Below are 143,956 nucleotides of genomic sequence, written 5' to 3' on the forward strand. Positions count from 1 at the left end.
AAATCCGCTAGACCAATGCCCCCCTCCCCCTTTACACGAAAAAGCAAGGATCGGGCAACACGCGCCGGTTTCCCTGCCCATATGAATTTGTGCACAAGGGATAGCAGGGATTGAAAGAACGGGCGTGGGATATGTATCGGTAGGGCCTGTAGAAGATACAGAATCCGCGGTAAAATGTTCATTTTAAAAATCGCACACCTACCAAACCAGGTAAAGGTGCCCGACGTCCAAGAATCCAGGTCAGCCTTTATACGTTGAAGAAGTGAGGGAAAGTTCACCGCATAAAGGCGAGATAGATCACTGGGAAGTCGGGTTCCCAGGTATTTAAGCGAGTCCCTTGCCCACTTAAAAGAGAAGGACTCTGACAGGTCAGTAACCAGAGTCTGTGGTAACAAGATGTTAAGAGTCCCTATTCCTATATGTCGTAAAGTTGCCAACATAAAGTCCCAGCTGACCCTGTCGAAGGTCTTTTCCGCATCCGTTGACAAAAACAAGTGGGGAGTGACGAAGCTGCCGCCTGGTACATTAAGTTAATCGCCCATGTGGTGTTGTCTCTCGCTTCCTGTAAGGGCATAAAACCCACTTGGTCGGTATGTATCACATTGTGTAGGAGCGGAGACAACCGATATGCCAGAATCTTCGCGAATAGTTTCAGATCTACATCCAGTAGAGAAATAGGACGATAACTCTGGCATAGGGATGGGTCCTTCCCCTCTTTGGGTATGACCGTAATGTGTGCCCTCAACATGTCTCCAGGGATGGAGCCCCCCTCTGTGAGCGAATTGAAGGCACGGATGAAGTGGGGCGTGAGCACGTCTGAGTAGGTCTTGTAGTATGGTAGGGACAAGCCGTCTGGGCCCGGGGCCTTCCCTGTGGGTGAGTCCTTCAGTGCCCATGACAACTCCTCCGGGGAGATGGGGGCCTCCAAGGCCGCAATATCGTCTAATGGGATAGATTTCATCCCTGATGACCGAAGATACTGCTCGATCTTCTCCAGCTGACTGCTGCCATCCGGAGAGGAGGATGCCTTCGGGAGGTTATAGAGAGAGTGGTAGTAAGCACGGAAGGCCTCTGAAATGTCGTGTGGGAGCTGCAGTCATTCATTATGTGGGCCCAGAACGTGCGGGACGTAGGTACGTGAGCGGGTTTTCCGAAGAGCACGGGCCAGGGTCTTACTGGGTTTATTACTGAATTCGTAGAAGTGCCGTCTACATTTAACTAGGGTGGCCTTCGCCTTTGCGAGACAAAGTGAACATACCTGCTCCCTCAACTTTCCCAGTTCTGCCCCTAATACCCGATCCTGAGATACCTTATGAGACTGCTCCAGTCTATGTATTCGGGACAGTAGGTCCCGAAGGTGAGCCGTCCGTTCCTTCTTAAGTTTGGCTCCGATTCTTATAAGGGAACCGCGCACCGCGAATTTATGCGCCTCCCAAATACAAAAAGGGTCCATCCCCGATGTGTTGTTTGTGTCGAGGTACTCCACTAGGTCCCTGCGAACATCGGAGACCACTGTCGGGTCTTGTAGGAGCGATTCGTTCAGTCGCCACTGCCACGAACGAGGGTGGGCCGTTGGGCGAGCTAGGGTGAGAGTGATAAGGGCATGATCAGATATCGTTATGTCATCTATTGAGGACGATGTGAGGCTGGGGAGAGGTGTATGACTCTGGAAAAAGTAATCCAACCTAGAGTAGGAATTGTGTGTTGCCGAATAATACGTGTAGTCTTTGGTTGAGGGATGCAAAACCTACCACGCGTCTATAAGTTGGTGCTCATGTAGCAATCGTCGTATACGACAATGAGCTGCCCTGGGTAGAGAGGAGTGCCCTCGCGAGGTGTCTAATATGGGGTCTAGTGTGACATTTAAATCCCCCCCCAGTATTAGGGTGCCTTCCATAAAGTCATCCAGCGCCCTTAAAACTCTGTCCAAGTAGGCCACCTGACCAGAGTTAGGGAGGTAGTATGATGCCAATGTGTACAATGCATTATCCAACTTACCCTTCACGAAAAGGTACCGGCCCGCTTCATCTGTGCAGGTCTCTACATGTTCCCAGTGGAGGGAACGTGAGATCAGGATGTAGACTCCCTTAGTCTTGGAGTCAGGGGATACACTATGATACCCATCAGGGTAGTTAGAATCTGTGAGCTTCGGGATGCAGTCTGCCCGGAAGTGGGTTTCCTGCAGAAATGCCACGTGTGCTTTTCTTTTCCACAGGAGACGGAGAATAGAGGACCTCTTTTCCGGAACATTCAGACCCTGTGCATTTAGGGAGACAACGGTAATGTCAGACATGGTAGCGGATTTAGGGATGGTCAGAGGGGAAAGGGGAAGGAGAAAAGAAAGAGAAAAAGATGTATGAGCTTCTACACAGGAGCAGCAGTACTGAAGGTGCCAAAGAAAACAAGTTCTCTAAAGTCGGAGTACAATATCTCTCCACTACTCAACGTGAGCTATGTCGCCCGCAGAAAGCCTTCGAACACGATACAGCTGCACGGAACCCTAATAGGGAACGAGGAAAGACAGTAGTGCAATAACAACGTGTCCGCAATTCAATTGTCAACTAGGTATTTCAATTAAACTGAAGTGCATTGAAGCCCTGGACTCACCAAATCAACAATTAACAATTCCAGAACCCACCTTCCCCTACTTGATGAAACAGGTGAGACAGTTGAAACATCCCCCAACAGGTGAAAACCTTCCCTCCCCCCAGGTCCACAGCAGTTCAGCTGGCTGTAGAGCAATACCAGCAATGCGTTCTTGACCGTCCTCCAGGAACCCTATGGAAGAAAAAGGTGGGAAGGAGTACAAGTAAATGTCTACATAGGAGTGTCGCAGATCAGTCAATCCCTCCGCGGTGAACGTCGTCCTAGAGGAGGAGGGTCACCAGGCCCAGATCCACGGTCTCGCGTGGAGGTCGGCGCTCCGAGGGCCGGAGTTCGGGCGGCTCCGCTCCTGGTCGGGTCGGAAGATGGGACACATAATCCGGATACGGGCCTCCTCTGGGAGCGAATGGTGCCGGAGGGTCAGTCCAGTCTGGTAACCGCACTCGTGGGATCTCCAAGAACCGGAATGCCTCCTCTAAGTCATCCGGGGAGCAGACTGCAAATGACATTCCCTGCTTGCGAAGGATGATGTGGAAGTGGTGTCCCCACCTGTAGGTTGCGCCTGCTGCTTTTGTCGCTTCCAGTAGCGGACGGACAAGTCTGCGCATGGAGAGTGTCAGTCTTGAGACATCTGGTAGGACTATGATGTCAGTACCATTGAAAGGGACAGCCCCCTTCTCCCAGGCTCTCTGGGTAATCTCCTCTTTCTGCTTGTAGAAGTGCACTCTACATATAACATCCCTGGGTCGGTTGCCATCTCTATTCCGGGGGCCCGCCAGTCTGTGAACTCTGTCCATCTCTATGGGCATATCCCGCGGGCGCTCGAGGAGTTTGTTAAAAATGGGAGTCACAGCATCGTAAAGTCCATCGGGCGGTACAGACTCGGACAACCCCCTCAGTTTCAAGTTATTACGCCTCCCCCTATTCTCGACATCATCCAAATGTAGGGAGAGGTCCCGGAGTTGCGTAGCCAAGGACTGGGAGAGGACCGATATGTCCAGGGAAGAGACGGAGTGCTGGCACTCTAATGTTCCCACCCACGTGGCCAGGGCTCATACATCTTGTGTGACCTCACCAATGGCCCTGTCGTGTTTCTCCTCTAGCCGGGCGAGGCGGAGGTCCAAGTCAGTTTTTGTGGGCAGTACTCTGACCATCTCCCAAAGTTCTGCCAGGGTCTGTTCCACTGAGAGCGGGGGGCCCGAGGACAGGCCTGCGTGGTGGTCCCCTGTGTGCACTGGTGGGGTGGGGGAGGGGGTCCCCTGGAAAATGTCCGGCATTCCCTGACTCTGCTGGCTGTCTGGTGCTGTTGCCTGCCGCTGCAAGGGTGGTAGAAATGGCGCCTCATGCACCCTGCCCATCGGCGTCGAGCTAAAGACCCCGCGTCCGAGTGCTGGCTGGGGCTGGAAATGGGGAATGGCCTCTGCCGGGGCCAGTGGGGTTGGCCCTGAGAATTCCGTCCCACACTGACCTTGTTCTGCAGACTACATCTCTCCTCCAGGGGCTCGGGAGCAGTCGACAGTCTGTAGCCGGCCGGAGGGGGAGGAAGGCGGGGTGTGCCCACGCGGCAACGGAGTCTGGATGCGGCCTACAGGAGGAGACGATGAGGACCGCTGTGGAGTGCCGTCCAGAGTGGACCAGAGAAACCGGCCGATGGAAGGGGTGCCCGAGGTGTCCGGGAGGTTCTTGCGGTGTTTCCCCCTGGTCATGCTGAGTCGGGAAGACTGGTGAGTAAGCCCTGTCGGGTGATTTTCGGTGGGGTGAGTCCGGAGCTACAGACACACGCGTCCTCACACCGCCATGCCTAAGCCACGCCCCACCACCACTGCTATCTTTAACCTTCGCCAGGGAGGACCCCTCCGTGGCCGATTACACCATCCAGTTCCGGAATCTGGCAGGAGAACTGTCCTGGAACAATGAGGCCTCGGTAGCATCCTTCTGGCATGGCCTATCGCCTGAGATCAAGGACGAACTTGCTGCTCAAGATCTACCAGCTGCCTTGGACGACCTGATTCTACTTGCTGCTTGAGTGGACATAAGGCTCAGAGAGAGATCTCAAGAGGTTCGACAGGAGAGACAGCTTCCTAGACTGGTGCCCAACTTCCAGCAACCCCTCCTGCCTTCTTCTTCTGCTCCGCCCGAGGTTCCGATGCAGGTGGATCGGCTTAAAGTGTCCGTTCAAGAGAAACAGCACAGGCGTACCTCTAGACTGTTTATATTGCCGCCTTGCTGCCCATTTCGTACGTCTGTGTCCTCAGAAGCCAAAAAAAACCAAACGCCTAGGATTGGTTGGAGAGACAACGCTGGGCGATACTGCATTTAATAGAGAACTCCAAACGGTTCATTCCTGTGACCATCGTCGCTGGCGAGAAGTCCCATCCGGGCTCTGCCTACCTGGACTGTGGCTCTGTAGCCAATTTCATCTGCCAAGACCTTGTGGATCTTCTTCAGTTGCCTACTGTTCTGCTGGAAAAGCCGTTGATCGTTGCCTGACCCAGTTTTGTCTGTGACCAAGCCGTTAAGACTCCAAGTGGGAATTCTTCACTCTGAACTCATCTCCCTGTTTGTTCTGCCCAAGGCCGTCAAACCTGTGCTGCTGGGATTGCCATGGCTCCGTCTACACGCCCCAGTCCTGGATTGGAACTCTGGAGAGTTTCTCCAGTGGGGTCCCAAGGGTCTCGACCGCTGTCTGGTGCCGGTCCATCTGCCTCAGTCTCCTCCGCATCAGTCACTGGCAGGGTTGCCTCCTTTTTAGTCTCTGTTCTCTGATGTCTTCAACAAGAAGGAAGCAGAGACATTGCCTCCACATCGAGCGTATGATTGCCCTATCGACTTGGTCCCTGATTCGCCCAATCGTCGCGGTAGAGTATACCCTCTCTCCTTGCCTGAGACCCAGTCTATGTCAGCCTACATTAAGGAGAATCTGGAGTGGGGCTTCATACGAAAATCCCCATCCCCAGCCGGAGCCGGGTTTTTCTTTGTCAAGAAGAAAGATGGATCCCTCCGACCCTACATTGACTACCGAGGCCTCAACCAGATCACGGTGAAGAACAGGTACCCATTGCCTTTGATTTCAGAACTGTTTGATCGCATACGGGGGGCACATTTTTTTTCTAAGCTAGATCTGCGGGGGGCTTACAATCTAATCCGGATTCGTCAGGGTGACGAGTAGAAGACTGCACTTAATACTCGTGATGGACACTACGAATATCTGGTCATGCACTTCGGCCTGTGTAACGCCCACGCTGTGTTTCAAGAATTTGTCAATGATATTTTTCATGATCTCCTCTATGTCTGTGTTGTATCTCGATGACATTTAGATTTTTCCCCAGATCTTGTGACTCATCAGAGTCATGTCCGCCAGGTGTTGCTTTGATTAAGGGAGAATCATCTTTATGCCAAGCTGGAGAAGTGCGTGTTAGAAAAGAAGTCAATACCCTTCCTGGGCTACATCATCTCCGATCAGGGTCTCAAGATGGACCCTGAGAAGGTAAAGTGTAATGTCAGGATAGGGAGACAGACAGGTGAGCCCTAATCTACCCGCCACTCAGTCCCTGCCTACTTGCACAGCCCGTCCTAGGCGACGGCGTACAATTGGGCGACAGTCCCTACGCTCAATAAGTGCACGACAGACTAACAAGACAAGGGAACACAAAAGCAAAGGAATGTGGGGCAGAGCAACAGAGTAGTGGATGAGCCGAGTCAAACCAGGAGTGTACGAAGTAACAAATACAGAACAGGAGAATAGTCAGTCAAGCCAGGGTCAATATGAAGCAGAGGTCAATAGTAACAGCAGGAACAGCAGAGCCAGGAAACAGGAGAATCACAGGCAAAGGACAAGCAGCAAATGAAGGTATAAGTGGACCAAGGGCGGGAGCTAGAACTGTCTGGCCAGGCTGCGATAGGCTCTCCCACTCCTCAGCCTACCAGACTGAGTGGTAGCAGATCGAGTCACTCTAGCAGACCTAGGAACAGATGCAGGCTGATTAACCACGGGCGTCGACACAGAAGCTGTGTCAGGCAAATCCTTCACAGTAAAGGTTGTCCTGTAATGGCCACGCCCCCAAGGCTTAAGGGCCATACAACGCTTCCTGGGTGTAACGTCTATGGCCACGGCCCGTTGTTTTGACTTACCCCTCGACGGCCGTAGCCATGGACATCCGAGTTGCTTGCAGCGTCATCCTCCTGTGAGGCACCGGCACTCACTTCCGGATATCGAGACTGTCTCCGCCTTAAAGGGCCAGTGCGCGCATAATTGCAGGAAGTCTGCAATCTAGCCCAGAATGCTCTGGGCTATAAAAGGGGCTCTGCCCTCTTGCCAGAGCGTTGTTTGTTACCCAAAGTTTGTCGTGCTAATGGTCCCCTAGTGTCTTCCAGCTTCCTAGTATTCCCTGTTCCTGTATCCTGTTCCCGTGCTATTCTGGTCTAGTTTCGTGCTGAGCTGTTGCCAAGTTGTGCTGCGTTCCACGCCTGCTCTGCTGCGCCACGCCTGACATCTACCTGCCGCCTGGTCCCAGCCATGCCTGCCTTGCTGCTGTCTACATTGTCTCAGGTATCCTCTCTGAACTATAGACTCTGTACTTTACCTGTTTGGCCAGCTGCCATCCCGCTACGCAGTACGGCCCAGTAGGCCCACACCCCGCATCGTGACAGTACGCTCTGGCCATGGACTCCGCTGGTCAATTCAAGAATTTGTCACCCTCCCAAGCCATGCAGGCGGACTTGCAGGATCTCCAAGCAAGACAGGATCAACTTCTTGTGGCAGTTGACTCCATGCCACAGCAGCTAGGGACGCTAGCTGCTTCTCTTCCTGCCTCTATGCTAGCTCCACAGATCGAGCCTCCTGCTACTCATCCTGGCAGTTTCGGCTCGGATCTCGCTGCCATTACCTTCTCTGTTCTATGGAGACGCCAGCACGTATCGAGGGTTTCTGAACGAATGCTGCATCCATTTTACCCTGCGCGCCCGAGCATTTCCATTGTACGGAACCAAGATCGCCTTCATTGTGTCTCTACTTGCTGGCAAGGCCCTGGCATGGGCAAACCCTATCTGGAAACGTCAGGGACCCGAGACTCAAGACTTCCAGGGATTCGTGCGGTTATTCTGGACTGTTTTCGGGGAGCTAAGGTGAGTCTCGTCGGCAGCCACTGCTATCTTCAACCTTCGCCAAGAGGACACCTCCGTGGACGAATACACTAACCTTGATTCTGCTTGCCACTCGGGTGGACATTAGGCTGAGGGAGAGATCTCATGAAGTTTGACAAGAGAGACGGCTTCCTAGACTGGCGCCAAACTTCCAGCAACCCCTCTTGTCCTCTTCTAATGCTTTGCCAGAGGTTTCCGATGCAAGTGGATCGGCTAAAATTGTCCGTCCAGGAGAAACAACGCAGGCGCACCTCTGGACTCTGTTTATATTGCGGCCTCGCTTGCCATGTCGTGCGTGTGTCCTCACAAGCCAAAAATCCCCAGTGCCTAGGCTTGGTTGGAGAGACAACCCTGGGTGTCACTGCATTTAATCAAGAACTCTCTCCCAAACTGTTCATTCCCGTAACCATCACTACTGGCGACAGTTCCCATCCGGTCTCTGCCTACCTGGACTCTGGCTCTGCAGCCAACTTCATCTGCCAGGACCTTGTGGATCTTCTTCAGTTGCCTATTCTTCTTCTGGAAAGGCCGTTGATCGTTGCCTCGGTAGATGGACTGCCATTGACTGACCCAGTTGTGTCTGTGACCAAGCCATTAAGGCTCCAAGTAGGAGCTCTCCATGCGGAGTTCATCTCTCTGTTTGTCCTGTCCAAGGCGTCAACCCTGTGCTGCTGGGATTGCCTTGGCTCCGTCTACACGCCCTAGTCCTGGATTGGAATTCTGTAGAGGTTCTCCAGTGGGGTCTGAAGTGTCTTGACCACTGTCTGGGTCATATCCAGCCACTACAGCCTTCTCTGCTTCAGTCATTGGCAGGGTTGCCTTCTTGTTTCTCTATGTTCTCCGATGTCTTCAATAAAAAAGAGGCTGAGAGCTTGCCACCGCACCGAGCATATGATTGTCCAATCTACTTGGTTCCTGAGTCATCTCCTCCTCGCAGTACAGTGTACCCTCTCTCCTTGCCAGAGACCCAGTCTATGTCGGCCTACATCAACGAGAATCTGGAGAGGGGCTTCATTCGTGATTCCTCATCACCGGCCGGAGCTGGGTTCTTCTTTGTCAAGAAGAAAGATGGATCCCTCTGACCCTGCATTGACTACCGGGGGCCTCAATCGGATCACTGTGAAGAACAGGTACCCATTGCCTTTGATTTCTGAACTGTTTGATCGCATACGGGTGGCACATTTTTTTCGAAACTGGACCTGCGGGGGGCCTACAATCTGATCCGGATTCGTCGAGGTGACGAGTAGAAGATTGCTTTTAATACTCGCGATGGGCACCACGAATACCTAGTTATGCCCTTCTGCCTGTGTAACGCCCCGCGGTGTATCAAGAATTTGTCAATTACATTTTTCGTGATCTCCTTTATGTTTGTGTTGTGGTGTATCTCGATGACATTCTGATTTTTTTCCCCAGATCCAGTAACTCATCAAAGTCATGTCCACCAGGTGCTGCTTAGTCTAAGGGAGAATCATCTTTACGCCAAGCTGGAGAAGTGTGTGTTTGAGAAAAAGTCTCTATCCTTCCTGGGCTATATCATCTTCGATCAGGGCCTCAAGATGGACCCTAAGAAGATAAAGGCTGTCCTGGAGTGGCCACGCCCCCAAGGCTTAAGGGTCATACAACGCTTCCTGGGATTCGCCAACTTCTACCGGCTGTTCATTCCTAACTTCTCATCTTTAACTGCTCCCATCTCTACTCTCACTAAAAAAGGTATGAATGACAAAGTGTGGACTCCGGAGGCAGATGCCGCATTTGAATCCTTAGAAAAATCCTTCACGTCAGCCTCTATTCTTCACCACCCTTATATATCCCTACAGTTTTCATGAGAGGTGGGCGCTTCCTCTGTTGGTGCACTTTTGTTGGTGCAGTTTTCCAGAGAGGTTTGAAAGGCAAGACTGTGGTATGAGGCTATTATTCCAAGCTGTTTTCTTCTGCAGAGCGCAACTACTTGATTGGGGATTGGGAGTTACTGGCCATCAAGCTGGCTCTGCAGGAGTGGAGACATCTACTGGAGGGCGCAGTCCATCCTTATCCTGGTCTTCACAGATCACAAGAACTTGACCTACCTAGAGAGGGCCCAGCGGTTGAATTCTCGTCAAGCCAGGTGGTCGTTGTTCTTTGCTCGGTTCCAACTCCACTACTGACCTGCCGACAAGAATGTGAGGGCCGACGCCTTGTCTAGGTCATTTGAAACCGAGGACACTGTGGAGTCTCCACAGAATATTATTGACCCTTCCTGCATCTTCTCTGTGAACCCCTTGCAATTTAGAGACATTCCGCCGGGAAGGACTTTTGTGCGTCTGGCAGACAGAGGGAGAATCCTTCGCTGGGGTCACAGTTCCAAGCTGGCAGGTCACACGAGTGCTCGTAAGACACAAGATCTAATTGCCCGTCAATTCTGGTGGTCCAAGCTGCCCAAAGAAATTATGGACTTTGTCTCCTCATGCACGGTATGCGCAGCAAACAAAGTTGCCCACTCCAGACCAGACGGTCCGCTCCAACCACTGCTTGTGCCGGATGACCCCCTGGCAGCATGTTGCTATGGACTTTGTCACAGATCTGCCTCTCTCTGCGGGATGCAGTGTGATCTGGGTGGTGGTGGATCGATTTTCTAAAGTCGCTCATTTTGTTCCCCTGACTGGCCTGCCTTCTGCTGCTTGATTGGCCAACCTCTTCGTTCAACACATCTTCTGTCTGCACGGCTTGCCTCTGCATATTGTCTCGGATCGAGGGGTCTAGTTCACCTCGAAGTCCTGGAGAGCACACTGCGGCCTCCTCGGTGTAAAGTTGGACTTTTCCTCAGCTTATCCTCAGTCCAATCGACAAGTTGAAAGGGTTAACCAGATTATGGAGAACTATCTGCGGCACTTTGTGTCCAGACGGCATGATGACTGGGTGCAGCTGCTTCGGAGTTCTCCTATAATAACCATACTAGTGAGTCCACCACCTCCAGTCCGTTCTTCATAGTCTACGGCCAACATCCTCGAATACCTCTTCCTGTCTCTACTATGTCCCAGGTTCCTGCAGTTGACTCTACCTTCAGGGACATTCTGCAGATATGACAGCAGACACGATCTTCTATTCTGCATGCAGTGAACCGCATGAAGAGAAAGGCAGACACTAGAAGATGAGAACCTCCCCAGTTTCTTCCAGGTACGAAGGTCTGTCTGTCTTGCAGGAATATCCGACTGAGGGTGCCATCTTGCAAGTTTGCTCCCAGGTTCCTCAGACCCTTCGAAGTTCTGCTACAAATCAATCCTGTGTCTTACAAGCTTCGGCTACCTCCTACCCTCAAGATCCCTAACTCCTTCCATGTCTCCTTGCTGAAGCCTGTGGTCCTGAACCGCTACTCCAGGACTCCTAGTTCCACAGTGGCTCCTGGCGGATCGTCAGGGACTTTCGAAGTGAAGGAGATCCAGGCCACCAAGAAAGTGGGAGGAAGGACGTTTTATTTGGTGGATTGGAGGGGATTTGGTCCAGAAGAGAGGTCTTGGGAGCCAGAGGAGAACATCGATGCCCCTGTCCTCGTGAAGAGATTTCTCTCCCGCTCTGGCCTCAAGAAGAGGGGGCGTAAGAGGGGGGATACTGTAACGTCCATGGCTGCGGACCATCGTTCAGACTTACCATCTGACGGCTTCTGGCCATGGATGTCTGTGTTCCCGGCGTCATCTCCCTCCAGGGAGACGCCGGCACTCACTTCCGGGTTCTGTGACTAGTTCCCGCTTGGAGCGCACGCCAGCGCGTGCACAGCCTTAAAGGGCCAGTACGTGTCCAGCTGTCTATTATCAGTAATTTACCCAGAATGCTGCTGGACTATAAAAAGGGCCCTGCCCACTTGTTCCTTGCCTGATAATTTTTGTATACCTAAAGTTTTTCTTGCAAATGGTCTCCCAGTGTTTTTCAGTTCCCAATGTTACCCGTTCCTGCTGCCTGTACCCTGTATCCTGTGCTATCGTATCTACGGTGACATCTACCATGAGAGTCAAGTCGTGTCTTCCGCTGCATTTACTGTGCTATCTACGGTGAAAGTCAAGTTGTGTCTCCGCTACTGTCTAGATTGCCTCAGGTACCCGTTCTGGACTATAGACATTGTTTTGTACCTAGTTGGCCAGCTGCCATCCCGCTACACAGTACAGCCCAGTGGGTCCACACCCCACTGTTAAGTCCATGGCCGGGGGTCGCCGTTCTAACTCTCCCCCTGATGATCCCAGCCATGGACACCTCTCTGCTCGGCGTCCTCCTCCTTCTGGCAGACGCCGGCACTCTCTCCCGAGTCCTCATGCTGTTTCCCGCAGGGCGCGCGTGCCTGCGCGTGCATGGCCTTAAAGGGCCAGTATGCGTCCAGCTGTCAAAAATCAATTATCAGCCCAAATGGCTGCTGGACTTTAAAAAGGGGCTCTGCCCACTTGTTCCTTGCCTGAGCGTTATTCTATACCCTAGTCTGTCTTGCTAAAGGTCTCCCAGTGTTCCTGCTGCCTGTACCCTGCATCCCGTACTATCGTTACCTGCTGTGAAAGCCACGTCGTGTCTTCCGCTGCATCCGCGGCGTCACCTGCTGTGAAAGCCAAGTCGTGTCTTCCCACTGCATCCGCGGCGTCACCTGCTGTGAAAGCTAAGTCGTGTTCCTGCCACCGTCTACATTGCCTCAGGTACCCGTTTTGAACTATAGACATTGCTTTGTACCTTGTTGGCCAGCTGCTACCCCGCTACGCGGTACGGCCCAGTGGGTCCACACCCCACGCCATGACAGTACGCTCAGGCCATGGACCCCACTGGCCAAGTCAAGAGCCTGTCATCCTCCCAAGCCATGCAGGCGGACCTGCAGGATCTGCAAGCGCGACACAATCAACTCATTGTGGCAGTAGACTCCATGGCGCAGCATCTTGGTGCGCTAGCTTCTTCCGTCATCGCTCCTAGTCAAACTCCTCCGATCGACCCTCCTGCTACACCTCCTGGCAGCCCCAGTTCGGACTCTCGGTTCTTGTTGCCATTGCCACCACGGTTTCATGGAGACGCAAGTTCGTGCAGGGGGTTCCTGAACCAATGCCAAATCCACTTCACTCTGCACGCCCAAGCATTTCCTTCGGACGGAGCCAGGATCGCCTTTATTGTATCCCTACTCGCCCTGACGTGGGCGAATCCAATCTGGGAACAACAGGGACCCGTGACCAAAGACTTCCTGGATTTTGTGCGGTTGTTTCGTTCCGTATTTGAGGAGCCTGGACGAGCCCCATCGGCAGCCACTGCTATTTTTAACCTGCGTCAGGAGGACGCCTCCTTGGGCGAATACACCATCCAGTTCCGGACTCTGGCAGGTGAATTGTCTTGGAACAATGAGGCCTTGGTTGCATCCTTCTGGCATGGCCTATCGCCTGAGATCAAAGACAAACTGGCTGCTCGAGATCTCCTAGCTGCCCTGGATGATCTGATTCTACTTGCTACCCGTGTGGACATAAGGCTCAGAGAGAGATCCCAAGAGATTCTTCATGAGAGACGGCTTCCTAGACTGGCGCCCAACTTCCAGCAACCCCTCTTGCCCTGTTCTTCTGCGGCGCCCGAGGTTCCGATGCAGGTGGATCGGCTTAAACTGTCTGATCAGGAAAAACAGCGCAGGCGCACCTCTGGACTCTGTCTGTATTGCGGCCTTCCTGGTCATGTCGTGCGTCTGTGTCCCCAGAGGCCTAAGAAACCCCAATGTCTGGGATTGGTTGGAGAGACAACGCTGGGCGCTACTGCACTTGATAGAGAATTCTCGTCCAAGCTGTTCATTACTGTGACCATTGTCGCTGGCGGGAGACCTCACCCAGTCTCTGCCTACCTGGACTCTGGCTCCGCAGCCAATTTCATCTGTCAGGACCTTGTGGATCTTCTTAATTTGCCTACTGTTTTGCTGGAGAGACCATTGATCGTTGCCTCGGTAGATGGACTGCCTTTGAAGGACCCAGTATTGTCTGTGACCAAGCCGTTGAGACTCCAGGTGGGAGCTCTTCATTCTGAGCTGATCTCTCTGTATGTTCTGTCCAAGGCCGTCAACCCCGTGCTGCTGGGTTTGCCTTGGCTCCGTCTTCACGCCTCAGTCCTGAATTGGAACTCTGGGGAGGTTCTTCAGTGGGGCCCCAAGTGTCTAGACCACTGTCTGGGCCATGTCCATCCATCCCAGCTTTCTTCGCCTCAGTCATTGACAGGGCTACCTCCTTGTTACTCTCAGTTCGCTGAGGTCTTCGACAAAAAGGAGGCAGAGATATTGCCACCACATCGAGAATACGACTGTCCTATCGACTTGGTTCCTGACTCTTCTCCTCCTTGCGGTAGAGTATACCCTCTTTCCTTGCCAGAGACCCAGTCTATGTCGGCCTACATTAAAGAGAATCTAGAGAGGGGCTTCATACGAAAGTCTTCATCCCCGGCAGGAGCCGGGTTTTTCTTTGTCAAAAAGAAGGATGGATCCCTTCGACCCTGCATTGATTACCGGGGTCTCAATCAGATCACGGTGAAGAACAGGTATCCCTTGCCGTTGATTTCTGTGCTCTTCGATCGTATACGGGGGGGCGAAAAAAATTTCCAAGCTTGACCTGCGGGGGGCCTACAATCTAATCCGGATCCGTCAGGGAGACGAGTGGAAGACTGCCTTTAACACACGTGATGGACACTACGAATATTTGTTCATGCCCTTAGGCCTGTGTAACGCTCCCGCAGTATTTCAAGAATTTGTGAATGACATATTTCGTGACCTCCTCTATGTCTGTGTTGTATCTCGATGATATCTTGATTTTTTTACCCAGATCTTGTGACTCATCAGGGCCATGTCCGCCAGGTGTTGCTTAGATTAAGAGAGAATCATCTCTACGCCAAGTTGGAGAAGTGCGTGTTCCAAGAGAAGTCTCTACCCTTCCTGGGCTACATTATCTCTGATCAGGGTCTCAAGATGGACCCTGAAAAGGTCAAGGCTGTCCTGGAGTGGCCACGTCCCCAAGACTTAAGGGCCATACAACGCTTCCTGGGATTCGCCAATTTCTACAGACTGTTCATCCCCAACTTCTCTTCTCTGACAGCCCCCATCTCCACCCTCACTAAGAAGGGTATGAATGCCAAAGTATGGACTCCTGAGGCAGAGATCGCATTTGAAACCTTAAAGAAAGCCTTCACGTCTGCCTCCATTCTGCACCATCCTGATGTGTCCCTGCAGTTTTCGTTAGAGGTGGACGCCTCCTCTATTGGTGCCGGTGCTCTATTACATAGTTACATAGTTTGTACGGTTGAAAAAAGACACATGTCCATCAAGTTCAACCAAGGGATGGGAAAGGGGAAGTAAAAAATTTCTACACATAGGAGCTAATATTTTTTTGTTCTAGGAAATTATCTAAGCCTTTTTTGAAGCCATCTACTGTCCCTGCTGTGACCAGCTCCTGCGGTAGGCTATTCCATAAATTCACCGTTCTCACAGTAAAGAAGGCTTGTCGCCTCTGCAGGTTCAACCTTTCTTTTTCCAGACGGAGGGAGGGCCCCCTTGTTTTTTGAGGGGGTTTTACATGGAACAGGATTACACCATATTTTTTGTATGTGCCATTCATATATTTATAGAAATAAATCATGTCCCCCCTTAGTCGTCTTTTCTCAAGGCTAAATAGGTTTAATTCTTTTAATCTTTCCTCATAACTTAGATTCTCCATGCCCCTTATTAGCTTCGTTGCTCTTCTTTGTATTTTTTCCAACTCCAGGGCATCCTTTCTATGAACTGGAGCCCAGAACTGGACTGCATATTCTAGATGAGGCCTCACTAATGCTTTGTAAAGTGGTAATATTACATCCCTGTCCCGCGAGTCCATGCCTCTTTTGATACACGACAATATTTTGCTGGCCTTTGAAGCAGCTGATTGACACTGCATGCTGTTATTTAATTTATGATTTACAAGTACACCCAGATCCTTTTCAACAAGTGACTCCCCCAGTGTAGCTCCCCCCAGGACATATGATGCATGCAGGTTGTTCCTACCCAGGTGCATAACTTTACATTTATCTACATTAAACTTCATTTGCCAAGTGGACGCCCAAACACTTAGTTTGTTTAAATCTGCCTGCAATTCACAAACATCTTTCATAGTCTGAACTATATTGCATAGCTTGGTGTCATCTGCAAAAATAGAAATAGTGCTATTAATCCCATCCTCTATATCATTAATAAATAAGTTAAAATAATAGTGGTCCCAGCACTGAACCCTGGGGTACACCACTTATAACCGGGGACCATTCAGAGTAGGAATCATTGACCACAACTCGCTGGATACGGTCCTTGAGTCAACTCTCAATCCAATTACAAACTATACTTTCTAAACCTATAGTCCTTAATTTACCCATTAGACGTCTATGGGGGACAGTGTCAAATGCCTTTGTAAAGTCCAAAAACAATATATCCACAGTGGCCCTTCTGTCTAGGCTTCTGCTTACCTCTTCATAAAAACAAATCAGGTTGGTTTGACAGCTTCTGTCCTTTGTAAAACCGTGCTGGCTGTCACTTATAATACTATTTATTGTCAAATAATTCTGTATATAGTCCCTCAATAGCCCCTCAAACATTTTCCCCACGATTGATGTAAAGCTTACTGGTCTATAATTACCCGGCGAAGACCTAGAGCCCTTTTTGAAAATAGGCACCACATTTGTCCTGCGCCAGTCCCTTGGCACTATACAAGTCATGAGAGACTCTCTAAATATTATGAAGAGGGGGACAGAAATAACTGAACTAAGCTCCTTAAGAACTCTAGGGTGTAGCCCATCTGGTCCCGGGGCCTTGTGTACTTTTATTTTATTTAGCTTGCACCATATCTACATTCATCCAATTCAGTATATCAACTGATATATCAACAGCACTGGCAGCGGCTACATCAGCTGCTCTTTCTTCTGTCGTATATACAGAGCGGAAGAGCCCATTTAGTAACTCTGCCTTCTCTTGATCCCCTGTGACCAACTCCCCATTACCACTATCTAAGGGTCCTACATGTTCAGACCTTGGCTTTTTTGCATTTATATGCTTGAAGAATTTTTTAGGATTTGTTTTACTATCCTTGGCCACCTGCCTTTCATTTTGTATTTTTGCTGATTTTATTATCTTTTTACAGATTTTATTAAGCTCTTTATATTTTACAAAGGCTACAGCTGTACCCTCAGGTTTGTATTTTTTAAATGCTCTTTCTTGTCACGTATTGCCCTTTTTACAGAAGGTGTAAGCCATGTGGGGTTTAATTTTAGTCGTTTATACTTGTTACCTGTAGGAATACATTTTGCACTATAATTACCCAAAGTAGATTTTAAAATCTCCCATTTATCATTTGTCCCATTATTTAACATTAGTTCTTCCGAGTCTATATCCTGAATTGCAGCCCTCATCCTGGGGAAATTGGCCTTCTTAAAATTAAGTGTTTTTGCCCTCCCAGCCTGTGTTTGTTTTTTACAGTATATGTAATGACAGGGTAGGGAGACAGACAGGTGAGCCCTAATCTACCCGCCACTCAGTTCCTGCCTACTTGCAACGACCCGTCTTATGCGACGGGGTACAACTGGGTGACAGTCCCTAAGCTCAGTAAGTGCAAGACAGACACCTCTTTAGAGAAAACATCAGCGAAGTCCTGAACATACTCAGGTAGAGTGTTCACCTCCTCAGGGAGAGAAATAGAATTAACAGAAAACCATGACGTCATGCATTCATTACCCCATTTGGTAAGATCCCCAGTATTGCAGTTAAACGTGGGATTATGCAACTGCAACCAGGGAAGGCCTAAAACCAAATCAGACGATAATCCCTGCATCACCAGTACAGAGCACTGCTCCAAATGCATGGAGCCAACAAGGAGTTCAAAAACAGTGGTATGCTGTGTAAAATAACCATTAGCAAGAGGAGTGGAGTCGATACCCACTACCGGGACAGGTTTAGGCAAATCAATCAATGGCATAGCTAGAGACATAGCAAATTCCACAGACATAATTTTAGCAGAAGACCCTGAATCCACGAAGGCACTGCCGGTAGCAGACCTACCACCAAAAGAGACCTGAAAGGGAAGCAAGATTTTATTAGGTTTCATCTTTACGGGAAATACCTGTGCGCCCAAGTGACCTCCCCGATGATTACTTAGGCGCGGAAGTTTTCCGGCTGCTTATTCTTACGCCTAGCACAGTTCACTTGATGCTTGTCATCCCCACAGTAGAAGCAGAGACCATTCTTTCTGCGGAACTCTCTACGTTGTTGGGGGGACACGGAAGCCCCGAGTTGCATAGGTACATCCGAGTATTCCGTGGAAGAACGAAGCATCGGAACCTCGGGAGGCATCATGGGGGAGTCAGAGGAGAAGGCACAAAAACGTTCAAGTCGTCGTTCCCTGAGACGTCGGTCAAGTCGTACCGCTAAAGCCATAACCTGATCTAGGGAGTCAGCAGAGGGATAGCTAAGTAGCAGGTCTTTCAGGGCGTTCGACAGACCCAATCTAAACTGGCACCTTAAGGCAGGGTCATTCCACCGAGAAGCTACACACCACTTCCTAAAGTCAGAACAATACTCCTCTACAGGTCTCTTACCCTGACGTAAAGTCACCAGCTGACTCATGGCAAAGGCAGTCTTGTCAGTCTCGTCATAAATGAGCCCGAGAGCAGAAAAGAAAAGATCAACGGAGGAAAGTTCAGGGGCGTCAGGAGCCAAGGAGAAGGCCCATTCTTGGGGCCCGTCCTGGAGCCGGGACATAATTATACCCACCCGCTGGCTCTCAGAACCTGAGGAGTGGGGCTTTAAGCGAAAATAGAGCCTACAACTCTCCCGAAAGGAGAAAAAGTCTTCCGGTCCCCTGAGAACCGGTCAGGCAACTTGAGGTGGAGTTCAAGAGGTGAGGAGGGGGGCACTACCAGGGAAGCATCACACAGGTTGTCCCTCTGAGCCAGGGCCTGTAGGGAGATGCCCTGCATCTGCTGAGCCAGGGTCTCAAGGGGGTCCATAGATGTGTCAGGGACCAGGGTAGACTAGGTATATGGGCCTGTGATTATGTAATGACAGGGTAGGGAGACAGACAGGTGAGCCCTAATCTACCCACCACTCAGTCACTGCCTACATGCAACGACCCATCCTAAGCGACGGGGTATAACTGGGCGACGGTCCCTACGCTCAGTAAGTGCAAGACAGACAAACAGACAAGGGTACACAGAAGCTAGGGAAACGGGTAGCTGCCCACGTAGACACCGTGAGCAACAAGAGTAGTGAACGAGCCGAGTCAAACCAGGAGAGAACGAAGTACAAAACGCTGAGCAGGAGAGTGGTCAGAAAGCCAAGGTCAATAACAAGCAGAGGATGAGTAGTACAAGCAGCAGCAGCAAGCCAGGAAACAAGCATAGAAGAATCACAGGCAAAGGAGGAACAGGAAAGGCAGGTATAAATAGACAGTGGGCGGGAGCTAGCTCCGTCTGGCCAGGCTGTGACAGGCTCTCCCACTCCTAAGCCTGCCATCCTGACTGGTGGAAGATGGAGTCAGTCTCACAGACATAGGAGCAGGTGCAGACTGATTGCCTACGGGCGTCGACACAGAAGCTGTGTCAGGCAAATCCTTTACATATAGATCAAATATAACTATATTGCGATCACTGTTACCATTGACATTCCCAACAAGCTCTGCATTATTAGAAATGACCAGATCCAACAGAGCTTCACCTCTAGTCGGGTCTTCCACAAACTGGCCCATAAAATTTTCCTGCAACAGGTTGAGGAAATGTCTCCCCTTTGCAGTTGAAGCCGATCCATGACACCAATTAATATCCCGGTAATTAAAATGTCCCATTATCACAACAGTACCCGCCTGTGCAGCCCGCTCCATCTGTTTATATATTTGACCTTCTATCTATTCAGTTGTAGATTACACCAAAAGTAATTTTTTCAGTGTTTACCTCCCTTTCTAATTCCACCCACAAGGTTTCAACCTCCTCACAATCTTCACCCTCTAATGTCTCATTCACACTCACCTTCATATTACTTCTCACATACAGACATACACCACCACCTTTACTATTCACCCTGTCTTTCCGAAACAGTGTAAAACCCTGTAGATTTACAGCCCAATCATGTGAAGAGTCCAGCCATGTTTCAGCAACACCAACTATATCTATATTTTCTTCCAGTATCAAGGCCTCCAGCTCCCCCATTTTGCTTGCTAGACTTCTGCCATTTGTGAACATACACTTTAACTTGCCTTTAAATGTTTCACTTTCAGTATCAGAAATGTGATTATTTGACATTTGGGCTTTTTTATTTTCACTGCTGTTTTGTAACGAAAGGATCTCCTTATCTTGTTGCCTAGTCCTCTCCCCACCGTCTGTTTCTCCCCCCACCAATATAGTCTGACCCCTCTCTAACCTAACTACCCCTTTATTTTGTACATTGGCCTCCCTCCTCAGCCCTAGTTGAAACACTCCGCCACCCCAGCTAGAATTCTCTCACCCAGCACAGCGGACCCCCTTCCATTTAGGTGCAAATCATCTGCAGAATACAGTTTGTACCCCAATGAAAAGTCAGCCCAGTGCTCTAGGAACCCAAAGCCTTCTCCTCTACACCAAGACTTAAGCCATGCATTTAACTCCCTGAGCTCCCGCTGTCTTTCCTGTGATGCGCATGGCACACGCAGTATTCCTGAGAATACAACCTTGGAGGTCTTTCCCTTCAGCTTGTAGCCTAGTTCTTTAAAATTATTCTTAAGGCTCCTCCACCTACCATTTATTCTGTCGTTGGTACCGACATGGACCACAACAGCTGGATCATCACCAGCCCCTCCCAGCAATTTGTCCACCCGTTCCACCACATGCCGAACCCTGGCACCAGGGAGACAGCAAACCATTCGGTTGAGGCGGTCTTGGCGACAAATTATTCTATCCGTCTTCCTGATTATAGAATCCCCTACAACTATCAATTGTCTTGGCTTACCTGCATTACCATCCCGCCGACTACTAGCTGGGCTGTTCTCCCGGCTGTTAGGGAGATCAGTATCCACTAGGGCTGCCATTTCTGAGACGGACACCCTCGCATCATCACCCAACTTGGCAATTTTGCTTGGAATGTCAGAAACCGGATCGTCCTTCCTTTTCTTTGACCCCTTTCTACTGCCCCTAACTACATTAACCCAGCTACTTACCTGATCCTGCTCACCCATGTCTTCACCCTCCAATTCTAACCCACTAACTGCATGCTCCGTGAGCAGCAAGCTCAGCTCAAGATTGTCTATCCTCCTCAGTGTTGCATTCTGCTCCTCCAGATCTCTAATGCGAGCTTCCAGGTGAACAACATGCTCACATCTGCCACAGAGATATTCACCCTGGAACTCCGGCTCCAGTCGTGTATACATATGGCAAACTGTGCAATGAAGAAAACCTCCAATCTTGCTATCCATTATCCAAGTTACAACAAAACAGTGAACAATTGTCAAAGTAAAAGAAAAGAAGAGTAGGTACTGGGGCTTCAACTCCTCTTTTCAACTCCGGTTTTAGAACTCCACTTAGATAACAAGCCACTTAAACCACCAAGCTCAGAAAGAGCAAGCTCAAAATGAGTTCTGCTGACTAATTTATACCACCTGTGTCCAGTTAACCCCTTCCCCCTAGTCAGCTGCTCAGCTGGAACAAAACTGCAAGGAAAAAAAAACCAAAAAAAAACAGGGTTTAAAATTGTGTGAGTTTTTGCTATCTTCTATTTGCAAGCAATCAAAACAGATTCACAAACACAGAAATACAGCAACACAATACAGAAATACAGCAACACAATCCGGTTTTAGAACTACTCGATTGGGAACCGGGAGTTACTGGCCATCAAGCTGGCTCTGCAGGAGTGGAGACACCTACTGGAAGGCGCAGCTCATCCTATCCTGGTCTTCACGGACCACAAGAACTTGACCTACCTACAGACGGCTCAATGACTGAACCCTCGTCAAGCCAGGTGGCCCTTGTTTTTTGCACGGTTCCGGTTCGAACTCCACTCCCGACCTGTTCCTGCCACTGTCTACATTGCCTCAGGTACCCGTTCTGAACTATAGACATTGTTTTGTACCTTGTTGGCCAGCTGCTACCCCGCTACGCGGTACGGCACAGTGGGTCCACACCCCGCGCCGTGACACCCACACCGTGACAACATCTCACAGTGAATATAAAATAGCAAAAATGAACAAATAAGATATGCAAATAATTACATATCTCTTTCTAGATTAAAATATTCACGTGGACTTTTTGCTATTTGTTATGAATTCCATGAATAAACGGTAGGCATCTATATAGAACACTTTAATGTTGGAGATACATATATTTTACATTGTCTGCAGACACGGGGTTCTATCTGGTCCCACAGCTTTGAGATATCTCTTTAATATATCATTCTATGTATCACACATTTGAGCTGTGATATATTTTCAGGGCTTAATAATCATACACTGATGGCAGACCTGGGGGCTGATGGAGGGGGCTCCCTCTGTCCACCCCATCTGAAACCACTTCGATGCTGCGGTTGCTATTGACCACGGCATGTCTGGGGTTAAAGGTGCAGCATTGGAGGCAAATCTAATCCCGCCCATTAGAGCAGGAGCCTGGCTGTCTTTGGACATCCTGACACCTGCTCTAGGGCTTTTGACACAGTGCTGTGAAAAGACAACACTGTAGCATAAGTACCCTTAATGACCGCTGTAAAAAGGCGTATGGGTGGTCATTAAGGGTACAAAGGCTATGAAGACATTTGCACTCACTTCTGTTTTTATTATTCATAGACTTCCTAAATGCAAAATTAGGCAACTTTCTAAATAGTCCTTTTTAAAAAAAAAATCCTTCTATTTTGCTGCTGTAGAGTTTCTGTAACTCCTTTAGATAGCAGGTTGTCTTGTAGATTCTGACATAAATCCGCCGTAACACTACTCCTGTTGTTGCTGCTCTTGTCGATCCCTTTGCTATCTCTCAGGGTAAAGGGGGTTTTACACTGGGCGATTGTCGGCAGACAAGCGTTCATAGAACGCTCAATGACGATAATTGCCTTGTGTAAACAGGGCAGCGATCAGCAGATGAACGAGCAAACGCTCGATCATCTGCTGATCGTATAGTTTAAAAAAAGTTATAGATTATCGTTGCCGGAAGCACATCGCCCTGTGTAAACAGGGACACGCGTTGTCGACATGATAACGTATGGGACGAGCGATGGGTGTAACGACTGATAGTCCCCATCCATAGCTCCGTGTGACTGGAGCAAATGTGCGCCGATCAATGTCTCATTGATCGGCGCTCGCTGCACCGGTCGATCATTGGCCTGTGTAATCGGTCCTTAAGAGATAGCATAGAGGGGGAGGAGGTTGTACAAACACAGCAGATCAGAGTGTGAAGAAGGGGGTCAAGTTTCCAAATATTCAAGAAGGGCAGATCTCACAGGCTGTCTGTGTAGATAGGGAGGAAAGCAGAGGGGAAGGGAGGGGGTAGTCGCACAGGCTTTGTGTAGAGAGAAAGCAGTAAAGGGAATAAAGCTGTGATGATACATTAGAGCTAGTGAAGACCGCAGCAGAAATCACGTATGTAATACTAGGAGGGACACGCCTACAGGAAAAACTGCATGAGTACTACGTGGTACCACCTTACATAACCTACAAAACAGATACCTTTCATTCATTACTCATTTACACAGGGTTAACGTTTTTACATGGGACAGACAGAGACGTGAAGCACCAGAGCAACCACTTGCAGCATCTACTGCAGCTAAGTGGAGAAAAGCAATTTTTTTTAAAGCAAAATGTGTAAAAGCTTGAGAATGTGTCATAATCTAAAGTGTGTTTTGTCTTAACCCATTAGTGACCTGTCATATTTTTGGCCTTGAGGACCAAGCATTCTATTAAGTTTTTTCATCGTTTTTTTCTAAGAGCCATACATTTTTTTTATTTATTCCTTCGTCATAGATGTAAGAGGACTTGTTTTTTTTTGTGGAAGGAATTTTATTTTTAAATAGCACCATTTTGGAGTACCTATAATTTTATAACTTTTATTACTTTTTTTTTGTGTGGGATAAAAAAGAAACCAGAAATTCCACAAGTTTTTTACGGTTTAAATTGACACCATTCACTGTGCAGCGTAAATAACAGGTTTATTATTTTATTTAACACCTTTATTTTATGGGTTGGCACGATTATGGTGATACCAAATATGTAAAGTTTTTTTAAAAATGTTTTACTACTTTAAATAAAAACACTTAGGGTGTGTTCACACGCTTAACCTAAAATGTCTGAAAATACGGAGCGGTTTTCAAATGTTTTCGCTGCGTTTTTTACGGACGTTTTTCTAGAGAGTCAATGAAAAAATGGCTCCTCGGAACAGAACGCCGTATTTCCCATTGAAATCAATGGGCAGATGTTTGTAGGCATTCTGCTTCAGTTTTTTCAGGCGTTTTTGAAGTTGTAAACGCCCCGAAATATGCCTGAAAACACTCTGTGTGAACATACCTTTTATTATGTAACACAATAAGTCAGGTCAGTTAACACATTGTGTAAAAAAGGTGAATTTTCCACAATGGATTTAGTTGCGGAAAATCCGCAGCATAAGGACTTGTCCACATGTAACAGAATTGCTGCAGAAAATTTATGCAGAAATTCCGTAAAACCAGCAGATATTCCGATGAGGAAAGAAACGCACCATTTCCTGCAGAAAAATTGTTAAATATCACGCACTTTGCTGCTACTGTATTCTGCTGGGTATTTTCCATCCACAATTCCGTATGTAAAACATGCAACAATTCCGTTACGTGTGGACAAGCCCTAATACAGTAGCAGCACAGTAGATGAGATAAAACAAATCTCGTCCACACGCTGAGTAAAAAAAATGCTCAGAAAGTGACATGCGGTGCCGTTTTTTTAATCCGCAGAATGTGTATACTATTTGCGTAAAAGCTGCTTATTAATTGCGGGATTTCCCCATTGAATTCAATAGGGAGGTAAATCCCGCAATAAAGTAGCAGATATCCGTCGCAAAAAACGCAACTCAGAACAAAAACAAAAAAAATCTTATACTTACCCAGAAGTCTGCGTTTCTTCCTCCAGGCCGGCCTCCTGGGATGACGTTTCATCTCATGTGACGGCTGCAGACAATCAAGGGCTGCAGCGTTCACATGGACTACAGCCTTATCCCAGGAGGCCGGAAAACCGCACAAAAATAAAAAAAATAGATACTTACCATGGTGACTCGTCCCTCCGACGTCCTGACGCTCGGCAGCCCTGGAATAATTTTCATCCCATGTGACCACTGCAGCCTGTAATTGGCATCCCATTTTTTTTATTTTCGTGCAGGTTTTCCGCAGTGGAAATTCTGGGCGAAAAACTGCACCACAATTTGGTGCGGTTTTTCGGCCAGTATTCCCTGCGGCACACAGGGCGGATACGCTGTGTGCTTTTACGCAGAATATCGGCCCTGTGTGAACATACCTTTAAACTAAAATAAATTGTTATTGTTTCACTGCATTCCCCACAAGGTTTTTTTTGTTCCGTATGGCATACACCGGCTTATATAACATATTAACTTTATTGCTAGTCATGATAATATATATATATATATATATATATATTTATTCTTTTTTTGTCACTTTTACAAAATAAAAAACACTTTATGGGAAAAAAAAATGTTTACTGCTCACTTTTTTCTTTTTAATAAACTTTACATCACTGTATTTATTTATTTTCTTTAAATATCTCACTAGGGGACTTCACAAAGCGATCGTTTGATCGCTAATATGAAGCATTGGTATACTCAGCATACAAATGCATTACTGCCTGTCAGTGTAAAACAGAACGGCCCGGGAGACATATAGACATGGCAGCATGAAGGTCCCCTGCTGCCATGGCAACCCATCAAAGGACCACGATCGATATCCGCCAATTGGTAACAGAGGGAGCCCTCTTCCTTTGTCAAACCACTTAAATGCCACAGTCGATATTGAATGCAGAATTTAAAAGGGTTAAACGTGTAAAGGTGTTGCTTCTGGAGCCTGGCTGTCATTCACAGCCGGGCCACCATTACATACAGCACCCTTCCCGAGACGTACATGTATGTGATAATGAAGTACGTCTGAAAAGCTCCCAACACACACGCAAAACGTGTCCACAGGGCTCCATTAGCCCGACAGAGGCCAAAATAGTGTCCTTTTCGCTTCAGTCGGGCTGGTATAGACTACACTATACAATGGAGTCTTGTAGAAACAAACGAAAACCATACATTAACCTCTTCCCAACATCCGCCGTATATTTACAGAGCATGTCAAGTGGGGGAGTATGGAGCGGACTTAGGGACTGATCCCGCTCATTTAACCTGTTAAATGCCGTGGTCAATAGCGACCGTGGCATTAAAATGGCTAGAAACAGGGTGCAGCCCCCTGTAACGTTGCAACGACCCCCCTGCGACTCGATCGCGGGTTGCCGTTGGTTGGCATGGCACCCTGATGAAGTCCGCCAGGTCTGCCATCTTTGTACTCCTATAAAGCCGTGAACTATTACAATATATTATTTAGCCCGCACGGTGAACGCCATAAAAAAAAAAAAATGTAAATAAAGAATGTAAACGCCAGAATTGCTGTTTTGGTCACTCCATATCCCACAAAAAAATTGAATAATAAGTCATCAAAAAGTCTCCTGTACCCCAAAATAGTACCAATAGAAATTACAGTTCGCCCCGAAAAAAAAAGCCCTCATACCGCTCTCAGAATATGGCGACAAAACTCAAATTTTATTTTTAACAATCAGCTTTTTCCTTGTAAAAGTAGTAAAACATAAAAAAATTATATAAATTTGGTATTTCCGTAATCGTATTGACCCGCAGAATAAAGTTAACAAGCAGTTTTACTGAACGGTGAATGCTGTAAAAACAAAACCCCCCAAAAGATTGACGAATCAACGTTTTTGTCCTATTCCACCTACAATTTCTTTTTCCAGTTTCCCACTACATTATATTATACAGTAAATGGTGCCGTGAAAATCTACAACTCGTCCTGCAAAAAACAAGTCCTCATGCAGCAATATTGATGGAAAAATAAAAAACAAGCTATGGCTGCAACGGGAAAGGGTTAAACATATAATTTTATGGGCGCATGCGCGAAGCTGAGCCGACAGGACGCACTGGATGTGAGCTCCGCTTCGGCAGAACACATAAAGCCGTCTCAGCGCTATCTTCCTACAGCTCCCTACAGCCAAACTATCCTCCAAAGTACATGATGATCCAGACAAATAAATCCAAGTTTATTGGACCGGCTACCCCGGCCCCTTCTCAGACTATACCGGAGATCTTCCGCACCAGACAGCAATCCATCATGGCGGACCAGACCAGAGTGGCTCTGGATGAGGAGCCTTCTCTATCGAGCTCATCTCTCCCATCCCTGCCAGCGGAGAATACTCTCCCAGAAAATGATCAGCTATTCCGAAACATCGCCCAGCTATTTCGAACCGAACTTTCACAGGCGGTAGCAGGGTTTTCCCGCCAGATACATGACGTGGGACAGCGGGTCTCTGACATGGAGGCTAGAGCGGACAACATGGCGGATGCTCTAGATACTGTTCGTCGAGACATAGACTCTCAAGCTGCCCATATTATGGCCCTAGAACTCAAATTAGGGGATCTAGAGAATAGAACCAGAAGGGGAAATTTGCAGATCAGAGGCTTGCCGGAGACTATTGTGGATATGGAACCGGTTCTTACAAAGCTGTTCCAGTCCCTCCATCAGACTGATACCTTGTTATTCCACATGGATAGAGTACATAGGGCACTGGCCCGACTGAGAAACCAGGATTTACTACGGGACATTATATTAAAATTTCATTACTCGGAAGCCACAGACAAGCTTCTTTTTGCCGCCAGAAACCTGTCGCCATTATTAGATATGCCGTTATCGGTACACCTATATGCTAATAGGCTGATCTGGCACGACTACTCTACAACGCCGGAGAGATATGAGAGGGGTCACCCAGGCTCTACAAGCACAAATTCGTTACCGCTGGGTATTTCAATTTTCCCTCGTTTTTCAAGTTAATGGCAGAACCTACACTATCAAGTCGCCCACTGAGGGACATGACTCTCTTCAACGTGCGGGTATTCCCGTGGCTTCCACCTCGACTCTTCCACCTCAAAGACCGGGTAGAATCTAGACTCTTAGATCTAGGACCACTGCGCCACTGCATAACCCTTCCTAATGGAATCTTCGCCTGTGGACTTGGTTCAGACATGCTGCTTGGATGAGTAGAACGCCCTATATGGGTTCCTATCCACTTTTGAATGCCACATAATGCTCTGCATGGCCATGTTATTTTTTCTAAATAGTTCTCATGCAGAACTGTGAGGCTTGATGTTTTTTCCAGGCTTTCTGCTGCCAGTATTTGTGCTTCCACTTGCGGGATATATTGAAAAACACTAAGAACAAAATGAGTCATGCACTATTGTAATAAAGTTTGCCAATGGCATGGAAAAATAAATTTTATTAGGACAATACAAAATACATAGAGTTAAAAAAGACTACAAATCCGAAGACTGTACACCTCCCAAGTGGTGAAGATGAACCTAAAGGAACCACTCCTTATATTGGCAGCTACAGGAAGAAAAAGCTTATCTGACAGATAATGAAAATACCAGCTGGGACTAGGGCAGAACATGCAGTAAAGTAGCACTAGGCATAAGAGCCAAGGTGTGTAAATTTAAGTAAATTGCGTCGTACATACAGCCAGAGTCACAGAGCTATTGAAGGTAAACAATGTGAGTGGATTTCAATCAGAGCAAAAGGTGCTCACAGAGAATCCCCACAGAGCAGACAGATCTTCACAGAGTTTTATCGCCACAGGAAAGGAGCAAGTAAAAGATGTAAAGCACAGCATAAAGTGTTACTGACCCATGTGGTTCCTGCAATTCAGTATCTTCCCGAGTACGGAGAGACCCCGACGCGCGTTTCGCGTAGATGGCTTTTTCAAAAGGGGTATACCGTCGGGTAGAGCCCCAGGCCGGGTTTACTGCCTTGTACTACAAAAAAAATAATTCTCAATCCTTAACTCCTCACATGCTTAATTACTGTAAGGATCTGAAGAGAGGCTGGCCCATGACTACTGAATTCCTCTCCGCTATGATTAGTTATACCTAAACCTAAGGCCTTATTCACACAAACGTATAATACGTCTGTGCTACGCGCTTGGAAATCACGTGCGTCGCACAGACCTATGTTAATGAATCGTTCAGACTGAATGACGTTCATACTTTGTGAATTTCACGCAGCGTATGTGCCCTGCGTGAAACTCATGATATATGTCCTATATTTGCCCGTGTTTCGCGCTGCACGCACCCATTGAAGTCAATGGGTGCGTGCAAATCGCGCTTGGCACACGGAAGCACTTCCGGGCGCCGAGCGTGATTCGCGCAACAGCAGTAAAAGAAATGAATGAAAACAGAAAAGCAACACCTGCTTTTCTGTTTGTAAACAGAAAACCAGACTGTCATCATGATGCCGGCTGCGCGAAAATCACGCAACCGCGCACATTATGCTGATGACACACGGACCTTTTGCAAAACGAACACGTCCGGGTGCATCGGGCCTAAGAAGGTGCCCGTGCTACCCGGAAATTACAGGCCAATTTCCCTTCTGAATTTAGACACCAAAATATTTACGTCAATTCTTGATAGAAGGTTAAATAGATTTCTACCTCACCTAGTCCATAGAGATCAGGTGGGTTTTTTCCCGGGCAGGGAAGCTCCTGAAGATGGTTCTCCTGGCCCTTGACTTTGAATAGGTTTTTGATAGCCTTGCCTGGGAGTACCTTTTTAAAGGTCCTGGAAAAAAAGGGGATAACAGGATCCTACTTACAAGCCATAAAGGCTATCTATACAAACCCTGAGGTTTACCTTAAACTCCCAACTACTAACTTTCATCCTATACACCTTGAGAGGTACTAGGCAGGGCTGTCCAATCTCCCCCGCACTTTTTGCGCTAGCGATGGAACCCCTAGCCATTTTGATCCTACGAAATCCTGATATATCTGGCATGCATGTTGGAAGTCGTGAATATAAATTTAAACTTTCTGCAGGACTTTTGGTCCTTACCCTCACTAAACATTTAACCTCCCTCCCCAATTTGTTGAAAACATTGGATTCCTTCTCCGCGGTCTCAGGTCTTCACACAAATCAGTCAGGTCTGAAGCCCTCTATTGCAACGTTCCACCTTCCATTCAGAAACTCCTAGAGATTAATTTTGGTTTCTGTGCTCAGAAACGTTTTCTTCCTTATTTAGGTGTATCCCTAACACCGTCCCTTGACACTATATATAAATATAATTATCCTCTGTTGTATAGAGCTATCCGGGCTGATCTCATTAAGTGGGCCAAATTTCCCTCTCTTGGGTAGGTAGAATCCATTCAACTAAAATTGTAATTCTGCCCAGACTCCTTTATTTGTTTCGAACCCTCCCTATCCCTATTAGAGATTTACAAATCTTACAGAAAGATATTTTTAAGTTCATATGGAACAATAAACCTCCCCGGATATTGACGCGCGTAATGTACTTCCATAAAAGATCTGGTGGTCTTTCTGTTCCAAATTTGACCAAATACTATATAGGAGCTAGAGTAGCTCAATTATTACTTTGCGGACCCACTGGGCTGTACCGCCTTGGCCGTATGGCAGCTGGCCAACAGTCCACAGTCCACAGTTCGTAGAAGGTACCTGTGGCAGCTCGGAGAGTAGCAAGGCAGGCTCGGCTGGGACTAGGCAGTGGGTAGACGTCAGGCGTGGAGCAGCAGGACAGGCGTAGATACAGCACAGTACGACTACAGCTCAGCACGGCACTTGACCAGGATAGCACGGCATACAGGAACAGGGAACACTGGAACTGGAAAACAGTAGGAAACCATTTGCTTAGACAAACTAGGATATGACAAACAACGCTCAGGCAAGGATCAGAAGGGAAGAGGCCTTCTTATAGTCCAGGAAACCATGTGAGTTGATGATTGTTTTCATGTGCGCACGCTGGCCCTTTAAGAGCGGGCATGAGCGTGCGCGCGAACCCTACGGGACAGAGCGGAAGTGAGCACTGGCGTCTCTTAGGAAGGAGATGGGGACCAGCGCTCACAGATCCATGGCTACACTTACCCACCTCCCGCCTGATACTACGCCGTTGTGGGTCTCTCTTGAATTGGCCTAGCTCACTCCTTACACCTGGGGAGCTTTGATGTAGATGACCACACACCTGCCATCTTCCCTGAAAAATCTATCCCTACTGTCACATTACTCCTCTGGCGTAAGGTTGGGTTTAGGCATAGTCTTCAATTCAGTCACTCGCCAGTGACTACCTTTAATCCCCCCCCCCCTTCTGAACATTACAGAGCGGCCCAACCTTTCTCATTCCTTCAACAGTTGATCCCTACTCAGGATGAGCTGACATATTGTCATGCCCATGCCTCCTGACTGCCGCAGCCATGGATCTGTGAGCGCTGGCCCGTCTCCTCCACAGGAGACGCCAGCAATCACTTCCGCTTCTCTTGGTCAGGTCCCGTAGAGTATGCGCGCACGCTCGTCCCCACTCTTAAATGGCAAGTGCGCGCACCTGAGTTAAAGTACCTAATTAGCCCATGAGCACCCTGGACTATAAGAAGGGCCCAGCCCCTTCCTGCCTTACCTGAGCTTTGTTATCCTATGTTCGTCTATGCAAATGGTTTCCTAAGTGTCTTCCAGTTCCCAGTGTTCACCGTTCCTGCTACCTGTATCCCGTGTTATCCTGGTCTAATGTGTCGTGTGGTATTGGAGTTGTACTGCGTTTAGTCCACGCCTGCTCCGCTACACCAAGCCGGGTGACTACCTGCTGCCCAAGTCCCGTCCGAACCTGCCTTGCTACGGTCTGAAGCTATCACAGGTACACCTATAGAACTATTGACTTCCTCCCGTGTCCTGTTGGTCAGCTGCCATACGGTCACGGCGGTATGGCCCAGTGGGTCCAGGTACCCTACGTGACACATTGCTGTTGAGAGACTTGTAATCTATTCATTCTCTCGAGTGGGCTTATAGTCTATGTTATATGGTATTTTTTATGCACTCCCTTCTGATACTACACTTCCATATATGATTAAGTGGGAGGAGAACATGGGTGCCAACCTTTCCGCTGCACAATGTAAACAGTGCTGTGATATAATAAGTAAGGGTATGTTCACACGACAGCGTCCGTAACGGCTGAAATTACGGGGATGTTTTCAGGAGAAAACATCCCCGGAATTTCAGCCGTAACGGCATGTGCAGGCGCTTGAACGCCGCGTCCATTACGGACGTAATTGGCGCTGCTTTTCATTGGAGTCAATGAATAACGGCTCCAATTACGCCCAAAGAAGTGACAGGTCACTTCTTTGACGCGGGTGTCAATTTACGCGCCGTCATTTGACAGCGGCGCGTAAATATACGTGTGAACAGACAAACGTCAGCCCATTGCTTTCAATGGGCAGATGTTTGTCAACGCTATCGAGGCGCATTTTTCGGACGTAATTCGTGGCCAAAACGCCCGAATTACGTCCGTAATTAGTGTGTGTGAACATACCCAAAATGTAGCTGGCAGATTTCCTTAGTAGAGACCTCAATTAAACTTCTACATAGAGCGTATTTAGTTCCTACGCGCCTCCACGCATTTTATCCTACGGTCCCTGCCAGCTGCTTTAGAGGATGGGCGTCTGAGGGATGTATGTATCATACATGGTGGTCCTGCCCCCAAGTTGCAGCTCTTTAGAAAGGTGTCTGTTCTATAACCCCTTCCCGATATTTGTCGTATGGATACGTCATGGAAAGCTAGTGCTTCCCGCTTTTTGCCGTTTCCATACGACAAATGCATGGCACCGGCTCAGAGTCGGCACCATCATTGCCGGATGTCAGCGGTGTATTACAGCTGACATCCGGCTGTAATAGCAGGGATCCCCACCATTAACCCCTAAAATGCAGCGGTCAAAAGCGATCGCTGCATTTAAAGCGTTTGCAGCTTATTGGCACCACAGCAATGAAATTGCCAGGGTTCGAGTGGCTGCAAAGGCAACCGGGGGCCTAATACTGGCCTCCCGGTCTGCCTAACACGGAAGCCGTTCAGGCCCCGCCCCAAAAGCGCTCGCTACATCTTAGAGGTTGCTAGCAGATCGGCAGCCCTGTCATGCAATCAGGGCTGCCGACTGCTGCTATGGCAACAGGAGGCCTAACAATGACCACCTGATCTGCAATTCTGCAATTACGGAAGCCGAATAGGCCCCGCCGGGAGGCGAAGCCTAATCGGCTTGATGTCAGTGAATGACTGACAGACCTAATACATTGTACAACACAGATAGTGAAATGTATTAGAAAAAAAAAAAAACAGACAGTCGGGCCTTCAAGTCCCCTAGTGGAACTTAAAAAAACAAGTGTAAAAAAAAAATTTTGAAAAGTTTTCAAATATATAATAAAAGTTTCAAGTAATAAAATAAAACACAATCACCCTTTTCCCTTATCAAGTCCTTTATTATTGAAAAAATAAACCATACATATTTTGTATCGCCGCGTCCGTAAAGGCCTGAACTATAAAAATATTATGTTATTTTTCCCACGCGGTGAATGCCGTAATAAAAAAACTGTTAAAAACTATACCATGGTTTCGGTTTGTTGGTCACTTTGCCCTACAAATATTGGAATAAAAAGTGATCAAAAAGTCGCATGTATCCAAAAATGGTACCTATAAAAACTATAGCTCGGCTCGCAAAAAACAAGCCCTCATACAGCTCAGTCAACTAAAAAATTAAAACGTTATGGTGCTCACAACTTGGCGACAGAAAAAATACATTCTTTTTACAAAAGTAATTTTATTGTGCAAAAAGTTGTAAAACATAAAAGTGATATAAATTTGGTATCGCCTAAATCGTACTGACTCGCAGAATAAAGTTAGCATGTAGTTTATAATGCATGAACGCTGTATTTAAAAAAAAACTAAAAAAAAACTATGCCAGAATTGCTGTTTTTTGGTCACCCAAAAAATAGGATGAAAAATGACTATAAGTCGCATGTACCCCAAAATGGTACCAATAATAACTATAGCTCGTCCCGCAAAAAAACAGCCGTCATGCCAAAACATCTATGAAAAAATAAAATAAGTTAAGGCTCCAATAAGTCAGGAATTAAAAAATATGCAGTAGTGCAGGCCCGAGGGGAACATTTCTTCTGTTTCAAGAGGCGATTTATCAAGACCCTAAAATTAGGGAACTAGGAAGGGGAGGGCCCAAACATATCTCCCCCCCCCCCCCCCGTTATAAACTGAAATACCAGCAATACTCAAACAAAACTACCACCAAGCAAAATCCACGCTCTGAAATCCAAATGGCCCTCTCTCACTTCTGAGAACTACACTGTGCCCAAACAGCGGTTTACTTCCATATATATGGCATCGCCATACCCGGGAGAAACCTTTTAACAATTTTTGGGGTGTGTGTCTCCAGTGGCACAAGCTGGGCACGACATATTTGCCACTGAAATGTCATACCTGGGGAAACATTTTTATTTTTACTTTGCACCATCCGCAGCTCAATCATTTATGGAAAAGATCTGTGGGGTTAAAATGCTCACTACACCCCTTAATAAATGCCTTGAGGGGTGTAGTTTCCAAAACGGTCACTTCTCAGGGGTTTCTTTTAATATTTCACATCAGAGCCTCTGCAATTGTGAACCAATACTTTGTAAATCGCCACATTAGGCCACAACTTTGCATGGTACTCTTTCTCTCCTGAGCCTGGTCGAATGTCCAGGCAAAAGATTAGGGCCACACGTAGGGTGATTCTAAAACCGGGAAACACAGCATAATTAGAAAGCTGTCTTGGTATGGTGGCACAAGCTGGGTACCACATATTGGCATATCTATGGAAAAATAAAATTTTCACTCTGCAACACTAAATTCTGCAAAACAACTGCGGGGTTAACATGCTCACTACTAGGTTTCCAAAATAGGGTCACTTCTGTGGGGTTTCCACTGTTTTGTTCCCACAGGGGCCTTGCAAATGCGACATAGCAACCAGAAACCAATCCAGTAAAATCTGCACTCCAAATGATGCTCCTTCCCTTCTGAGCCATACCGTGTGCGCAAACAGCAGTTTATGACCACATATGGGGTATTGCCGTACTCGGGAGAAATTGCTTTACAAATGTTCGGGTTCTTTTTTTTCCTTTATTTGTTGAGAAAATGAGCAATTTTCAGCTAAAAAGCTACGTCTTATTGAAGAAAAGGGATTGTTTTTATTTTCACTGCCCAATTCTAATAAATTCTATGAAACACCTGTGGAGTCAAAATGCTCACTATACCTCTAGAGAATTTCCTCAATGGGTGAATTCCTCAAGGGGTGTAGTTTCCTAAATGGGGTCACTTGTGGGGGTTTCCACTGTTTTGTCCCCTCAGGGGCTTGGCAAATGCGACATGGCCTCCACAAACCATTCCTGCTAAATTTGAGCACCAAAAGAAAAAACGGCACTCTTTCCCTTCTAAGCCCTGTGGTGTTTCCAGACTGCAGTTTATGACCACATGTGGGGTATTGTTTTATCTGGGAGAAATTGCGTTACAAATATTGCGTGCTTTTTCCCCTTTAGTCCTTGTGGAAAGTAGAAAAAATTAGCTAAACCAACATTTTCTTTGAAAAAAAAAATTGAGTTTTTACATTTTCACGGACTAATTCCAAGAATTTTTGCAATAAACTTGTGGGGTCAAAACGCTCACTATACCTCTAGATAAATATCCTTGAGGGGTGTAGTTTCCCAAATGGGGTCACTTTTGGTAGATTTCCACTGTGTTGGCACCGCAGGAGCCCTTCAAACCGGACATGGTGCCCAAAATATTTTCTAATAAAAAGAAAGCCCCAAAATCCACTAAGGTACTCCTTTGCTTCTGAGGCCAGTGCTTCAGTCCATTATCACGCTAGGGTCACATGTAGGATATTTCCTAAAACTACAGAATCAGGGCAATAAATATTGAGTTGCATTTCTCTGGTAAAACATTGTGTTACAAAAAAAAAAAAGGATTAAAAATGAATTTCTGCAAAAAAAAAGTGAAATTTATAAATTTCGCCTCTACTTTGCTTTAATTCCTGTGAAAAGTCTAAAGGGTTAAGAAATTTTGTAAATGCCGTTTTGTATACTTTGAGGGGTGATGTTTATAAAATGTTGGTGACTTATTGGGGGTATCTAATACATAGTGCCCTCAAAGCCACTTCACAACTGAACTACCCCTGTAAAAATAGCCTTTTGAAATTTTCTTGAAAATGTGAGAAATTGTTGTTAACCCCTTCGCGCCGCAGCCCTTTTTCAGATTTTCATTTTCGTTTTTTTCTCCCCACCTTCCAAAAGTCATAACGTCTTTATTTTTCCGTCTATATAGTACTATGAGGGCTTGATTTTTGCGGGACGAGTTGTAGTTTTTCGTAGCACCATTTATTTTGCCATATAATGTGCCAGGAAATGGGAAAAAAATAATTTGCGGGGTAGAAAATGAAAAAAACAGCGATTCCTCCATGTTTTTTTGCACGCCGTTTTTACGGAATTCACTGTGCAATTAAAACAAACATGTTAACTTTATGCTCTGGGTCAATACGACTACGGCGATACCAAATATATAGTTTTTTCTATATTTTACTACTTTTACAAGTAAAAACCTAAGTTTAAAAAATAAAATTTATTTTGTGTCGCCAAATTCTGAGCCCCACAACTTTTTTATTTTTCCATCGATTAAGTGGTATGAGGGCTTATTTTTTGCGGGATAAGCTGTAGTTTTTAATAATACCATTTTGGTGTAAATGCGACGGTTTGATCACTTTTTATGTAATTTTTTGTGGGAGATGAGGTGACCAAAAAATAGAGATTCTGCCGTTTCCATTTTTTTTTTACGGCGTTCACCGTGCGAGTTAAATAATGATATAATGATTTTTTTTATTTACTCTGTATTAACCTTCCCTCTGTCCCTCCTTATCCCCACTCCCCTGTACCTTTGCCCTTTTCCTTGTCACTTATTTTGTCCTCCTGTGTGGGGATATCCAATGTTATGTTTCAACATTTTCTATTTCCCTTTATACCAATAAATAACTTTTGAAACTAAACATATAATTTTAACATGGTGGCCTACAGGGGACCGATGTCATTGTATGGCATTATCACAGGGCTCCACTATACGTATACATTTGGAGCTTTGAAGTGATAAATGAGGATGACACCACAGCTACAGTGCCCACTCGCTGCACTGGATTTCCTCCAAGCTACTCACATGTTGCTCTAGAGAGGGATGATGCTGTGTGATGCGGGTGTGTGTTTCTCCCTCTCCGCAACAATGGGAAGTGGAGGGTCATCCAGCAATCAATCCATGTCGGTCATAAAGCCAATGCACTATGATACCGTCTCTCCTCCTGCAGGAATCAGAGGATGACACATCCAGGACCGGTCCTGTGATCTCTGCCAGCCTTTCCCATACAGCAGCTCTCCAGTCATGGGGGCCAGAAAAGAGCGATGGGGGACGGAACGTAGATTATGAATCACTGGAGTGGCAGAACAGGGCACACTTCGGATAAATGCAGGATACACACCTCTCATTGGCCTCCCCACCTCCCTGCTCCACACGCTCTTGTTGCCTTTCCTGTCACACGTGCCCCCTGCTTCACTATTATTTTGGTGCAGGGCTGTGGGCGAGAGAAACTTCAGACACTAGTGCTCACATCTGATGGAAAGGAGCTGCCAGTACAACAGAGGAGCCGCGCTTGGTTCACACAAAGTCTGTATAGCAGTGGACAGGTGACAGGTGGGGAACTGCCTGGCCGACGTCCACTGTGGAAACCCAGCCTGTCAGTCAATCGCTGAGCACCTCTAACCTGAGGACAGACAGGAGCTGCCATGTTGGGGAGAGCCTAGCAGTACAGGCTGTAGGTAAAAGTTTTGTGTTAAGTGCCGAGCACCACGATTTCCTGCACAGCCTACATTCTTGTTCAAGCACTTCCTCCTCTTTGTCAGATTCTTTCGGTCTTGCCCAGGGTGACCAGTACCTCTGGACGTGAAGATTAAAACGTAATGTAACCAGTGCCTTCCTTATATCTATATGCTGATTTGCATGAACTCGAGTGCATAAATTACTCAGTTTTTAAGGTATTTGTGCGATCCCCAATAGTAACAATGCGCTCCATGATTAGCAATGCTGTCCAGTAAACAACTTGTTCAATGTTTGCAGTCCTTGAACAGCCTAGCAAGATGTGTGCACCTCGGGTATTTGGAAGCCCACATCCTGGATCTAAAAAAGCAACTTGCAACACGGAGATCCATTGATAACATGGAAAAGAGTTTCCTACTTACCGAGCAGGTACTTGCTGGGGCAGATGCGGGGGTGGATGGAAGCATGGCGGTGACAAAAGAAGAGGCAGCTAATTGGGTGACAGTTGGAAGACAGGGTAGAGGAAACAGTGTCAGGGAGGCTAGTCCTGATCAGGCACATCCCTATTTTGCAAAGTTGGTGCATGAGGGGGGGGGGGGGGTCAGTTTAGGGGATTCAATGATGCAGCACGAAATTTCCCCTGAAAGCCAGGGGAACATCTGCTCCAGTAAAGAGGGTAAAAGAAGTACAGGGCGGGCTAAACAGGTGCATGTCGTGGAGGTTTCAATTATTGGGGATCTGTCACAAAGACCAGGATCGCCCAACACTGTTGTCTTCCTGGCATTAGAGTACAACATATCGCAGATTGGGTTCACTACAACTATAGATATAGTGGGCAAGATAGTGTAGATAGAGAACTGGGACTTAATTAAGAAACTTTGGTTAGAACGGTGGGAGGGGTTAGAATACATGAGGATATTTTTAAATTAAAAGATATCCAGGGATCTCTAAATTGTATGTGGACTAATGCTAAATTGGAAAAGCATGACTTAGTGGGAACTACAGACATGGCTGAATGATAGCTATGACTGGGCGGTTAACTTACAGGGTTAGTTTGTTCAGAAAGGATTGTTCAAACCGGAAAGGGCATTTGTGTAAGGTTCTGGCTATAGCCCAAACTACGGGATGATATTTGTGGGGGAATTTATCATGTGAAGTCTCCATTGGTGGAAAAACATGTAAGGAAAAATAAAAACACTGATAGGGGTTTGCTAAAAGCTATCAAATAGAACAGTATACACTGAAAATCTACTGCTAAAGCAAATAGATGAGGTAGCAAATCACAATGAGGTTGTTATTATGGGTAACTTCAAATACTGAGATATAAATTGGGAAACTGAAAAATGTGGATCTAATAAAAGGTATCGGTCTATAACTAAAGATACTTATCTTTCCCAACTGGTGCAAGACCCAAAAGGAGGGATGGCCCTTGTGAACTTATTAACCAATAGACCGGACAGAATAACCAAGGTGCAGGTTTGGGAGGCATTGGCACCTAGGAAATAGTGACCATAACATGATAAATTTCCACTTGTCTCTTAATAGGATGTTTATTGTCAAGGAGCCACAAAAACACTGAACTTTAGGAAGGCGAAATTTGACATGGAAAATGTCCTCAAATATAAGAGTACAGATGCTAAATGGAACATTTATAAAAGCATCTTAAAGGGGTTTTCCCACCAGAGACATTTATGATAGATCCACAGGATAGGTCTTAAATGTCAGATAGGTGCATGTCCCAGAGGTGGGACCCGCACCTATCTCTAGAACGGAGCCTCTAAACTCTGTTCTACTGCTCTGTGTTGTGGCTGAATCGTGTGATTTTCTTTCAAAACGAATGATCAAGTGAAATGCATGAGGATAAATTATCCCTTAAATATCACCTGTCTGACAAAGGAAGAAGTGAAGTGCCACCTTAAAAAGATTAAAATAGACAAATCACAGGGTCCAGATGGCATACACCCCCAGGTTCTAAGGGAATTAAGTACAGTGGTAGACAGACCTTTATCGCTGCTATTTAAGGACTCTATGACAAGGTCTGTTCCACAGGACTGGCTCATAGCAAATGTGGCGATCCTGGGAGCTGCAAGTCTGACCTCAACATGGGTTTATGAGGGATTGGTCCTTATCAGCTTCTATGAGAAGGTAAATTCTAAACTGAACCTGGGTGAGTTGATGGCTGTCCTATCAGTTGATTTTTTTCAAAAGCATTTGATGCTATAACACATATCTGGTTGGTATATGAAATGAGAATGCTGGGAATGGGGGAAAACGTGCGCAAATGAGGATTTCATCACTGTCAATCAGCATACAAAAAGATTGGCTCAGTGATAGAGAAAAGAGGGTTGTTATTAACGGCACATATTCAGATTGGGTTATCGGTACTCATTAGGTACCACAGGGGTCAGTATTGGGCTCTATTCTATTCAGATACTAAACTGCATAAAGTAATTTACACAAAAGGAGTAGGGTATTATGTTACAAATGGAGTTGGAGAAGTTTGAGACTTGGGCAGACAGGTGGCAAATGAGGTTTAACACAGATGTAAGGTAATGCACTTGGGAAGGGAAAATGCATGTAACATACTAAAAATGGGAAAACTTTTTTTCCCCTAAGATGAGGAAAATTTGCTTCAGCCTTATGGTGGTTTTTGTCTTTGGACCAAAATACACATAAAAAAGTATTTCTAAAAACAGAATAAACACCCTCCTTGATGGACAACTTCTTGGTTTGATATTCATTGTACATTAATTTACTGTCCTGGTCTTCTTCACCGGCTACAGTTTCTTGCTTGCTGGATGCCAGATATACCCTTTTTTATTGCAGCCTTTAAAAGGATTTCCTTGACCATCATTTGGAGACCCTGCTTATTATTTGTTGTGCAATACCCACATATGCCTTAGCCTGCAATAAATAAAGCAAAAATAAATGCTATAACATAAAAAAAATGTTGCACATATTTGGTAATCTTATATTGATTCTAAAGAAATACTCACCTCACTGCTCTCTGGATCAGACACAACTATTGGCTTGCCGGCGTCACAGGTTTCTCGAATATTAATATGTAGAGGGATATCACCTAGATACACAAAGAAAAGTTTACTATACTGTATATAGCATTTGTTCACAAACATACACATACATGCAAAATCAAAAATATACAGTGGTCCCGGTAATAACTGCTTAAAAATATTTTCAACTTACTATGACCTATCATTATTCAACGTAACTTAAAAAGACGTTCAACTTAAAATGCCATCGGCAATGTCGATCTGCAGTGCATGCAATTGACTGGAAGATACAGCTAAATCATCAAGCGCAATTTACTGGTAAAACATCAGTGAAATCAGCTAATCACATTGGAGGCAAGAACAGCCAATCACAGGATCTGTATTACTGAAGTGCACACACTGATTAGCGGTCTAGTAGCGCCTCTCTCAGGTACAGTACAGTGCTATGCACTGTTTAGCCATAAAATTTAAATCACCTGCCTAAAATAGTTACGTCCTCCTCAGACTGCCAAAACAGCTCTGACCTTTGCTGTGGTATCTGAAACCAAGATTTAAGCAGCAGATACTCCTTTTAAAAAAAAATAAAAAATAAAAATATTATATATATATATATATATATATATATATATATATATATATATATATATATACACATACATATATTTACATTGTTTTTATTGATTTTCGGTTATAACAATGTAACAAAAACATGTAATACAAAATTGGAGGAGAACGTTGAGATGCAACACTATACAATTTCTGTTTGTCGTAGTACACAAAATAAACCTTATGCGAAGACAAGTCTGCTCCTGAATATTCATAGTGACCATTTGCAGGAGTAAATACCATTGGGCCAATAATGGTCCTACCAAGGAATAGCGGCGAAGGATCAACATAGTCAACCAAAGTTTTGAAATGCCTTCCATGGTTCCCACAGGGAAATTAAGTTGTGTCTAGTACGTAGTACCCAGTGAGAGATTTCTTCAAATCTATAGAACTTACTGATCAACCCTGCAGATCCACTGTTCTATAGGTGGTAAACTATCAGACAGCCAATAACGTGGTATGAGTAGCCTGGCTGTAATCAGCAATTGTCTGAACAAAAGGAAAGTTTGTTTCTCCATACCCTTGGGAAAAATGGAAAGCAGAGTCAACTCGGGAGGAGGGGAAATGGCAGCTTTACATATATGGTTACATTTCTCAAAAATCTCTAACCACCAAGGTTGTCGTTTTTTACATGACCACCAGATATGGTAGAAAGAGCCTTCCTCCTCCATGCATCTCCAGCAACAGTTGAGCGCGTCTTTTGCAAAACGTGCAATCTTGTCAGGGGTTTTGACCAACGCGTCAAGATTTTATAACTATTTTCTTGTATTCTCACGCACCTAGATGCTTTACGTGGGGCGCAGAGAATCGTTAATTTCTTGTTCAGTAAGTTTCTTACCCAAATCATTTTCCCATGTTTGAATAAACGGCGGAATGGAGACCGTGGAAGGAGAGGACAATTTTTTATACAACGAGGATATCAGGTTTTTTTTGGGTATAAGGGGCTTGAGAGCATGGTTTCAAACCAAGAGTGTGTGCGGTTAAAAGAGGGTAATTTACAAACTTTCAACATATAGTTTCTTAGATCTGTAAGAATAGGTAGGTGTAGGGGCGGGATATAGAATTGTTGTTCCAATTCAGACAAAGATAGTGGAGTTACCGGAGAGGTTATCAGATGTGTAAATGGGAGTAAGAAAGTTTTTGTCTGTATTGGGTTACTATCTCTCAGTTCCACAGGAGCACTCTCCACAAGGTTACGTATGTGTATCAGTGGGGATGGATGAGACTAGGAGTTTTCAGAATTAACAAAACAGCACCACGTTGACCAAGGGGCTTAGGTAAATGGAATAACAAAAATAGTTTGTTGTCAACATGGTGAGGTGTGAAAATTAAAGCCCGTAATGTCATAGGCGCCAACTGCTCCTCCAGTGCTATCCAGGACTTGTCGGTCCTTGTTCTAAACCAAATCGATAACGAAAGAGAGGTGAATTGCTCTAGAGCAACTTTAAGGATCTCGAAGTCCTATACCCTCCTCATCCTTAGGTCTGGACAGCATTGATTGAGCAATTCTAGCTTTTTTACCTTGCCATATGAAGTGGGAAATTGATTTTCTCAGGGAATGGTAAAAAGGTTGTGAGTACTGAAATAGTCAGAATTTGCAACAAATAAGTTAATCTAGGCATTATCAACGAATAATCATGTTCTTTCTTCCAAAGCAAAAAGGGACCGGAATGTCCAGTTTTCCAATGGAGGACTGTAAAGCGTGGAGTAAGGGGATATAATTTAAGCAGTATAAATGTGAGAAGTTATCAATCTTGACCCCCAGGAATGCGAGATGTTGGGATTTCCAAATCAAAAGGAGAGTCTATAGTGAAATGTTATAGCTTACAACTTGAGACTTACTGTGGTTAACATTAAAATTAGATATTATACCAAATTCCGTGAATAAAGTAGAAATTCTAGGAAGAGCTACTGCTTGGTTTGATGTGAGGATCAGCAGGTCATCAGCCTATGCTGCTAGCTTGTGTTCTGTACCCTTTACGTGAAGCCCGCTAATAAGAGTATTGACGTATAGCCTGTAGGAGTTTCCATCACAAACACAAATAGAATTGGCGATAATGGGCATCCCTGTCTCGCTCCGTTTGAAATCTTAAAAAGGGGAAGACAACAAGCCATTGACAGACAAGAGGCGGAAGGGGAGTCGTACATTGCGAATATGGCCGAAATTAAATGGAATTGGGAAGTTAAGTCTGTTCCCAGGAGCATTATTGGTGATTTGCGTTTTTCCGCGAGAAACAGTAACTGCAAAACTGTGGCTGTGTTATAATTTCCCTCTCCATGTTTTGGAAAACTGACTTGATCGGAGTGAATCAGATTAGGGAGTATGTTCGTCAGTTTGTTAGATGTCATTTTAGCTATAAGTTTTAAATCAATATTTAGAAGGGAGATAGGTCTGTAATTTAGAGCAAAGCGATGGGTCTTTGCCTTCTTTTGGGATTAGGGATATGTATGCATGTGTCATGGATTGTGTAAGTGGGTAACCCTGTAATGCGAAGTTACATATGGAAAAAAGATAAGGGAGCAGGAGTTGGGTGCTGAAAGGTAGAATAATATATGATAGGGAAACCATCTGGTCCCGGACCCTTCCCAGTCGGTGTGCTTTTAATTGCAGATTCTTGTAACGTAAAGGGTTTAGCGAATGTTTCGGATTGTTTTGAGGTGAGAGTTGGTAGTCATAGGGAATCTAGAAAGGAGTCCATTATATGATGTCTGTCTAAAAGAAAATTTAGAGTCAGAGACACCTTCCAAGTTATATAGGTCATTGTTAAAAAGTCTAAACTGTTCCACGATATCTTTGAAGATTAGGCGCCCATTTGGTGTTTTAATCAAAAGGGACAAAATTAAGGGTGTTCCTTTTTTTCAGATGTTGCATCATAAATTTTGATGCCTCATTGCCATGGGCAAAAAACTTAAGCTGTGAGTGTAAGTAATATTTTGCGGAGAGAGGCTTTAGTATGTTTTTCAGTTCAGTTCGAAGAGATTGTAACGGTGTCTGTTGTTGCAATGCTAATGACTTTTTATGTAAATTTTCCAGTTTCTGGATCTGAATGGTGAGTAATGGAATTTGCTTCGCTCTATCTGTCTTTCGCTTAGAGCCTAGGCATATAAAATGTCCCCTAATATATGCCTTATGGGCAACCCACAAGACATGCATGGAAATATCTGGTGTGACGTTTAAATGAAAGTATTCTTTAAGTAGGGAAGTTACATTTGCCTTATCTTCCGAACTTATGAGCGTTTCGTTTAGGCTCCATTTAGGGGATCTATTCATGCAGTTAGTTACCTGTAGAGATAAAAAAAAATAGGGGAGTGATCCGAATGCAACTCTGTACCTATACTAGCCTTAGACCAATACTGTAAGTGCTCCTGAGAGATAAATAGTCAAGAGCATTGATATGACTTATGGGCTGCTGAGTAGAAGGTATAATCAATAATTGAGGGGGACAGACTTCCCCAGGAATCCATTAAGTGTAAATGTAAAGCTTTTTTCAGTTTACTCAGTGCTCTGTAAGAAGTAGTTGATTTCCTGAAAGAGGAATCTATATAAGGGTCTAGTCACATTAAGATCACCCCCCTAGAACAAACACTCCTTCCCTAAAAATGTCCAGTAAAGCAAGCACATTCAACAACCATGGTATTTGGTTGACATTGGGAGCATAAACATTGGCAAAGGTAAAGAGTTTGGAACCCACATACCCTTTGAGAAACAAATATCTACCGTCAGAATCTTGTAAGTGAGTAATGTAAGAGAATGGTACATTTCTTTGGAAACCAATTCTCATTTCTCTCCCGGCAGATCTGTCGGAGCCGTTATGAAACCAAGTAGGGTATTGGGAGAACGAAACGTTGGGACACTTGTCAAACTTAAAATGTGTTTCTTGTAGAAACAAAATAGATCAAAGTTGTTTTTTCAACAAAGAAAAGATTTGTCTTTTGGGAATTAAGCCCCTTGACGTTATAAGATGTTATAGTTAAATCAGCCATCAGGCAGGAGTAGGTGGTAAGGAATATGTGCGGCTAAATGGATCTGAGAAAAAGAATAGTATTTGTTTAACGCGTTCCAAATATTCCACTGGTTTCTTCAACATTGGAGCAAATGAACAGGTGAGCATCTCATGTAAAACACATAATACAAGAATGAAAATAACCATATGAGTAACGTCTTGAGTAAGAACATCCCTAGTAAAGGACTATTCACGAATTTGGTGGGAGGCGTGGGGGGGGGGGGGTATGGTATGTCACCACGCTTTCCCCACCGTACCTCCTTGGTTCAGTCAGTCAAGCAATAGAAGTTGATCCATAGCATTATTGTATAACAACATTTTCAATAACAATGCTATGGTTCATTGAGAGCGGGAAATAGCTATAGAGAACAGAGATAACAGCGATAACAGTGAGGGTGAAAGATCGCAAAAGTAGAGTGTGATCGTTCAGATAGTTACCTATCTAGGTTTGATAGTGGGTATGAGTCCACAATGATGTTCCGTCTCACAGAGGAAAGTAAATCCGGGCAATTCTTATGTCATTTTCAGGTCTCTTCTTCAATAATCCGTCTCGGTGTGAGATGGTTAGCTCTTTTCTTCATCCTTTGCTGCTTTGGAGTGGGAGCAATCTTCCAAGGTGTAGCTGGTGATATTACTGGAAGAGAGAGGTCAAGTCACAGACCATGTCTCAATTTTCTATAGGAAGAGGAGCCATGTCTAAATGTTGGTATACTTCATTTAGGTCTTGAAACTTGGAGAACGATAGTCTATGACCATGATGAAAAAAAGAGATTGCGAAAGGGAACGTCCAGCGATCTTGTTGTTCCGTAGCCAGTCAGTCAGCGGTTTAGTTAGCCTCCATTTTTGTTGAGTAATGGAGGCAAGGTCTCGAAAAATGGCGATCGGTGCTCCCTGATACGTGAGAGGGGTGTTGTCTCTCGCTCTAGTTAGGACGAGGTCCTTATCGCGAAAGTTAAGGAGGCGACATATCACATCAAGGGGGGGGGGGGGGTCAGTGGGTTTCGGCTTTGGTCGGAGATCTCTATGTGCGCGTTCAATAACGAACATCGGAGGTAATTCTTATCCCACTACAGAGTGACATATCTGTTGTACCGACGTCATAACGGCGTCTGAAGCTAGTCTCCGGGATACCACGAATGCGGATATAGTTTCTTCTTCCCCTGGTTTCTTGATCCTCAAGAGCAGTATAAAGGGAATTTAAATGATCTTGGCAGGATGAGAAACTTTAAGAAGCTGCCATATTATATTCCAGGAGTGAGGCCTGAGTGTGTTCTATCAATTTCACTCTCTGACCTACGTGTTTGAATTCTTATTTAATATCAGTCAATTATTTAACTAACAATTCCAGTGCTTTATGGCGCACTTGTTTAAAGAATGACCTGGAGAGGGGGAGATAACCAGTCTCCATGGTCTCCATGGTCTCCACTGGTTCACTCTCCACCCTAGACTTCTGGGCGCAGGGCCTTTTTGCACGATGTAACTGCAGGCGTCATCTTGGGATCTCGTACCACCACTGCCACCGGCTGCTTTTTTACATATTTGTCAAGATCTCCCTGCGATCCTGCAACCCTCTGCGGTCCAGTTTGTTCCCTGGTCTTTCCTCCATCATATTTCTTCATTTTGCGATAATTCAGGCTTGCTTAAGCATAGTTAGGAGGCCGGCGAGTGTGCAGAGTTTAGCAACGTTTGTCCATGCAGTTCAGCTGTTGGCTCCGCCCCCCAAGCAGCAGATACTTAAAGGGAATGTGTTGCCAGCAAAACATGTATTTTTTTTTTTAGTTAAACATTTAGTGTGTAGGTGATTAAACATTGTTCAAATTTTTTTTATTTTTTTTTCACGAGTCAGGAAATATTATAAATTAGATTCTAATTTATAATATTTCCCAGTGCTGGTCACTAGATGGAGCTATTCCCAAAATTGCAGCATTGCATGTGGTAAAGCAACCACATTGCATTTTGAAGCAAAATTGGGAAAAAAGCACTCGCTCTAGTGAGCTCTGAGAATCCTCCCCTCCTTTATCCTGGCTAGTGCCGGGATAAACGAGGGGATTGAACGGTCTAACCTCCTACACTGTGTGTCGCCATTTTTTGAGCTAACACACAGTGTAGTAGGTTTACATACAGTAGTAAACACACACAAACACGAATATACATAGAAATCTCTTACCTGCTCCTGCCGCCGCGGCTCCCTCCGGCCCGTCCGCTCCGTCTGCTGCCGCTGGTCCAAGTGCACAAGTCCGGAAGCCGCGACCGGAAGTAGTAATCTTACTGTCCGGCCGCGACTTCCGGTCCACAGGAAAATGGCGCGCATTTCAAATTGGACTGTGTGGGAGCGGCGCATGCGCCGTTCCCACGCAGACGGCGTACACAGAAGTGGATGGGCCAAAAAAGTAACACACAAACACACAAATAAATAAAAACGTTTTTAATAAAACACTAACATAAAACTGACATGAAAAAAAAAAATTTGGTGACACTGTTCCTTTAAAGTTGTGATGGAGCAGACATTTTTCCATCACACTCCACAGATGCTTGATCGGAATGAGATTTGGGGGATTTTAAGGCCAAGTCAACGCCTTGAAATTTTTGGCATGTTCTTAAAACCATTCCAAACAATTTTTGCAGTGTAGCATAGCACATTATCTTACTAAAAGAGACCACTGACATTAGGGAATACCATTGCCACAAAGGGGGGTACTTGGTCTGCAGCAATGTTTCAGGAGGTGGTGTGTGTCAAAGAAACATGAATGACTTGACCAAGGTTTCCCAGCATAAAATTGCCTGGATCATCACACTGCCTCCGCTGGCTTACCTTCCTCCTATAGTGCATCCGGATGCCATCTCTTTCCCAGGTAAGTTACGCACACGCACCTGACTGTCAACATGATGTAAAAAAAAAAATAAGAATCATCAGACCAAGCCACCTTATTCCCTTGCTCCATGGTCCCGTTCTGATGCTTACATGCCCATTATAGGAGCTTTCGGTGGTGGACATGGGTCAGCATGAAACTCCGACCAGTCTACAGCTACACAGCCCTAAACACAGCAAGCTTCGATGTGTTCGGACACCTTCTATCATAGCCAGCATTAAGCTTTTCAGCAATTTGTACACAGAAGTAGAGTAGCTCTCCTGTTGAATGAGATTAGATGGACTAGCTCTCCAGACACATCAATTTGTCTTGGGTGACCACGACCCTGTCGCCGGTTCACCACTTGTCCTTCCTTGGTAGGTATTAGCTACTGCATATCGGGGAAAACCCCACAATACTTGCCGTTTTGGAGATGCACTTACCCAGTCATCTAAAAATCATAATTTGGAACTTGTCAAAGTCGCTCTGGTCCTTACGCTTGCCCATTTTTCCTGCTTCTAACACATAAACTTCAAGAACTGACTGTCCCCCCCCCCCCCTGCCAAATATATCCCACCCGTTGACAGGTGTCATTGTAATGAGAATTAATGTTATGGACTTCATCTGTCAGTAGTTTTAATGTTACGGCTGAAGAGTGTGGGTACTGCTATTTACCTGTGCCAGGAAAACCTGCTCCTTCGGCCAGCAGGTGAAGGCTCAATTTTATTTTTACAGTGTCAAAGTTGAAATTGATTCCCCAGCTTCTAGCAGTTCCTTCTGGCTTTTATCTGTTATAACCTGCTTTATCTGCAATGTCTTAGATGGGAATACACCTTTAAAGAGGCTCTGTCACCAGATTATCAAATCCCTATCTCCTATTGCATGTGATCGGCGCTGCAATGTAGATAACAGTAAAGTTTTGTTTTTTTTTAAAACAATCATTTTTGGCTAAGTTATGAGCAATTTTATATTTATTCAAATGAGCCTTTCTAATGGACAACTGGGCGTGTTTTCTCTTATTTCCAACTGGGCGTGTATTGTGTTTTTAGCAACTGGACGTGTTTACTTCTTTCACTGCACAATTACACTGTGCTGTGGATCATGCTGGGCTGGAACAATGAGAAGTGTAGGACACTGATTAGTCACTGATTGGTCAGCGCCATACACACCTCTGTACAACGCCCAGTTGGTAAAAAGTAAAAACACGCCCAGTTGTAGCATAAATCTAAACTAGCTCATAACTTGCTAAAAAATGATCGTCTTTCAAAATAAAAACCACTGCTGTTATCTACATTACAGCGCCAATCAGATTATGTAGGAGATAGGGCATTTATAATCTGGTGACAGAGCCTCTTTAAAGACAACTCTAGTACTTGTACTGCTGACGGCCTATATAGAAGAATAGAAACACTATACGCAAACAGATAAGGCTCTATGCATCTCTCCTTGGTTTCTGGGAGTAGGGCTGTACTCCATCTCTTCCTGGAGACTGTATCTGTGTATTAACATGTTTCTGACCATTGACTCTCATAAAACACAAACATCCTGGTGAACTGTCTATACAGACAAAGAAGGAAATGTGTGTATCCAATATGGTAGCTCACGGAGGACAGTTTTAAAAAATATAAAGTACATACCAACAAAGTTTAAAAAAAAATAAAAATTATATATTTATATATTTTATAAACAATTATACTATAATATTACTTTTCTACTACATACTTGCATTTTATGAAAGGGGTATTCCAGGCTCAAAGCATTAACCACCTATCCATTGGATGATACGTGATAAATGTTAGATTAGGTGTTCAACCGCTGGGACCCCCACCGTTCGCTAGTACGGGGGGACTCCGGTCCCCCAAAGCCACACAACCGCTGCTATGAGTAGTTTAACCCCTTAACGACCGCCAATATGCCTTTTCACGGCAGCCGTTAAGGGTACTTATGCCAGAGCACCGCCTTTTCACGGCGCTGTGTCTTAAGCCTGGCACGGGATTGCGGTGCCGGCTAAAGCGGGTGTCGGGCGGTCTGAGGACAGCCGGGCACCTGCTTTAACGGGCGGGATCGATTTCAACATCGATCTCATCCATTTATCCCCTTAGATGCAGCTCTCTCACCCCACCGGCACTCTGCAATGGCAATTGCAGGGTGGCAATAGCTTCTATGGCAGCCGGGGGCCTAACAATGGCCCCCAGGTCTGCCTGTAGTGGATGCCTGCTAGGCCATGTCAGTTTTACACTAAAGTATTGCAGTGCTTTATAAAAGCGATCAACAGATAGCATAGTGAAGTCCCCTAGTGGGACTAAAAATAACGTTATCAAAAAGTTTAATAAAAGTTAATAAATAAAAATCCCAAATTAAAAAAATAAGAAAAACAAACTTTTTCCCTTATAAAATACTTTCAAATTAAATAAAATATATAAAAAAATATAAAAAAAACATTACACATATTTGGTATTACCGCATCTGTAACGACCCCACCTATAAAGCTATTATGTTATTTAACACGCACGGTGAGCGTCGTAAAAAAAAATAAAAAATGACAGAATTGCTGTTTTCTGTTCATCCTGCCTTCAAAAAATATTTGATAATAAAAGTGATCCAAATGTCAAATGTCCAAAATGGTACCAATAAAAACTAGAAGTCGTCCCGCAAAAAACAAGCCCTCATACAGCTGCATCGGCGGAACAATAAAGAAATTATAGCTCTTAAAACATGGAGACACAAAAACACAAACGGTGTTAAAACATACAAAAACGATATAAATTTGGTATCACCACAGTCGTAATGACCCACTGAATAAAGTTTTTACGTTATTTATACCACACAGTAAACGGCGTAAACCTAAGACGCAAAAAATAGTGGCGAAATGTATGGTTTTTTTTCCATTACCCCCCAAAAAAAGTTAATCAATAAATTATATGTACCCGAAAATGGTGCTATTAAAAAATACTTGTCCCGCAAAAAAAACAGACCTTATTAAGCTATGTTGACGCAAAAATAATAATAGCTAAGAATAAGAAAATAATAGAAGTTATAGCTCTTGGAATGAGACGATGGAAAAACGTAAAAAATAGCTTGGCATTAAGGTCTAAAATAGGCAGGCCATTAAGGGGTTAAATAAAGTGCTGGGTGAGCGACCTGCTGCTCCTTTACAAGTCCACTTTTAAAAGCACTTCCAGTACAGCCTTGATCAGTGGGGGTCCCAGCACTCAGACCCCCACCGATCTAACATATATCGCCTATCCAGGGCATAGATAAGTTGCTTCTTGCTGGACTACCACTTTAATGAGATTAAAATGAAAATACAGGATACATTCTCTTTAAAAGAGTGCTAAACATAACGTGTGTAATCGGATTATGTACAGTACTGGGCAAACGTTTTAGAAAGTTGTGGAAAAATGCTGCAAAATAAGAATGCTTTCAAAAAGAGAAGTGTTATTTTTTTAATTAATTAACAAAATGCAAAGTGTATGGACAGAAGAGATCTAAATCAAATCAATATTTAGTGTGACCACCCTTTGCCTTCAAAACAGCATAAATTCTTTTAGGTAGACTTACACAGTTTTTGATGGAACTCGACAGGGAGGTTGTTCCAAACATCTTGGAGAACTAACCACAGATCTTCTGTGGAAGTAGGCTTCCTCAAATCACTCTGTCTCCTCATATAATCCCAGACAGACTCGATGATGTTGAGATCAGGGCTCTGTGGGGGTCATATCATCACTTCCAGGGCTCCTTGTTTTTCTTTACGCTGAACATAGTTCTTAATGACATTGGCTGTATGTTTGGGTTCGTTGCCCTGCTGCAGAATAAACTTGGAGCCAATCAGACTCCTCCCTGATGGTATTGCATGATGGATAAGTAGTTGCCTGTATTTCTCAGCATTGGGGACACCATTAATCACGACCAACAAAAACTATTTTTTGAAAGCATTCTTAATTTGCAGCATTTTTCCACAACTACCTAAAACTTTTGCACAGTACTGTGTGTGTGTGTGTGTGTGTGTGTGTGTGTGTGTGTGTGTGTGTGTGTGTGTGTGTGTGTGTATGTGTGTGTGTGTATGTGTATTATATATATATATATATATATATATATGTATATAAAACCTTGTACCTAAAATGACAAGTCCCATTGCAACAGCAAGTTGCCTTGCCCCATCAGCTCCAAAGATATGGGTCTCATGGTCACATTTTGGACAACGAAAAACACTCATGTTCTGCACTATGCCCAGCACCTGTAAGAGAAAGATATTTATTTATCAAACACAACAACGCCTGATCTTAGTGTGTATTGTAGCTTCTAATTATCTTCAAATCTATAAATTCAAACTTTCCTTCAGTGAGGTCTCATCTCCCTTCTGGGGGCTGGTCTGCATACTGCTTTGTATTCCATTTCGATAGCTGGTAGTAACAAGAAAGACATGAAGACTGACAGCCCTGTTCCCTTTTTAAGAGAAAAAAAAATAAATCTTAAGAGCCAGAAGGGAGAGTAGACTCTGAGGCAAGTTAACATTTCAAGTTAGGTTTTCAGCTTTTGGGCAGAGTTCAAATTTATGCATGAATTCTAAATGTCAAAATAATCTATGAACTGCAATGAATTAATATTTATCTTTTAATATTTAGAAATATATTAATTTGTTTCATATTTGATTTGTTGCTAGAATGTTAGACAATTACAGGTATTACCTCTGCTATTCTTAGCAGCAGTAAATTGGTGGTTATGGTTGTGAGAAATATGAATAATTATAAGAATAAACAATCGTTTTCGAAAGCAGATGGAACCAATCTCCACTGCTAATCCATCATATTTCCTCTTCTATGATAAGGAGATTATAAGAAAGGCAGAACAGAACTGAAACTTACAGGAACATTGACTTTGTGAAACATTTCAGCCCCTCTGCGAGCATCCAGCAATGCGATGTCCTGAGGAGTTGAGACGATCACAGCCCCTGGGAAGATGAATCATTCAGTTATTCTGCTCCCACTCACTGACTGGAATGAGGCTCTCCTCCCACTGCCTCCTGCAGAGATTATGTAATGACCAACACTATAGACCAGGGGTAGGGAAGACTCAGTAAACATTTTAACTGAATGTGTACTGTAGTGATACATGGAAACTCATACTTGTCAGTGCAATACCTAGATCATAAAATATCAGCAGTTCAAAACATACATATCTCCAGTAGATAAGAGGGGATCTGGCAGCTGCCTGTTTTCACACTTTTTCTTGAACACATACTTTTGGCCAAGTATGCTTGTTGTGGGGGCATCGAGGCTGAGATCTGACTGCCAAAAGACTGGCCAATAGCAATCGAAAGTCTATTTCTTGTGATACAATAAAAATCACTGACTGCTACCTCTCTTCGTTCACCAGGGCTATAGAGAAGAGAATCAATGTTAAAGAGGCTCTGTCACCAGATTTTGCAACCCCTATCTCCTATTGCAGCAGATCGGCGCTGCAATATAGATAAGAGTAACGTTTTTATTTTAAAAACGAGCATTTTTGGCCAAGTTATGACCATTTTTATATTTATGTAAATGAGGCTTTCTAAAGTCCAACTGGGCGTGTTTAAAGTTAAAGTACAACTGGGCGTGTATTATGTGCGTACATCGGGGCGTTTTTACTTCTTTTACTAGCTGGGCGTTGTGTATAGAAGTATCATCCACTTCTCTTCAAAACGCCCAGCTTCTGGCAGTGCAGACACACAGCGTGTTCTCGAGAGATCGCGCTGTGACGTCACTCACTTCCTGCCCCAGGTCCTGCATCGTGTCGGACCAGCGAGGACACATCGGCACCAGAGGCTACAGATGATTCTGCAGCAGCATCGGCGTTTGCAGGTAAGTCGATGTAGCTACTTACCTGCAAACGCTGATGCTGCTGCAGAATCAACTGTAGCCTCTGGTGCCGATGTGTCCTCGCTCGTCCGACACGATGCAGGACCTGGGGCAGGAAGTGAGTGACGTTACTCTTATCTACATTGCAGATCTGCTGCAATAGGAGATAGGGGTTGCAAAATCTGGTGACAGAGCCTCTTTAAGGTTGCAGTCAGTCAACGTGGACAAATTATAAGAGGGACCAAGGATTTCAGTGGCAGATGTGATTTGCAGTTACCCTGCTACAAATACACAGCTGTGAAACTAATGTAAATGAACCTATTAGAGGACCCGTCAGCTCTACTGATATGTCAGTTAGTAAATACTTGAATTCTCCATGAAAGATCAATGTTTAAACATCTTTTCTTAGAACCATTGTACCAGTCATTCCTCCTGGAGATCTACAAATAAATGGACAGTTGGGTGTTACCATTCCCCTGGTCATTAGGGTGTGTTTCTATACAGTTGGTCTGTAGTGATTTGATAGTGCCATAATGTGTAAGGACACGCCTAATTCAAAGGGAAACGTTGACACCCTGTTGTCAATTTATTAACCCCTTAACGACCGCTGTATAGTGCTTTTACAGAAGCTGTTCAAGATAGTTCTTCTGAAATGCCGCCTTTTCACGTCGGCACTTCAGAAGAACTTTTCCCACACCATGCGGGGTTCTCCTGAAGACTGGGCTGTTTGCTAACAGCCTCGGGCTTCAGGGCAACATTCAGAGACCACTAGCAGTGGTCTCCGATCATATCTAACCCCTCAGATGCGGCGCTCAATAGCGACAGACGCATCTGAGTGGTTTTAGAGGGAGGGAGCTCCCTCTCTCACCCCACTGGCACCCCACGTGCCTCTAACGAAAGGCCCCAGGTCTGCCTTTAGCGATTGCCTGTTAGACCATGCCAAAGGCATGGTCTAACAGATGCCTACCAGTTTTACACTGACAGGCAATAATACACTGAAATTAAACATCTAAACCAACCATAAGGAGCCCTTCATTTACGTACATGAAAACCTACAATAGTATCCCAAAAACAGAATGAGAGCATGCCCAAGTAGTAATATAAATATGGCTTTAATAGTAGAATGTCAAAAACGCAATAAATAGCAAATACAGTTAAGAACGAGAGAACAAAATGTGATACACAGAACAGGTGCCTATACAATATCCAGTATAAAATAAACGAGTGCCTGAACCAAAATAGACAAGGACAATAGATAATACCAGTTATAACATATCCATATGAATAATATGTCATGAATGGAACAGAGCACTGTCTTTGTTTACAGGAGTTTTTTTTAGGTTGTATAATAATAAACTGCAATACAGAAGTACTGCAGTGCATTTTATAAGCGATCAAAAGATCGCACAGTGAAGTTAAAAAAAAAAGTTTGAAATAAATAAATGTCCCATGTAAAAAAAAATTGTAAAAAACCCACGTTATTACGAAAAAAAAGTAAAAAAAAAGTTACTCATATTTGGTATCGCCGCTTCCGTAACGACCCCAACTATAGAAGGATTAGATTATTTAACCTTCATGGTGAACGTCGTAAAAAAAATAAAAATCAATGCCAGAATTGCTGTTTTCGGTTCATCCTGCCTTAAAAAAAAAAAAAAAAAATCAAAAAGTCGCATGTACTCCAAAATGGTATCATCAAAAAAGCCGCAAAAAAAAAAGGCCCTCATTCAGCTACATCCGTGGAAAAATAAAAAAAAGATATGGCTCTTAAAATATGGTGACCCAAAAACAAAGAATTTTGGAAAAAAAAAAAAAAAGTGTTTTTACTGTCTAAAAGTAGTAAAACGTAAAAAAAAACCACTATATAAACCACTATATAAACAAGGTATCGCATATAAAGCTATTATGTTATGAACCTATGACAGCACCCCTGTAGAGACATCCCATTCGCTGGACAGGAAACCTGATAAAAATTTTTTAAAAAAAAGGACACACCCCTCCACACACCAGTCTTTAGAAAGAACTCCGGCTGGGAACGTATGCATGCATGTATATTGTATATTATATATATATATATATATATACATACATATACACATATATACACACACACACACTTTTTTTTTTTGCGCCACCTTAGTGAAAAGCTACCCCACACCGTAAATATATATTTATAGTCATATATATCCTTATATCCTATATATGAGATTCTAAGGAAGTTTACTAAAGGGGGGAAACTAGGGGGGGTGCGGTCATAGGTTCATGAAAAGCCGATCACCGGTGAGTAATCAATCTTTTACCCTTTCACCTATGACTGCACCCCTGGAGATGTAAAATAGAACCCCAGTTTTTAGGGTGGGACTACAGCTTGTAGAACTTTCCTACCAAAAGCCAGGTCAGTGGCAATGGAACTGTAACCTATAATATATAATAAAGGAGTGGGGTGAACTCCATGTAGCCACCCTGCAAATCTGGTCTAGAGATGCGTTGGCTCTTTCTGCCCAAGAAGTAGATTAGATACAGCTCTAGTGGAATGAGCTCCAAAGAATTCTGGGGGATTAATGTTCTGGCCCACGTAGGCTAAGTGTATGGCCTGTTTAATCCACCGTGCTATTGTTGGTCTGCTAGCTGCTGAACCTCTATTTGGACCCTGGAACTGAATAAAAAGAGATTCTCTGAATACCTCCAGTCCTTTGTGACCTCTAGGTAGTGGATTAAACACCTCCTCACGGCTAAACAATTAAACTCCTGCTCCTTTAGATTATTTTTTGGGGAGTCACAAAAGGCGGAGAGAATAATTTTCTGGTCTTGATGAAATGGGGAAATTACCTTTGGCAAAAAACCTGGTAAGGTCTTCATAATTACCTTCTCCTCCAACACCAAAGCGTAAGGAGGGAAGGCCGAGAGAGCTTGAATTTCGCTTACTCTCCAGGCAGTAGTAACAGCTAGTAAAAAGGTCATCTTTAGCGAGAAATTTTCTGGACCGGGCGTCTAAATGTTCAAAGGATGAATCCATCATAGCAGTAAGGACTAAGCTTAAGTCCCAGGGTGGGACTGAAGATCGTATTTGAGGTCTTATACGGGAGCCTGCAATCAGGAACCTTCTAATCCATGGGTGTTCTGCTAACCTGGAATCATAGAAGGAGTTTAGGGCATAATCTGTACCTTTAATGTACTAGGCTTGAGTCTAGCCCTGCCTGGAGAAAGTCTAATATCAGGGGTATATCTGGATGTTAATGGATCTATCTCAATTCCTGTAAAGGTAAGAAAGGCTATCCAGACCCTTAAATATATTTTAGAGGTAACCGGTTTGCTACTTGCTTCCTACTTGATTCTGAAATACCTCTTTTTCGGAGGATCATCCGCTCAGTCTCCATGCTGTAAGATGCAGTCTGGTGATGTCGGGATGAACTACTGGGCCCTGGACAGGAGATCTGGTCTGTTTGGAAGAATACACGGTTGGGCTAAGGACAGCTTCCTCAACCATGTGAACCATGGTCTTTTTGACCAAAATGGAGCAATTAAGATTACCAAAGCCCTGTCATCCCTGATCTTTTTCAAAACTCTCGGAAGCAGACAAAGGGGGGGGGGGCTTCATAACCCTGTTCCTGGCTCCAACACTGGGAGAGAGCACCTACTGCTACCGGATATGCCCTGGGGTCTAGGGAGAAGAATCTGGGCACTTTCTTGTTCTCCCTGGTAGCGAACAGATCTATTGAAGGATTCCCTCACCTGGCCACAATCATCCGGAAGACTTCCTGGTTTAGGGACCATTCGGATTGTAGCAACTGTCTTCTGCTCAAAAAATCTGCTACCCGATTGTCCCTTCCCCTTAGATGGACAGCTGAAAGAGACAATAAATGCAGCTCGGCTAGGGAAAAAATCTCTGTGGCTAAATTCATCAGAAGTCCTGATCTTATACCTCCCTGATGATTTATGTATGCCATTGTAGTCGTGTTGTCTGAAATAATTTTTACCCTCTTTCCTGAAAGTACAGGAATGGTCCTTTTAAGAGCCTGAAAGACTGCCTCCAGCTCTATGTAGTTGGAAGATTTTAAGGAGGTTTGAGGATCCCACTGACCCTGAAGGCAGAAGGATTCGCCATGGGCTCCCCACCCCCAAGGACTGGCATCTTTTGTAATGTTCAGGGTTGGAGACATTTCCCATTGGACACCCTTCCTGAGATTTTCTACCCTCATCCACCATGAGAGTCTGGCTACAGAGGAAAGGTGTAGGGAGTTATCTAGGGAGAATTTGCTCTTGTCCCAATATGTCCTTCTGTAGAGGTCTGGACCTGAACTGTACCCACATTATAGCCAGGATACAGGAGGTTAGAAGACCCAGGACGGATATAGCCCTTCTAAAAGAAGTTAAGTGATCCAAAAAGAGGCCAGAGACCCTCTCTATCAAAGGCTGGATATTTCCCTGAGGTAGAAAAGACATCTGTTCCCAATGAGTCTTTAAGGATTCCCAAAAAAAATGCACCTGTTGGACGTTGTTAAATTCGACTTGTTTACATTTATATTCCAACCCATTCAATTAAAGTCGATTGTACTGACTGTAGATGGAGTGTCAAAGTCTGAACTCTGTCTGCCACTATTAAATAGTCATCTACGTAGGGAATGATAATTGGAATGTCCTTTGTTCGTATATATGAGGTTATTTCTGCTATAAGTTTGGTAAAGACTCTCGGAGCCTGAGAGATGCCAAACGGGAGGGCCCTGTATTGGAGGTAGACTAGTGAGTCGTTCAAGACTACCGCTGTCCTCAGATACTTTTGGTGAGTGATGCAGACAGGGACATGGTAATAAGCATCCTCCAGATCTATTGATGTCATCATACAATTCCTGAAGAGGAGATTTACAGTAGAGGGGATACTCTCCATCCGAAATCTTTTGTAAATTAGGAAGGAGTTCAGCGGTTTTAGGTTGATTTTTTTTTAAACTCAGTTTATTGAAGTAGTCATATAAACATAAAAGCATGAAAAACCTCAGGGCCCCCGCTCAGCGGACATGCCCAATAGAAATACAGAAGTGCGTGTTACAATAGAAGCAAAATATCAATACATTACATTACAATAAATCGTAACTATGAACGAAAATAACATACAGTTCATGACATTCTTTTCACTACTGGAATAAGCATCATATCAATTGCAATATCACGGAAAATAGTAGCGGTTTTAGGTTTATTATAACCCTGAACCTGCCTTCCGGTTTCTTTACTAGAAAAAGGGGGAATAGTAGCCCTTCCCTATCTCTGGTTTCGGTACTGGCACTAGAACCCCCTTGCTGATGGGAGAAATAACCTCTGACTGTAGAGTCAGCTGGTTCTCTGAATCTTTCTGCCTCCTTGTGGGGAGGAATCTGTCTGGAGGAGGGATCATGAATTCTAGATTGTATCCTGTCTTTATAATATCTAGAACCCACTGGTTTGACTTGGAAGAATAGGGATAAGCGACCTCCTACCCCACTCCTTTTGGCCTCATTGCTGGTGATCCTTATTCTTGGGATCGTTCTGAGGCCTAAATAAGAAGCCCCTGTCCTTCTTAGGTAATTTAGAGGATCTAAATTCCTGTCCCTTGGGATTTCTGTTTTTTATTAAACTTCCTGGAACGAAAAGAGTCTAGTTTGTTCTGGGTAGGAAACCCTTTCCTCCTGTCAGATGCTTTTTCCAAATGATCATCCAGTGGAAGACCAAAAAAAAAAAACAGTCTCCTGAGCAAGGGATAGAAAAGAGAGTTTCCCTTTTGAGCCTACATCTCCCTTCCATGTCTTCAGCCATATAGCTCTTCTGCCTGAGTTGGATAGGGCTGCTGATCTAGCAGACAGACGGACTGAGTCCACCGAGGCATCAGCCAAAACATCTGCGGCTTTAGACAAAACCGGGAGGCAAGCCAGTATCTCATCCCCAGGAGTTTTGTCTCTGAGATGAAGCTCCTGTCAAGCTATCCAGATTTTAAGTGACCTGACAACACATGTGGCAGCAATACCAGGTTTAAAGGCGCCTGCAGAGGCTTCCCAGGTCCTCAAATAATAGTCTGCCTTCCTATCCATAGGATCGGGGAGGGAACCTAGATCTTTAAAAGGTAAGGCATTTTTTCTGGATATCTTAGCTACTGAGGCATCCAGTCTGGGGAAACTATCCCAGTTCTTACCTGATTCATCCTCAAAGGGATATTTTCCTGTCCAAATTTTAGGAATGCCTAACTTTCGGTAAGGGTTTTTCCATTCCCTTCTAATGAGGCTGGCCACATTTTTGTCAATAGGAAAAGTTCTCTGTTTCCTAGGACCCAGGCCCTCAAATATAATGTCCTGGATGGACCGGGGTTCCTTGGGGTCATCAATATTCATAGTGGCCTGGACTGCTTTAAGAAGTTGGTCCACATCCTTAGCTGGAAATAGTTTTTTCCCCCTCCATCTTCGTCAGAGGAATATTACTCAGAGGAGCATAGCTCCCCCTCTCCCTCAAATATATCCTCTTCACTAGAAGAAAAAAGAAACCCCTGGGTCCGGTCTGGTCTTGCCAGACGAGTTGCTAGGAAGGTCATGTTTCTTTCTACGGGATCTAGGGGAATTCTTAACCTCTGTTCGCTCCATATCTTTTATGCTTGTGGCAAGGCTGGTGGATTCCTCTGCCAGGATTTTATCTAAACATAACTGGCATAAACGTTTCTGATAAGAGGCTGCTAGGTTCCTTCACACATAGCATGTTCTGTTGCGAGTCTTGTTCAACTTTTTCTGGGACCCACTCTGACCTAGGAAACATGTAATATACAAGGAAGGTCAAAATTAATAAATTAAAAAAGGGTTTGTTTGTCCTACCGTGCTTTCTAGAAGATCGCATGCTGTTTAAAGAACTGGACTGGAGGATCTTGCTGGGTTTGATCGCTCAGCGCGTCCTGCTGCTTCTCCTGGCGCTTCCATGCTGGTTGCTTGGTTGGACAAGGAGCAATCTTGGTTCAGGCCTAAAATAGGCCTAGGTTTGGCTGGGGAGGCTCCCAGGATACGACGCGCTGTAGCCCCTCCTCCCCAACTGGGCCGCCGAAACACCGCTTCCTGGGACGTCCGCGCATCACCCCCGCCGAAAGTGACGTTTTCTGCGACCGGAAGTGGTCACTGCAGTGAGCCGGAAGCGACCGAACGCTGGGCCACAAGTCCTGGATCCCTCTCTGTAAACTGGACTTAACCCCAGAAGCTTCTCCACCCAGAGGAAACCCCACCCGCAGTGGGAGCTTACCAACTCCATAGAGGGAAGCGGTGACTGGGAGAGGAGGGGGGATACCAGCCCTAGACTTAAGGTTGCTCCCTCAGAGACTTAGACCTTCAGAATACCTCCAGGAACACAGGAGAGTACCTACTGGAGGGTCTGCAATCCTGGAGAGAGTGTCTTGATCCACAGGACAATCCCATCCGAAGGACAGGAATCCTTTTTTATATCATTAGGCTTCCTGTCCAGCGAATAAGATGTCTCTCCAGGGGTGCTGTCCTAGGTGAAAGGGTAAAAGTTAATCAATAAATTATATGTACCCCAAAATGGTGCTATTAAAAATACAACTTGTCCCGCAAAAAACTAATCCCTTATACAGCTATGTAGATGGAAAAATAAAAAAGTTATAGCTCTTTGAATGTGACGATGGAAAAAAAATAAAAAAATTGCTTGGTCATTAACCCCTTAATGACCACCTATACGTGTTTTCACGGCGGCCATTAAGGGTACTTATGCTTTGGCATAGGATAGTTTCCCCGGGGGGCGCTTAAACTCAGTGTACTCCGCTACGGAGGTAGCTGGTGCCTCGGAGCACAGACCGAGGACCATTTTGTCCAGTCCCCGGTCACGTGATCGTCGTTATTCACGAAAAAAAAAAAAAAAGGTAAGGCAAAATAATAATTTTTTTAAATAATTTGTAGCCTAACAGTCACAGTTCTACCTAAATAATGGCTCGGAAAAGGTTTACTGTGGAGCAAGCGTACACCTTGCTATGCTCCAGCAGTTCAGGTAGTGACACCGACTCTGCTTCAGAGGTAGAACTTTTTTCAGTCAGTGAAGACTCAAGTTCTACTTCTACCTCTGGACCCCATAGCCCTATGGTGGTGGAATCAGTCGTCGCTGTTGAATACCCATGTGCAGGTCCTAGTAATGCAGGGCCTAGTGGTGCAGGGCCTAGTGGTGCAGGGCCTCCCGTGTTCTGGGATCCTGCAATTTCATTTTCAGCCCAGGTCCCGCAATGGTCAGCAACCCCAGAAATAAAAGTGGATGTTGCGAATTATACAGCTTTGGACTTCTTCCACATATTTGTCAGAGACCAAGTCCTGGAGTTAGTTGTCCAACAGAGAAATATCTATGCAGGACAGTTTATTGCACAGAAACACACGTCAGTCTACTCATCATGGACTCCCACTAGTGTCCCTGAGCTTAATTTTTTTTATTCCTAACTCTAAATATGGGGTTGGTCAAAAAACCAACTATCCGCTCCTACTGGGCATCAAGAGCTGTCCACGCTACCCCTGTATTTGCAGCAGTTATGTCCCGACACCGATATGAATCCATAATGTGCTTCATACATTTTACAAATAACTCCCAAGTCCCCCAAAGAAATGACCCAGGCTACGATCGACCTTAATAAATTGAGACCTTTAATTTCCCTCATACAAGAATCTTACCTCAAATCCTACACCCCAGATCAAAATTTATCGGTGGATGTAGCCCTGATGAGCTACAAAGGCCATCTTTCATTCCGGCAGTTCACCCCTTCCAAATCTGGTGTTAAAGAGGCTCTGTCACCAGATTATAAAATCCCTATCTCCTATTGAATGTGATCGGCGCTGCAATGCTGCAACGATCATTTTTGCCCACGTTATGAGCAATTTTAGATTTATGCAAATTAGCTTTTCAATGGACAACTGGGTGTGTTTTCTCATTTTACCAACTGGGCGTGTATTGTGTTTTTACCAACTGGGCGTGTATTGTGTTTTTACCAACTGGGCGTTGTGAATAGAAGTGTATGACGCTGACAAATCAGCGTCATGCACTTCTCATCGTTCCCACCCAGCTTCTTTCACTGCAGACACACAGCGTGACGTCACCCACAGGTCCTTCAACCTTGGCGTCGGACGAGAGAAGATACATCGGCTGCAGGCGTCCGAGAGGGTAATATGCTCGTCTCTAGGGAGTTTACTATGCTTACCTGCACACGGTGATGCTGCTGCAGATTCAACTGTACCCTCTCGGACGCCTGGAGCCGATGTGTCCGACGCCAAGGTTGAAGGACCTGTGGGTGACGTCACGCTGTGTGTCTGCAGTGAAAGAAGCTGGGTGGGAACGATGAGAAGTGCATGATGCTGATTTGTCAGCGTCATACGCTTCTATTCACAACGCCCAGTTGGTAAAACGAGTAAACACGCCCAGTTGGTAAAAACACAATACACGCCCAGTTGGTAAAACGAGAAAACACGCCCAGTTGTCCATTGAAAAGCTCATTTGCATAAATCTAAAATTGCTCATAACTTGGGCAAAAATGATCGTTTTAAAAAAAACAAAAAAAAAACTTTGCTGTTATCTACATTGCAGCGCCGATCACATTCAATAGGAGATAGGGATTTTATAATCTGGTGACAGAGCCTCTTTAAACTACCGTATTTTTTGGACTATAAGACGCACCTGACCATAAGACGCACCCGACCATAAGACGCACCCGACCATAAGACGCACCCAGGTTTTAGACAACAGAGAATAGGAAAAACATTATTTGTTGAAAAATAATTTATTCTGTTTCACCACATTCTGAGAGCCAAATAAAAAAAAAAATGTTATATTTTTTTCATCGATTGAGCGGTGTGGGGGCTTACTTTTTGCGGGACGAGCTGTAGTTTTATTGGCACATACGATTTTTTTGATCACTTTTTTATTTATTTCATATTTTAAGCACTAAGGTGACCAAAAAACTATCTTGATGTTTTACATTTTTAAACTCACCGTGCGAGTTAAATAATTGTATATTGTAATAGATCGGACTTTTACGGACACAGCGATACCAAATTATTTTATTTTTTACATTGTGCTTGGGGAAAAATGGGAAAAGGTTTTTTTTTTAACTTTTAATATTTTTTTTTTACACATTTTATTAGTTCCCCTAGGGGACTTGAACCAGCGGCCACTTGGCTATATGTGGAGTTACGGAAACAGCGTAGCTCCGCGAGTTACGCTGTTTCAGTAACTCCACATGTGATCAAGTGGCCGGGAGAGCACAGAAAGCTAGAACGGGGTTTATGGGGCCCCGTTCTAGAGATGGGTGCGGGTCCCAGAAGTGAGACCTGCATCTACCTGACATTTATGACATATCCTGTGGATATGTCCTTCATAGAAAAACCCCTATAAATACCACGGTCGCTATTGACCACAGCATTTACAGTGAAGGAAATAAGTATTTGATCCCTTGCTGATTTTGTAAGTTTGCCCACTGTCAAAGTCATGAACAGTCTAGAATTTTTAGGCTAGGTTAATTTTACCAGTGAGAGATAGATTATATTTAAAAAAAAAAGAAAATCACATAGTCAAAATTATATATATTTATTTGCATTGTGCACAGAGAAATAAGTATTTGATCCCCTACCAACCATTAAGAGTTCAGCCTCCTCCAGACCAGTTACACGCTCCAAATCAACTTGGTGCCTGCATTAAAGACAGCTGTCTTACATGGTCACCTGTATAAAAGACTCCTGTCCACAGACTCAATTAATCAGTCTGACTCTAACCTCTACAACATGGGCAAGACCAAAGAGCTTTCTAAGGATGTCAGGGACAAGATCATAGACATGTACAAGGCTGGAATGGGCTACAAAACCATAAGTAAGACGCTGGGTGAGAAGGAGAAAACTGTTGGTGCAATAGTAAGAAAATGGAAGACATACAAAATGACTGTCAATCGACATCGATCTGGGGCTCCATGCAAAATCTCACCTCGTGGGGTATCCTTGATCCTGAGGAAGGTGAGAGCTCAGCCAAAAACTACACGGGGGGAACTTGTTAATGATCTCAAGGCAGCTGGGACCACAGTCACCAAGAAAACCATTGGTATCACATTACTCCGTAATGGATTAAAATCCTGCAGTGCCCGCAAGGTCCCCCTGCTCAAGAAGGCACATGTACAGGCCCGTCTGAAGTTTGCAAATGAACATCTGGATGATTCTGAGAGTGATTGGGAGAAGGTGCTGTGGTCAGATGAGCCTAAAATTGAGCTCTTTGGCATTAACTCTACTCGCCGTGTTAGCATGGAGGTGGAAACATTATGTTTTGGGGGTGTTTCTCTGCTAAGGGCACAGGACTACTTCACCGCATCAATGGGAGAATGGATGGGGCCATGTACCGTCAAATCCTGAGTGACAACCTCCTTCCCTCTAACATGTATGCAAACCTCATCATCAACTACAAAAAAGTCTGACTGCTGTGCTTGCCAACAAGGGTTTTGCCACCAAGTATTAAGTCTTGTTTGCCAAAGGGATCAAATACTTATTTCTCTGTGCACAATGCAAATAAATATATATAATTTTGACTATGTGATTTTCTTTTTTTTTTTTAGTTAATCTATCTCTCTCACTGGTAAAATTAACCTAGCCTAAAAATTCTAGACTGTTCATGTCTTTGACAGTGGGCAAACTTACAAAATCAGCAAGGGATCAAATATATATTTCCTTCACTGTAACTAGATAAAGGGGTTTGCCATAAAACACATTTATCCCCTATCCACAGGATAGGGGCTACATGTGAGATCGCTGGGGGTCCCACTGCTGGGACCCCAGGCGATAAGGAGAACAGGGGACCGAAAGTCACCCAAAGCGATACATGAGAAGCCTGGACTTCCGGGTTCTGTGTCCGTCTTATCTGTTCCGCAGCTCCATAGAGATCAATGGAGTGCCGCTAGCGCATGCGCAGAAGAATCCCATTGATCTCTATGAAACTGCTGGACACAGAACGCGGAAGTCACAGCTTCTCATGCAGCGATCTTGGTAACTTTCAGTCCCCGCTCTCCTTATCGATCACACATGTATCCCCTATCCTGTGTATAGGGGATGCATGTGTTTTATGGCACAAGCCCTTTAAGCTGCCAGGAACAGCGAAATTGCTGTTCCTGGCAGTTAGAGCAGTGTGTCAGAAGCGGACACCTGCAGTGTATGGTGCAGGCTCAGCGCGTGAGCCCGCTCCATACATCACCCCCTCCAGCTCCATGATGTGCCGGCACGTCATGGGTCGGGAAGGGGTTAAGTAATGAAGCGGTCATGGCGCCCGGCGATGCTGGGTCCCTTGACTGCGGACTATAAGACACAGGGACTTTTTAGCAAGATTTATTCTTGCTAAAAACTGTGTCTTATAGTCCGAAAAATACGGTATATAAAGTGTGCGAGAGCACAACAGGGTACACCTGCGGTTTCTTGATCCATGAAGGCAAAGACCGCCAAATTAGTCCCCCAGGCTGCCCAGAGACAATTGGCACATCCGGCAAAATTGTGTGGGACCTAATGGTACCATTCCTGCACCAAGGGTACCACGTCTACACTGATAATTTTTATAGCAGTGTCCTTTTTTTAAATCCCTCCATGCTGCAAATACAGGGGCTTGCGGGACAGTCCATAAAAACAGGATGGGATTCCCAAAGCAATTGGTGTCCAGACGTGTGTAAAGGGGGGGGGCGTCATTCACACTGGCAAGCGAGCAGTTACTTACAGTAAAGTGGAATGCCTAAAAGGATGTCTATATGTTGTCCACTCTGCATCACTTCGGCAGTTAGAGGGGGGCCAGCCTGTAGAAAAGTGTGAGCCTGTATGTGTGACAAACTACAATAAATTCATGGGGGGTGTAGATCTGTCCGACCAGGTGCTTCAACCTTATTTGGTGAAGAGTAAGACCAGGGCATGGTACAAAATTTTTTAGCAATCTAATTCAGATTGCTACCTATAGTGGGTTTGTACTGTATAAAAAAAAACAAGGAACGCTCACCTTCCTCCAGTTCCAGGAGGAGGTTATTGAGCGTCTCCTATTTGACGCCAGTGCCCCCTGCACAACCCTACGAGTTCTGAGGATGTGCGAAGACTTGCAGAGCGCCACTTTCTTCACCCCATCCCGTCCACCGAGACACAAAGGTATCCCCCAAAAAAGGTGCCGGGTTTGCAGTCAGCATGGACGGAGGAGGGATAGTCGCTTCTACTGCCGGATGTGCCCATCTCAACCAGGACTCTGCAACTACTTCTGTTTTGAAACGTACCACACAGTTTACAATTATTAATTTTATTTAGGGAATGCCAATGGGGAAGGGTGGTCTTTTTAGAAAGTACATTTATATTTTCATTTTAGTTTGTGGGCTTTCCAAGTGGGGAGTAATTCTTTTGGGAGAGGTAGTAGGGTTTATTTTTTCAGAAAATATTTTACCCCTTTCATATTTTTGATCATTTTGTTTCTTTTGACTGTTTTTATGACTATGTCATGCCGAACAAAGCTGTTATTTTTATTAATATTTCTGTATGGTGATATGGGCATGATATTTTTTATTTTATTTGGAGGATCAATAATAATCGAGCTGTTCCTAATCAATACACTATGGGCTTTACTAAATTTGGGTTCTCTCAGGACCTTTTGCACCCGACAATGCTTCTGGAAATACTGACATTTTGGGGATTAGTGATCCTTTACTGTTCCTATAGATGGTTTTGGACACTGCCCCTTTAGTTTCAAAAGGTATTTATTGGTATATCGGTTCAAAAATGTGATACACAATTACATTTAACCAATCCTCGCGCAGGAGGATACATTAGAAAGTGCTTGTATCAAACAGTGAGACACTTACAGGGAAATAAGGGATTTGGAGGGACATAGGACGGGAAAATATAAACCAACCAACTGAGCCATAAAATTACACATATCAGTCATATGACTGTAGAGCGAGCCCAGTGTCGAAGTGTTGGACCACAAATTATAGGGTAATAGTATACCGAAAGTCGGGTGAATAAGGGGAGGAAAGCCATGGGTCCCATACCGCACGATAGAGGTGGAGTGAATCAGTTCTCACAGCCTCAAGTTTTTCAAATATAGCTATACGATTGACTCTATTAATAACCATAGAGATAGCTAGATCAGCTGTACGCCACTTGGACGCTATATAGATTCGAGCCGCTAGGAATATAAACTGGGCAAGCTTAAATTTAGAGTTCAGCATTCTGGGAGGAGTGGCTCCCAGTAGACATGTAGGAAGCCGTTTTGGGATGGTAAACTGGCAGACATTAGAGATCAAAGTACAGACACCCGACCAAAAAGTTGAGACTCGTGGGCAATATATGGTACATAGTACCATCCAAGGAACATCCTCTAAAACACCCGGCCGAAACTGTTGGATATATGGCGTGGAGCTTTGCCGGAACGTAGTATGCTCTATGTAGCAATTTCGTGGACGTCTCAACCAAGGATACCTGCCAGCTACCCTTACTAATAGTGTCACAGCATTGTCTCCACTGTGCAGGTGAGAGCGCGGTACCCATGTCCTCCTCACACTTCAACATATACGGCAATTTAGTATCGGGGTGTGGAGTATTAAAAATACTATATACCATAGATAACAAAACCTGTCGAGAGGGTGAGAAGAGTAATATTTTTTCCAAAAGGGTGTATGACATATTCGTTTGGGCAGGAAGTAGTTTGCGCATAAAAGAAAACATCTGGATAGCCCTATAATGCTCGGGGGCAGGGGTGGTATGGGCCTCATTCAATTGCGCATATGAAATCAGATGGTCAGCCCTAATGAAGTTATGGACTTTTGTTAGGTTTTTGGAATACCACCAGCGATAGTTTGAGCTCTGAAGACCCGAGGGAAACCCCGGATTTCCAAATATAGAAAGCAGCGGGGAGCATCGGGATTGCAGCCCATGTCGGAATCTAACTGATCGCCATAGGATTAGGGAATGATATGATAGAAGGGAGATATTCTTTAACGTAGTCGGTAGGGGTGATACCATCCACAGGAATGCGCCCCATGAATAAGGTGTAATTTGAGCCGCCTCTAATGAGACCCACACCGGTGCCCTATCTGGCGGGAGATGTGTTAGTAACAGTTGAGCCACCCTAGCCGCCTTGTAGTAGTTTAGCATATTGGGAACCGAGAGCCCCCCCCCCCACTCTTTTATGATACATCATGACACGTGTCGATATCCTGGGGCGTTTATTGTTCCAAATAAAGTTAAAAATGTCTTTCTGGAGGAGTTGCAGATCACCCTTCTGAAGGGGGATAGGAAGGGTTCTAAATAAATAGAGTAATCTGGGAAGGGTCACCATTTTGATTGTATTAATTCTACCCACCCAAGAGATCGATAGTTTAGTCCACTTTGCTATATCAGCCCTAATGGTCTTAAATACCGGTGGGTAATTGTATTTGTACAATGTATCAAGGGAGGGGGTCAAAGCTATGCCCAAGTAGGGGAGGTAATGCGTTTGGGTGTGGAAGCCAAAATTTATTTCTATCAGTTTTTGCAGGGGAGGTGGAACGTTACAATACAGGGCCTCCGATTTAGATTGATTCACACGTAATCCTGAGACTGCGGAGAAGGAGCCGAGAGCCGCCATCAGGTTCGGGAGGGAAGTCAACGGCTTAGTAAGAGTGAGGATGAGGTCATCAGCAAAGGGACTTAACTTTTGTTCCCTATTACCAACATTCGGTCCCGTAATATTTGGATTACATTTAATGAGCTCCGCTAACGGTATTTTTTGCTCCATGTAGGTGCGGAATCCCCAGCCACAGCGTTGCCGAAGCTGTGGCCGGGGTTTCCGCTCCAGGAGAAGTCCCAGACTTCATCGTCTATATATGGACAGTGACGTCGGGGTCTTCTCTTGGCCCGGTCCCCTACTCTTGAAACGGAATCCCCGATGCGGTGGCTGGTGTTTCCGTTCCAGAAGAAGTCCCTAACTTCACTCTCCATATGTGGACATTGAAGTCAGGGACTTCTCCTGGAATGGTCCCCTACAGTATAGCTATCTACAGGAAGGTAAGGGGTGCCATCTATGGCAGGGGGGGTGTTATGTAAAAAGGTGCTGTGTTCCCTACAAGGGGGGCTGTTTGGCATTCCCTACAAGGGGGGCTGTGTGGCACTACCTATAAGGGGGGCCATGGCAGTATCTACAGAGGGAAGTGTGTGGCAAAAAAAGTTACAGATGGAATTAATCAGTTTTTAAAAGGGACAGGGAAAAAAAACGGATGCAAAACGTCCGTTTTTATCGGCCGACACTCGGACCCCGTCGTGTGATATCGAGCCTTAGAGCCACAATGGGGGTATTTTTGAAAACAGGAGAAACAGGGTGATAGATTTCGGGGTGTGTTTCTTCATTCTCATGTTCGCTTTACAAAGAAATCGGTCTTTACAATGACACATTTGTGGATATTTTTTTTCACCTGCTTTGCAAGACTTCTTACAAAAAAAACTGTGGGGTCAACATACTCACTATGTCCCTAGATAAATACCTTAAGAGGTGTAGTTTTCAAAATGGGGTCATTTATGGGGGTTTCCATCATTCTGACCCTGAAAACCTAGTTTGGTGCAGGAAAACAAAATGTACTTCAAAAGTCATAAAATTATTATTAAATTTGTAAGTCTTCTAAATTGCTCAAAATTGATTTTATTTTTTCAAAAGTGCTGCCAAAATAGAATAAAGAGATGGAAATATATATTTAATTAGTGACATATTGCAGTTCCAAATAGGGAAAAATTTTTAATTTTTTCAAAAGTTCATACATTTTTCAATTTTTTTAATTAATTTACGCAAATCGTATCAGTCTACTTTTATGACTAAAATAAAGTACATGTGACAAAAAACGATGTCAGAATTACATGGATATGTAAAACTATTGCAGAGTTATACTCTGATAAAGTCAGACATACTAGATTTGACAAATCTGGCTTGGTCATTGAGGTCCAAACAAGCTTGGTCATTAACCCCTTCCCGACATATATGACATACAGTTACGTCATAGCCGGGTATGGGAAGTATGGAGCGGGCTCACGGAGTGAACTCGCTCCATACGATGCTATCGGCTGTATGTTACAGTCGACACTTCAGAGTAATGAGCGGCATCGCGCTCGAGCGCGATCCCGCTCGTTTAAACTCGTTAAATGCTGCGGTCAAGAGCTTAATAGATGCCTGTCAGAATCACGATATACTGCAATACATTAGTATTGCAGTATATCGTGCAACCGATCTAACGATCGCTGGTTGAAGTCCCCTAGGGGTACTAATAAAAAAAGTAAAAAGGAGTTCAATAAAGTTGTTTTTTTGTGTAAAAAAAATAAAAAATATATTAAAAGTTCAAAGAAAAACCCTTTTCCCCTAGAGCATAGTAAAAAGTTAAATAAATCAACATAATTGGTATCGCCGCGTCCGTAAAAGTCTGAACTATTACAATATATCATTATTTAACCCGCACAGTGAACGCTGTAAAAAAAATTGTAAACGCCAGAATGTCTATCGCATGTACACCAAAATGGTATTATTACAAAAAATAATCCCCCATACCACTTAATCAACGGAAAAATAAATAAGTTATGGCTCTCGGAATTTGGCGACACAAAATACATTTTCTTTTTTACACTTAGGTTTTTACTTCTAAAAGTAGTAAAATATAGAAAAAAACTATATATATTTGGTATCGCCAGTGAATTCCGTAAAAACGGTACGCAAAAAAGCATGGAGGAATCGCTGTTTTTTTTATTATCTACCCCACAAATAATTTTTTTCCTGCTTCCTAGTACATTATTCGGCAAAATAAATGGTGCTACGAAAAACTACAACCAAGCCCTCATAGTACTATATCGACGGAAAAATAAAGACGTTATGGCTTTTGGAAGGTGGGGAGGAAAAAAACGAAAATTAAAATCTGAAAGTTGCTTACGACGGGAAGGGGTTAAAGTTTAAAATACTTTCGGTATTAAGGGGTTAATATACATTTCCTGGTGGAATAACAGAGGAGCAGTTCTGAGAGTTGACAGATCCCCTTTATTAAACATGGAAGACCAGCCACTGAACGGATACACCAGACACAGGGATCCAGAGACTTTTCTTAGGCAGACAGTACATTAGTAAGTATTTTAGAATGGGCTGTTTACCCATACCTGAGATCGGGATGTTCTGAGAGATCGAAAGCTGCACATCTCCAGTTCCAGGTGGCATGTCTATAACCAGGTAATCCAACTCTCCCCAATCTACCTGCTCAAAGTAAAAGTGAAATATTACTGCAAGGTAAACTTTGGAAAACATTAGAACATATTTATATGTTAATTACAGTAACAAACATTACTGGTGACATTGGTCATCAACCCACCTGTCTTAGTAATCGCTCAATTGCAGACATGACCATCAACCCTCTCCATACAATTGGAGTGGTCTCTTCCACAAGGAAACCCATGGACATGCTGGCATAAAAAGACAGAAGAATCAGCCAACTGAACATCTTTCAGGCTTAGACATCAAGCTAATGAGTCAGTCTTGTGTGTGTATATAGTCATTAATCTCTGACTCAGTAGATTTGCCTCTGATAACATCACATAGAGGGCATCTGTTTATTATATGTATATTAAATCCAATGAATCATGGTGTTTATTTGCAAACTCATCAGGTATTTATATGTTTATGTAAAGAACACAATGTTAACCCCTTATGCTTCGTTCACATCTGCGTCGGGGTTCTGTCGGACCTTTCCGTCAGGGGAACCCATGAATGGAAACCATAGGTTTCATTTGCATCACCATTGATTTCAATGATGACGGAGCCAATGCCAATGGTTTCCGTTTATCTCAGTTGAGCAAGAGTTCCGTTGTTTTCACAGAATCAATAGCACAGTTAACTATGGTATTTATTCCGTCAAAACAACGGGTCCCTTACACAACAGAGACACACGTAAACCGTTTGCACCGGATCCGTTACCACTGAAATCAATGGTGATGCAAATGAAAACCTATGGTTTCCGTTTGTTTCTGTTTGGATTCCATTCATGGGTTCCCCTGACGGAAGGGTCCGAAAGAACCCATGAACGGAGTCCCGACGCAGATGTGAGCGAAGCCTAAATGACCAAACATTCTTTTTCGTTTTTTTCATCTTCCCATTCCAAGAGTCATAACTTTTTTCTGTCGACATATGAGGACTTGTTTTTTGTGAGACGAGTTGTATTTTTCCAATGGCACCATTTTTGGGTACATATAATATATTGATTATATGGTATATTGTATGTAGTATATTGATTAACTTTTATTACCTTTTTTTTTTTTTTTTTTTTTAAAACACAGCTATTCCCGCATTGTCTTTCGCATTTTAAAATTTACGCCGTAAATAACATGTTACCTTTATTCTATGGGTCGGTATTATTACGGGAATACCGAATGTGTCTAGCCCGCTCAATAAATTCAGCACGTCGGCTGTTTACAGCAGACACGTCAATCTAACAAGCGGGATTCCGCTCATGTAACCCCTCAGATGACGTGGTCAAAAGTGATCACAGCATCTAAGCGGTTAGAAACTGGTGGGCGGCCCCCTGTGCGGTTGCATCGCCCCCCGATAACGTGGTACCAGTGGTGGTCACGGCAGCCTGAATAGCCTAATGAAGGCTCCCAGATCTGCCATCTTTGTACTCCTATTAAGCCCTACCTCCGGCAAAGCTTAGTAGGAACACATCAGAATCACGATATACTGCGGTACATTAGTATTGCAGTATATCGTGCAAGCGATCCAACGATCTCTGGATTAAGTCCCTTTGCAGGACTAATAAAAAAAGTTTAAACTATTACAATATAAAACATTATTTAAGCCGCATGGTGAACGTTATTACAAAAAAAAACAAACGCCAGAATACATTTTTTGGTCACCTCATCTCCCACAAAAAAAATTAAGTGATTAAAAAAGTCTCATGTACCCCAAAATGCTAGCAATAGAAACTACAGCTCGCCACGCAAAAACTAATAATTCTCATATCGCTCATCCAACTAAAACAAAAAAAAAAGTTATGGCTCTCAGAACATGACGACACAAAATACATTTTATTTTTAACAATTAGTTTTTCCCCTTGTAAGTAGTAAGACATAAAAAAAAAACAACCATATAACTTTAATATCGCCTTAATCATATTGACCTGCAGAATAAATTTAACATCATTTTTACTGCACATTGAACATCGTAAAAAAAAAAATAAAAAAAAAAATGGAGGAATTACTGTTCTCTTCCCCATTCCACCTCACAAAGAAATATTTTCCAGTACATTATAAAGGTACAGTAAATGGTGTCATGGAAAACTACAACTGGTCCCGCAGAAAACAAGCTAAATCGAAGAAAAATGTTTAAAAAAAATTATGGCGGTTTGAAGGTGGGGAGGAACAAGCGAAAATGCAAATCTGAAAAATGGATGCGGCGGGAAAGGGTTAAGCAAAAAGTATTTGTTTTTGAATCCCCGCATTCCAAAAGCCGTAACTTTTCTATTTTTCCATCATTGTAGCCATATTCTTTTTGTGGGACGAGGAGTTCACCAAGCGGCTTAATTAATGTGTTAACGTTATTGTTTGGGTTGTTACGATTACGGCTATACTATATATGTGTATTTTTAATTAGGCCCACTAGTGGACTTTACAAAGCTATCTTCTGAACTCTTCTATAATGCTTATAGAAGGCTGTATACCAAAGCATTACTGCCTGTCATTGTAAGGGCTTCTCCACACATAGCGGAATTGCTGCGTATTTTCCGTCAGGTACTGCATACAGAAAATATGCAGAATACAGTAGCAGCAAAGTGGGTGAGATTTAACAAATCTCATTCACACGCTGCATAAAATTTACGACCAGAAATTGACCTGCGGTGCGTATTTTTCGTACCGCAGAATGTCAATTCCTGCTGCGGAAAGTGGACTGAATTCCTGCGTTTTTCAGAGTTGTCACCATCTTCTCCCAGATTGAGAAAAACGCAGCAAAATCCGCACCATTTTCTACAGTAAAAAACTGGGCGTTTTTTTACTTTTGACCAAGTGGGCGTTGTAAAGAAAAGTGTCTGACAGTCACCAATCAGTGACCAATCAGTATCATACACTTCTCTTCATTCACTCACGAAATCACGCTGTGCTGTGAGTACAGCTGGAGATGAATAGAGAGAAGTGTATGACGCTGATTGGTCAGCGTCATACACTTTTCTTTACAACGCCCACTTGGTCAAAAGTTTAAAAAAAACGCCCAGTTGGGCATTAAGAACAAATCTTAAAATCTTCAACACTTTGTCAAAAATAAACGTTTTTAAAAAAAAAACAAAACAGTACTTATCTACATCAAAGCGCCTAATACATTAGGTAGGAGATAGTGCAGTTATAAACTGGTGACAGAGCCTCTTTAATGGCGCTATTTCAAGTTTTCTTGACTTTAGCGCTGAACTGCAGAAAAGACGTGCCACTTTCATGTCGGTGAAGAGGCGGCTCAGAGATCTACAAACCCAGTACTCTATGGCCTATCCTGCAAGGCTTCGTGTCGTGGACGGAGATCGCTCATTATTTTTTGTGACCCCCGAAGGACGCCGACGACTGGGTAAGCCGTCAGCGACTAGCACCTCGGAACTGAGAGGTTTACTGCAGACTTTATGCCAGCCTTACCTGGGCCTTCATATTAAGACGAGATGTTTGCTCCAGGAACCTGTTCGCTTTCTATGTCCTGGAGCTCGTCTTGCTCCTTCACAAAATGGACGCTATGATGTTTTACAAATACACCCTTTCGGATTTGCTTGTCGGTCTTGGTTTTAATAATAATTTGACCGTCATACATTTATTATTCTTTCCCTCTCGAGTATCATTAGATAATAGGTGATATTTTCATATTTAGATACATGGGTTCTTCCCCCATACATGTTTGACCACCATGGCAAGCGTAATACTTTGACATTGTTAGTGTCTTCTAGGGTCGTCACGATACCAGAATTTGGACTTCGATACCGATACTTCGTGTAGTATTGCGATACTCGATACCAAAATGATACTTTGCCAACAAAAAAAAAGTTCTCCCATTTTCTGATGTGAGACACGAGGTGTGATGATTTTTGAACCTCCGTTTGCCTGACATTAATAGTAATTAACCCCATCATGTTCCTCACAGTCATAATGGACAACATTGGGTTAATGTGTGAGGTACATGATGGGGTTAATTTCTATTAATGTAAGACACATGGAGGTTCAAAATTCATTATACCACGTGCCTCACATTAATAAGTGAGAGAAATCCGTTTTTACAGCATTCAGATCATAAATCACGCTAGAAATTTGTTATTACGGTCGCGATGATACCGAATGTGTATATTTTATGTATTGAGACTTATTTGAATGTATTTATTGCAAAAAATGTGTGTATTTTTTTATTTAACATTACTTTAACCCCTTCCCGTCGTAAACAACCTTCAGAATTTAATTTTCGTTTTTTCCTCCCCACCTTCCAAAAGTCATAACTTTTTAATTTTTCCTTCGATATAGTACTATGAGGGCTTGATTTTTGCAGGACGAGTTGTAGTTTTTCGTAGCGCCATTTATTGTGCAATATAATGTACTAGGAAAAAGGGTAAAAAATTATTTGTGGGGTAGAAAATGAAAAAAAAAACCAGTGATTCCTCAATTGTTTTTTGCGCTTCGTCTTTACAGAATTCACAGTGCAATTAAAACAACATGTTAACTTTATTCTGCAGGTCAATACGATTACGGCGATACCAAATATCTAGTTTTTTTTCTATATATTACTGCTTTTACAAGGAAAACATTAAGTGTAAAAAATAAAATTAATTTTTTGTTGCCAAATTTAAGTGGTATGAGGGCTTATTTTTTGAAGGGTAAGTTGGAGTTTTTAATGATGCCGTTTTGGGGTACATGCGAGGTTTTGATCACTTTTATTACATTTTTTCTGGGAGATAAGGTGACCAAAAAAAATAGAGATTCTGGCGTTTACATTTTTTTTAATTTTATTTTTATTACAGCATACACCATGCGGGTTAAATAATGATATATTGTAATAGTTCAGACTTTTACGCATGCAGCGACATCAATTATGTTTATTTATTTTTTTACAATGCTCTAGGGGGAAAATGGGAAAAGGCTTTCTTTTTTTAACTTTTTATATATATTATTTATTTTTACATAAAAAACAACAACTTTATTTTACTAATTTTTACTTTTTTTATTAGTCCCCCAAGGCGACATCAACCAGCGATCGTTGGATCGCTTGCACTATATACTGAAATACTAATGTATTGCAGTATAACGTCTTTCTGACAGACTTCTATTAAGCCCTGCCAGAGGAAGGGCTTAATAGGAGCACAAAGATGGCAGACCTGGGGGCCCCCAGGCTGCCATAGCAACCATCGCCCCCCTCTTTCTAATAATTTAAATGCCGCCGTTGCTATTGACCGTGGCATTTAATGGGTTAAACGAGCGGGATTGCACTCGAGCGTGATCCTGAAATTGATGCTGATAGACGTTTTCTCTTCATACATGCGTTTATAAATAATGTCCCATATGTTCTTATAGGGCTCTATATTCCTCCTCCGGCATCATTGTCCTTAGCAGACCAGGCTGCTGATTTCTTGGCAGCATATTCTGGAGCTAGATTGTTATACATGGGTAACTTTAACATGGTTATGGATAGTGCCCTGGACAGACTTAGACCTACTCCGTTGACGACTTCTTCACCTATGCAAGGCACACTTCACCTTTTGATGTCGGAATTGGGGTGGACTGACATATATCGTTTTAGATGTCTCACCACCAGAGTGTACTCATGCTATTCACTGTGCCATAATTTGGTAATGCCTTATCAATGGTTAGGATGCCTCAAGTTACATATAAACCCAGAGGAATATCTGATCATTCTCCTGTATTGGCTAGTATCCAGCTCCCAAATCTTCCAAGACCGAGGGGATGGAAGATTCATCCATTTTGGCTAACTGTTATTGGTACTAATGATAGGATTCCTGATCAGATACAAGTGTTCTTGCAAGATCATCAAGCCTTTGATAATATTGGGGTTATGTGGGACACTACCGAAGCATATTTGAGGGGCTGCATTAAATCCTCTATTCCATATTTAAAGCGCTCTGCTTCTAGAATGGAGGAAGATTTAGCTGGAAAATGTTCGGAATTGGAGGGGGTGTATGTCGCAGATCCTTCGGATTCTAATAGACAGAAATGGCTGGAGTCTGGGAGACAATATTTGCTGCTCTTACGGGACAGGTCTAACTGTAAACTCTTCTTGAAATCAGTTTGAATTGGGTAATCAATCAAGTAAACTATTAGCTTACATTGTCCGTCAAAACTCTCAGTCTCCTTCCATTCTTAAAATCGGGGGAGTTGATGCGCGTATTATCATGGATAGTGTGGGAATTGCTGAAAGATTTGCCTAGTATTATACGGACATATACACCTCAAGGGTTCAATGTAATACATCAGAACTTAATTTCTATCTAGCGGAGGTTACTTTTCCCACTCTGACGGAGTCTGATAGATTATCTCTTGAGGCCGACATTGCACCAGATGACGTTGCGCGAGCGCTAAAACATTTAGGAAAGGGTTAATCGCCTGGTCTGGATGGGATACCCCCTGAGGTTTACTGTAAATATGAAGAACTACTGACTCCCATTCTACATAAAATTTTTCTTTACTCACACATTATGAGATCTCTACCTGAATCACTGAACGATGCAACTATTGTAATTTTGCGGAAGCCATATAAGGATCCATTGGACTGCGGCTCGTACAGGCCCATTTCACTTTTAAACAGTGACTATAAAGTACATACTACAATTTTGGCAAATAAATTGAACACGGTCATACTAAAGATTATACACCCTGATCAATCAGATTTTATGCCTGGGAAATCTACATCAGACAATATACGTAGGGCTCAGATAGTGATGCAAGTTGGAATACCCTTACAAACGGATTGGGCTATGCCTCGTTGGATGCAGCTAAGGCGTCCGATTCCATCGAATGGCCTTATCTAGCAGTTTTGATCCAATTTGGCTCTGGTCCCCAATTTGGTCGCTGGATATCTACGCTATATCAATCCCCTAGGGCCCAAATTTTGGTTAATGGATTACTTTCCCCATATTTACGGCTGGAAAGAGGGACAAGACAAGGGTGTCCGTTATCTCCATTATTATTTTCAATACCCATTGAACCACTAGCTTTATTTATAAGACAACATACCGCGTACCATGGGATACAGTTCGGTGGTAGGGAAGACAGGATTTGCCTCTATGCCGATGACATGATTCTTTTCATGTCAAGGCCTAGGGACACCTTGCCAGATGCGATCGCCCCAATAGACTGGACTAAATCATATTTTTTTTAACTGTTGCAGGATTTGAATTGAGCATCAGTGGAAAGTAGACTCAAACTAGTATTGAGTTTTAAATATTTGGGTGTGGAAGTAAGATTCCTGGCTCGGATATACACAATAATATCTTACCTCAATTAGAATATGTTAAAGCAAAGTGTAAAATCTGGAGCACGTTACCTTTAGCAGTCTACAGGCATATCAACCTCATAAAAATGATCATTCTCCCTAAATGTTGGAACATATAGCGGTACCTATACCTTTATAATTTTTTTTATAATTTACATGCCCTCTTTCCTTCCTTCATTTGGAGAGAAAATAGGCCAAACCCCAAATTGACATCACTGCAAAGGCCAAAATGATTAGGTGGCGCATCACTCCCAGATTTTTACCTATATTATTTGTCATACCAATTACGTTATTTGACCTCATGGGTCAGTCTAGATATTCTGCCTAATAGAGAACACCATCTTGCCTTTTATATGGATATTCCCAACTTATGGCCCATTCTCAAGGGTATACCTACTTCTTGGAGGAGGTTCCTTCCACTTCATAGAATAGCTGCGAAGGTATGGCTTGCTACTAAGAAATTGCTCTCATTCACTGGCATAGTTGCTGAATTGCCTTTGTGGCATAACCCCTCTATGGTGCATATGTTGGACTCCTTGGACCCACAATTTTGGATAGGACATGGGGTGAGGTGTGTCAGGGATTTATTCTCGGATGGTAGTGTGAAGACCTTTGCACAGATGCAGGCAGATTTTGACATTCCTAGGGACTCATTCTATAAATTTTTGCAGATTAGACATGCCCTACAGTCTCAATACCCTCCAACAGGTTGGACTAGATCTAACTTTCCTCTTATTGGGATTTTCAAATCACAAGGGCCTAGGGGACTGATCACTGCTATATACGCCTTTCTCATTCAATGTAAACTGGCGGCAGCTCCGTAGGTAGTGGAGGATAAATTTAAAAATCTCATACCCGAACTAGACTCAGAGACATGGAAGGATTTGTTACACTCTCATTTATTAGTATCCCCAGCGCCTAATAGGCTGCAACAGCTCTTCATTATTCACCGAAGCTACTTGACTCCAGTAAGGCTCCATAAAATGGGTAGGTGCCCTACCAGAGTGCCACAGATGTAGAGCTCCTGGATCGGATTTTTGGCATATGATTTGAATGTGTCCATGGATTTGATCGTTCTGGACTGATGTAGTGGCACTGCTTAATAATATTCTTCAGTTTCCAATACTACATCTTTTGATACATGTGTATTTCCTTATCCATATTCTGTTTCTTACTATTGCTCTGTGAAGTATATTTAATATTTGCTGTTCATATAGTGCAATGTACTTTATGACATGGACAAGTTGTGATATTTTGATATTGTGGAGATTATCTGCATCTGTGTAAGGTGTTGCTGAGTTTAAAAAAACAAAATTTGCCTGCTATATTTGGTCAAACATTTAATTAACTCACCCCTAATGTGATGGCTGGAACTGCTTCTCTTTGGTGAGGCGTGTGATGTTAGCCGGTATTGATGATGTTGCTACTGTGTCGGTCAGTCTGGAGCGCAGTCGACTCTTTGCAATGGTACGTTTTGGAAAGATATGTCCGGCTTCCGCTTCAGTTTACCTCCGGCGTATTGCAGAAAAGCCAGAGGCAAACTGATGCTAGAACAGATCCCATAGCTTTCTATGGGATCTGTTCTGGCACAGGGGACATCAGTTGTGGCGCCATACGGCGCCGGACCTCCCTGGAAGCCGGATCTAAAAAAGTTACCTGCAGCGTTTCTGGTTCCGGCTCCCAGGGAGGTCCGGCGCCATATCATATCTATTTTAATGGTGTCCAGATGAACGCCAGGTGCTGCCGCATCCACCTTCCAGCAGCACCCGGCAGGAAGGTGGATGTGAGCTAGGAGCGGAATCCCCGGTCATAGCATTTCCGGGGATTCCGCTCAATGCCGAGACCCTGACAACTACCCTCCCACTCAGGGCCGGCCTTAAGGGGTGTGTGACCTGTGCCATTGCACCCCAGCAGGTGGAAGGGGGCGCTGTGCTGGCTCCCTTCCCCTGCTTGTTTCAGAAGCGCCCGGGCCCGGCGACTCAACAGTCGCCTTTTCGCCGGGCCGCTTCTTCACTCAGTGGCGTCGCTACTGCTGTAGCAGCGACACCAGGTATGAGGGCGCCCGTCGGGATGGGGGATGGAACCCCCCGTGGCCAGCGGCGCCGCTAGAAGCCGTCGCGGCTGCCACAGTGGTAGTGACGCCATTATAGCAGAGCAGGGAGGTATCTCCCTGCTCTTCTATCTACCAGCACCACTGTAGATAGGATTCCGCTCCTAGACTGAGCGCTTGAGTTCTCTGTCCATATATTGACAGTGACATCAGGGGCAATTCCTGAAGCGGAATCCCCGTACACCGCGTGACGTCACTGTCCATAAATGGACACAGACGACAGGGGCTTCTCCTGGATTGGAATCCCCGGTCACAGCATCGGCAATGCTGTGATTCCGCTTCAGGAGTTGCCCCTGATGTCACTGTCCATATATGGAAAGAGACATCAAGCGGAGCTCTCCAGGAGCGAAATCCCCGGCCAAAGGGGGATTTCGCTCCTTCAGGGAGCTACAGTGGTGCTATCTACAGGAAGGGGAGGCGCTACCTACAAGGCGGCTGTGGGCTGTGTGGCGCTACCTACAAGGGGGCCCGTGTGGCGCCGCCTACAGAAAGGTGCCAGTGTGGCGCCTCCTACAGAAAGGAGCCTGTGTGGCGCCGCCTACAGAAAGGGGCCCGTGTGGCGACGCCTACAGAAAGGGGCCCGTGTGGCGACGCCTACAGAAAGGGGCCCGTGTGGCGACGCCTACAGAAAGGGGCCCGTGTGGCGACGCCTACAGAAAGGGGCCCGTGTGGCGACGCCTACAGAAAGGGGCCCGTGTGGCGACGCCTACAGAAAGGGGCCCGTGTGGCGACGCCTACAGAAAGGGGCCCGTGTGGCGCCACCTACAAAGGGGCCCATGTGGCGCCGCCTACAAAGGGGCCCGTGTGGCGCCGCCTACAAAGGGGCCCGTGTGGCGCCGCCTACAAAGGGGCCCGTGTGGCGCCGCCTACAAAGGGGCCCGTGTGGCGCCGCCTACAAAGGGGCCCGTGTGGCGCCGCCTACAAAGGGGCCCGTGTGGCGCCGCCTACAAGGTGGCCCGTGTGGCGCCGCCTACAAGGTGGCCCGTGTGGCATTATCTTAAGGGGTACCGTGCCACTATCTACAGGAGGGTGCGGCACTATCTACAGAGGGGACCATGGCATTATCTACAGGGGTGTGTATGGCACTATATACAGAGCGCACTCTGGCATTAGCTACAGGGGGTGTGTGGCACTATATACAACCCTGTTGTGTGAATCCCCGCGTGGTTTGGGGTGGGTAGGAGATGCAGGGTGGTATTGGGTAGCTATAAAGGTGCCAAAAACTATCTACTCCCTGAGGTTAGGGCTAGTGTTTGGCGTCTTTTCAGACTCCTATGGCTGCTTCGAAGATTTGATCTGAGGTCAGTGGACAGCAGCAGCCTTCTGGGCTCGCTCTCTTGGCGCTGCGCTGAATATGACACATGTGACATTACAATGTGTGTGTCAGACTTCAGTGTAGCGCCAAGGCCGGAGCTGAGAAGAAGAGCCCTGACATGGAACACAACAAGTATCTAATCTATCATGTATCCAATCGATCACAAACTATCCACCACTCTTATAAAATTGGCACATTTTCAGAGCCTAGACAACCTTTTTGGTGGATCACTGTGGTACAAACTGATGTTAAAAACGGATGGTAAAAACTGATGACAACTAACGACAACTGATGGTTTTGTAGTCAAAATTTTGAAAAAGTCGACTGCGCTATTGATTCCGTCGGAAAACCGGAAACCTGCCGGATTGGTGACGAACGGAAACCATTAGCGATGTTTCCGTCACCATTGATATCAATGGTGACTGAAACGGAAGCTGTGGTTTCACTTTCACTTTCCATTGCGGGGGGTTCATCCGACGGAAAACCTCAGACGGAACCCCGGAACGGAAAGCGAACGGTGATGTGAACAGGCCCTTACTTAAAGGGGTTTTCCCCATCAGGGACATTTACAACTGGATGTGTCATAAATGTCAGATAGATGTGGGACCCGCATCTATCCTCTAAAACAGGTCCTACCACATTTGTAACAGATTGTAGCACAAAAACCACAGCGGCAGCGGCGGTCAGAGTGAAGTCGGTGCGTACTGTGACGGGAGTGGACCAGTCCAGTCACCTGACTTGAATCATCTGACGGAATCAATAGCGCAGTCGACTGCGCTATTAATTCCGTTGTTAAAATGGAAACCTGCCTGAATGGTGACGAACGGAAACCATTAGCAATGTTTCCGTCACCATTGATATCAATGGTGACGGAAACGGAAGCTGTGGTTTCAGTTTGACTTTCAGTTGCGGGGTACACCCGACGGAAACCACCGACGGTACCCCGGAACGGAAAGCCAACGCTGAGGTGAACAGGCCCTAAGGGTGTGTTCAGATCTGTATCAGTTGCTGTCAGGCTTTTTCACGAGTTTTTACTACAAAACCATCAGTTGTCATCAGTTTTTACCATCCGTTTTTACCACAATGGTCCACAAAATGGTAGTCTAGGCTCTGAAAATGTGCCCCTGTATATAGTGGCACAAACCCCCTGTAGATAATACTGCAGTGCCCTCTTTAGCTAGTACCACACCCCCCCTGTATATAGTGCCAACCCCCTCCCAGTATGTAGTGCCACACATGCCCCTGTAGGTAATGCCGCAGTGCCCTCTGTATATAATGCCACAGTACCACCTGTAGATAATGTCACACAGCCCCCCTGTAGAAAGTGCCACACAGCCCCCTTGTAGGCAGCGCCACACGGGCCCCTTGTAGGCAGCGCCACAGAGAAACTATGGGATCCGTTCCAGAATCAGTTTGCCTCCGGCTTTTCTTAAACACACCGGAGGTAAACTGAAGCGGACACCAGACAACGGCCCCTTAGAGCTACTATTATGAACATCTCTCCACTATAGCGCGGTTATCCCCCTATGACATTATAATAAGGTTCTGTATGTCAGCGCATATGGCCTGAACGGACGCCATTTTTGTGGCATACATCAGGCCCATTAAAGGCTATGGATACGTTCAGAGTATATGTCGGGTGCATTTCCAGATGTGGTGTGAACACCTATAACACATATGGAAGGGGGTTTCATACAATCGTGTTTTTTGGGGGCCATTAATGATGTTTCACTGTGAGGCACATTAGACTTGTAAAGAATAATAATAAAAATCGGAATAATATTTTATTGTTTCACTAAATGACAACATCTGTTGAAAGATTAACCCCTTAACGCCGAAGGACGGATATATCCGTCCTCTGCAGCTGCTAGTTTGTGCAGGACGGCGGATATATTCGTCCTGTGATCGCGCAGGTACTGACAGTTTACCCACGCGATCAGCGGCAGGAGAACGGCTGTTATACACAGCCTGGCTCCTGCCGCAATCGAAGTGCGCTCCGATTCCGGCAGTTTAACCCATTAAATGCCGCTGTCAATAGCGACCGCGACATCTAATGTGTTTGACAGAGGGAGCTCCCTCTGTCACCCCATCGGCGCCCCCGCAAAGAAATCGCGGGTCGTCGTCGGGTTTCCATGGCAGCCGGGGGTCTAACAAAGACCCCCAGTTCTGTCTTCAGCAAATGCCTGTTAGGCCATGCCGGAGGCATGACCTAATAGATTGCCTGTCAGATTTACACTGACAGGCAATAATGCTTTGGTATACTAAGTATACCAAAGCATTATATATGCGATCAGCAGATCGCATAGTGAAGTCCACTAGCGGGACTTAAAAAAAAAAAAGTAAAGCAGTTAAATAAAGTTTGTGGAAAAAAAAAAGAACTTAGTCAAAATAAAACTTTTTTATTTAGTAAAAGTGGCAAAACAAATAACACATACACCTATATGGTATCCCCGCGATCGTAACGACTTGAACAATAAAATGAACACCGCCAGATGAACGGCGTCCAAAAAAAAGCAAAAAACAACGGCAAAATTCTCTCTTTTCTCCCATAAAAAAATGTAATAAAAGTTAATCTATAAGTCCTATGTACCCCAAAATAGTACTAATAAAAACAACACCTTGGCCTGCAAAAATCAAGCCCACATACGGCCACATTGACGGAAAAATAAAAAAATTACGTCTCTTGGAATGCGGCAATGCAAAAAACAAGTAATTTTTTTCTAAAAGGGTTTTTATTGTGCAAACGTAGGAAAACATATAAAACCTTTACATATTTGGTATCCCCGTAATCGTGCCGACCCATAGAATAAAGTTAACATGTTATTTACACTGCATAGTAAACTGCGTAAATTTATAAAGTGAAAATCAATGCTGGAATAGCTGCTTATTTTCAATACTCTGCTAAAATAAAGTTAATCGATATATTATAAGCATCTAAAAATGGTGACATTACAAAATACAACTCGTCCCGCAAAAAACAAGCCCTTATACGGCTCTGTAGATGGAATAAAAAAAAAAAAGTTACGACCGTGAAAAAACAAAAAATAATCCTTGGTCATTAACGCGCAAAATGGCCTGGTCATTAAGGGGTTAAAGTAAGACTTTCATAAGAGAATCACTCTGAACTATTAGGTCTTAAAGCAAACAGAAACACATTATTGCCTTACCATTGAATTCCATAGTTGACAAGAGGTATCATCAAATTCCCTGTAAAAATAGAATACATATAATGATTCACGTGATACTATTTGCGCCATCTTGCTCCGTACAGCGGGGTTATGCTGCCTTTTCTCTTTCATTATTATGTAAAAATATGTTTCACGTATTTCTCCAATAAAACAATAGAGATATATAAATAAAATATATAATTTTGAAAGGTTTTCTGTTGCCCTTCAGTGGCCCAAGTGAAATAATCCCTGCTCTAAATAATAAAAATAGTTGGAGAAAAAGTACTTGGACAGCTTCCCATGGAGGAGAATGACAAAAGTAGTTGGGAAACGTTTAATCCATTTATTGAACTCAAATATTTGAGATGAATAAATTTGTTAAATGTTCTTCGACAGGAAGCGCTGTTCAGGTATTTTTTATTTTATTTTCTCCTCCGCTACTGCCTCTTCACTGAAGTGTGTTCTGATAATACCAGACTATACCTTGGAGACTGTAGCAGCACCCACCCTGACACACAAACAAAGTTTTTTTTTGTGGCCAGGCTATTATTCTCTGATTCTATGATGCGCTTGCTTGTATTTTTTAACTCCTTACATAATAATAACAGTGTATATAGAAAAATTTTGCTTAAAAGACATCACTTACCGTCTGACACCTCTGGATTTCCTTTTAGATTCATCATTCGAGGAATTGATGGTCCATATATATCAGCATCCAGTAGACCTACTGCTTTTACCTTAAAAGATAATTAATAATTTGTAGACTACAGCATTCATATAAATAAGTACAGAAACTAAATGTGGCTCAAATAAAAAAAAGCAGTAACTGCAAATGTAAACTGCACTGGAAAACACAAATTAGTGAATGCCGAATAAAATACACTAAAATTCTGTCTATAGCCATCAGCCTCAGTACTAGAATTTTCATAGTCCTAAACGCACGCATGCACACACAATGCTAGGTTCACTTATTTATGATTCTTGGACACAGCATATTATTTGTAAATACATCTGTAGTATGCTGTATTTGAGGAGCGTATGGAGGACTGATCTCTCCAGAAGACCACACAGTGCCCAAGGCAATTTACCTTATCCAGGGTAAGTGAAGAGATGTAAAAAGAAGATTGGAGTACCATTTTTTACTGTAGAAATTCTAATATACAATGGGATCACATTCCGTTCGGTGAAAGTATGGATTAATATATAGTAGAAGAAAAGCCAGCTTGTGAAAGTTACATTAATGTGGAGTTATAAACAGTAGTACATAAAGGGGTGGGCAAGCTGGGTAGTGGGAGAAGCTGCTGCAGGAGAGACCACAGAGGTCAGGACATAAATCACACAGGGACATGTTATAACACATATGATAAGCAATGTAAATACCTCAATCAATGAGAGAACTGGAGGTTAGAATTAAAGGGGACCTGTCACTAGGTCCTAAAAAGTGAACCATAAGTCTCCCCTTACTAGCGCTCTCCTGGACTCTAGAAGTGCTTTTGGGTTTTTTCAAGGACCCACATTCCTGAGATATGTCCCCCAGTTGTTTCGGGGCTAAATATGGTAATGAATTGCTGGCTAGCCAAGAGGACGTCAATGCCAGCGATTCTCCTGAGGTGGAGCTACCTCACAGCTTCTGACACTTTCCGATCAGCGTGTAGCTGCTTTACTCACACGGTTTTAGCTCAGCGTGGTCTCACGTCCTCTTGGCTAGCCAGCAATTCATTAGCATATTTGGCACTCAAAAAACCAGGGGACGTATCTCAGGAACGGGGGACCTACAAATAAAATAAAAGCACAGCTGGGGTCCAGGAGACAGTGGTAGTAAGAAGGGGAGACTGATTATTTAAGTTTTAGGACCTAGTGACAGGTCCTCTTTAACATGCCTTATCAGCTAAGGCTAAAGATCGCTTGTCCCCATACATTTCTATCATGTCGGCAGCACGTCAGGGAAATGTGCTTCCGACAACGATAATAGTTAAAGGCATTTAAAACTATACAAATCAGCCAATGAACGAGTGTTTGCTCTTTCATCGGCTGATCGTTGCCCTGCTTACACAGGATAATTATCTAATTATCGTTCTGTGAACGATTGTTTGCCCGATAATTGGTTGGTGTAAAAGGGCCCCAACAGTCTTGTTATTTCTTTGGTGGGTACTGGCTGTCAAACATCTCTGGTGTCTCTTATCTAAAAAAACAAAAAGGATTAGGCAGGCGAAATCCAACTTGTCTGATCCTTGGGTACACAACATAGGAAACCTTAAGGGTCAGTTTGGCGTCGAAAAATGCGCCAAAAAACGGCTGAAAATGTCTCCCATTGATTTCAACGGGAGGCAGAGGCGTTTCTTTTCCCACAAGCAGAAAAACCGTCTCGCGGGAAAAAGAAGCGATATGCCCTATCTTCGGGTGTTCACGTCTCTGACCTCCCATTGACATCAATGGGAGGCAGAGAAAGCATATTCCGCTGCGTTTTTGGCCGCGGGCAAAGAACGCGGCAAACGGCGTGCAGGCAGATCAAATTCTGCCTCAAAATTCCAAACTTAATTTTGAGGCAGAATTTTCTGCCTGCAAAAAACTCTGTGTGAACATACCCTAACAGACAGTTAGGATGGAGTGACACAAAAAACATGCAACCAGACATAGGAGGAAATCCATAGAAATATTACTTCCATTAACCCCTTCCCTCTTTAGCCACTTTTGACCTTCCTGACAGAGCCTCATTTTTCAAATCTGACATGTGTCACTTTATGTGGTAATAACTCCGGAATGCTTTCACCTATCCAAGCGATTCTGAGATTGTTTTCTCGTGACACATTGGACTTTATGTTACTGGCAAAATTTGCTCGATATGTTCAGTATTTAATTGTGAAAAACACCGAAAATTAGCGAAAAATTGCAAAAATTAGCATTTTTCTCAATTTAAATGTATCTGCTTGTAAGACAGGCAGTTATACCACACAAAATTGTTGCTAATTAACATCACCCATATGTCTACTTTAGATTGGCATCGTTTTTTGAACATACTTTTATTTTTCTATGACCTCCCAAGGCTTAGAACTTTAGCAGCAATTTCTCACATTTTCAAGAAAATTTCAAAAGGCCATTTTTACAGGGGCCAGTTCAGTTGTGAAGTGGTTTTGAGGGCTTTATATATTAGAAACGCCCAAAAAGTCACCCCATTTTAAAAACTTCACCCCTCAAAGTATTCAAAACAGCATTTAGAAAATGTCTTAACCCTTTAAACATTTTACAGGAATTAAAGCAAAGTAGAGGTGAAATTTACAAATTTCATATTTTTCTGCAGAAATAAATTTTTAATACAATTTTTTTTATAACACAGAAGGTTTTACCAGAGAAATGCAACTCAATATTTGTTGCCCAGTTTCTGCAGTTTTAGGAAATATCGCACATGTGGCCGTAGCGTGCTACTGGAATGAATCACCGGCCTCAGAAGCAAAGGAGCACCTAGTGGATTTTGGGGCCTTATTTTTGTTAGAATATATTTTAGGCACCATGTCAGGTTTGAAGGGCTCTTGCAGTGACAAAACAGTAAAAATCCCCCAAAAGTGACCCCATCTGGGAAACTAGACACCTCAAGGAAATTATCTAGGGGTGTAGTGAGCATTTTGACCGCACAGGTTTTTTACAGAAATTATTGGAAGTAGGCCGTGAAAATTAAAATCAACATTTCTTCAAAGAAAATGTAGGTTTAGCGATTTTTTTTCTCATTTCCACAAGGACTAAAGGAGAAAAAGCACCGCAAAATTTGTAAAGCAATTTCTCCCGAGTAAAACAATACCTCACATGTGGTAATAAACGGTTGTTTGGAGACACGGCGTGGCTGAGAAAGGAAAGAGCGCTATTTGGCTTTTGGAGTTCACATTTAGCAGGAATGGTTTGCGGAGGCCATGTCACATTTACAAAGCCCCTGAGGGGACAAAACAGTGGAAACCCCCCACAAGTGACCCCATTTTGGAGACTACACCCATTGAGGAAATTATCTAGGGGTATAGTGAGCGATTTGACCCCACAGTTTTTTTGCAGAAATTATTGGAAGTAGGCCCTGAAAATAATAATCTACATTTTTTCAAAAAAAATCTAGGTTTAGCTAATTTTTTCTCATTTCCAGAAGGACTGAAGGAGAAAAAGCACCACAAAATTTGTAAAGCAATTTCTCCCGAGTAAAACAATACCCCACATGTGGTAATAAACGGCTGTTTGGACACACGGCAGGGCTTAGAAGGGAAAGAGCACTATTTGGCTTTTTGAGATCACATTTAGCAGGAATGATTTGCGGAGGCCAGGTCACATTTGCAAAGCCCCTGAGGGGACAAAACAATGAAAACGCCCAAAAAGGGACTCCATTTAGGAAACTACACCTCTTGAGGAATTCATCTAGGGGTGTAGTGAGCATTTTGACCCCACAGATGTTTCATAGAATTTATTAGAATTAGGCAGTGAAAATAAAAACAGTCCTTTTTCTTCAATAAGACGTAGCTTTAGCGCAAATTTTTTCATTTTCTCAACAAATAAAGGAAAAAAAGAACCCAAAATTTGTAAAGCAATTTCTCCCGAGTACGGCAATACCCCATATGTGGTCATAAACTTCTGTTTGGGCAAACGGCAGGGCTCAGAAGGGAAGGACCGCCATTTGGAGTGCAGATGTTGCTGGATTGGTTTCTGGGCGCCTGTGGGCCCAAAACAGTGGAAACCATTTTGGAAACTACACCCCTCAATGCATTTACCAAGGGGTGTAGTAAGCATTTTAACCCTGCAGGTGTTTTGTAGAAATTAGTGTTCACTCGATGTTGCAGAGTGAAAATGGGATTTTTTTCCATAGATATGCCAATATGTGGTGCCCGGCTTGTGCCACCATAACAAGACAGCTCTCTAATTATTATGCGGTGTTTCCCGGTTTTAGAAACACCCTACATGTGGCCCTAATCTTTTGTCTGGACATATGACAGGGCTCAGAAGTGAAGAGTACCATGCGGAGTGGAGGCCTAATTTGGCGATTTACAAAGTATTGGTTCACAACTGCAGAGGCTCAGATGTGAAATAATAAAAAGAAACCCCTGATAAGTGACCCCCACTATGGAAACTGCACCCCTCAAGGCATTTATTAAGGGGTGTAGTGAGCATTTTCACCCCACAGGTCTTTTCCATAAATGAATGCGCTGCGGATGGTGCAAATTAAAAATTTATATTTTTCCCTAGATATGCCATTCAGTGGCAAATATGTCATGTCCAGCTTATGACGCTGGAGACACACACCCCAAAAATTGTTAAAAGGGTTCTCCCGGGTATGACGATGCCATATATGTTGAAGGAAACTGCTGTTTGGGGACGCTGTAGGGTTCAGAGCTAAGGGAGCACCATTTGGCTTTTGGAGAGCGGATTTTGCTTGGTACTATATTTGTTTGAGTATTGCTGGTGTTTTATAATGTGGGGGTACATGTAAGCGGGGCGGAGTATATAAGGGGCATAGTCAGGTGGTATTAAAAAAAACTAATAATCCATAGATGTGTGTTACGCTGTGAAGCAATCCTTTCCGCACAGGCCAGTGTCGCACTGATAAATGGTGTCATTTCTTATCCCCCTTTTGGTCCACACTCCAAATTTGCTGGGAATTTTGCTGGGAAAGTGTTGTCCTTGCATAATACGGGCACCGTCGCTTCCAGCGGATATGTTTGGGCTCTCCCCTTCCTGGTTCCCTAATTTTAGGTCCTTGATAAATCGCAGCTTGAAACAGAAGAAATGTTCCTCTAGGACCTGCACAACTGCATATTTTTTTATTTCCTGACTTATTGGAGCCATAACTAATTTTATTTTTCATAGACGTAGCGGTATGAGGGCTGGTTTGTTGCGGGACGAGCTGTAGTTATTATTGGTACCATTTTGGGGTACATGTGACTTTTTGATCACCTTTTATCCTATTTTTTGGGATGCCAGGTAAACAAAAAAACGCAATTCTGGCACAGCTTTTTTCTTTTTTTTTATACAGCGTTCACCATGCGTTATAAATTACATGTTAACTTTATTCTGTGGGTCAGTACGATTCTGGCGATACCTAATTTATAGCACTTTTTTATGTTTTACAACTTTTTGCACAATAAAATAACTTTTGTAAAAAGAATGTATTTTTTCTGTCGCCAAGTTGTGAGAACCATAACTTTTTAATTTTTTTGTCGACGGAGGTGTATGAGGGCTTGTTTTTTGCGGGACGAGCTATAGTTTTCATAGGTACCATTTTTGGATACGTGCGACTCTTTGATCACTTTTTATTCTAATATTTGTAGGGCAAAGTGACCAAAAAACAGAAACTCTGGTAAAGTTTTTTAAGTTTTTTTTTTACGCTGTTCACCGCGTGCAATAAATAATATAATATTTTGATACCTCAGGTCGTTACGGTCGTGGCGATACCAAATACATATGGTTTATTATTATTTTTCAATAATAAAGGACTTGATAAGAGTAAAAGGAGGATTGTGTTTTATTTGATTACTTGAAACTTGTATTGTTTTCAAACTTTTATTTTTTGCACTTTTTTATACTTTTTTTACACTTTTCTTCAAGTCCCACTAGGGGACTTGAAGGTCAAACGGTCAGATTTATTTTTTTCTAATACATTGCACTACCTATGTAGTGCAATGTATTAGATCTGTCAGTCATTCACTGACAGCAAGCCGATTAGGCTTCGCCTCCCGGCGGGGCCTAAATCGGCTTCCGTAATGGCAGAGCAGGAGACCATTGTGTCTCCTGTTGCCATAGCAGCAGTCGCCAGTCCTGATTGCCTATCAGGGCTGGCGGTCTGCTAGTAACCGCTACGATGCAGCCATCGCTTTCGATGGCTGCATCGAAGGGGTTAATGGCAGGGATCGGAGCTAGCTCCGGTTCCTGCCGTTACAGGTGGATGTCAGCTGTACAGTACAGCTGACTTCCACCGCTGATGATGCCGGATCAGCTCCTGACCCGGCGCCATCTTGCCGGCAGCTACGGAAGTCGATCAGGCTCCGCCGCCGGGCGGATCTTGACCGGCTTCGGTGCTAGGCAGACCGGGAGGCCAGTATTAGGCCTCCGGTTGCCATTGCAGCCACCGGAACCCCGGCAATTTCATTGCTGGGGCTCCGATGAGCTGCAAACACCTTAAGTGCAGCGATCGCGTTTGAGCGCTGCACTTAAGGGGTTAATGGCAAGGATCGAAGCTAATTTCGGTCCCCGCCGTTACAGTCGGATGTCAACTGTGAGATACAGCTGAGATCCGACGATGATGGCACCGACTCAGCTTCTGAGCCGGTGCCAAACATTTGACGTAAATGTACGGCATTTTGCAGGAAGTCAATGCTTTCCATGACGTACATTTACGTCAAATGTCGGGAAGGGGTTAAAGGGGTTATTTGGGGATCGAACATTATTAGCAGTGTACGCACTGCAGTATGGGAGTACACTTGCTAATATTCATTCCGGTCCCCCATCGCGCTGATTATGAAATTTTAATTGATTTTTATAGCGCTGGCGGGGTACCAGAAGTCTAGTGGCGCAGTCTTCCTTCATGCTGACACAACTCATCGTCATGTGACCGGCCCCGCTGTATTCTATGTAATCGCTGTAGCAGTAGTACAGCGATTACATAGAGTACAGCGGGACCAGTCACAAATCGACGAGTCGTGTCATCATGAAGGAAGACTGCGCCACTAGACTTCCGGTCCCCCAGCAACGCTATAAAAATCAATTAAAATCTCATAATCATTGCGGAATGTATATTAGCAGTGTACTCACATACTGTAGTGAGTACACTGCTAATACTGTTCAGTCCCCACATAACCCCTTTAATTGTCAGAACCGTCTTAATTTTCACAAGGGATGGTCAAAAAAATATTTTCATGCTACCAATCAGCAGACAGTAAAGTGCAGTTCCCCAAACAGATCCCCAGGCAAACTACAGGAATTTTAATTTCCCCAGGCAGCCCTACAGCACTTCTGAATCACCCACACAGCTGTCAGGGTCATGAACCTACACTTTAATGGTAGGCACACACTAGGCGGATATGCTGTGTAAAACTACACAGCGTATCCGTCCTGGAACTCGCAGGGAATTCCATCTGAAAAACCACACCAGATTGTTGTGCAGTTTTCGGGCGGCATGTCTGCTCTGGAAATCCTGCAGGAATAATAAAAATAAAAAAGTTTATACTTACCCCAGACCTGGTCACAGCGACATGTGCCTCTCTTCTGAGAGTAGCCTGACCTCCCTGGATGACGCTGTAGTTCATGTGACCGCTGCAGCCTTTGATTGGGTTCAGCAGTCACATGGGATGAAACGTCATCCCAGGAGGCCGGGCTGCGCTCATAAGAGAGGATTGTGTCGCTAGGACTACGGAAGGGGGCAAGTATAAACTTTTTTAATTATTTCATACGTTTTTTTTTTTCTCACTTGCGATTTTTGTGCTGGAACCGCAGCGTTTCCATCGCAATTTTGCGCTGGAACCGCAGCGTTTCCACCGCAAAAGTCCTCTTTGCTGCGGGTTTTACCTCCCCATTGAATTCAATAGGGAAAACCTTCAACAGTAGAGCAGGGATTCCGCAGCATAAATTTACATGCTGCGGCTTTTCAGCCGTGTGGGGATGAGATTTGTTCACATCTCAACCACACTGCTGCTACTGTAATACGCTGCAGATTTTCTGCAATGAAATCCGTTACGGAAAATACACAGTGTATACGCCCAGTGTGTTCCTACCCTAAGGATATAAAACACACATACAGCAACCCCTCCTCGGCTGAGTTGCAGCCGTGATGTGACTGGAAACCACCTGCACGCGGGTGGTTTTTGTTCACATCACGGATGCAACTCAGTGGGGTTTTCAAATGACTGCAATGTCTGCGTTTTAAGTAGGTAAAAAGCAATTTTACCAGCAATAATCGTGCCAATATATGGTAAAACTATGTGTGTACATACCCTAAATGCCTGAAAAAAAATTGAGGTACTAATAAAAGCAGTTTAATAATGTTTAAAACGTACCTATACCTTTCAGATGATTTTTCAGAATAAGCCGTCGTGTATGTACATGAGAAACAACACCATATCTGCCCATTATATGACTTGTGCCTGGCATTTATCACCAGTTTTCCCCTGTTGTAGGCTCTATTTCTAAAAGTTTGCTTTCCCCTGAGTTCAGCTTGAGAGGGGAAGGAGATTGTGCTGTGAATGGGAGGCATTGTAGCAGCTAGAGAGGAGGATACTGCTTTCCTATCTATATCTATCACACATATAGAAGCGGCGGCGGCAGCATGGAGAATCTTAAACAACAGTAAGGAGCAGTGTAGCTGTGAATCCAGCTCTGGGGTAAGATAAAACAATTACTAGAAGCTGCAGCAACATCTGTGTGTGTTCTATCTGCCCCTCTCAAGAGACTACTATGGGCAGTTGTAACCTGATCCTTCAGTGTAGTAGTGAACCCGTCTCCTCTCTGCTCTACGAATTCTATGGGTCTATTCTGAGTGAGTGAACATTTAAGAAGGTGGGAGAGGAGGGGGAGGAAGAAAAGTAGCATGACAAGTGGAGAAAAGATTTTTTTCTATAATAAGATGCATTACAAAGTTTCTTATCTTTGCTTGTACTATTAATTTATGGAAACAAAAATAAAGACTAGGTACTGTTCAAGATAGTATTGTGGGTCTCTTTTCACAGAACTAATGGCAGTGCTTTGTTAACGAGAAGATGAATATTAACTCACATGATGACTTGCTGCAATTCCCAATGCCAAATTGACTGTGGAAAAGAAAATGGATGTATAAGGTCACAAGCAGAAAAAGACGCAGATTACACACATGGTCATTCATTCTTTCTAGAAAACAACATAAAATGATGAATGTCTTAGAAAACCCTGTGACATTACATATTCTAAATAGTAACACAGGCTGATATGTGGCATGATATGGTGTGACAATCCAGCTTTGGAAACAGCCTGGTTGATAAAGTTTCACTGCCTAAAAAACAGTATTTTTAATACCTTGATGCATAATCACGTACATGCACGGCATGTAAAGGCAACCATTCATGTATTCCGCCGTGCATGTCCGCGGATTGTGATCGCGTGGGAACGGAAGCTGCGGGAACCCAGCTGTGACTGACAGTCTCGCACCCGCTGCAAAGGCTAGGATTAGTGAAACCTCTAATCCCAGCCATTTAACCACTTAAATGCCAGTGTCAATAGAGACCGCAGCATTTGAGTAGTTTGACAGAGGGAGGGGGCTCCCTCTGTCACCCATCGGCAGCCCGCGAACGCAGGTGGGTTGCCAAGGCAGCCAGGGGCCTCATAAAGGCCCCCAGGCCTGCCCTGGCTATATGCCTATTAGGCCGTGGCATGGCCTAATAGATTGCATGTCAGTTTTACACAGCAGGCAATAATGCTTTGGTATAAGGAGTATACAAAAGCATTATAACTGCGATCTGAATATCGCATTGTAAAGTCCCATAGTTGAACTAAAAAACAAAACAAAAAAAAAAAATGTCAATAAAGTTTATCAAAAAATAGAAAATAAAAGATTAAAGTAAATATAAAACCTACATTTTTTTTCCAAAAAATGTAGACATATATTTTTTTGGTCCGATCGTAACGACCCAAATAACAAAGTTACACATTAAATTGCCGGCTGAACGCCAAACAAAAAAAAGACACAAAAACAACAGTGAAATTGTTGTTTTTTTTTCCATACTCATCCCCAAAAAAAAATAATTAGTTAATTAATAAGTCCCATGTACCTCAAAATAGTACCAATGAAAACTACACCTTGCCCCGCAAAAAACAAGCCCACATATGGCTACGTCGACAGAAAAATAAAAAAGGGGGACAGCGGGATTCAGGTCACATATGCAGGACCTGTCACTGGGACAACCCAGATAACCCAGGACCTGTCACTGGGTATTCAAATAACCCAGTGACAGGTCCTCTTTAACCAGTTGTTTCTACAACTAGCCCAGAAATGGTTTATTTGGCCTTAGGTGTAGAAAGCATTTGATATTAAAGGGGTTATTCAGTCTTTAAAAATGATGTGCAGATGGTGTAACTGCAGTCAGATTAGTCACTTACTGATGTACAGTCTGTAGATGAAATGTCTCCGTTAGCCAGTCCCACATGCAGTCACATGACCATGCTTCTGGTGTTTATAGCCTGCATGTGTGAAATTTCAAATACATCTCCCCTCTCCTCCTCTCTGAAGTACCGAACATCACACATCACATGATGTATCTCCACTGCTCCCTGCTCTTCCCCCTGCCTCCCTGTCGTATTTCACAGATCTGTGTTGTGTGTCAAAATAATTACAGCACTACCTTACATCTTGTAATAGAGGGGCATGTAAGCAGCTGTAAATAGAGGCAATGACTGTGAGAAGGCAGAGGAATCATAGGAACTGTAGTCCTTTACATGGTGATCCCACCCACAGAAGGCACTGGCAGCATCAAAACAGCAGTACAGAGCTAGGCAAGATATGAAAAATAATTACGTGTGAGCTATGGTGGCATCACCTGGTGAGCATTCAGACACATACAGGTACGTTTCATTATCTCAGACAACGCATATAATTTACTGGGGTTTTTCAGACCCTAAAAATATATGGCATATCAATAGGATAGGCCATCAATAGATGATTGACTGGCGTCCGACTCCCGGGATCCCTCCCGATCAGCTGTTTTGAAGGCGGCGTATCGCTCGTACGAAGTGAATGGGAGAAGGCTACAATACTTGTGAATCGCCGCTACATCTGTGTCGACGATTTATAGTGAGCAAGTAGAAGTTAAGGGGAAGCAGCGCTCATACAAGCGCTGCACCCTTTCAAAACAGGTGATCGGGTGTCCTGGGATTCTGACCTCGAGCAATCAGCTATTGATGGCCTATCCTCAGGATAGGCCATCAATTTTTAGGGTCTGGAAAACTCCTTTAATGAAATGTGAGCACAACACCTACACCTACTACTGGTCAACAAGCTAGACCGCCATATTCTTTGTTATTCACATTTTCAATGGATATAAGCTTACCCCGTATTTGGCGGGGTAAGTAGTGGGCAGAGCTCGAGAAATAAAATGCTACCAGAGTTGTCTGGCTGTGACTTTTCTCTCTCCTTGAAATAAATATCCAATGACAAGTCGAGCTTGCATGCTTCTGGGAAAAGTGTATGGCAGTTCGAGGACATAATCACACACAAAGTTTTAATGCCGTTTCTGGCTCCGTTTTTTGAGCCAAAGTCAGTAGTAGATCCAAAAGGAAGGAACGGAATAAAGAAAAAACTGACATCTCCTTTCTTTTGTGTCCACTCTTGTATTTGGTTAAAAAACAGAGCCATAAACTGTAAAAAAAAAAAAACTGAATCAAAACTGTGTGTGTTATCCCAACCTAAAGCAATTATTTTCATCGCATGGCAATATTTGTGTGTCAATTATACCTGCAGTTGTTGATTTGCCAACACCTCCTTTACCAGACGCAACCACCACCACATGTTTAACACCAGGAATTGGCTTCTGCTTTGGCAATCCACGCGACATCACCTCGGCCTGCCTGCGCTTGAGCTTTTCTTCATGAGATCCAGCTGCCTTAAAATAAAAAAAATTAGAGATAACTCAAAACAGGTAAAGAAAAAAAAAATCAAGGCCAATGAATACACTATGCTGGCTTATAAAGCACTAAATTGTTACTAAGAACACCAACTGCACAATGGGTCTCAACCTTGGTGCATTATCAGCAATGTATTTCTATAGTCTTATTACAGAAATAACTCTACAACTGGAAGTGGTACCGATAAGAGAATGGCATGGAAATAAAAAAAAGTCTTCAATCATTGCATGGTTTCTAGCAGTCTAAATTCTGTAAGGAGGGAACAATATCATAATAGTGACAGTCAGAGTAAACATTGTATAAAGACTTCCATAAACTGCAGATGTATTCGGCTAACGGTGGCTGCATGCGCAAGATTGCTAGACATCGCCTGAATCAGATTAGACAGATGCCTAGCAACCGGTATCATTACCAGAGGTGCCCATATTGGATTTCCAATGTGGTCACCTTCTTTATTACATATTTGCTGGTAAATCGAAAAGGACCCATGCAGAAGACACCTTAAAGGGGATAGGACATCGGTGCATGATCTGTGGGGGTCCGACACCCGAACAGATCAGCTGCTCCGGTGCCTCCGTGCACCGGACATAAATGCCGGAAGCAATTAGCTCCGGCCACTGAATAGCAGCCGAGCTGCAGTACTGCAGCTCTGCTCCTATTCAAGTGAAAAGAAGCGGATATGCAGTTCTGAAGCACGGCCGCTGCTATGTACAGAGAAATGATGTGCCGCCATAACATCCGGTGCCCACAGGTCACCGGAGCGGCTTATCAGTGCCGGGTCTGGGTGTTGGACCTGCACCAATGATATACTGATGACCGATACAGTGGATAGGTCATCAGTCGTCAGAAGGTGGACAACCCCTTAAGGACGCAGCCTTGTTTTGGCCTTAAGGCTCAGAGCCCATTTTTCAAATCTGACATATTTCACTTTATGTGGTAATAACGTCGGAATGCTTAAACCTATCCAAGCGATTCTGAGACTGTTTTCTCGTGAGACATTGGGCTTTATGTTAGTGATAAAATTTGGACGATATATTCAGTGTTTATTGGTGAAAAATTGCAAAATTTAGAGAAAATTTATAAAAAATAGCATTTTTCAGAATTTAAATGCATCTGCTTGTAAAACAGACGGTTATACCACCCAAAAGAGTTACTAGTTCACATTTCGCATAAGTCTTCTTTAGATTGGCATAGTTTTTTGAACATTCTTTTACATTCTTGAACATAAACAGCAATTCCTCATATTTTTAAGAAAATTTCAAAAGCCTTTTTTTTAAGGTACCTGTTCAGTTCCGAAGTGGCTTTGAGGGGCCTATGTATTAGAAACCCCCATAAAACACCCCATTTTGAAAACTAGACCCCTCAAAGTATTCAAAACAGCATTTAGAAAGTTTATTTAACCCTTCAGGCATTTCACAGAAATGAAAGCAAAGTAGAGGTGTAATTTGCAAATTTAATTTTTCTTGCTGAATTTCAATTGTATTCAATTTTTTTCTAGAGAAACACTACTAAATATGTATTGTCCAGATTCTGCAGTTTTTAGAAATGTCCCACATGTGGCCCTACTGCGCTCATGGACTAAAACACAAGCCCCAGAAGCAAAGAAGCACCTAGTGCATTTTGAGGCCTCTTTTTTATTAGAATATATTTTAGGCAGCATGCCAGGTTTGAAGAGGTGTTGAGGTGCCAAAACAGTAGCATTTTGGAAACTACACCCCTCAAGGAATTCATTTATTGGTGTGGTGACCATTTTGACCCCATAGTTTTTTCACATAACTTATTTGAATTGGGCTGGGATTTCAAACAAAATTAAATTTTTTCCAATAATATGTAGTTTTGGCTGAAAATTTCTTATTTTCACAAGAAATAAAATACCCCATTTTGTTGCCCAATTTGTGGTGATAAACTGACATTTGGGCCCATGGGAGGGCTCAGAAGGAAAGGACCACCATTTGTCCTACTGGGGATTTTCTAGTGCGAAGTCATGTATGCAGAAACCCCGGAGGTACCAGTACAGTTGAAACCCCCAAGAAGTGACCCCGTTTTAAAAACTACACCCCTTAAGGCATTCATCTAGAGGTGTAGTGAGCATTTTTACCAGAGACATACACCCCATAAACTGTAATGTTGGTTCTCACGGGTACGGCAATACCCTCAATGTGGCTGTTATCAGCAGCCTGGGCACACGGCAGGGCTCAGAAGGGAAAGATGAGGGGGATAAGCTGTGCGGAGTGCATCAGGATAAGTAAAACTGGAGTAGATTAAAAATCAAGGGATGTATGATACATTTTGAATCACTCTTTCATACAGAGCCTTAGTTTTTCGGGACATGTGTCACATTGATATATTGTGTCCTCCCTTATCCCCCTCTTATAGCAGACTTTGTACCTCTTTTGACTTTTTCCCTACTTGCAAGTTTGGGGAACTTCTCCTGGAAAGTGTTGCCCTGGTACGATGCGTGTGGCCTCGCTTCCAGAAGTACTGGGTGCCCCCCCTTTTTGGTCCCTAAAAATTAGTTTCTTGATAACCACCTCTTGAAATTCCAGGAAAGTTCCCGTCTGGCCTGCACATCGACGTAGCACGTACACATTGTACAAAGCCATCTGTATGAGGTGCCCGGCCAGCTTCTTATACCACACCGCATGGCGCTGTAGGGCTTCAGGACTTGATCTGACAAGTCCACCCCTCCCACGTACCTATTGTAGTCCGGGATGCAGTCTGGTTTGGGGGTCTCTGTACTGGTACCTCATACAGGTACATGGGTACTGGTGTGACATCTCTCTTGTCTTTGTACGTGACACAATATGTTGCTGCTAGATTGTGCCCTGCTCTCACCCCTTCTGACAGTTTGCCCTGCAGAGTCTTAGGGCGGTCTCTCAGATTTCTTCTATCAGTGCCACATGCCGCAGGACTTCTGGAAGCGAGGCACTTGGAGAGCGGGACACTGGTATAAAAATTATCCAGGTAGAGTTGGTAACCCTGGTCCACCAGTGGGTGCACCAAATCCCACACAATTTTTGCATTAACTCCCAGTAAGGGGGGGCATTCTGGGGGCTGAATACTGGTGTCCTTCCCTTCATATATCCTAAATTTGTAGGTATACCCTGATGCAATTTCGCACAGTTTATACATCTTCACACCATACCTTGCCCTCCTACCCGGCAGGTACTGGCAGAATTGAAGCCTCCCTTTAAAATGTACCAAGGACTCATCAATAGAAATACAATTCTCGGGGGTGTATGCTTGGGAAAACCGGGCACTGAAACGGTCTAATAGGGGCCTCCGTTTATACAAACGGTCAAAACTGGGGTCATCTTGGAGTAGGCAATGCTCATTAGGAGAAGCGAAGTATTGCCTCATTTTTTTTTTTTTTTAGGTTCCAGTTCAGTTCTGAAGTTGCTTTGAGGGGCTTATATATTAGACACCCCCATCAAACACCACATTTTAGAAACTAGACGCCTCAAAGTATTCACAAGAGCATTTAGAAAGTTTATGAACTCTTTAGGTTTTTCACAGGAATTTAGAGCAAAGTAGAGGTGAAATTTACAATTATTTTTGTCAGAAAATCCTTTTTATACCTTTTTTTTCTAGTTTTTACCAGAGAAACGCAACTCAATACTCATTGCCCAGATTCTGCAGTTTAGAGAAATATCCCACATGTGGCCCTAGTGCGGTAATGGACTGAATCACCGGCCCCCGAAGCAAAGGGCCACCTAGAGGATTATGAGGCCTCCTTTTTATTAGGCCCCATGTCCGGTTTGAAGAGGTCTTGTGGTGCCAAAACAGTGGAAACACCCCAAAAGTGACCCCATTTTGGAAACTAGACCCCTTGAGGAATCCATTGTAGTTTTCTTGGGGTGTATGCAGATTTTTGATCAGTTTTTATTCTATTTTTAGGTGGCGTGGTGACTAAAAAACAGCAATTCTACTATTGTTTTTTTATTCTATTTTTTTTTTACAGCGTTCACCGTGCACTATAAATGACATATTCACTTTATTCTGCGGGGCGATACGATTACGGAGATACCAGATGTTTATAGTTTTTTTTTATGTCTTATGGCGTTTGCACAATAAAATACGTTTTGTAAAAAATCATTCACTTTTTGTGTTACCTTATTCTAAGAGCCAGAACGTTTTTATTTTTCCATCAATAAAGCCGTGCGAGGACTTATTTTTTGTGTAACGAACTGTAGTTTCAATCATTACCATTTTTCGGTACATGCAACTTTTTGATCTCTTTTTATTCCATTTTTTGGGAGGTGAAGTGACCAAACAATTGTGACTGTGGTTCGGTTTATTATTATTTTCTTTTATGGCGTTCACCGTGCGGGATAAATAACAAAATAATTTTGTAGTTGAGGCCGTTACGGACGTGGCGATACCAATTATGTATAGTTTATTTGTTTATTTATCTATTTTTATTAACCCCTTCCCGACAACCGCCGTATATATACGGCGCTGCCGGGAAGGTGTTCCCGCAAAGCGCAGCACAGTTACGTCTCAGAAGCAGAGCCGGCACCATCACCGCGGTGTGACAGCTGTATTATACAGCTGGCACCCTCCCGTAACTGCCAGGACCGGAGCTATTCTCCGATCCGGCTGATTAACCCCTCAGATGCTGCGCTCAATAGTTACTCAATAGTAACTCAATAGTTTTCACCCGACCGGCAACCAAGTGACGCAATCGCAACCCAGTGACGCAAATGGCGTCCGAGTCTGCCTTGTACGGGAGCCGATGAGGCGGGTCCTCATAGGCTTGCTGTCAGTGAATAACGGACAGCGCTAATACACTGCACTACGTATGTAGTGCAGTGTATTAGAGTAGCGATCGGGGCATCAGGCCCTCATGTCCCCTAGTGGGACAAGTAAAAAAAGTTAAAAAAAGTTAATAAAAATGTGGTAAAACAATAAAAACACACACATTTCAAATAAAAATAAAGCTAAACTGACTTTTTTCCCATAGTAAGACTTTTATTATGGGAAAAACCGTAAAAATGTAAAAAAAACTATACATAATTGGTATCGCCGCGTCCGTAACGACCCAAATTACAAAACTATTATGTAACTTATCCTGCACGGTGAACGCGGTAAAAAAAAAACATGAAAAACAACGCCAGAATCTTTGTTTTTAGGTCACATTTCCTTCCAAAAAATGCTGTAAAAAATGATCAAAAAGTCACATTTACTCCAAAATAGTACTAATAAAAACAGCAATCCGTCCCGCAAAAAATAATCCCTGACACCGCTTTCTGCACGCAAAAATAAAAAAGTTATGGGTCTTAGAATATGGCGACACAGAAAATAAATGATTTTAATCAAAAAAGTGATTTTATTGTGCAAAAACTGCAATACATTAAAAAAAAACGATATAAATTTGGTATCGCCGTAATCGTATCGACCCGCAGAATAAAGCTAACATGTAATTTAGGGCGCACTGTGGATGCCGAAAAAAAAAACAATAAAAAACTATTCTAGAATTGCTTGTTTTTGGTAATTTCCTTTACCAAAAAATGAAATAAAAAGTGATCAAAAAGTCGTATGTGTTCTAAAATGATACCAATAAAATCTACAGCCCGTCTCACAAAAAACAAGCCCACACACCGCTCAATCAACTGAAAAACAAAAAAGTTACGGCACTAGTAATGAGGTGATGAAAAACATCTCAATGCGCAGGGGGAACATTCCTGCAGTTTCAGGGCCCTAGTATTTAGGAACTAGGAAAGGGAAGGGACATAGCACATCCGCTGGAAGCGAGGGCGCCCGTATTATACCAGCGCAAAACTTTCCCAGTAATATTTCCCAAACTACGAAGGAGAAAAAGTCCCCAAAAGGTGCAGAGTGTTACAAAAGGGGGATAAGAAAGAAAACCATTTATCAGTGTGACACCGGCCTGTGCATAACGGATTGCTTCACAGCGTAACACACATCTATGGATAATTGTATTATTTACCCCATTATTATACCCTCTTATTATGCCCTGATGTACTCCGCACAGATTACATATGCCACCACATTATAAACTGAACTACTAGTAAAACTCAAACAAAACTACCAAGCAAAATCCATGCTCAAAATGGCGGTCTTTCCCTTCTTAGACCTACAGGGTGCCCAAACAGCAATTTATGGCCACAAGTAAGACATTACCATACCCGGGAGAACCCGCTTAACAATTTATGGGGTAAGATTCTCTAGGGGCACAACATATCGTTCGGTGAATAGGCAGATCAGTGGAAAAATTGCAATTTTCACTTTGCACCATCCACTGCGTATTCATTTCTGAAAAACACCTGTGGAGTCTAAATTCTCACTACACCCCTTGATAAATGCATTTAGGGGTGTAGTTTCTAAAACGGGGTCACTTTTGTTTGGTACATCAGTGGTTTTGCAAATGCAACATGGCGTCCGCAAACCATTCCAGCAAAATCTACGCTCCAAAAGATAAATACCGCTCCTTTTCTTCTGAATGCTCCCATATATGTAAACAGCTGATTATAACCACATATGGGGTGTTACCGTACTCGGAAGAAATTTCTTTACAAATGTTGGGGTGCTTTTTCTTCTTTATTCCTTGTAAAAATGAAAAACGTTGATCTAAAACTATATCTTGTTGGAAAAAAAATATATTTTTCATTTTCATGGCTTAATTCTAATTAATTCAGCAAAAAACCTTTGGGATCCAAATTTTCACTATACCCCTAGATGATTCCTCAGGGGGTACAGTTTCCCAAATGGAGTCACTTTTGGGGTGTTTCCACTGTACTAGTACTACAGGGGCTCAGCAAATGTGACATGGCGCCCAGAAACCATTTCAAAATCCAAATGGTGCTCCTTCCATTCTGAGCCCTACCGTGTGTCCAAACAGATGTTTATGACCACATGTTGGGTATTGTTTTACTCGGGAGAAATTGCTTTACAAATTTTATGGTGCTTTTTCTCCTTCAGTCCTTGTGGAAATGAAAAAAAAAATACCTAAACCTACATTTTCTTTGAAAAAATTTAGATTTTCATTTTTATAGCCTATTTCCAATAAGTTCTGTAAAACACCTGTGGGGTCAAACTGCTCACTGTACCCCTAGATAATTTCCTCATGGGGTGTAGTTTCCAAAATGGGGTCACTTGTTGGGGGTTTCCACTGTTTTGTCCCCTCAGGGGCTTTGCAAATGCGACATGGCCTCTTCAAACCATTCCTGCTAAATTTGAGTTCCAAAAGCCAAATGGCGCTCTTTCCCTTCTCAGCCTCGCCGTGTGTCCAAACAGCCGTTTATTACCACATGTGGTGTACTGTTTTACTCGGGAGAAATTGCTCTACAAATGTTGTGGTGCTTTTTCTACTTTAGTTCTTTTGGAAATGAAAAAAAATTAGCTAAACCTACATTTTATTTGAAAAAATGTAGATTTTCATTTTCATGGCCTAGTTCCAAAAATTTTTGCAAAAAAACTGGCGCGTCAAAATGCTTGCTACACCCCTAAATAAATTCCTCAAGGGGTGTAGTTTCCCAAATGGGGTCACTTTTGGGGGGTTTCCACTGTTTTAGTGACACAAGACCTCTACAAAGCTGACATGGTGTCTAAAATATATTCTAATAAAAAGGAGGCCCAAAATCCACTAGGTGCTACTTTTGCTTCGGAGGCCGATGCTTCAGTCCAGTAGCACGCTAGGGCCACATGTGGGATATTTCCTAAAACTGCAGAACATGGGCAATAAATATTGAGTTGCATTTCTCTGGTAAAACCTTCTGTGGTACCATTCAAAATGAACTTCTGAAAAAAAAATAATGAACTTTGTAAATTTCGCCTCTACATTGCCTTAATTCCTGCGCAATGTCTAAAGGGTTAAGAAACTTTCTAAATGCTGTTTTGAATACTTTGAGGGTGCAGTTTTTAAAATGGTGTGACTTATTGGGGGTTTCTAATATCTAAGGACCTCAAAGCCACTTCACAACTGAACTGGCCCCTGTAAAAATAGTATTTTTTAATTTTCTTGAAAATGTGAGAAATTGCTGCTAAAGTTCTAAGCCTTGTAATGTCATAGAAAAATAAAATGTTCAAAAAACTATGCTAAACTAAAGTAGACATATGGGGGATGTTAATTAGCAACATTTTTGTGTGTTATAACTGCCCGTCTTACAAGCAGATGCATTTAAATTGCGAAAAATGCAAATTTTTGCAATTTTTCGCTAAATTTTGGTGTTTTTCCCAATTAAATACTGAATGTATCGGGCAAATTTTGCCAGTAACATAAAGTCCAATGTGTCACGAGAAAACAATCGCTTGGATACGTAAAAGCATTCCGGAGTTATTACCACATAAAGTGAAACATGTCAGATTTGAAAAATGAAGCTCTGTCAGGAAGGTCAAAAGTGGCCAAAGAGGGAAGGGGTTAATAATAAAGGACTGATAAGGGAAAAAGGGGGATTTTGATTTTTATTACTTTTAAAACTTTTATTTTCTTATTTGTACACATCTTTTTTTAACTTTTTTTTTACTTTATTACTTTGTCCCACTAGGAGACTGGAGGACAGGAGGCTCTGATCGCTATTCTAATACACTGCACTACATGCGTAGTGCAGTGTATCAGAGCGGTCAGCTACTCACTGACAGCAAGTATAGTGGGTCCTGACGTTGTCAGGACCCACTAGGCTTCCGTCGATGGCATAGCCCGACGCCATTGTTTGGTGTCCGGTTGCCATAGTTACAATTGCCGGCAGCTATCGTGTAGCAGGCCGGCGATGGTAGCTTAAAGAGGCTCTGTCACCAGATTTTGCAACCCCTATCTGCTATTGCAGCAGATAGGCGCTGCAATGTAGATTACAGTAATGTTTTTATTTTTAAAAAACGAGCATTTTTGGCCAAGTTATGACCATTTTTGTAGTTATGCAAATGAGGCTTGCAAAAGTCCAAGTGGGTGTGTTTAAAAGTAAAAGTCCAAGTGGGCGTGTATTATGTGCGTACATCGGGGCGTTTTTAATACTTTCACTAGCTGGGCGCTCTGAAGAGAAGTATCGGCACCAGAGGCTACAGTTGATTCTGCAGCAGCATCAGCGTTTGCAGGTATCATCGACTTACCTGCAAACGCTGATGCTGCTGCAGAATCAACTGTAGCCTCTGGTGCCGATGTGGCCGTCACGATGCAGGACCTGTGAGTGACGTCACAGATCTGCACTGTCAGAAGCTGGGCGTTCTGAAGAGAAGAGGACGTTACTTCTCTTCAGAGCGCCCAGCTAGTGAAAGTATTAAAAACGCCCCGATGTACGCCCATAATACACGCCCAGTTGTACTTTTACTTTTCAACACGCCCAGTTGTACTTTTGCAAGCCTCATTTGAATAACTACCAAAATGGTCATAACTTGGCCAAAAATGCTCGTTTTTTAAAAATAAAAACGTTACTGTAATCTACATTGCAGCGCCTATCTGCTGCAATAGCAGATAGGGGCTGCAAAATCTGGTGACAGAGCCTCTTTAACCCCTAAAAAGCCGCGATCTCCATTGCTTTTAAGGGGTTAATCAGCGGGGACACAGCGATCGGTCCCCGTTGTAGGAGCTGTGACAGCTGCTGTACGAGACAGCAGCTGTCACCGCTCCTGTATGTGTCGGGAGGACGGGCGAAATGGCCGTTACTCCCGAGACGTACTATTAGGTCATGGAGCGCGAACGATACAGCTGCCATGACCTAATAGTACGTCCAGGAACGGGAAGGGGTTAAGCATCGTATGGTTGCACGGTTGCCTCAGCGACTGCACCACTCACATGCATCACTGTGATTTCACTCTACAGCCTGATCTTACATTGGGTGTGGAGAACAGCTTGTGCTCGTGAGTGGTACAGATGCTTTCCCAGCGCATACACTAAATATATTATACACCTATATATATCCTGAGCATGTAGTAAGAAAACAAGACATAAATACATCCACAGACAAAACCAATTGAATGTCTTCAACAAATCCAAAACACTAATATCGCAAAATAATATTTGTTGAATAATCTTTATTGGCCCAAAATTTTGTACAAAACAACCCCAACAAATATGTACAAAACATACAAAAGCGGGTGGTCTGACTCTGGGTAGGCGCCTGACACGTCATGCGCCATTGAACGTCGCTTTACTAGGTTCAGTATTTAAACCCCTGACGGGGCTAGCATAAATCACCCCGACGAACGCGCGTCGAGGTGGCTCCTCAGGTATGCAAACATCTCTGTTGTGTATATTTTGTACATATGTAGTTGGGGGGGTTGTTTTGTCCAAAATTTTGGGCCAATAAAGAATGTTCAACAAATATTAGTTTTGAATATTTGTGTTTTGGATTTGTTCAGGCATACCTCCCAACTTTCAAGTATCACAAAGGGGACAAACGACGCGGCGCGCGCAGCGCGTCACGGCAATATTTTTTCTTTTAAGCCACACCTCTAATCCCACCCAGTCCCCGCCTATATACACCTGGTTCAGCCCACACAGTATCCTACTCTCATAGTGCCTCCCACACAGTATAATACCAAATAGCTGCCCCCATACAGTATAATGCCCCAATAGCTGCCACCATACAGTATACTGCCCCATAGGTGCACCCATACAGTATAAAGCCAACACAGATGCTCCCATACAATATAATGCCCATACAGATGCCCCCATGCAGTATAATGCCCAAATTCCCCCATACAGTATAAAGCCCCCTTAGCTGCCTCTAGTGCCAGTGCCCTTGCAAATAGTGACACAGTGCCCATGTACATAGCGCCAGTTTCCCCTGCAGATCGTGCCCCTATATAGTGCCAGTGTCTATGTTGATAGTGCCACCCCCCCCCCCCCCATTGGGACTCCCTCTAGGAGAGGAATCCCCAGCCAGAGCATAGGCCGGGGATTCCGCTCCTAGAGGAAAGCCCTGATGTCACTGTCCATATATGGACAGTGACAGCAGTCGCTACGCCTTAAGCTGAATCCCTGTTGCCGACTCTGGCCGGGGATTCCGCTCCAGGAAGAGCCCCTGACGTCAATGTCCATATATGGACAGCGACCTCAGGGGTTTCCGCTGGTAGTGGAATCCCCAGCCAGATCATCGGCAACTGTGTTTCCGCTCAAGGAGTAGCCACGGATTCTGAAGCAGGGAACCATCAGCTCCCTGCTTCAGAATTAGTTCAGAGCGGAGGGAGCTCCTCCGCTCGCCGAGGACTCCCCTATCACAGCGCTACACTAAGATCTGTGCTCGGGGAAGCCATTGACGTTACTGTCCATATATGCTCCCTCTGCTCCTCTGCTATAAACTAATTCTGAAGCAGGGAGCTGATAGAATTGGGTTCAACTGTATCTGCGTCCTGGGGACGCAGATACAGTTGACAGCAGGACATACCCACAGCCACCCGGGACACCACCCGGAATCCGGGACTGTCTCACTGAATCCGGGACAGTTCGGGGGTATGGTTCAAGACATGCAATTGGTTTTGTCCATACACTAAATATAACCTGCAAACGCAGTGTGAATAGAGCCTTAATACAACTTATCAAACCTGTAAGGATGATTTAGGCCACCAAACCGACACCAACCTGTTATCCAGGACAGCAATAGATACCCAATGATGCCCTGGTATACGCTTGTAGATGCAGCAGAATGTGGAAACATACGTTTGAAAACAGCTTAGGTGGAAAGAGTCAAGTGGGTGGTGCCGCTCCTGGCCTAATTGAGATATGTCATCACGAGCCAGCTTTTTGGGTATATATTTCCATCCTGGATAACATGTTGGTGGCGGTTTGGGAGGTAAAAGATACATGGTGAAGCCTGGAGAAACTGACACATTCACAAGTGCTAGAAGCCTCCCAAAAACAAAGCGGTGACCCCGATTACATGGTCACTTTAGGACACCCACCGAGCAGAAGAAGACTGCAGCGACTGAATTCAGCCGTCCCCACTGCAGAAACGTCCTACTTCGCACAGCGTTTAGCCCGGACACTACTAGGCCCCTGACGGCCGCCATCATCACCTAGCAACGAGAGATCTCTTCTCAGAACGCGAGAATTTTAGCGGAAGTGTGCGGTCCACGCCTCCCTCTCCTCCTGCACTGATCTGGCGGCGACTGACTACAGGAGGAAGTGGATTGCGCACGGTGACTGATGAGTGACAGGTAGAGATGTGCCCGAATAGTATTAACTCTATTAAAGTTGTTGGGTTTTATATGTATTATTATTATATATATTACTTAGTGATATGCAGCCTGTGGCTATCCAGCTGTCAGAGCATGCTGAGAGTTGTAGTTTTGCAGCAGCTGATGAACAACAAATTGCATAGCGCTGCTTTACATAGTAATAATAGTCATTTTCATTTACCATTTAGCTTGATTTTAGGGCTTGAGCTTATTGCCTGGTTATGATGCCTATTGAACTTTTCTCATGCAAACCTATGAGTCAGTTCTGACATATTTTCATCTCTTTGTGCCTCATGCGCACAACCGTACAGTGTTTGCGTTCAGTGAATACTGCATGGATGGGCCGTGGAGTGTCTCACGCTTTTGCGGACTGTGCTCACCGTAATAAGTATCGGATCATGGTCTGTAAATGCAAAAAATAGGACATGTCCTATTTTTGCGAGTCATTTCTACAGCCCGGACGCACACCTGTAAACATACAGGATTGTGGCCGATAGAAATGAATGGGGCAGTATTTTATGTGCAATTACGGATCCGTAATTGCAAATAAAAATGACCGTCGTGTGCATGAGGCCTACTCCAAAACCAACACTGCAGTGCATATTTGCGGCAGCATCAGTTAACCCTACACTTAGGCCCCATGGGCACGGCCGGCCACCGACTGACAGCCACATTTTTGGGCCGTGCTCCCATGCAAAGTATGGGAGCACGGCCCGCAAAATGCAAAAGAACGGACGTGTTCCATAGTTTCCGGAACATTTCCACGGCACGGACACCCTTCCGTAGTGCTACGGAAAGGTGTCCGCGTTCAATGAAGGTGAATGGGTCCATTTTTGCGGTCCGCAATTGCGGTCCGCAAAAACCGAGGTTTTTTACGGTCGTGTGCATGTGGCCTTACATAGTGCCCTCAGGATGGATAAATAAGAAGCACGATCTGCTGCATCGACGTGGACTATATGCCAAAGTTTGTGGATCTTTCTTTACCATAGAGGCACACAGATTTTAGTAGTAATACAGTACCCATAGACTTCTATGGACCCTACTGAGTCAGACTCCATATAAAGCTAACAGAAAAAATGGTGGCATGCTTTATCAGACTACTGGGAAAGAACAACCCTATAATGCGACTCCATATCACTTTGTTTTTTCTGTCCGCTTTATAAGGGATTAGAGTACTGTATGGCGGCACATGGAGTTGTATGGAGACGCTGACTTCCTCTATACAGGCCTAAGGGTTCATAGATGCCAGATTGGATGCAAAAATGTCTTCAACTGTACCACTAATCTGAATGGGATTTGCAGAAATCCATGCACATGCTGCAGAAACAGCCCTGTTTAGCTAAGGGCCTGTTCACATCAGCGTTCGGTTTCCGTTGATGAGTTCCGTCAGACCTTTCCGTCAAAGGAACCCATCAACGGAAAGGCAACTGGAAACCATAGTCGACTGCGCTATTGATTCCGCCAAAGCAACGGAAACCTTACGGAACAGAGACGAACGGAAACCATTAGCGACGGAACCGTTACCATTGAAATCAATGGTAATGCAAACGGAAGCTATGGTTTCCATTTGCCTTTCCGCTGATGCCTTCCAAGGAAATCCGCAACGGAAACCAAACGCTGATGAGAACACACCCTAAGGCCCCATGCACACGACCGTAATAAAACTCTTTAATTACGGACCGCAATTACGGACACGCCCGGTTCTATTGGCCGCGGACAACTTTTCGTAGCGCTACAGAAAGGTGTCCGTACCGGGATATATGGAGCATGTCCTACTTTTCGGATTTTGCAAGCCGTGCTCCCATACTTTGTATTGGAGCACGGCACGAAAATTCGGGCGTCGCCGGCCGCGCCCGCAATCGCAGGCCGTGATTACAGGCACGGCCCTGTGCATGAGGCCTAAGGCTAATAGATATTTAGGCCCCATGCACAAGACTGTAAAAACCAGTTTTACGGACTCATTCGGTTCTATTGGTTGCGGACACCTTTCTGTAGCGCTATGGGTGGGTGTCCGTGCCGTAGAACCGTGTCTGGTATTATGGAGCATGTCCCCTCTGTATTTTACGGGCCGTGCTCCTATACTTTGTATGGGAGCACGGCCTGAAAATGCGGGCGGCCGTCAACGGCCTGCTGTGCCCGAAATCGTGGGCTGTGATTACGGGCACGGTCGTGTACATGACGCCTTAGTCTCGCAGACCCTCTCCTATCATGTCTATATGTCAAAAATGTCCAGCTAATAGCGATCCGTTTGTACTCCTCCGGCTCCCGTAGTTTTCATTCAGCTGAGGTTGCCGGTAACGCCATTTGAGCGCGATCTCGTGGAACCTTTTTGCCGCTATGTTTTTTCTTTTCCAGGAGGTAAGGGATAATACCTACAATCATATCTACATTTCCCCCACTCTCAATACACTGCATGATCCCCTGTTGTAACATTACTTTCACTTACCAATTTTTGAGACCTTGTTCCCGTTCATACTGTGAACCCCAATATCACCACAACAATCATTATATGTATTACATGCTTCTTACTCATCTTTTCAATGCTGCTTTCCTGTATTTCTGAATAACTGTATTGGTTGCACATCGTTATTTTCTACCACAATGATTATTGCATTTTACTACTTTGATTACATTTCTCCGACTACATGTGACGTCAGTTGGACTTTGACCCCTAATTTGGCGTTTTTGTTTTTTTTTCAAAACCTTTGTCTTTTGCAATCACGCCACCTATATTTTAAGGAGATTTGTTTTTACTGTTCTGCGTTCTTGGCCTGATGATGACACTGGTTCGGTGTTGAAACGCGTAGCCGCTTACATTAAAGCTTATGATATCCTTTATATCTTCTATATTCTTTCAACTCTATACCAGCAGCGCCACTATGGTTCACTACTTTTTAATATATTTTTTAAAAGTGTTTGTTTTTTTTCTCCTCTACAATCCTCCCCAGCGGTAACTAGTCCTAGTTACCGGTTTTGTGTACCTGGTTGGTTTTATGGTCTTTCCCGAATTCTTATGGCGTTGTGTTTTTGGCTGCACAACCTCAAGAGTACATCACAATTATTCCTGGAGATCCGCACCACTATGGCGCCGTGTTTTTTTTGTTGTTTTTTTTTCCCCATTACTTCTAGTTTATATGTCAATATAGCAGCGTACAGCGATGTGCTGACTGACGAGCTCCGTTATAATGGAGCAGTGCTATAACTTTTACCTGCATCACTAAGTGTATAGACAGTGTGGTAGTCAATACTGGAAAAAGGCACCTGGACACGCTGAGGGAAATCTAAGGGGTATAGATACAGCAGTATTTTATTAGTAAGATCACAGAAAAGTGGTTTTGCAAGTGAAATTCGGTTTAATGTCACCTTGTCCAGCGGTCTCGTACACTTTAAGTATACAGTACTAGAGTTATTAAATGATGCAGGACAAGTCCCACAGGTTTAGACTCGATGCACAGTTTCTAAGAAAGTACATTGGTAAGTTCTTTCTTTACTAAAAAACACAATTGTCTTGTTCTTCTATCACATTAGGCTAGGAAATACTGCAGATATTATAACAGGTGGAACATTAATGCCTTTTCAGGTATTTTGGATTAAATATTAGTCAAAGATTTTAAGACAACATTTCTCCAATTATTATTGATGTGGTAAAACATGGTCTGAGATCTCCATCCAGGAATTGAGGATTCCTAAAATAACTGATGTGGTATCAATGTTTTGCTTATGTCCTTTTTTTCTTTTATTTTTTTTACTCATTATTTTAGATGGCGACAATAGACAGGGATGTAGCTGCCCGTGTTGTGCTTCAGCAATGTGTACATGCCAAGTTGCAGGTTAGACCTCATGATGAAAATTCTCATGCTGAATGGGTGGAGGTAAGTCATATTGCTAGGGCGTTGCGTAAAGGCATACCACTATCAAGGTCAACCTTTTAGGCTCGGTCTACACGGCGACTTTGGCTGCGACACAGGTCGCATGACCAAAGATAGCTGCGTCGCCCTGCCTGCATCACAGGTAATGAAAGTCTGTGCCCACGTAGTGACCCGCGGCACGACAATTGCAAAAAAATCCAGCAGGTTCAGGTTTCTTGCCACTGTCGTGACCCAGAGGTCACAACACGGCCACATTAACTGTCCCTACCTGCGAGCGGGGCAGTGCAACACAGCGATCTTTGGTCGTATGACCTGTGTCGTGGCCAAAGTAACCCTGCAGCCCTAGCCCTAAACTTACAAACCCCAGTTGTTCTAGAGGAAGGCAAAAAACACCCTTAAAGGGGTTGTACCAGAATCGACAATTATCATCTTTTCACATGATAGGTCAAAATTGTCTGATCGCAGGGGTCACCACCGATCATGATGATGGGGGTCTTGAACACTTTGTTCCTCACTGCAGTGAGGAGGAACTAGAATGGAGCAGTGGTTGAGAATGTGCCCACTGCACCATTCAACGCCTATGGGACTGACAGAAATAGCCGTCACTCCCATGAGCTTTGATCGAAGCGGCAGCGCACATGCTTGACGGCCACTCCATTCAAGCACCTCCTCACTGCGGGGAGGGTGCAGTGAGGAGGAACAGAGGGTTCTAGAACCCCATTCTCGCGATCATGAGGGTCTCTGAGGTGGGGCCCCCAACGATCTCACACTTATCACCTATCCTGTGGATAGGTGATGATTGTCAATTTTGGTACTACCACTTTAATGTTTAAGTTCTGGAGAGCCCCTTTAAATATATCCAAAATATTTTTCCATCACCAATTTTTGTGGGCGCATGTTCCATAACTTTACAACTTATTATAAAGTAAGTTTTTTTTTATTTTTAATTTTGGCCCTGTGCTTCTGCATGACCTGCAAATTTTACAGACGGCAAATATGATTTGAAATACCACAAATGGGAAATGCAATTGTTGTTCCCTTGACATATGCAACGGTAATGCACATAACTATGTATACTTCTTTATTTTCAGATAAAAAGGGGTATGGTCGTGTATGTCTGCTTTTTTAAAGGCTCAACAAAAGATTTAATTCCAAAAATAGGTAAGTCACTATGTTAAGCGTTAAATAGTTAAAACTAGACAATCAGAAACAATTGTGTCTTGACTGTCCCTGCAAAAAGGTTCAATTATGTCATGTAACTCCGGCCATATAGAAAAGTTGAACTCTGTTAGAGCGGCACACGCTGTGGTGGACTTGGTCCGTCCGTGTATGACATGGACGGTTATTCATTTTATTTTAATTCTAAATGAAGTATGGTTTATTGAACATTTTTATTGTCATATACTTGAAGGGGTTGCTCACTCCCAAAAAATTAATGGTTTATCCTCAGGATAGGCCATCGATAGCCGATGGTTTGGGGGTCCAACCCCCGGCACCCCCGCCGATCATATGTCTTGAAGGGACCGCAGCACTCGTACTAACAAAGCTTCTCCTTTATTTCCTTTACTGCTCACACTGTGAATCTCTGACAAACTTGTAGCGGCGGTTCACAGTATTACAGCCTTCTCCTATTCACTTAAATAGGAGAAGGCTGAAATACTGGGAACCGCCGCTACAACTCTGTTGGCGTACCAGCGCTGCGGCCCCTTTAAAACAGCTGATCGACGGGGGTGTTGGAAGTTGGACCGTGAACCATCCAATATTTATGGCCTATCCTGAGTATAAACCATCACTTTTTTTGGGGTGGGCAACCCCTTTAAGTATATGACCATAAAATGTTCAATAAACTATACTTCATTTCTAAAAAATAATGTCCTTTTCAAAGGCAATTGATACACTAGAAGAAAAGTAAATTTTTTTTAACTGGACAACCCCTTTAAGGCCCTGTTCACACGCCAGAATTTTTGCGGTGGATTGAATTAATTTCAATGGGAGTCGGACCCTACTTTTTCCCACCAGCTGATTTATTTTTCAACTAGTGGGAAACAGAAGCATCCTGTTTGATGCCGATGCTCTGGTAGTCCCCGCTGGTCCCTGTTTACTTTAACTGCAGCAATGACATACCGTATATCCACTTGACCCTTGAAGCCAATCAGTCTCCCCAGTGATTGAAGGCAGCGGTCACGCAGATGTATGGCATGCTGCAGAAAAAATTAACAAATACCGGTGGGGACCACCAGAGCACCGATGCTGGCGCGGGGGGGGGGGGTGTATTTAACAGGTGAGTAATATTTGGTGGTGGTTTTATCAGATTTCCTGCTGCTGCTTTCTTTTCTTTTACTCTCGGATAGCCGCTCTATTGCAGGCAGAATTATGTCACGTCACCAAATATGCTACTAGGTTGATTTTCTTTTAGGGAATGGCTGATTTATTTCATTGTATCTGTCATAAACCAAGTGCATATATTCTAATTATTATGGTGAATAGCAGTTACATAAATCTTACCTTCAACTTGATAAATTTCCATATTTCTGCCATTCTAGTACACATCAGACTTGCTGGCACCATGTTCCTGCTGCTGATCATACTTTACAATATGTACTCCGTTGTAAGCTTACCGTTTGGATTGTGGCTCGAAAAAAGAGGTTGATTTAGAATTGTCAATTTATTTATTATTTTGCAGTGAGCTCCCTACTAAATGTGAAGTTGAGTGAATCGGATTCGGGAAAACACGTGTCCATCACAGAACTCCCTGGAGACGTACTTATTGTTCCTCAGGCTACACTTGGAGGAAGGTCAAAGGGCCGCTGCATGCAGTACCATTCAAATGCAGGCAAGGAACAGGGCATGGAGTTATATGGCCTTCTCATTGCTCAGTGCCAAAAAGAACTAGAGTCTCATCCCCAATGGTCAGAGTCTGGTGCTGCGCTACTTTATGGAACTTATGGAAACAGGCAGGTTTTGAAGCTTGACACTAATGGACCTTATACACACTTATTGGAATTCTGAACATTTGCTAACACAATATATGAAACAGCACTTACCTTGTTTAACTGTTATAAAGAGAAGATTGACGGTTCTAAAATCAAGAAGTAGATATATTTTTAAATACATCTTTAACTTACTTTCAATGTATCTAACATGCCTTTATTGTGGCTCATAATGGTCGTGTTTTCTAGATTCATGACTGGTTAAGGGGTTTTTGCAGTACTTTAAACATTGATGGCCTAGGATAGGGCAGCATATTACAGCTACAGTTTAGCTCATGGGAGCGCTTGAAGAATAACCGGACTCCTAGTTATGAGTCTGGCATATTCAGGCGTATTTATGAGGTTAACCCTTCCCCCGCCCATCTCTTCTGTGACTGATGAGCTGCTTTGTATACATGTATACACAGCAGTCTATCCATCGGCCTGAAGGGCGGGGGAATGCTCCACTAATGAATATGCAGAATTTTATTGCATAAACGCTGCAAAACATTAAAAAAAAACTATATACATATGGTATCGCCGTAATCGTATCGACCCGTAGAATAAAGTAAAATTGTCATTTATAGCCCAAGGTGAACACTGTAAAAAAAAAAAAAAAAGAATAAAAAACTTGATGGTTTTTGGTCACCTCGCTTGCCAAAAAATAGAATAAAAAGTGATTCAATATCACATGTACCCAAAAATGGTACCAATGAAAACTACAGATTGTCCGGCAACAAATAAGCCCTCACACAGCTCCGTTGGAGAAAAAAAAAAATTTCTGGCTCTCAGAAAAAGGCGACACAAAATCTGCAGAGTGTTTCAAAAGCAGATAAGATTGGGCACCACTTATCAGTGCGACACTGGCTACACATCTGTGAAATATTATTTATTTACCCCATTATTATACCCTCTTATTATACCCTGTTGTACCCCGCACAGCTTACATATGCCCCCACAGTATAAACTAAAATACCAGTAAAACTCCAAACAGAACTACCACCAAGCAAAATCTGCGCTCCAGAAGCTAAATGGCGCTCCCTCTCTTCTCAACCCTACAGTGTGCCCAAACAGCAGTTTACGTCCACATATATGGCATCGCCATTCTCCAGGGAACCCGCCTAATACTTTGGTATTAGGTATTTGTCTTCAGTGGCACAAACTGGGCGCAACATATTGTGCACTAAAATGGTGCAAAGTGAAAATTTTAATTTTCCACTGATATGCCATCTGCTGCGCATTAACCTCTTCGCGCACCACGACTTAATAGCATGTCATGGTGTGGGGGGTGATGTATGTAAAGAGGCCCCAAAATCCAATAAATATTGAGTTGCATTTCTCGGGTAAAACCTTCTGTGTTACAGGAGAAACTGTATTACAAATGAATTTTGGCAAAAAAATGGCATTTGTAAATTTTACCTCTACTTTGCTTTAACTCCTGAGAAATGCCTAAAGGTTAAAAACACTTTCTGAATGCTGTTTTAAATACTTTGAGGGGTGCAGTTTTGAAAATGGGGTGATTTATGGGGACTTTCTAATATATAGGGCCCTCAAAGCCACTTCAGAACTGAACTGGTCTCTGAAAAAATAGGCTTCTGAAATTTTCTTGAAAATATGAGATTGCTGCTAAAGTTCTAAGCCTTGTAACGTCCTAGAAAAATAAAAGCATGTTCAAAAAATTATGCAAACATAAAGTAGACATATGGGATATATGAAATAGTAGCTATTTTGAGTGGTATTACTATCTGTCTTACAAGCAGATACAGTTAAATTTAGAAAAATGCTAATTTTTGCACATTTTCTCTAAGTTTTGGTGTTTTTTGACACAGAAATATTGAATCTATCTAGCTTAAAGTTAAATATGTCACAAGAAAACATTCTCCGAATCACTTGGATAGGTAAAAGCATTCCCCAGTTATTACCACATAAATTGACACGTCAGGTTTTAAAAAAACAGCTTCGTCCTCGAGGCCAAAACGGGCTCAGTCCTGAATGGGTTAAAGGAAAAAGTAATATGTTTCCTCTCTTTTGTATAGACTACTGGGTTTGACTCAAAAAATTGGATGTGTGATTCCATCCTTAAGACTGGATTCCCACATGCAGACTTTTGTGCATTTTCTTTAGCCAAACGAAGGAGTTGATACAAAAGAGAGTAGATGAGTAAACCTTTGCATCAAAATCTGCATGTGTAAATCGGGACACCAGTATATTGCACATATACTGAGTCCCTGTTGCAAACTTGTCACAAAATACCAGTATGTAACACGGCTGCAGCTGGGACATGCTCTCTGTGAAATGTACCAGTGTCCTGTACATTGCACAGATTGTAAAGGCTGTTTACTAAGAATTTTTTTTTATAAACAAGTAATTGAAAAGCCCTAATATTGGACCGGTTCGGAGGAGGAATCAAACAAATTTCATGGTTTTTTTTAATGACGTGTCCAGGAAGTAATGTCCGTGGCTGCGGGCTGTCAGCTCCAACCTCCCCCTGACAGCCGCAGCCACGAGTTGGCAAGCGCTGGCCCCAGCCTCCTCCTCAGGAGACGCCAGTGCTCGCGTCCACTCCTCTCGTGCCCGCTCTTAATGGGGCAGCGCGCGCACCGGACCATATGGACGAACTTTGAGCCGTGAGTACCCTGGACTATAAGAGGGGTCCAGCCCCCTAGTTCTATACCTGAGCGTTGTTGTGTTCCCTATAGTTTGTCAATATGATGGCCGCCTAGTGTGTTTCCTGTCCCTGTACCTATACTTGGTTCCTGTTCCTAGCAATCCATACCTTCCTGGTCTCGCACGGAGCTGTGCCAAAGTCGTGCTGCGCTACATCCATGTTTGACCTGCTTCACCTCGCCTGACGTCCGCCTGCTACCGAAGTCCCAGCCGTGCCTGCCCTGCTGCTGTCTGAGCTGCCACAGGTACCTATAGAACTATAGACCGGCACCTGCTCCCTGTCGGCCAGCTGCCTTACCGCCAAGGCGGTACGGCCCAGTGGGTCCATAGACCCTTCGTGACACAGGGATTAAATTCACCATGGTCTATTCTAGTTCTGTTTAATTTTTGGATACTAGAATTAATTTACATGATGGTATTCTCACTACAGATATAGTTTCTAAAAAGACCGATAGAAATAGTTTGTTGCACTATAACAGTGGACATCCTAGGGCAATGGGGAGATCATGCCATTTAGTCAACTTCTCAGAGTTAGGGGAATTGTTAGCAATGAAGATCAGCTATCTACAAGAGTAGACGAAATGTGCAACAAATTTCTAAAGAGGGGATATCCGAAGGATATGCTCAACATGTATAAAAGACAAACCATTACAATGGACAGACAACAATTACTAGAGAAACAGAAAGTAAGTGATAGGGGGAATGTTTGTATACCCTTGGTCTCAACTTTCTCTACATCTAGTTCAGAAATTGGGAATATTCTGAGAAGGGATTGACTAGGGCTTTTCCCTTGATTAAGGAATTTCAAGAGCTGCCATTACTAGCATATCGAAAAGGTAGAACCATTAGAAACAGGCTGGTAAAGGCAGGTATCGGTTCCAAAATTAAAGGATCACAAAGTATCTTAGCCCCTCCAAAACGTGGCTGTTTCCCTTGCCTTGTATGCAACATGTGTAATCATATGATCAAGGGAGATAGTTTTGGTCATCCTCAGACAGGTAAATCCTTTAAAATTAAAGGTTTTTACACATGTAAGACCACTTTTGCAATCTATTTATTTAATTGTCCTTGTGGCTTATATTATGTGGGCGAGACCACTACTGAAGTAACTCTCAGGATGAGGAACCATAAGTCCAGTATTAATACCAAAAAGACGAGACTTACCAGTATCTAGACATTTTGTAGATTGTAGACAGTTCTGGGCTCCAGTTCATAGAAAGGATGCCCTGGAGTTGGAAAAAATACAAAGAAGAGCAACGAAGCTAATAAGGGGCATGGAGAATTTAAGTTATGAGGAAAGATTGAAAGAATTAAACCTATTTAGCCTTGAAAAAAGAAGACTAAGGGGGGACATGATTAACTTATATAAATATATTAATGGCACATACAAAAAATATGGTGAAATCCTGTTCCTTGTAAAACCCCCTCAAAAAACAAGGGGGCACTCCCTCCGTCTGGAGAAAAAAAGGTTCAAGCTGCAGAGGCGACAAGGCTTCTTTACAGTGAGAACTGTGAATTTATGGAATAGTCTACCGCAGGAGCTGGTCACAGCAGGGACAGTAGATGGCTTTAAAAAAGGGTTAGATAATTTCCTAGAACAAAAAAATATTAGCTCCTATGTGTAGAAATTTTTCCTTCCTTTTCCCTTCCCTTGGTTGAACTTGATGGACATGTGTCTTTTTTCAGCCGTACTAACTATGTAACTATGTAACTATGTAACGTATCCCAACTGCGCTTTAAAATTATTTATTCTGTACCCCAGAATAGACTGGGAGGCAATAGAGAACTGGCCCTTAAAAGAAAAGAACTTGAGTGGATATTTACTGTGGAAACCATGTCACCAAAAGGACTTCATGTAGATTATGCATATATTCCACACATTTAATAGTCCAAATATTTGCCATGAGTCCGATGATTTGATCAGGATTGTTCTCCTGGGTGTATGTTAGACTCTTACATTAATTGTTTTTAAATCCACATAAATACATCTGAATTTTGTTATTCTTTTATATTAAAAGAAAATCCTATGTACATTCATTTTTTGTTACAGATATTGACTCTGTATGAAGGGATATATACCTTGGGAGCAGAGGCTGCTATTCTAATTCACCATCCAAATGATTGCCTTTTGTAGAAAAATACATTTATATGATATTTATTTTTGTATATTATATACCCTCTCAGATGTGTGGCATAAACTTGAACAGTATTTGAATTAATATGACTTACGTCTAATTGGAAATACTTTGTATTCTATATCTAATATTATATTTCTCTATACATTATATTCTCTATAGTTCTATACAAAAAATGTGTGAGTAGTAGACACCAAGTTTTTATGATGTGGTTGCCTGTATTCAGGTATAACCTTTCTTCTCTCTGACATTGTAGTATATAACGATAATAATACGGGTTCTCTTTAGAACCACTTGATATACATATACTTAGTAATTCTTTGTTGATCGGATATATTCTATATCTTTTGTCATACAGCTGTATGCATTTCTATTCTTTGTGATCCCCTACCTTGTTCTTGATTATTCATACATACGTGGAGACAGTTCTGTCTCCGCGCATGCGCGATCTCCTTGCGGTCCAGGGATGTGTTCCATTTGCGTACTTCCGGCATTCCGCCATCTTGCGCATGCGCACTATGAACCGCAGAACGCCGATGTTTGCTCCACGCATTTCTGAGAGCTGGCACTTTAAGTCTAATTCTTTAATTATTAGATCCATTGTTGAATATGTTTTTGGCCTCTGCTCCTCCTCCCCTTCATTAGGAGTTAATGACACTGATTAATTATAATCTTTTTAATTCATACTTTATGTACTATTCATATATTTTAGAGAGATGTTGAACATACTTATTATGTTACACTGATTCACATGTTTCCACTGCTTTTATGATTGTTTCTATATGTATTCATTCGCAATACATGTAGTATTAATTGAATTATATACTGTACATCCTATGTATTCCTATATATATTTGGCACTATGCCCTTTTGAATTAGTTTGAGAAAGGTTCAGGTGTGAACCAAAACATTACTCATTCTTTCCACTTTGTGGTGAATAAACCAACATCTCCCCAACTTTGAAGTCCTGGTGCTGTTACTTGTCTTCTGTTCCTGCTGTTTATCTCATTCCAAGGAGTTGATTTATCATTTCACTGATAACGTGCACAAGGCCTGATGTTCAGTTTGCTTTGAGTGCTGTGTTTTCTCTATTTGTTTTGAAATAAATATATATATATATATATATATATATACATACATACAGGGTGGGCCATTTATATGGATACACCTAAATAAAATGGGAATGGTTGGTGATATTAACTTCCTGTTTGTGGCACATTAGTATATGGGAGGGGGTAAACTTTTCAAGCTGGGTGACCATGGCGGCCATTTTGTATCCAGCTTTAGTTTTTTCAAACTTATCGAGAATTTCACAAGAAAAACAATGGTTTGCTTGGTTTTAACGTTACTTTATTCTTTCATGAGTTATTTACAGGTTTCTGACCACTTATAAAATGTGTTCAAAGTGCTGCCCATTGTGTTGGATTGTCAATGCAACCCTCTTCTCCCACTCAGAGAAATCGGCGTTTGCAGGTAAGTCGATGTAGCTACTTGCCTGCAAACGCTGATGCTGCTGCAGAATCAACTGTAGCCTCTGGTGCCGATGTGGCCGACACGATGCAGGACCTGGGGCAGGAAGTGAGTGACGTCACAGCGTGATCTCTCGAGAACACGCTGTGTGTCTGTGCACTGCCAGAAGCTGGGCGTTCTGAAGAGAAGTGGATGATACTTCTCGTCAGAACGCCCAGCTAGTAAAAGTAGTAAAAACGCCCCGATGTACGCACATAATACACGCCCACTTGGACTTTTACTTTTAAACACACCCACTTGGACTTTTGCAAGCCTCATTTGCATAACTACAAAAATGGTCATAACTTGGCCAAAAATGCTCGTTTTTTAAAAATAAAAATGTTACTGTAATCTACATTGCAGCGCCTATCTGCTGCAATAGCAGATAGGGGTTGCAAAATCTGGTGACAGAGCCTCTTTAAGTGGAGTAAGGAAAAATTTAGCTTATAGCATGCATATAAAAAAAGCTTTTTTGCCTGTCTGAGAAGTGAAAATGTGGCAAATTTATTAAAAATTAATGTTCGCACAATTCTCACCAACTACTTTGTCCAATTTGACTTGTGTAAAATAAGTTCGTCTTACTAAATGTGGGCCAATGTGTAAGTCTGGATTTCAGATTGTTTAGCTCAGAGGATTGCCATGGCTGCCTACAACAGCAGGTCTAGAGCTGTAGGGATGTACGAAAGAATGTTTTTATTTACTAAGAAAAGTCTAAGGCCTCATGCCCACTTCAGTTATTTTCTTCAGGGTGCTATCCGTTTTTTTAACGGATAGCACCCTGACACATTCAATTCAATGGAGCCATGCACACTTCCGTTTTTTTTGACGGGTCCGTTCTGTCAAAAGTAGTGCATGTCCTACTTTTGTCCATTCAGTGACCGCGGGGCCCATTGAAGGGTCCATCAAAAAAACGGATGGCACATGAAGGCATCGTGTGCCGTCCGTTTTTGATGGATCCGTTGCCAAGCAACTGCAGGGCGGGCCAAAGTTCCCATCATTCAATACACAAGATGGATGGGGAGAGACTGATCAGCATGATGCATGACCACCCTGAACTCTGGTATACACGGGCAGAATGCTATCACGACCGATTATGAAAAGGACACAGCATGGGCGGAACTGTCCATGGAGATTTTACAGCGCAGATGGGAGCAGGGAACTAGTGCACAGCGTCAGAAAATAATTAAGTAATTACACACATTGCACTCTGCTGTAATTGTTTTATTTTGTAGCTGTTTTGCCATTGTATGCAATTTTGTGGTCAAACTTTACGCACACACGCTAATGTTTTGTTGCATTGACCCGCTGTGCATGTGCTTAACGTCTCATTAATGTGCTTTGCAATTAAAATTTTCTGTCTGGTATACACTTTGTGCAGCTCCAAGTGTGTCAGAGGCAGGGGTGTAACTAGGAAAGACTGCGCCCCATAGCAAACTTTTGACTGGGTCCCCCCCTCCCCTGGGTGCCACACAACCCCCCCCCCCCCCTTTGTAGATAGTGCCTCCGTGTAGATTCCACCATACAGCACCCCCTGTAAATAGCACCATATAGCCCCCCTGTAGATAGCGCCATACACAGCCCCGTGTATATAGCACCAGAGATAGCTGAGAGCTGGGGTCATCCCTGCTCGAACGTGTGAGATCGATCTCACCCGTTTAACCCCTCAGATGCGGCGCTCAATAGCGAGCGCCGCATCTGAGTGGTTTTGGAGAGAGGGAGGGAGCTCCCTCTCAACCCACTGACACCCAGTGGTAAAATCGCAGAGTGTCTGTGGTTCCGATGGCAGCCGAGGGCCTAATAAAGGCCCCCAGGTCTGCCTGTAGTGTATGCCTGCTAGGTCATGCCTCGGGCATGGCCTAGCAGATGCCTGTCCGTTTTAAATGGACAGGCAGAAATACACTGCAATACAAAGGTATTGCAGTGTATTATAAAAGCGATCGGATGATCACTTACTAAAGTCCCCTAGTAGGACTAGTAAAAAAGTTTAATAAAGTTAATAAAAAATAATGTGAAAAAAAATTAAAAACCCACTTGTTTACCCTTACAAAAAGCTTTACTTTTAAAAATAACAAATGAAAGCAAAAAAGTGACACATATTTTCTATCGCCGCATCCGTAACGACCACATCTATAAATCTATTACATTATTTAACCTGCGTGGTGAACGCCGTCAAAAATGAAATAAAAACCAATGGAAAAATTGCTGGTTTCTGTGAATCCTGACTTTAAAAAAAAAGTGATCAAAAAGTCACATCTACTCCAAAATGGTACCAATAAAAACTACAAGTTATCTCGCGAAAAAAAAGCCCTCATACAACTGCATCGGCTGAACAATCAAAAAGTTGTGGCTCTTCAAATATGGAGACACAAAAATAAATTTTGAAAAAAAAAAAGTGTTTTTACTGTGTAAGTAGTAAAACATACAAAATCGATACAAATGTGGTATCGTTGCAATCGTAACAACCCGTTGAATAAAGTTATTGTGTTATTTATACCACACGGTAAACTACGTAGATTTAGGGTGCAAAAAGAGTGTTGAAATTTCAGGTTTTCTTCTATCCCCCCCCCCCCCCCCAATAAAAAAAGTTTATAAAAGTTAATCAATAAATAATATGTACCCCAAAATGGTGCTATTAAAAAATACAACTTGTCCTGCAAAAAAACAAGACCTTATACAGCTATGTCGACGCAAAAATAAAAAAGTTATAGGTCTTCGAATGTGGCGATGGAAAAACGTAAAGAATGGCTTGTCATTAGGGCCCAGAATGCAAGCAGGGGGAGGGGGTTAAAAAACTTGTTTGAGTTTACCTACAAATTCTATTCCTTTCTAAAAGTGTATTAGCCAATTGTGTAGCATACTTTGATAAGATGCAGACTGGTCATTCAACATACAGTGAAGGAAATAAGTATTTGATCCCTTGCTGATTTTGTAAGTTTGCCCACTGTCAAAGACATGAACAGTCTAGAATTTTTAGGCTAGGTTAATTTTACCAGTGAGAGATAGATTATACAAAATAAAAAAAAGAAAATCACATTGTCAAAATGATATATATTTATTTGCATTGTGCACAGAGAAATAAGTATTTGATCCCCTACCAAACATTAAGAGTTCAGCCTCCTCCAGACCAGTTACACGCTCCAAATCAACTTGGTGCCTGCATTAAAGACAGCTGTCTTACATGGTCACCTGTATAAAAGACTCCTGTCCACAGACTCAATTAATAAGTCTGACTCTAACCTTTACAACATGGGCAAGACCAAAGAGCTTTCTAAGGCCTCATTCCCACGACAGGGTTTCCCGGCCGGGTGCCGGCCGTTCATAAATCGGCCGGCACCTGGCTGCATTAGGAATAATAGACCCCTAATGGGGCTATTCACACAACCGATTTTTTGACGGCCTGGAAAACCGGGCGTCAAAAAATAGGACATGCTCTATCTTCGGCCGGGTATCCGGCCGCCCGGCTCCCATAGAAGTCTATGGGGCCGAGTAATACACGGCCATCACCGGGATGTGTCCCGAGTGATGGCCGGGTTTTCCGGCGCTTGCGCTCTATCTCCTCCTCCTCACAGCGCAGAGTGCATGTGAGGAGGAGGAGTTGCTGCCATTCAGACGAATGGCTGTGCGCTGTACACTGTGTGGCAGGGCCAGGGTGTACAGCAGGTGTAGGGAGCGCTGCGCTGGCTCCCTTCCCCTGCTTGTTTTAAAAGCGCCCTGGCCCGGCGACACCTTCGATGGCGCCGCTAGCAGCTGCTGCGGCTGCTACTACTGTAGCGACGCCACTATAGCAGAGCAGGGAGGCTCTGCTATGTGCTAGCCGCATTTTAGCTCCTTGAAGGAGCGGAATCCCGTGTTTTCGGGGATTCCGCTCCTGGACAGAGCGCTTGATGTCTCTGTCCATATCTGGGCAGTGACATCAGGGGAAACTCCTGAAGCAGAATCCCCGAACACATGGGGATTCCCCTTCAGGAGTTGCCGCTGATGTCACTGTCCAGATCTGCCCGGCACGGATGCAAAACTTTATGCAAACCGGCCGGGCAGAATGGGCGATTTTACTGGCCGGCACTAGGGCTCGGGCGCGACCAGGTCGTGTGAATCCCGCCTAAGGATGTCAGGGACAAGATCATAGACCTGCACAAGGCTGGAATGGGCTACAAAACCATAAGTAAGACGCTGGGTGAGAAGGAGACAACTGTTGGTGCAATAGTAAGAAAATGGAAGACATACAAAATGACTGTCAATCGACATCGATCTGGGGCTCCACGCAAAATCTCACCTCGTGGGGTATCCTTGATCCTGAGGAAGGTGAGAGCTCAGCCGAAAACTACACGGGGGGAACTTGTTAATGATCTCAAGGCAGCTGGGACCACAGTCACCAAGAAAACCATTGGTAACACATTACGCCGTAATGGATTAAAATCCTGCAGTGCCCGCAAGGTCACCCTGCTCAAGAAGGCACATTTACAGGCCCGTCTGAAGTTTGCAAATGAACATCTAGATGATTCTGAGAGTGATTGGGAAAAGGTGCTGTGGTCAGATGAGACTAAAATTGAGCTCTTTGGCATTAACTCAACTCGCCGTGTTTGGAGGAAGAGAAATGCTGCCTATGACCCAAAGAACACCGTCCCCACCGTCAAGCATGGAGGTGGAAACATTATGTTTTGGGGGTGTTTCTCTGCTAAGGGCACAGGACTACTTCACCGCATCAATGGGAGAATGGATGGAGCAATGTACCGTCAAATCCTGAGTGACAACCATTTTCCCTCCACCAGGACATTAAAAATGGCTTGTGGCTGGGTCTTCCAGCACGACAATGACCCGAAACATACAGCCAAGGCAACAAAGGAGTGGCTCAAAAAGAAGCACATTAAGGTCATGGAGTGGCCTAGCCAGTCTCCAGACCTTAATCCCATCGAAAACTTATGGAGGGAGCTGAAGATCCGAGTTGCCAAGCGACAGCCTCGAAATCTTAATGATTTACAGATGATCTGCAAAGAGGAGTGGGCCAAAATTCCATCTAACATGTGTGCAAACCTCATCATCAACTACAAAAAACGTCTGACTGCTGTGCTTGCTAACAAGGGTTTTGCCACCAAGTATTAAGTCTTGTTTGCCAAAGGGATCAAATACTTATTTCTCTGTGCACAATGCAAATAAATATATATAATTTTGACAATGTGATTTTCTGTTTTTTTTAATATATAATCTATCTCTCACTGGTAAAATTAACCTAGCCTAAAAATTCTAGACTGTTCATGTCTTTGAAAGTGGGCAAACTTACAAAATCAGCAAGGGATCAAATACTTATTTCCTTCACTGTATATTGAGGTATTTGTTTATATTTTTGCAAATTTAATTTTTTGCATAGTCAATGCTTTTCGGCTTGACAAAATAGTATATATTTTTTTATTTTTACAATTTATGTACAAAATAAAAAAATAAATTTTGCAAAAATATATAAGCTCACAAGCCCACATCAAGGATCCTCATTGTCTTGCTGCAAGTCCCTACACTAACTAACAAGACAGGTATAACTGTTTTAGCTGATTTAAATAACAACTATAACCATTCTTGAAAATGAAATATTTAACAAGCAGCACTGATAGAGTCCTGCTGCCAGAGAACTGCTCCCTCGAGGGTCAGGAAACAGTCCGCATAAATTTCACGGATAGCCAGGCCTGACAATCCAGGTCTTCGATGTATCGTCTGATCAAGAGGGACCTCTGCAGAAGCGCCATATTGGTCAATATCTTTGTCCAAACATGTATCGTGAATCCTGGTGAAGTTGTGTTAAAGGACACACGCTTGTGTCACCAGGGTCGCATTGTCTGCATCCATCTGTATGGCAGACATCAGCACTCTCCATTTATGGGTTAAAGTCCCAAAGGCTCACGCCACAAACCGACGTGCACTTGTTAGGCGGTAATTAAAAATGTGCCTCCTATCTTCCAACTTCAACGAGGGAATGGATACATGACATGGGGGGATAGTGCAAATCCTTCGACAGCCACAATTACAAATGGGGCTGGTGGTCCAGATGATCTCAGTAGTGGTCTGGGTTTCGGGAGGGACAGCTGATTGGATTGGAGCCGTTCACCCATTCTGGAAGCCCTGAAAATGCGAGCATCCGCAGTGCTCTCAAAGGCCCCAATATCCACAATTCTAAACCTGTAGTTGCTGTCAACCAAGGCCAACAGCACTACAGAGAAATACTGCTTAGAATTGTAGTATTAGGACTAGGGATGTCACGATACCAGAATTTGGACTTCGATACCGATACTTCGTTTAGTATTGCGATTTCGATACCATTTCGATACTTTGCCAACAGTAATAAAAAAAAATGTTCTTCCATTTTCTGATGTGAGGCGCGAGGTGTGATGATGAATTTTGAATGTGCCTCACATAAATAGTAATTAACCCCATCATGTTTATCAGTCATAATGGGTTAATGTGTAAGGTACATGATGGGGTTAATTACTATTAATGTGAGGCACATGGAGGTTAAATTCATCACACCTTGTGCCCCACAATCAGTTATAGAAAGCAGTTTTTATTTTATTTTTTTACAACGTACGAAAGGTGAAGGTGATTACGGCCGCGCCGATACCGAATGTGTGTATATTTTATGTATTGAGACTTATTTTAATGTTTATTGTAAAAAAGGTGAATGTGTATTTTTTTTAATTTAACATTACTTTGTTTTTACTTTATTTTTTAAACTTTAATGTACTGGCATATATCTATATTACAGTACATTAGCCTGTGTACGGATAGTACACAGGCAGTTGTTAGGACATACCTAAGTATGCCCTAACAACAGGAAATATGGTAAGGCAGCCCTGGGGTCCTTCAATGGACCCTGGGCTTTCTGCCCATATATGGTATGTCCCCTAATCGCGTCACAGGAATTCCCTGTGACGCGATCCAAGGGTCATCCCCCCTTCTCATTTTCCCCTGAATGCTGCAGTCAGCTGTGATCGAAGCATTCAGGAAAATAGCGGCGGAGATGAGAGGTTTCTCTGATCTCAGCCGTTATAGAGCGGAGCTGCGGCTGTGTAATACAGCCATTGCCCCGCTCCTGACAGTAAGTGCGCGCGCGGTCAGCATGAGGAGATGCGGCCGGCGCTGCACTGTAATAAGCGGTGGCACAGGCACTGAGGACAGAACGTGGGGGTGTTTTGTAGTGCGCCCGCCATCTTCTGTTTTCAGTGCGGCTGCTCATTAGTGCAGCGCCGGCCGCATCCCATCATCCTGACCCCGCGCACTTGTTATCAGGACTGAGAAGCGGGGCAGTGGCTATATTACACAGCCGCAGCCCCGCTCTCATACATTCATGTGTTACAATACAGAGCTGTGCGGCCGCACAGCTAAGTATCGAAATACATGAAATAACGGTATCGAACCATTTGGGGATGCACAGTATCGAAACAATATCGAAGTTTCGATGCATCGTGCATCCCTAATTAAGACCCTGAGTTAGGCGGCTTCCGCACACTAATGTGCTTCCCATCGAGCGCCCCAATGCAGTTTGGAAATTGGGTGGATTCAAGATAGCCATTGGCAATTCTTAACCAATCTTCTGCCGTTGGCTGCGGCATCACAGTCTCTCTGAATAGACTCCAGATTTCCTCGCACGTCACCCGGATAATACGAGAAATGGTGGTGTTCCCCAGAAGAAACTCGTAGCTTAGAGAGGCAAAGGAGTTGCCTGTTGCCAGAAATCTACAAAATAAAAACATTAAAATAAATTAGTATTTTTAAATAGGACACATTTTAAAGTTTAAACTCACGAAATCAGGGGGACGTGTCGGGGTTTTTGAAAGGAGGAACACCCTAGTTCAGGGTTGAAACGCGTAGCTTTTATTCTGATTTTATGACATATATTCTCTCATCGTGTATGTCTTTTAAAAATTAAAACTTTTTTTTACTCCAATTTAATATCTTGTCCCGACTGGGACTTCATTTGAATTTATTTCACAAGTTCAGGAGCGCCTTCCATCAGGAGTGATCATTTTTTCTTCTTCACAATTTTTCCTCTTCACATCGACTACCGCTGATCTCTCAGCCGCCGGTGTTCACCCAGAGGGCTAGCAGACTGTTTACACACGGAGCACTGAGTCTCTATTGGTTTAATGATCGAGTTGTGCTGACCATCTAGCACAACTCAAAAAGGTGAGTGCAAAATCTCATATAAAGCACTGTTGACCATCCTGCAACTACAACAATACCCCAGAGGAGCGCTCTGTGTCTTCTTTTTTCTTCCCATATCATCACTAATTGACATACGACAGAAATTTTCAAATTTTTCTGGGTGCTGCAGCAGGTCACGGTAGAGGGTATGGAAATGCCCGTTGGGAGACAGTGGGATGAACCCAATACCTCCTTCTCCTTCTCGGTTCTTCTTCCAGCATAGCAGATTGCCGTCCAAAGCACCTTGAAAGAAGCCAGGCTAAAAGGACACTGTCAACTGGTTTGGAGCTCATCTTTTCAGTCAAAAAGTCACAAGAAACCAAAGCAAGCCAAGCAGAGGAATCTCAAACTGTTCTCTATGCTCTGAAAGCTACAGAAAACTGTGCCAAAACGATCATGTGACCCTCCTCTGGGTGTTTCCTGTGATATGTGACAAGTTCAAATGAGGTTTAATACCTTCCATTTTTTTTTTAACGGACCGTTAAATACAGAAGTCAAACGGAAGCACAATGTCTGTTTAAAACAGAACGGACACTGAGTACAAACGGAAACCACGCGTATAACATAACGGACACGCGCATCCGTTAAAAACGGATGTGAAAACGGTGAAGGAAATGTGCATGAGGCCTAAGACTGGCTTTTCAGATGCCAGTCTTAATCTAGAAAGCACTGAAGTAAGATACATCTAATTTATTAAGAGGCGCACGCCGCTTAAAAAATTAGACGCACCTCTGGTGTAGATATGCTCTATAAATTTTGCCAATTTCTTTAGCAAATTATGGTAAGTTGTTGGTGGTCCTATCCTGCTAAACCCTGTGCCTTTTTTTGAAAAGTTGTGTAAAAAAAAATGTACAAAATGCGACTTTTCTACACCAGAAAACTGCCATAGTGTTTAATAAATGTCCCCCAAAGTATATTAGAAAGAATTATAACTTGTCATTAAAAAATTAATTAGGCTTTATTTGCATAAGTGGGAAACCCCTTTATCTAAACAAGCCCCGTACATATTATAGAATATAGACATCATAGAAGGCTCCCCTGCCGATAAACAAAAAAAAGGGGCCATATTATTTACACAAACACAACAACTTATATGGATTTAAATATTGTAAATATTGAAGCGGGACGTGGCGATTGCAGGAGGGCCGCGGCACATTTATTGTACTGTCCAACAGTGGTCCTGGAGGTCAGACACCCACCAATCAAACATTGATGGCCATCAATGATAAAATCCTGGATAACCCCTCTAAATCTCTTAGAATTAAAAAAAATATTTGTAGAGTTTAAAGAGACTCTGTCACTACATTATAAGTGCCCTATTTCCTATATAAGGAGATCGGCACTATAATGTAGGTGACAGTGATGCTTTTTATTTAGAAAAACGATCTATTTTAAACCACTTTATTAACGATTTTTAGCTTTATGCTAAAAAGTTTCTTAATGCCCAAGTGGGCGTGTTTTTACTTTCGACCAAGTGGGCGTTGTACAGAGGAGTGTATGACGCTGACCAATCAGCGTCATGCACTCCTCTCCATTCATTTACACAGCATCATCGCGTTCTTACTAGAACACGATGTGCAGCCACATACACAGACATTAACGTTAATCAAGTGTCCTGATAATGAATATACATTACCTCCAGCCTGGATGTCATGTGTATTCAGAATCCTGACACTTCTGAATCTTTTCTGTGAGATTTCCAGCAAGGGAAACAAAATCTCGTTTACATCGTGATCTCGCAAGATTACGCGTGGCTTGCTGGAATCTCACAGAAAAGATTCAGAAGTGTCAGGATTCTGAATACACATGACGTCCAGGCTGGAGGTAATGTATATTCATTATCAGGACACTTGATTAACGTTAATGTCTGTGTATGTGGCTGCACATCGTGTTCTAGTAAGAACGCGATGCTGCTGTGTAAATGAATGGAGAGGAGTGTAGGACACTGACTGGTCACTGATTGGTCAGCGTCATACACTCCTCTGTACAACGCCCACTTGGTCGAAAGTAAAAACACGCCCACTTGGGCATTAAGAAACTCATTAGCATAAAGCTAAAAATCGCTCATAAAGTGGTTTAACCCCTTAACGACCGCCCACCGTCTTTTGACGTCAGGCGGTGCAGGTACTCCGTCTACAGCGACGCCTTTTGGCGTCGCTGTAGTAGAGTGTGTTTAACGGCAGCCTGGTTAAGTCTGCACTAAAAACCGGCTGTAAGTAACAGGTCCGGTTCTTAGTGCAGCCATCAGGACCTGCCGATTTCGTCGTAAGAGCACGTGACCGCTGTGACAGCCAATCACAGCGGTCACATGCTGTTACTGCGTACAGAGCCGCCGGGAGTGTCTAAATGACAGCTCCTGCTCTAAGAACGAGCTGTTGCAAACAGCTCTGTTCTTAGAGCAGTGATCAGGAGCCAATAGTATTGGTTCCTGATCTTTTGTGATCACTATGAGATCCAATCATAGTGATCACAACAGTAAAATAAAATTAAAATCATGTATCTGTTTCTCCTCACTGTTCTAGCTGTGGAGAGAAACAGATACAAGTGTGTCAGTGTCCCCACACAAAATCACTTGTTCCTTACACAGTTTATTAAAAAAAAAAAAAAAATTTTCAGTATTTTATAGTATATAGTATATACATATATATATAAATATATTTACTGTATATTCTAAGAATCGTACTATAAACTACTTTCTTTTTAGGGTACGCTGTTAGACGGCGTGTACGCTGTTAGGCCTCATGCACACGACGGTAGCCGTGTGCACGGCCGTGATTTTCGGGTCGGCCGGCTGCGGACTGTCAGCCGCAGGCCGCCCGCAAATCGCGGGACATGCACATGGCCGCCACCATTGTTTTCAATGAGCCCGGACCGCAGAACAGGGCCGTAATAAGACATGCCCGTTCTTTCTGCGCAAGGACCGCAAAAACTACGGTCGTGTGCATGGCCCCATAGAAAAGAATGGGGCCGCAATTCTCCCGTGGATTTTCGGGGGAATTGCGGCCGCAAAAACACGTTCGTGTGCATGGGGCCTTAGACGGCGTAGGGTGCTGTTCTGGGCTTGGGTTTACGGTTTGTGTTAGGCGTAGGGTTTAGGGGGGATTCACATGAGCGTGTATTCGGTCCGTGCGGGCCGCGTGGTTTTCACGCGCCACGCACAGACCAATACAAGTCTATGGGGCAGTACAGACAGTCCGTGCTTTTTGCGCAGCGTTTGTCAGCTGCGCAAAAAGCGCGACAGGTTCAATATCTTCGCGCATCACGCACCCATTGAAGTCAATGGGTGCGTGAAAACCACGCAGGTCGCACGGAAGCACTTCCGTGCGAACCGACTGAAACAGCGCACCAGCTGTCAAAAGGATGAATGTAACCAGAAAAGCACCACGTGCTTTTCTGTTTCCAAACATCCAAATGGAGTGTCTTTGAGATGAGCGAACCCGGACAATCGAACCGAACTTAACCGGGTTCGGCCGAACTCGTTTTGGCCGAACCCGGCAAAAAAATTTCCGGTACGCGGCGTCCGGAGATAGTCACTGTCCAGGGTGCTGAAAGAGTTAAACTGTTTCAGCACCATGGACAGTGAATACCGATCCCAATAAACATGAACCTGTAAAAAAAACGAAGTTCTGACTTACCGATAACTCCCGGCTTCTTCCTCCAGTCTGACCTCCCGGGATGACAATTCAGTCCAAGTGACAGCTTCAGCCAATCACAGCCCAAGCACAGGCTGCAGCGGTCACATAGACTGCCGCGTCATCCAGGGAGGTGGGGCCCGATGTCAAGAGAGGCGCGTCACCAAGGACGCGTCACCAAAGCAACGGCCGGGAAGTTCTCGGTAAGTACGAACTTTTTCTTTTTTTTTAACAGGTTGCTGTATATTGTGTTCGGCATTCACTGTCGAGGGTGCTGAAAAAGTTACTGCCGATCAGTTAGCTCTTTCAGCACCTTGGACAGTGACGGGCGTCGACTAGCCTCATCTCTATGATGGCGGCTGCGCGAAAATCACGCAGCCGCGCATCATACACGGATGACACACGCAGCTGTCAAATGTTTTTTGCGCGCGCAAAACGCTGCGTTGTTTGCGCGCGCAAAAAAGCAACGTCCGTCTGTATCTGCCCTTAGGTTTAGGTTTTAAAAAAAAAAAAAACAATAAAAAAAAAAAAGTTTAATTCTTTTAGTGTTCTTAGTTGATTAGGCTTCATGCACACGACCGTGCTCGTAATTACGACTCGTAATTACGAGCACGGCCGGCCGCTTTTGCGAGCCGTGCTGTCATTATAAAGTATAGCAGCACGGCCCGTAAAATAGAACATGTTCTATTTTTTTAACGGCACGGTCACCTTCCCGTGAGAAAACGGGAAGGTACCCGTGGGTAAGAGAAGTCTATGAACCCGTTATTGCGGGTCGTAATTACGACCCGCAATAACGGGTGTTTTTACAGTCGTGTGCATGAGGCCTTAGTTGATAAAAAAAAAAATTGAAACCCCTAGTTCCATTTATTATTTGCGGTTTAGACTGTATATTCATTATGGCTGCCAGAAGATACAGCATTGAGGAAGCCTATCAGATGCTATGCTCAGATACGGATTCTGCATCTGAAGTTGAGCTTTTAGGGTATGTGCACACGTAGTGACCAAAAACGTCTGAAAATACGGAGCTGTTTTCAAGGGAAAACAGACCCTGATTTTCAGAAGTTTTTTGAGCAACTCACGGTTTTCGCTGCGTTTTCGCTGCGTTTTTTACGTCCGTTTTTGGAGCTGTTTTCAATGGAGTCTATGAGAAAATGGCTCCAAAAACGTCCAAAGAAGTGTCCTGCACTTCTTTTGATGAGGCTGTATTTTTACGCGTCGTCGTTTGACAGCTGTCAAACGACGACGCGTAAATGACAGGTTGTCTGCACAGTACGTCGGCAAACCCATTCAAATGAATGGGCAGATGTTTGCCGACGTATTGTAGCCCTATTTTCAGACGTAAGACGAGGCATAATACGCCTCGTTTATGTCTGAAAATAGGTCGTGTGAACCCAGCCTTACTTGAAAGCGACAGCGAAAGTGTCTCTTCAAGGGATTCTATGGATATGAGACCCAGCACCAGTGATATGGGAGACGGCGCAGTTGCCACAACGTCCGTTCAAAGTGCAGCCCCTGAAATTGCACAACCCCACCAAACCGATTTAGTGTGGGAACCCACGAGTTTATTTTCTCCCACCATAAATGACTTTATTGCTACTCCTGGCATAAGTCCCAATGTCAGTAATTTTTCACCACTAAATTATTTTAATATTTTTATTACGGACCAAGTTTCGGAACATTTTGTGCAGGAAACAAATTTGTATGCCAGGCAGTACATTGCCAATAAGCCTTCGTCACCTAATGCCAGGTTGTGGAATCCCACAAATTTCAAAGGGCGTCTCTCATTCCGTCAATTCATACCCTCAAAAAGTGCAAAATATGGGGTAAAGATCTACAAGTTATGTGAAAGCACTACTGGCTACACATGTGCATTTAAGATCTACGTGGGTAAAGACAGTGAATTTAATCCCCCAGGGTGCCCTCCAAATATTGGTACCACTGGTAAGATTGTGTGGGATTTAATTGGCCCTTTCCTACACAAGGGGTATCATGTATACACGGACAGTTTTTATACCAGTGTGTCATTGTTTAGCGCCCTTCATTGTGCCAAAACCGGAGCCTGTGGCACAATATGCAGGAATCGCAAAGGTTTCCCACGTCAACTTGTGGATAAAAAACTACGAAAGGGGGAGTCATGCACTTTTCAAATTGAGAAGATGCTGGCTTTAAAATTTTGTGACCGCAAGGACGTCTACATGATCAGCACTGTCCATTCAAGTGCAACAGCAACTATTCGAGAACGTGGGGCCTCTGCAGATAGACAAAAGCCTGTGTGTGTCATCGGCTATAACAAATTCAGGTTGCGATGCAGAACGCATTTGTCCTGTACAAAAAATCAGCGGGCAGGGCGACATTCTTTGAATTTCAGGAGAAAGTGATTGAAGATCTCCTATTTCAATCTGCAGACCAGAGAGTAGTCCATGAGTCAGAGGATGTACACCGACTTGTTGAAAAACATTTTTTACACCCCATCCCTTCAACATCTAACCAAAAATACCCCAAAAACGGTGTCGGGTGTGCAGCAAACGAGGACAGCGAAGTGAGCCACGATATTATTGTTCCGCTTGTCCTTCCAACCCCGGTCTATGCATAAGTCCCTGTTTTGTCCTTATCAATACACTATGGGCTTTATTACAGTTTTTTTCGGGTTTTTGGTGGACCTCTTACACCCGACAATACTTCTAGAAATAGCGACATTAATTTGGGGAGTAGTGGTCCTTTACTGTATCTATACATACGGTGTGGGACACTGCCCCTTTATATATTCTACAGGTGATTGGTTGTTTTGTGCACATGGCGGTTCCTACCTTGCCGGGCAGGGGCTTGTTATGGTGTACCGCGTCACTTGGCACATTCGTCCCTTATATAGGGATTGATGGAGCTAAAGAGACGTTGTATGACCAGCCACTTTGAATAATAAAGTCATTACAGCCCTACAAATTTTCTTTCATCCTGTGAACATGCTCTAGTTTTCCACATAGCTGGATACATTCTTCCTCCTTTTTTTTGGATATATTGACTTTTTCCGCCAACATTTTAATACATTTTCCCACTCTAACTTACTATATATCAGAGCGGGTTGATATACATAATGTCTATGGACTGACATGATTTCAGGACAGCTGCTTTCTTAGCACGACATAGTCATAGGGTGTAGAAACTGTTAGGGACATCTATTTCTCAATCTAGAAAAGTAGAATCCTCCCATTTTCAAAGCAAAATGTGTGTCCTGAAAGCCTCCGGGTGCTCCCTTACTTTTGGGTCCTGCCGTGTGTCCAGGAAACACATTAGGGCCACAATGGGGATATTTTTGAACACAGGAGAAACAGGGTGATACATTTTCTGGTGCATTTCCTTATTCTCATGTCCTCTGTACAAGAAATCTGACCTTAAAATGACACATTTGTGGAAAAAAAGTGAAATAAAATTTTCTTTCCACCTGCTTTGCATTAATTCCTGCGAAAACTGTGGGGTCAAAATACTTAGTACACACCTATATGAATACCTTAAGCGGTCTAGTTTTCAAAATGGGGTAATTTATGGGGAGTTTCTATCTTTTTGGCAGCTCAGTGCCTCTATAAATGTGTAATGGGACCTGAAACATTTTCAAGCAAAATGTGTGTCCTGAAAGTCTTCGGGTGCTACCTCCCTTTCGGGCCCTGCCGTGTGTCCAGGCAACGCATTAGGGTCACAATGGGGGCATTTTTGAAAACAGGAGAAACAGGTTGATAGATTTTGAGGGGTGTTTCTTCATTCTCATGGTCGCTTTACAAAGAAATCGGTCTTCAAAGTGATACTTTTATATAAAAAGTGTGTTTTTTTTTTATTTCACCTGCTATGCATTCAATTTAGCAAAAAACTGTGGGGTCAAAATACTCACTACACCCCTAGATAAATACCTTAAGGTGTCTAGTTTTCTAAATGGGGTCGTTTATGGGGAGTTTCTATCGTTCTGGCAGTTCAAAACCTCTCCAAATGTACAGTGGGGCCTAAAACATTTTCAAGCAAAAATGAGACCTGAATGCCTCCGGTTGCTCCCTTCCTTTCGGGCCCTGCTGTGTGTCCAGGCAACGCATTAGGGTCACAATGTGGGCATTTTTGAAAACAGGAGAAACAGGGTGATAGATTTTGGGGTGCATTTCTTCATTCTCATGGTCGTTTTACAAAGAAATCGGTCTTCAAAGTGATACTTTTATGAAAAAAGTGAAATTATATTTTTTTACGCCTGCTTTGCATGAATTCTTACAAAAAAACTGTGGGGTCAAAATACTTACAACACCCCTTAATAAATACCTTAAGGGGTGTAGTTTTCAAAATGATGTCACTTGTGGGGCGTTTCCACCATTCTGACACCTATGAGCCTCTGAAAACCTGGCTTGGTGCAGGAAAACAAAATGTACTTCAAAAGTTATAAAATCATTACTAAACTTGTAAGTCTTCTAAATTGCTAAAAAAAAAAAATTTTTTTCAAAAGTGCTGCCAAAATAGAGTAAAGCGATGGAAATATATATTTAATAAAAAAATTGTACAGTATGTGTGTACATATGTGACATATTGCAGTTAAAAATAGGGAAAAATGATAATTTTTACAAAATTTCTTACATTTTTCTATTTTTTCATTAATTTTCGCAAATCTTATCAGTCTACTTTTACCACTAAAATAAAGTACATGTGACGAAAAAACAATGTCAGAATTACTTGGATATTCAAAACTTTCGCAGAGTTATTCTCTGATAAAGTCAGACATACCAGATTTAACAAATCTGGCTTGGTCATTAAGGTCTTTTCAGGCCCGGTCATTAAGGTAAAGTACTGTAGATCGTTTTTCTAAATAAAAAGCATCACTGTCACCTACATTATAGCGCCGATCTCCTTATATAGGAGATAGGGCACTTATAATGAGGTGACAGAGCCTCTTTAAATTAACTCTTTCTTTCCAGTAATATATTAGCGCTAGCCCATTGGAAATGGACACAAACTGGATAAACTCTCCTTCAAGCTTATGTCATATAATAACATCAATCGCTAGGTATCTTATATTTCTGAACTTAGCAAATCAAGTGCAATGAAAAGGTACCGCTTAGCATCACTATTACATACAAAAGCCTGACATAATCAAATTGTTTCTATCGTTTCATTTCTGTATGCTTATTTTAAATTAAGAACCTCGAGTAATCCTTTATATATAATTCTTTCTATATAGCATTTAATGTTTTTAATAGCAGAATCCTATGTGGGTGGGTGGTGATGTGTTAAAAATGAGTCTGGCAGTCCTAAAGGTGTGTACCTTTACTTTATGTAGTCACATGTTGCATGTGGCTTTGTGCTGTATCATTGCACATTTATAAATCAGGGACTTTGCCCTATGAAGCAATATTGACAAGAGAAGATACTGTAAATGTACTGTAAGAAACGATCCCAAGCAGCTGGTATTTTTTTTTTTTAGATGGTAAAATTTCCAAAGACCTAAAACTCTTATATGTAGTACCTAATGGCTAAATATGCTATTACAAAAAATTGTAATTGGATTGAAAATTGGCTCAAGGACCGTATCCAGAGAGTTGCGGTCAATGATTGCTACTCGGTCACCGGTTATAACTGGTTACAAAAGGTTCAGTGCTGGCAATGCTACTATTCAACTTATTTATTGATGATATAGAAGATGGCACCAAACTATGTAGTCATCAGTGTTATGATCTAGGGGTATGTGGACCCACTAGGCCGCTCCGCCGTAGCGGAGAGGCAGCTGGCCAAGTCACAGTCAATGCAAAAGTCTATACAAAGGGTCAGGGGCGTAGCTAAAGGCTCATGGGCCCCGATGCAAAAGTTCTTATTGGGCCCCCCCTGCAAACTCCTCATGGCCGACGGTCCGCAGCTTTCAGCTGCATCGCTGGGTCTCCTAAGTGACCCAACAATGCAGCACTAGCAGCCATGGGCGTCACTAAGGCTGGGTTCACACACCCTATTTACGGACGTAATTCGGGTGTTTTAGCATTGAATTACGTCCGAAAATGCGGCTCAAAAGCGTTGGCAAACATCTGCCCATTCATTTGAATGGGTCTAACGATGTTCTGTGCCGACGGTCATTTTTTTTACGCGCCGCTGTCAAAAGGCGGCGCGTAAAAAAAACGCCCGCGTCAAAGAAGTGCTTGTCACTTCTTCAGACGTAAATGGAGCCGTTTTCCATGGACTCCATGGAAAAACAGCTCCAATTACGTCCGTAATGGACGCAGCGAAAGACGCCTGCACATGCCTTTACAGCTGAAATTACGGTGCTGTTTTCTCCTGAAAATCGCTCCGTAATTTCAGCCGTAATGGACGCTGCCGTGTGAACATACCCTCAGGGCTTTAAATGTCAGGGGAAAGAGCCCCAATACATATGTGTCCGCCCCAAAAAAATGTGTGTATAGGAGACAGCATATCTATAGCACTACGACCCTATGGGTATGTTCACACGAGGGCGTCCGTAACGGCTGAAATTACGGGGATGTTTCAGCCTGAAAACATCCCCGTAATTTCAGCCGTAACGGCATGTGCAGGCGCTTGAACGCCGCGTCCATTACGGACGTAATTGGCGCTGCTATTCATTGGAGTCAATGAATAACGGCTCCAAATACGGCCAAAGAAGTGACAGGTCACTTCTTTGACGCGGGCGTCTATTTGCGCACCGTTATTTGACAGCGGCGCGTAAATATACGCCTCGTGTGAACAGACAAACGTCAGCCCATTGCTTTCAATGGGCAGATGTTTGTCAGCGCTATTGAGGCGCTATTTTCGGACGTAATTCGGGGCAAAAACGCCCGAATTACGTCCGTAATTAGGCCGTGTGAACATACCCTAAAAACTATGGATAGGATTAGATACATTGGCTCAGCAGACAGTATCACACATGATAGGATTAGATGCAGTGGCTGAGCAGACAGTCTCACACATGATAGGATTAGATACAGTGGCCCAGCAGACAGTATCACACATGATAGGATTAGATACAATGACTCAGCAGACAGTATCACACATGATAGGATTAGATACAGTGGCTCAGCAGACAGTATCACACATGATAGGATTAGATACAGTGGCTCAGCAGACAGTATCACACATGATAGGATTAGATACAGTGGCTCAGCAGACAGTATCACACATGATTGGATTAGATATAGGGCCCAGCAGACAGTATCACACATGATAGGATTAGATACAGTGGCTCAGCAGACAGTATCACACATGATAGGATTAGATATAGGGCCTAGCAGACAGTATTACACATGATAGGATTAGATACAGGGCTCAGCAGACTGTATCACACATGATTGGATTAGATACTTGGCTCAGCTCGCTGACATTGCGGCTCTAGCGTTGGAGCCAGGAAAGGTAAGGATAATAATTGTTTTGCTTCTTTATGTGTTACTGATTATTTTTGTGTTTTGTGTTTTTTTTACAGGTTTGGTTGTTGGACTTCGGATACGAGGACTTCAATGACGGCGTTTTTTTATTCTCAATAAAATGGTTAATGGGGGTTGTGTTTTTTTATTTCAATAAAATATTTTTTCTATGTGCTTGTATCTTTTTCAACTTTATTATCACCACCTTAGTAATGGCCGCTGGCTGATTGGCAACCTCCATTACTAAGGCGGGGCTTAACGTTAGCAGGTGTAGAGGCTAACACTAACCCCCATTATTACCCCGGTACCCACCGCCACCAGGGGTACTGGGAAGAGCCGGGTACGAACCAGTACCCGACCATCTGTAGTGACGGGCAGGCAACGGGGTGGCCGCAGGCTGGTAGTATTAGGCTGAGGAAGGCCAAAAACAGAGCCACCTACCACCCTGGTAATGCTGCCAGCTGCTGCTGTGTTGTATCTGGCTGGTTATGAAAATTGGGGGGGGACCCGACATGGTTCTTTCCAATTATTTTTTTTTTTTTTTTTTTTTTAAATGACGTGGGGTCCCACCCATTTTTCATAACCAGCCAGATACAATAAAGCAGCAGCAGCCTAGCATCACCAGGGTGGGAAAGGCCACTCTTTCTGGCCTGTCCCTGCCTGATAATATAAGCCTGCGGCTGCCCCGGTGCCCGACCATCACTACAGATTGTCAAGTACTGGATGGTACCCGGCTCTTCCCAGCACCCCTGGTGGCGGTGGGTACTGGGGTATTAAAGGGGGTTAGTGTTAGCCTCTGCACCAGCTAACAC

The 143,956-nt window shown here is 43.7% G+C and overlaps 2 protein-coding genes across 4 annotated transcripts; one reads left to right on the forward strand and one right to left on the reverse strand.

Annotated features, from left to right (window-relative positions):
- Positions 1–39,193: 39,193 nt before the first annotated feature.
- Positions 39,194–110,717, reverse strand: NUBPL (NUBP iron-sulfur cluster assembly factor, mitochondrial). Of its 3 annotated transcripts, none has more exons than XM_075843845.1 (11): positions 110,519–110,714; positions 98,493–98,640; positions 95,786–95,820; positions 86,703–86,793; positions 86,057–86,096; positions 72,323–72,413; positions 72,114–72,207; positions 53,005–53,090; positions 52,256–52,376; positions 40,666–40,748; positions 39,194–40,573 (listed from the first exon to the last, which is right to left on the reverse strand). In XM_075843845.1, the coding sequence occupies exons 1-11, from the start codon at positions 110,627–110,629 to the stop codon at positions 40,520–40,522; spliced, it is 954 nt and encodes a 317-aa protein (XP_075699960.1). In that variant the 5' UTR covers positions 110,630–110,714; the 3' UTR covers positions 39,194–40,519. The 3 variants fall into 3 exon arrangements, with proteins under 3 accessions (XP_075699960.1, XP_075699962.1, XP_075699961.1); XM_075843847.1 differs by having other exon boundaries at positions 98,493–98,636; positions 110,519–110,606; XM_075843846.1 differs by lacking the exon at positions 39,194–40,573 and adding an exon at positions 48,103–48,165 and having other exon boundaries at positions 40,665–40,748; positions 110,519–110,717.
- Positions 110,009–121,674, forward strand: DTD2 (D-aminoacyl-tRNA deacylase 2). Its single transcript, XM_075843848.1, has 4 exons — positions 110,009–110,773; positions 114,556–114,666; positions 115,755–115,824; positions 117,347–121,674. Exons 2-4 carry the CDS (start codon positions 114,556–114,558, stop codon positions 117,670–117,672), a joined length of 507 nt encoding a protein of 168 aa, XP_075699963.1. The 5' UTR covers positions 110,009–110,773; the 3' UTR covers positions 117,673–121,674.
- Positions 121,675–143,956: the final 22,282 nt, after the last annotated feature.

Source organism: Rhinoderma darwinii, chromosome 12 (genome assembly GCF_050947455.1).
Source record: "Rhinoderma darwinii isolate aRhiDar2 chromosome 12, aRhiDar2.hap1, whole genome shotgun sequence".
Classification (NCBI taxonomy): domain Eukaryota; kingdom Metazoa; phylum Chordata; class Amphibia; order Anura; family Rhinodermatidae; genus Rhinoderma; species Rhinoderma darwinii.

What these genes read in the sequence shown, in the direction of transcription:
- NUBPL (XM_075843845.1), bottom strand. Translation starts at nt 110,629, where the DNA reads ATGATGGCGGCCGTCAGGGGCCTAGTAGTGTCCGGGCTAAACGCTGTG. An exon ending in GAATTGCAGCAAGTCATCAT is followed by an intron (nt 86,794 to 95,785) that starts GTGAGTTAATAT and finishes TTATCTTTTAAG; the next exon opens with GTAAAAGCAGTAGGTCTACT. An exon ending in TCAGAACATCCCGATCTCAG is followed by an intron (nt 53,091 to 72,113) that starts GTATGGGTAAAC and finishes TCATCTTCCCAG; the next exon opens with GGGCTGTGATCGTCTCAACT.
- DTD2 (XM_075843848.1), top strand. Translation starts at nt 114,556, where the DNA reads ATGGCGACAATAGACAGGGATGTAGCTGCCCGTGTTGTGCTTCAGCAA. An exon ending in CTCATGCTGAATGGGTGGAG is followed by an intron (nt 114,667 to 115,754) that starts GTAAGTCATATT and finishes CTTTATTTTCAG; the next exon opens with ATAAAAAGGGGTATGGTCGT. An exon ending in AGATTTAATTCCAAAAATAG is followed by an intron (nt 115,825 to 117,346) that starts GTAAGTCACTAT and finishes ATTATTTTGCAG; the next exon opens with TGAGCTCCCTACTAAATGTG.